This window comes from Tamandua tetradactyla, chromosome 3 (genome assembly GCF_023851605.1).
Source record: "Tamandua tetradactyla isolate mTamTet1 chromosome 3, mTamTet1.pri, whole genome shotgun sequence".
Lineage (NCBI taxonomy): Eukaryota > Metazoa > Chordata > Mammalia > Pilosa > Myrmecophagidae > Tamandua > Tamandua tetradactyla.
Genome location: NC_135329.1, coordinates 28462715 through 28606893, shown reverse-complemented (window position 1 = coordinate 28606893; position 144179 = coordinate 28462715). Strand labels below are relative to the sequence as shown.

At 43.7% G+C, this 144179-nt stretch overlaps 2 protein-coding genes and 1 pseudogene across 4 annotated transcripts; all 3 read right to left on the bottom strand.

Annotated features, from left to right (window-relative positions):
* Positions 1-8174: 8174 nt before the first annotated feature.
* On the bottom strand, positions 8175-49165 carry LOC143675521 (L-gulonolactone oxidase-like). Its single transcript, XM_077151705.1, is given in 12 exon segments — positions 8175-8440; positions 9393-9483; positions 10940-11104; positions 12086-12235; positions 22542-22618; positions 23639-23746; positions 37363-37548; positions 40649-40739; positions 44143-44237; positions 45635-45760; positions 48588-48689; positions 49088-49165. Coding segments are annotated over 12 exon segments (1398 nt in total). The 3' UTR covers positions 8175-8311.
* A 4766-nt stretch (positions 49166-53931) lies between these two features.
* Positions 53932-127887, bottom strand: EPHX2 (epoxide hydrolase 2). Of its 3 annotated transcripts, XM_077152861.1 has the most exons (20): positions 127688-127881; positions 106647-106731; positions 104448-104607; positions 103028-103218; positions 100870-100992; positions 98318-98392; positions 96788-96883; positions 96189-96267; positions 94342-94376; positions 88734-88760; positions 86470-86555; positions 84053-84132; positions 82545-82657; positions 65933-66004; positions 64100-64133; positions 62807-62909; positions 60896-60965; positions 58549-58629; positions 56365-56423; positions 53932-56172 (listed from the first exon to the last, which is right to left on the bottom strand). In XM_077152861.1, the coding sequence occupies exons 1-20, from the start codon at positions 127786-127788 to the stop codon at positions 56094-56096; spliced, it is 1749 nt and encodes a 582-aa protein (XP_077008976.1). In that variant the 5' UTR covers positions 127789-127881; the 3' UTR covers positions 53932-56093. The 3 variants fall into 3 exon arrangements, 2 of the variants coding, with proteins under 2 accessions (XP_077008976.1, XP_077008977.1); XM_077152862.1 differs by lacking the exon at positions 84053-84132 and having other exon boundaries at positions 82545-82656; positions 127688-127876; XR_013172425.1 differs by lacking the exons at positions 53932-56172; positions 56365-56423; positions 64100-64133 and having other exon boundaries at positions 58576-58629; positions 127688-127887.
* Positions 127888-128066: 179 nt separating this feature from the next.
* LOC143675520 (plakophilin-4-like) lies at positions 128067-143753 on the bottom strand (annotated as a pseudogene).
* Positions 143754-144179: the final 426 nt, after the last annotated feature.

Sequence of the window (144179 nt, the reverse complement as noted above, 5' to 3'; positions counted from 1 at the left end):
ACAAGGGCAGCCAGAGTAGCTCCTGGTCTGAGACTATGGAAGACTTCAGGTCAATGCTGCTCAAAGTATGTTTCTTCACGCAATGCTGTTTGTCACCAGTCTTCAAGGAGAAAAGGAGGCTGCACATAAATATAAATGAATTTTGTCACTAAGCATGTTGTTTAATTCAGCTGTTAGATGTTTTTTTTCCAGAGCAAGACTTGATGAAGGTAGCAGAGTGGTGATGGGTATTCAGATGCAAGCACTTCATTTTGTCATGGACCCATAATAAATGGTTTGTGGACTGGTATTTCGTTTTAGATCCCAGCCGTGTGAATTGATTTCTGTTCATGTTTTCGTCCCTTTTTGCTTTCCTTTTACATTTCTGACTTTTTTTTTCATCTCTGGGTAGACTGTTCAGTCCTCATCTCTGGTTAGCTCCAGGTGCAAAAGGAGCTGAACAATTGCCTCCTGAATGCAAAGAATCTCAACTTGGAATATAATCAACTGCTCAGGAGCTACCTGCGGAAGATATTATGAATCTCCTCCCTGCTGGGTCAGCTGAGCCAGAAGTTCAGCTCAATGTCCCAACTGGCAAACCTCACCCAAAACGAAGGCCAAGACCATCTCTAGGTCTCCACGGTATACTGTCTCTGCTACAAACTAAAGCTGAGGGTGGGAGTGCACAGTGGGATCTGGAGGTGATGTGAGTCTCCCCTGGTGGGGGCGGGGGGATGGGACTAAGACACTAAAGGGGGCCCTTATGCTTTTGACTGAGCACTTCTCATATGTCAAGAACTATAAACTTTATCTACATCTTGCATTGAAGCTTCAAAATCCATCCCATTTTACAGATGAGGAAATTGAAAACAGTTCAACAGTGCCCATGGTCAAATAACTGATAGGTACTAGAGATGGGGATTTGAACCTGTCTGTGCTTTTTTCACAAAGCTGCCTTGCTGCCTTCAGCCATGTAGAATGGCTCAAGGATTGGTGCATCATTCTCTGACAGTGATTAAAAACCTCCTCTCTAGTACCGGTGGATCCCATCCTCCCCCTGTTTTTTTCTGGTTCTTTTTCTACCACAGCCTGGACGGGCAGCTACCAGAGGAAGCCCCAGAGAACAACAACTGCAAAAAAGATTTTTGAGCCGAGAACAGATATTGGCTTGAAAATCTTTTTTTTTTTTTCCTCTCTCTCTCTTTTCTCTGGGGTTTCCTTTGAGCTGGCCGTATGTGGATGGGATTTGTACCTACAAACGAGTGTCTATGACACTGAGTTGTACAAATGTCTGAAAGAGTGGAAAGCAGAGGAGACAACTTTGTCCTGATTTTCATCTCATAAGCCCAATTTTTGTTATAAGATTAGTGTATTTCAACCAACATGTCCAAGCTGCTCGCTGTACCTTTTTCCTTCTAGGTACATCTCCCAACTTCTGTTTTCTCAAAGCCTTGTAACACTGAGGTGGTTGTGAATCTCTTTAAATGCCGAGCCCATCACTTTGACTATCCTTAAGGAAATCCCCTGGAATAACTCTAAATTTATGGAGAACATGGAGCATGAGCCCTTCTGGCTTATTAGACAGATAACCAGTAAGTACATGGGCCTTTCCTGTGGTCGTTCCCAGCTGAATAGGTTCCTGGGAGAAATCTAAAAAAAACAAAACAAAAGGCAGAATACACTGCCTGATCAGAATTACTGCTTCAGTAGCCAGTGCCCAAAAACAGAGCCAGGAAGTCATTGAGTGCTGTTTGCTGATTCTCAGCGAATATTGAACCCTACCCTTGCCCTCTTTTTCTTTTTTTTTTCCTTAATGCAAAAAATATTGCTTTGGGAAAGTCTAAGTGCAATTCTTCCTGAGATGAGCCCCAGGCTCCCAGATGGCTCTGTGTGTCACCAAGTGACAGGTCCTGGCCTCTGGGCCCTCCCCATGCCCACCTAGCCACTTCTGCCATCTGGATTCTGCTCTCTGTTGCCTGCATTTGCTGCTAGTGGGAAGAACTCCTCCTAATCCGATCAAGCTGCCTTATAATCGGACTACTCTGGAGTGTCCTGTTTTTATACTGTGCTTGTTGCCCTCCCCTGTTCCTCCATTTTGGGATGGGAAAAAAAAAAGAAGAAGAAAAGGTGGTTCAGTGGTTAGAATGCTCGCCTCCCACGTGGGAGACCTGGGTTTGATTCCCGGACCATGCAACACCCCAAAAAGGAAGAGAAAGAGTGGCTAAGCTGGTGTAGTAACTATTATGTAGTTGAGAACAAAAGGGGTATAAAGATGAAATTGACCCAATTCAAAATTGCTTTGAGGGAGAAAGATATATCCCAATAAGCCAAGTAAAACAAATTTCTTAAAAATGAATCTTTTCCAATCCATTATAAAATTGTAGAGGTATTATAATTGGAGGAAAATTCCTGAAGGAATCCGTTGAATATTAACGTGAAGAAGGGGTAAGAGTCAATTCATAAGCATACTGGTTATTTTAATATACATGATTTTTCCTTACGGAAACTATAGCCCTCTAAAGAAAAAGTGAGGCAGTTTTCTTTTTAGTTATATGAGCTTGGAATACCTGCAGCAATTTCTTTACCTTGAATTGTTTGTCCACTGTCGGTCTATACACTCTTCTCTGCTTAGGTTTTTCCTGCTGTCTTATTTGCTATCCAGTCTGCAATATAGTTGGGCTGCAGTACCCAATGCTACCAACAGGTGGCCATGACTCACCATGGCACATAGGTCAACGTTAAATCACGCCTTTTCATTTATGAATATTCTCTAACTATGGAGTTTTGTTCACTAACTAAACCTTAAAGAGAAAAAATTTCTGGCTCCATCCCATAGGCGTATAGCAAAGCCTACACATAAGTAAATAGCACAGACTATCTTAGGTCACTGGCCCTCTCTCTTGTTTAAGTTGTAAGGAACTCAGCCGCCCAAACAACTTAGGCTAAGCTTACGTCAAAAGAAGTTAGCATTTTAGTATTTCTATCAAGAAATTCAAAGTTAGTCTGGTTCACCTAATGATATAGATTAAATACGGTAGTGGGGTCCGAAGATGTTTGTCTGAGTGGTCATAATTGTAAATTACACATTACAATAATGTCACAGCATATTTTAAGAATTATTTTTTCTCTTTTTAATTGTTACATTGCTAAATTCTGGCAGTCATTATATGTAGTTTCTTTCTTAATATGACCTCCTTTAAACTCACACTTACAACTTAAAAGACAGATCCTGCGACTATCTCTGAGGCTCCCTGGCGCTTCTCTCCACCTTATGCCCCTCTCTGCGTGGCACCCTGTCCTTGAGAGTCTTTGGATGTTCCCCCCCACCCCCACCCCTGATAGTTCTACCTTGGAGCACTAGAAAGATTGAATCAGGACCCAAGACCTGTAAGCTGTGGGTAGTTCTCGTTGGGGGACTGCAGATTAGCCAACCCTCTATTTCTGGCTTCTAGGACTCTTGTGGCGAAGTGGCCCACAGAGGGCATGGGGAGGACTCAGTGTCGCCGGGTGCCTTTCATTTCCAGCCTCGGACGGGAGAGGAAATAATTTTGATTTAGATGAGATTGACGTTCCAGAGACGTACGAGACAGACAAGATGACTGCAGCCCCGAAGAGCTTCAGCTGCTTTATTTTATATCCTTTCTCATAGCTCTTTTGCTGACCTAGCCTGCTTTTCAGTATATTACTTGTTACATACAAGAAATAGCTAAAAAGACCTTGGGGCTTAAGAAAAAACAAACATTCTGTCCCTCTCAGATTGTCCTCCAAGTAAGCAGATAGTAGTCTCCATAGTTTACTGCCAAGGCCACCCTGAAGCCATTTATTCCCAATAAATTCTGCAGGTTTTCTATTAACCCTTTGGCTCCTACATAAATGGGGTGTTACTAAGATGTCAGGAAGTGATAGACTCTGCTTGAGATGTTATCAAGAAATGGAAATAAAGGTTAAAATGAACAGAATTGTCTCATGTTTGCGTCTCCAAATGAGTTGAGGTGCCACAATAAACAGGTTCAGGGAGCTTTTGTCCGCAGTTAAACAGGAGGCTCACAATTGAAGGCACCTGAGGGAGGTACCTGTGTGCAAGGTTGGAGAAACAGTAGGGGCCAATGACTTGCAGTCATGTGGCTGTTAAGTGACAGAGCTGGCATTGAACCCAGGTCTGATGGTGCCATAGATGTTGCTCTCAGGAGCCACTTTTTAGCTGCCCAGGGCTTCCCACTTCAGGATTATTTCCAGACTTTTGGCCAGATGCTAGAATTTGCCAGGTATTTGCTAATTGTACCAGAATAGCTTGGCAAACCCAGCGAGTAAAGAATCGTTCTAGAGAAAATGCAAAAAGAACTCGGGTCTTCAGAGTTTAACAGGGCTGGTGCTTTACCAAATCAGTCAATATGGATAAACACAAATGCCAGACCATGTGGAACAAATTTACAAGGTTAATAACAAACTCTCTGTTAGCCTCTAAGATACTCTCACACACTGATATGGTTCGTCTCTGATTCCATACCCTCTGTCAAAATCCTCCTAGATGATGACATTGCCCCGTGCTGGGTGGTGGGGCAATGTGGGAAAATTTGTACATCCTCTGCCCCACGACTGGAAGGCTTGCTCAGTAAAGGCCTAGCAGTTGCCTTCAGCCAGTTCAGGTCCACTCCAAGGTGGGCTGGGGCTTCATCCGGCTAGGAAGGGATGGTGAGAGGTGCAACCCTATTACCTGCCTACTCTCATTTGTTTCCACGAGCACCCAAGGAACGAAGACTGTGACCTAGACCTGCAACTGGACATTCTCCCATGACCTTGTCTGTCACCAGTTCCTCCTGCATGCCTGCCCTATTGAAGACTAGCTCCCACCTCAGCCCAGTCCATTAAAGGATAGCCCCCCAACCCAGGCACCTCACAGGAACTCCTTAATCCAGCCTCACCTTCATAAAGAGCCTTGAATCAAGACTTTTGACATCTTTGCAAATGACTTCACGTATATAAAATCACAAAACATCAAAAAATGTTCATTATCCAAATTTAATCCTGTGTCCCACCTCTAACGCACATGCCTGGAGGACACAAGGTGCGGGTTTTTAAAAATATATCCTGACATTATCTTGAGTATTGCACAATAATCTTCTCTCTCTCTCTCTCCCTCCTTCCCTCTTTCTTCTCCCTGTCCCTATCCCTCCCTCTCTCTCTGTCTCTTTCCAGTGTGTAAAGGCATTCACTGGTGGACATAAAACATTTAAACGAACCCAAATTTTTTAAACTCTGTTTTGGAATATTTTGGAAATGCCTAGGATGCTCAACCTCAGAAAAGCACTGCCACGGGGGAAGAAAACCAGGGTAAAAACAAAGATAAGCCAGGCTCAAGTATTTAGTACAGCTTTGCTCAGACATAGTCTTGCATTTTTCCCTCCTTAGTTCATGAATTTCTCCTCAAGGATCTGACCCTGGTAGCTAACTTTTCTGGCTTTCACTCTCCTGTGCTTGTAAAGCGCCTCCCTCTGGTCTCATTTTAATAACTGGAGACCTACAGGCAAGGAACCTCTTTGTAGGGAATCCAGAGACCCCTCTTCTCAGTTTGAACTTCTTCCCTCTTGCCAACCTACCTGGAGCCTCCCCATGGGTTTGTCCCCTTCTCTGGGCCATTTCTGGTCACTTAATAGTTTGAGACTTGCGAGGCTCTGCACGTTTGAGTTTGAGCCAGAGGTTCGCCGCTCTGTGTTCTCCCCTGTGTCTGTCACCCGCTGAAGCTTTGAGTTCCCGTTCGGGGACTGGCAGCTGACCCGGATCATGGGACCGTGGCACGGAGGGGCAAATCCCTTTCAGCTGCGGCGGCCGCCTCACCTCCCCCTGCCAGCTCTACTTTCCCATCCTCCCTACCCCAAACCCTCTCTGGTTCTCTTTTGATTTACAAAAGTCTTCTTTCAATGTGCTGCAGGCTTTGGGCTAGTCACTTAACTCCTCGGAGTCCCAATTTCCTTAACTATAACATGGGGATAAGGACGTTCACTTGGCTGTATCTTCAATATCGAGGGCAAATATTGCAGCAAATATTTATTAGTGAGTTAACTCAAGGTAGTAATTAGCAATAGTGAGTGTGAAATGCCTGCAACCTAGCAAGTGCTAATTAAGTGTCTACCCTATTTCTTCTTAGTCGGGGGTGGTAATTGTCCACTCTGAGCGCTCCAGGCTCCATTTTCCAGGGCACGTTTCCTAAGGCGATGAGCGCATCTGCCACAAGGGGGCGCAGCTGGCCCGTGATACGGCCTCAGGCTTAAACAATCGGACCTGCGCGGCCGGTTCTACCGGGAACCTGGGCAGAAGTATCAGGGGGAAGCGAGTAAAAAGAGGAAAAGAGGACCCATATCTGAGATGCGCTCAATGGCCCAAATTATGGGCTCAGTAAACACGACTCGATAGCAAAAGGACTGTGTAATGAGAATTTTCAGTAATGATGAACTTCCGGCATCAAAAGATCCCCAATCAAAGGAAGAGTAAATTATATTTATCAGAAGATTGAACCAAAAAGGGCATCTGGATACTCTGGTAATTAGAAAGTTTATTTCCTCAGCATTCTGTTGCCTCAGCATTTCAGGCTTGACATCTTACTGAATCTCAAAATTTCAGGCTTAAGCCATTGTGCCGTGTGTGTCCCCAACTGGGACAGATGTGAGGGACCAGAGGGGACAGAAAACTATAGGACCAGCATGGCACTCCTTCCTGGAGCAGAAATGTCATTTAAAGATCTAGAAAATAAGGCACCACTTTAAATTTCAAAACATGATTACTTAATGGAATAGAATACAAAATTCATAGTTTTTTAAAAAAATTAAAATATAAGATCTCCAAAACCATACTGTGAGATGCACCTTTGGTTGATAAGTTGAAGACACTGTCTTTCTGAACTTGCTGTGTGACATTGGACAAATTTCTTGACCTCTCTGAGCCTCAGTTTCCTCATCCCCAGAGAGATGATTTGGATTAAATGAGCTCCAAAGCCTCGGCATTGAATCTGCTCTGCTTTTCTTTCTAGTATGTCATCATCCTGAATTCCTTTCCTTGTAATACACACTTAAGAGTAGGGCTGGCTTCCTGGGAGTGCACCTTGGCACTGCATAGAAGTCCACACTCTTGGGCTCAGAGCTCTGCTGTTGCCCTTTTGAAACTCTTAAAATTTGTGAATAACGAGCCCTGAATTTTCATTTTGTATCAGGCTCTGTAAATTACGTACTAAACCTCCTTCAGAATTGTTCCTGCTCCTGAGGTCACAGACCTGGGCTTCTGGCTGAGACAAATGTGATGGCATTTCATCATATTCTCCCTGACATTGATATTTAAAGTCCTATGCTTATTAGTCTTGCCTCCTTAAACATAAATTTCTTGACGGCAGGAATGTGTCTTAAGTTTCTTTAAGTCCCCAAAGCACTTGTCACGTAGTAGATGTTTAATGAATGCTCCAAGAAAGAATGGCCACAGAGTGTGATGGGTCAGAGGAAACTAGGTTTATGAAGGAATATGGAGAGCAGTTCCAGGCAACTTCAAGACCCGTTACCTCAAGGAGGGAGGCAGGGAATCAGGGAATCAGTGAGCCTCCTTGCTGCTGGAGAATTACCTTAGAGGTGAAGAGGAAGGAGCAGAGAGTGAATGAATTCTTGGTCTTTATTAAAAAGAAGGCAAGAAGCGCCCCACTTCCCCCAAATCCCCTGAAATGAACATGCCAAAGGTCAGCCTAGGGGAGATCAGAAGGAGGTGGACCCACCTGGATGAGGGCAGTCCCAGGGCAGGTGGGCATCTGAGAGACCCTCAGCAGGAAAGAAAGCAGAGCACAGGACACAAGACTTCTGTGCTCAGACACACCCCGCTGAGACCCCTTTCCTAAAAGGGCTGGAGAGGGAATCGCTGAAGCTACAGAGCATGGGAATTCTACTGCCATACCCAACCAGCTGGCGGAAACGATGAATGCCTGAACCACTGACCTCTTAGACAAACATAATATTTTAGGGCTTCTCTTTCTCCTGGGAAAGGAGGATGTGGTGATTGTAGGCTTGGCAAAAGGGAGTGCCCACAGGGACATGTCAGTGGGAATTTGGGAACCATGTGAATTCTTCTCAGGCCACCTCCTGGCTGGAGTTGCTGTGAAAGTAAACAAAATGAGAGAGGAGAGGCTCCTGGCCAGAGCCAGGCTCAGCATTTGTGGGGTGACAGTGGCTGTGGGCGCTGAGCAGAGGAGCTAGAGAATGGAAGCTCCATCCGGCCCGTGGGCCACTGAGCCTTCACCTGCATCTGAGGTGGGACTGGGGGCGGGGAAGGGGTGGGGTCCGGCTTGCTGTCTCCTTCTGCTTCAGTAGAACACTTTCTCCAGGTACGCATTCAGGAACATCCCAGTGGGGTCCAGCTTTTCTCGGATGGCGCAGAACATTGGAAAGGCAGGATACATTTTCTCAAAGTCCTTCCGTGTGCAATTGTGGGCCTGTGGAGGCAACCAGAAGACGCAGCAAGCCTCAGCTCTGGAGCTGGCGTCCCAGCAGGGCTGCGAAGCAAGCACCCATGGGTGCACACATGCACGCACAACGTACAGGCCCAACCAGAAAGGAGTTTGGAAAGTAGAGGAGTTAAGTACAGTGTTAAAATGTAGCATTAAACTCCCCAATCCCAGTGCCCCCAGCGTGTGGTACAAGGGGCTCTGGTCTGGCCTCAAGTCTATGGCTAATGAGTAAAGTATGTCCTATCCCCTCTCAGAGACCCTCCACTTCTTATCTGTCAAATGGTCTCCCAGATCCCTGCCTTATCCTGTTCATACGATTTCAGTGAGAACTAAATGTATTACAATTGATCTTCTACTTTGATTAGACTCAAAGGCACTAATGACTGTTTCCAGTAATCAAGATGGCACTGACAGTCCGTGGTGTGAATTGTCAATAGAGATACACAAACTATTCTGTGAAGTTTATACTTATATGAGACAAGGCTCTGGGTGAGAGTGTTTTTGACACAGAGTTTTGTGAAGTGAAGAGGTATGATGATGTTGGCTAGTGTTGTCAGATATGCTGTATGCAGTTATGAGAGAAAGGAATGAGTTGAAGGCTTTAAATTTGCAACTTAAGTGCGGTATAAAAGATGTAAAAGTTAAAAAAAATTTAATGTAGTGAAGTTGAAAACTTTCTCTGAAGACTCTGAAGTACCAGCTGCCACTGAGGTAATTGGAATCCCTGGACTGTTTGGACACGAGCACAGAAAGAGGGATGGGGTCTGGTTAGGGAGGTGGAGCCCCTGCTTTCTCAGCCCCAGCACCTCCCAACATTCTAGAGCTGTGCAGTGAGAGGAACAGGGGCAAGTTGAGTTGCCTCTGGCTAAAGCGAAGGCTCACAGGCAGCTGTGGGGCACGGCCAGCCCTGGTGAGGCCCAGAGACTGCAAGCCTTACCTTGGTCCAGTGGGGCCGTCCCCCCATCTTCTTCATGATGGTCTCGTAGGCCAGCCAGTAGTCCAGCCGTGGTACGTCCTTGCCGTAGGGCCTGGGGAGGAGCAGGAGGAGGTGAGGCCCATGCCCTGCCCTGCACTGCCCCAACCGCTTTCATGCCATGCTCAGCATTTGGTCCTGGTGACCCGGAAATCAAGACGTGACTCTGTCTGCAAGCCACCTCCAGGTTGATAGGGGGATCAGACAGACACATAAGTAACCAGAATCACAGAGGTCTTGTGTGCATCTGTTCCCAGAAGGATTTTTGAAAATTGTGCGTCCGCTCACATATTTTAAAGTTGGCACCTGAAATTTATCATGCTTAAATAATGTAAAAGAATTTTGTATCTATATGCTACTTTAAATATATTTTTGACAAAGCCCTGGCATTTCAGAATTACCTCGATTGATGGAAACGTCACCACATTACCTGATTGGCAAAACACAGTTGGTCTTCGTTGTCAAGTCAATCAGCAAAGTCAAACTTACTGACAATCACTAAAGTCTGACTTCATCTTTTAAAATGCAAATAAAAATGTTAATAGACATCCCTGCGATGGCTTTCTTACTTCTGAATTTGAGTTCATGGGTAGAGAAAAGATGGAGCTGCAGATAGACAGACAGACAAATGGGGTCTGAGCCTTGCCACAAGTTTGTCACCTACATGAAGTAAACAGCAGCCCCTTCTTTCAGAAACTCCCTTTTCCGGCTTTTGTGGGATGTCCCTCAGGAACAGTGCCTGCTTAATTGTCCCTTTGCATCCTAGAAGTCTGGAGTTTTATGTTTGGGAGAAATGCACCATGGTAAGGTTTGGGATGGGCAAGAGGTATACTTTCCTTCGGCAAAACTAGGGAAAGGGGATTATGGAGGGGAGGTGGGAAAGGAGGGTGGGGAGGATGGCACGTCTCAGGCAGGATATTTAGGGGAAAAAAACACTTGGAAACTGAGGATCTTGAGATTGAGCCTTTTAAACCATCCACATACATAAGCCTTAACTGAAGATTGCACTAACTAATAAAAAGTTAACTGCATAACTAACTAGTAAAAAGATAACCACAGTCCTATGCCTAGAGTGTCAACCCAGTGCCTGGCTGAGTTGGTCAGCACCAGCAGACACTTCCACGGCAGACACTTAACATCAAGTACGATCCTCTTTTCTGCTGAACTGAAACATGACCTCAGAATCCTTCCCAACACAGCATTCCAGGCCATCGGGAGCGTTGACTTGAGTAGGCACAGGAGATAAAATCTGTCATTCCATATGACCAGCTTCACAAATGGTCACTACTAATATTATTACTTACCCATCGACACTCATATTAATTGTTACATTGATACAATGCAGCTAAAAGTGGAAAAGGCCATCGGAGCACAGAGCGCTAGAGGAACTCAAAGGAGAGAGACTATTTCCTGCTGCCAGAATCAGGGACGTGTCCCTGGAGAAGGGCGCGATGGAAGAGAAGGGTCCTTTCAGAGCGGAGGGCGCACTTCCCTGTGCCCCCGCCCCTCACTTGTACATGATGATGTTCATGTAGCAGCTGTCCCTCTGGAAGCAGGGGCTCAGCAGGACGTCGTCCCCCCGGACAAAGCGCACCTCCACAGGGTAGTGGGCCTCCACCTTGGGGTGCTCCTCCAGCATGGCCTTCAGCTCCAGCAGGGCCTCCTTGGTCTTCTCTCTGCACCCAGCCTGGGGTGGGGGCAAGCAGCGGGGCCTCAGGGCTGGAAGGGACTCAGGGGGCCGTCATGTGGCCTCTGCCCAGCCTCCCGCAGGGGGAGGCAGTACCGCAGCCCCACTTGGACATGCCCTCGGGCAGGTCCATTCCTTCTGGAAGGTGGTGTCTGAGGGACACTCTCTGGAAAGTCCACCTGCTCCTGGTTTGTGGACACTGAATAAGGGGCTCTGCCTAAATAGCTGCCCATCATCCCATGTCCCCGCACCTTGCCACTGTAACAGACAAAGCCCCACTGTAACAGAAATCTGGTGCCTCTTTCCTTGCCAGGCACGAAAGGTGGGCAGAGTTTTCACGTCAGGAGACTGCTGCCCAACTCATTTCCATCAAGGACAGAGTAAATAGGGAGTAATATTCTGATTCTAATATTTCCGCCTGCAGTCTGGGGGGCAAGCTTTTAACACCGCAGCAGAGGCATCCCCTGAGCACCTCGCAATGTCCTCCCTCTTTTTCCCAGAGAAAGACACACATGTGGAAACTTAGTGAGAAAGCTACAGAGAGCTGGGGCTGTGGACCTCTCCTAAGGCCCCTGCTGCAGGGTCCCTCCCCAGGCAGGGAGCAGCCCCCAGTGCTGCTGGAGGGTCTCTGCTGACTAAAGGGACTGCAAGCACAGGCTGGTCTTTCGGAATAGCAGCAGCTGGGTTAGGCAGCTCCATGCTCCCGCCCCGGGCCTGCCCTTACCCCATCTCACGGCTGGAGGTGGACACACGGCATGAACGGAGGGGATTCAGTGACTGGTTTTTCCTCAGAGGCAAGATGGCTTGGTGCAAAGAGCACTGGACTAGGAGTCATAGCAACTAAGACCTTCACCTCTGGGAGCCTCATTTGCAAAAATGGACCCGACAAATCGACCCGGGAGGATAGCCAGAGCCGACAGCCCCAGCTTCCCGCTGGCCCTCAGCCTGGCCTCAGGGCCCAGCCACCTACCTGGGGATGGCCCAGTCCTGGGCGTGCTGCTTGAAGCGACACTCGTAGGTGAAGATCTTGTGGCTGACGTGGCAGTTCTCCTTCTTCTGGGTGAACAGGAGCCAGAAGAAAAAGCGGTTGATCCAGCCCACGAGGCCGGGCAGGAAGGTGCTGTGGGGACAGGCAGAGGAGGCTGCACTGATTGAGCGCTAGCTGTGTGCAGGCACTGGGCTGAGCGCCTCACAAACCACGGCCTTGTTCTCCGCGTGGTCTGCCACTCACGTCACTTTTGTCGCCTATCTATGGCTCAGCCATCCCTCGGCCAGTGCAGATGTGGCTCGAGGTCATTCTTACCAGTTGCTCTCCAGCAGCCCAGGCCGTGGTCTCCACAGGCATGCCACCATTCCCCTGCTGGCTATCCAAATTGTTTTCAGATTTCACCACCACAAGCCCCAGTGTAACAGAAATCTGGTGCCTCTTTCCTCGCCAGGCACAGAGGGTGAGCAGGGTTTTCAAATCAGGAGGTTGCTGCCCGATTCATTTCCATAAAGGCTGTAACACGGCACCCTGCTTCCACCCCGGTCACTTCTGAAACCTTTAGAAGACACTGGTAAGGAAAGACTAAGTGGCCAGTGAGGGCTATGTCCTGGAACGCGGCCTCGACTCACAGATTCTATCCCAAGAAATGCCCCGGGGATCGCGAAGCCAGGGGCTCTGTGCTTTGTGGGCCAGGAAGGGGCTGCCACCTGGCTTTTCACTCTGGGAAACTCACTCATTTTGAAGAGGACATGCTCTTCAAAATCCTATGCTTAAATGCACGCACAGATTAAAGTTCTGTTTCCTCTCTCTCCTAATGAAAGAGCCGAATGTTCACTGTGGATGTTTCAGAAAGTCAAGACAACAAAATCAGCATCCTCCCTGCTGCTGCGATGTCAGACCTAATGCCTGTGCTATTTGCCCCAAAGGAGTGGGGGCCGGAGTGGGGAGAAGGCAGCGTTGGTTCAGTGGGGAGAAGGGAGCCCTGGTTCACTGAAGTAGGGGCCAGGTATTTACATCGCTTGCTGCATCCACTGCTGGCGGGGTGTGTGCCCTCCACCACCCACATCTGCACTCGAGGCTGTGCCTGGCACTCTGAAACCCACATTCTCCCCCTATACATGTGCACTCAAGACTCAAGGACACTGGGAAGACAGGCGGGGACCCAGACAGGGAGATGAATGGTTCTAAGGCTGTGTCCTTGGACACGTGATGTTTCTTTTGCATGTTAAGGGCAGAGAGGCTCACAGGCAGGTGGTAAACCGCGAGGTGAAAACGTAGCTTTGGAGAGGGCCAACCTCAGAGCTGCAGCCAGAACCCCACGAAGGCAGTGGCAGGTGGCGAGCAGGTCCTGGCAGAAGTCAAAGGGAGCAAAGTCCAGAGGCTCATGGTGGGGAAGGAGGTCTGTTCCGCCATCCTAGTTATGATCACCGTCCTGCCAATTCTGGACCCCTCGGGGGAGGGAGCTGCCCAGGAGGCCAGAGGGATGTGGTGGGATGGGGGACAAAGCCAGGCCAGGGCCCTGCTGGGCTGACGCGGCTCTCCTTGCCACCAGTTGCTGCTCTTGCTTCTTCTGGGGCTGCTAGAGACTCACCATCAGGCTCAGTTTGTCTTTGATGGCTTTCTTGGTCTGGTTTAAGTACAAATGAACCAACTACTTTGAGATTCTTTGGGTCTGGCTTGCTTCTGGCAAGCAGGCCTCTTAGTCTAGATTTTTCTGGCACATGCAGTCTCTTCTCTCCCACCGTAGTAGTGGTCCCTGCCCCGATGCTCAGCAGGCTAGCCCTACACTTCTATTCCTCCCTCCCCACAGGCCTGTCAGTCACCCCTGCCTTGCATCCCATCCTCTGCTGTCAATCCATCCCACGGCTGCTCTGAGCCTCAGGTCTCTACCACCCTGTGTGGCGTTACAGTTGCAATGGGGCTTCTGGGGCCCTGCATTCTGCCACTCAAATCAGGCATTAGCCTTCATCTAATGGGCACCTGTTACGTGCTCTTTACGTGTAACATTCCGAAAACCAGATCATGGTTACCAGCTCAACTTTATGTACAAGGAAACCACAGCTCAGAGAGGCTAAGAGACTAAGCTGAAGTCACACAGCAGGTAAATGAGGGGGCTAGAATCAGAGCCTAGGTCCATTTGAATCCATAGCCTGTGCTCCTTCCACGGTCCCAACCTGCCTGAGGTTTGGGTGCTCCGATATGGATACATGTGTGGGGAGTGGGGGGTGGGGGGAAAGAAGGCACCTTTGTCCATCTAAAGATGGAGGCTTTCTGGTATCTCCGAGGCCAACCCTGGCCACCGTGGGGCTTTCTCTGGTCTTGGGGACAGGGTTGCTCTAACCATAGGAACTGAACTTGGCCCCAGCCCTGGCTCTCCGTCCAGCGAACTGCCCCAAGATTTTGAGAACCTGCCTCTCCATCCTCCTCAGCCACGGCTGCCACCACCACCACCCCCACTTCTAGCTGCCCCCTCCTGAGCTCCCCAAGGATGGGCACTGAGCTTTCCATGCAACATTTCCCCCACAAATATGTATAAGCCTCCTCTATCTATAAGCACCTAAATATCTCCAGGTGCCAGACAATGTTTCGGGCACTTGCGATCCAGTGGTGAGCGGACACACGTGGTTGTAGGGTTAGTCAGTCTAATCAGAAGCAGAAACCCCCAACTGCCTGATCCATGATTTAAGTTTTCATTCCTGCACCCACTTGGCTCAGAGCTCAGAGAAGGGCCCAGAACAGGAGGGATCAGGCAGATGCAGTTTCCTGAAGCCTCTAAGGCAGAGCCCAGAGCTAGTTCCTGGGACGTGTCAGGCCCCGGGCTGGGCTGTAGCAGCTGTGATTTAGAGCCCAATTTATTTGGATGCTCACTGGCTACAAACTCCTCAGACACATGCACATAAAGCTGTCGAGCTGTTGGTGATGGAAGCTGAGGCCCCGCTGAGAAAGCCTGACTGAGCGTTTTCTGCTCTCACTCAAAATCCATACTCTGGATGGAGGAATGACCTTCGAGCTGAGAATATTGACAGCTCCCTGTCCCTTCCCTGCTCAGATCTAAATAAGCCACTTCTTGTATTTCACTTTCTGAACACCGCGTGACAGAGTTTGGTGTCTACCCCTAAACATGGAGCTCATCTGATACCTTCGCTGCCTCCCCAGATGAGGGCTGACACTCTAAAGGAGAGCGGCAGACACCTCCTTTGATACCTGGATGAGCATGAAGTGGCAAAGTTTCTTAGCCACATGCAGACCAGTATGGACACCAGCCAGTTCCCCAGGGTCCTGCTGTCACCACCGTCTCTGACTTAGGAGGAAACAGCACATTGCAGCTCGTGGTTCTGCTGGATTCAGCAAGGCTTGGGAATCCAGTCCTGGCTCATCATTTACCTGCTGTATATCCCCTGAAAATACCTCTCTGAGCCTCAGTTTCCTCATCTGCAAAGTAAAGATGATGCGTCCTACCTCCGAGGGAGGTTACAAAAATTAAATGGAATAACACATCTCAAGTATCCAAGGCAGTGCTTGGAATACAATAGGCAGAACTTGACCCTTCAGCTGCTGACCCTTTAGAGAGAGGTTGGTGAGGATGCATTGATGATTGCAATCTGAGTTGATAGTATGAGAAAAAAAATGTCCAAGTGTGTTCTTTTTCATCAATTCAGAATCTTAGGGCTGGATATATATTTTGGGGTTTAGAGGAAGTCCAGGTTGACGGAGTCTGGGCTGCAGTGGAGGAGAGGAAAGGGGACCTGTGGCCTGGCTGGGGCATTCTCAATGTACTGAAGTTGAAAACCTGTCCCTTGACCTGTTCCCTCTCATTCTCTTTTCCCTTTAGGCTGCAGCAGTAATGAAGAAACCTAAGACCATGCATTCATCAGGATATCAGATCCTTGGGTGGGGGTGTATTAGTTCTATTTTGTTACAAGGGATGCAGATGAATTATCACATAAAGGTACTCATTAATTGGATACACACACACACACACACACACACACACACACACACACACACACACACACACATATACCAACACTCTTGGGCTAACTTCGTGTTGGCCAAAGAGCATTGAGGCACTGAGCCACAGGTAGGCACCTCCCAAGGGGCAGTGATGCCTCTACTGTGGGACCTGAGGATGTAGCTGCACACTTAGCTGCCTTCCACCCCAGACTGAAAGTTCTCTTGCTTTGTCAGACCCCTAGTTTTATATTTTCAGTGAGGTTCTTATGAAAACACCCCAAAGAAAATGTATTTTACATATTTTTCTAATTTTCATTAAAAATTCCAAAACTAAGACTAATTCTGTTTGTCTGACTTTATATAGTGAAATTTGGAAGCTCCTCTTAGGGTGAGTGCCCTCAAAGCCTTCCCATAAAACATTTATCTCCTTCTCCATAGGCCCTGGATACTTCACCCACTTGTCCCTCCAAATCTCACTGAGTGATCCTTTGGTGCCGGACCCTGTGCTGGATACTGGTGATACAAAGATGAAGGAGGCTGCCTTCCTGGCCTTGAGGACATCCCATGTGATGGGGAGCTGGATGGAAAATTCTAGAATTATGGTGCAGTAGGTGACTTTGTGGTTTATATAAACCACAGAGAGGTGGGAGTGACTGTCTGACCTGAGGGGCTTCATAGAGGGGATGAGAGGTTTGATCTGAGTGTGCAGGACAGACTAGGAGTTGGCCAGTGGGTCCCTGGAGGGAAAGGTCTTCCAGGCAGAAGGAACAGGACCAGTGAAGGCATGGTCCCAGAAGTCCCACCAGTGATTCTGATTGAGTTCCAAAGTTAGCAAGTCAGGAGGAAGAAAGGCTTAAGTGTGTGGGTTCTGGGACCATCAAAACAGTGTGGTTCTGGCATATGAATACAGATATAGATCAATGGGATAAAAAAAAAGTCCAGAAATAAATCCTTACATTTATGATCGTTTGTTTTCCTAACAGGGGGTCAAAACAATTCAATGGGGGAAAATTAGTCTTTTCAACAAATGGTGCTGAGACAACTGGATATCCACATGCAGAAGAATGGAGTCTGACCCTTACCTCACACCATATGCAATAATAAGAGTAATGTAAGACCTAAACTTTATAACTCTTAGAAGAAAACAAAATATAAATCTTCATGATCTAGGGTTAGGCAATGGTTTCTTGGGTCTGATACCAAAAGCACAAGAAACAAAAGAAAGAATAAGTAAACTGGACTTCATCAAAATTTAAAAAATTTCTACTTCAAAAGGCACCACCAAGAAAGTGAAATGACAACTCACAGAATGGGAGAAAATATTTGAAAGTCATAAAGGATTTGTATCCAGAATACATAAAGGACTCTCACAACTCAATGATAAAAGGACAACCTAACTAAAATTGGGCAAAGGATTTGAAAAGACATTTCCCCAAGAAGATGGGAAGACAGTCAATAAACCTATGGAAAAATGTTCAATGTAGTTAGTCATTAGGGAAACGCAAATCAAAACCACAAGGAGATACTGTTTCACACTTACTAGCATGGCTTAAATAAAGAAGACAATAACAAGTGTTGGTGAGGATGTTGAGAAATCAGAGCCTTTATACATTGTAGGTGGGACTGTAAAATGGTGTGGCAATTTTGGGAAACAGTCTGGCAGTTCCTCAAGAACTAAATGTAGAGTTACCATATGACCTAGCAATTCTACTCTTAGGTATATATTCAAGAGACTTGAAAACATGTCCACACAAAAACTTGTACATGAATGTTCAAAGAAGCAATATTCAGAATACCCCAAAAGTGGAAACAACCCAAATATCTGTCAATAAATGAATGGACAAGGACAATGTGGTATATCCATTCGATGGAATATTATTCTATCATAAAAAGGAATGAAGTTCACATACAAGCTACGTAATGGAGGAACCTTGAAAACTTTAGGCTAAGTGAAAAAAGTCAGATACAAAAGACCACGCATTGCATAATGACCTTTATATGAAATGTGAAGAATAGATAAATGTATAGAGATAGAAAGTAGCTTAGTGGGTTCCAGGGGCTGGAGGGAGTGGGAAATGGGGAGTGACTGCTAATGAATTCACTGTTTCCTTTTGGAGTGATGAGAGTGTTCTAAAATTAGATATGTGCATAACTCTATGAATATATTAAAAATCATTGAATTGTACACTTAAGAGGGTGAATTGTAAGGTATGTGAATTATATCTTAATAAAGCTTCCACTTGCCTTTAGTCAAGCAGCGTAATGATCTAATTTGTCTTCCTTCTGACATGGAAGGAAGCCTTTGTGACAATCCTAGAGATGAGAGTGATGAGTGTGCAGTGGCGATGAGAAGTGAATGCATTTAACATGGATGTTGGAGGTAGACTAGGCCAAACCTGAAGACAGCTAAACTGCAAGAGTGCTCTGGCATAGCTGAGCTGATTCTCCAGGGCACTTAAGCAGAGCTTTTCTCTGAGAGAAAAGAGCCAGGCGAGGCAAAAATGGGGAGAAATTTAAAGGACGATACTTGTAGAAAAGGGTAACAGCTAACCTTTATGGGTCAACTAATATGCTAAGAGCTTTATGTTATTTCATTTAATTCTTGCAACTCTATGAAATCTATACTATTACATTCTCCATTTTACAGATGAAGAAACTGAGTCATGGAGAAATTGTATAACTTGTCCCAGTGCACTCAGCTATGAGGTGGAGTATTTGAAGCAGGAACTTGAAGTCAGGGGAATTGAACTCGAGTTTGGGCTAATAACTACTGTACTTGTCACCATAAAATCCTGGGATTGAGTCTCATGTATCCATTACGCACATCTGTCCCAGACACTTTATTGCAAAGATGACTCAGGTAGCTCCTTCAAGATGGTTCAGTAGTGTGAGACACATTCTTAAGAGTATCCACCGGGGCCTGTAGTAGCCAGAATGGAAACTCCTCATTCAGTCTGGGAGCAAGAGGGGAAGGCTTCCTGGAGGAGGTGGGATTGATTTATCAGAGATGTCACAAAATGAAATAGCAGGCAGAAAAATCCCTGCTTTCTTGCCTCCCACCACTGGAAAGTTGACCCAGAATGAAGCACCCAGATAGGCACATCTTCCATAGGAAGAATTTTAGGCTTCTTGCTCCCATCCATGAGCAGTTGAGGGTATCGATACTCTTTGGAAGTGAGTGACTGACGGTCAGTCTGAGATCCTTGATGAAGGAGCCTTGAGAACTGGCCCATCCACGCCTGGGCACACATGCTATTTATTTGTTCTGGACATTTACCTTCTAGATATATTTTGAATCCTTACAACTATCCACTTGGATTTGCTCTGACATCTCCATAGCCACCACCTTTTCACCGTCATCATTTTTATTGCAGCAGCTCCTCCCTGCACTCCTGTCCCCTCCCAAGCCTTTCTCCATACTGTAGCCAGGGGGTTTGCCTTAAAACACTCTCTCCTTAAAACCCTTCTAATAACTTGTCACTGCCCATAAGACAAGCTCCCAAATCCTTAGCTTGGCCTATAAGCTCTGCAGCCTCCCCACGGTCCCGGCATGTTGCACAGGTAGGCAAATGCAACAGACAAGGTGTCTCCTGCCCAGGCATAGCTGCCTCCCCTCTGCCTGCATACGGATGCTGCTGAGTGTTACTGGGGTGTGTACATGGGAATACTCACATGGGACCCCTGTGAATATTTACGACACCTCATGGAATGGGCCTGGGTGACAGAGGTGGGAGTGGGGTCAGGCCAGGACTTGGCTCCTCATGGGAAAAGTTCTAAGAAGCAGGGGTAGGAGAGAAGGAAGTGGGCACAAATCTAGGGCATGGAGCTTCCTTACATCACAAGGAATGGAACTGCAGTTCCCAGGACTGTGGCAAGCACCTCCCATACAGGAGACAGACCATGGCCGGAGAATGTGGGGAAATTGAAAGCTGAGGGGCAGGCAGGGACATAAGTGAGGTCAACATAAATATCCAACTAAAGGTCAAAAGCAACCAAGACATTTCTGAAAAAGAACAGAGCACAAGGACTTGCTCTACCAGATATAAAGCCTTACTATAAATATAGTAATTGAAATAATACGATTTTGACAGATTGAGAGATATAGACAGACAGACTAATGAAAAGGATAATGAGTACACAAACAGATCCACATATACTTGAAACTTGGTGTATGAGATATGAGGGACAGCAGATCACTGAAGTTAAAACTGAACTAATAAATAAAGAATGCAAATAGTATTGGTTATCCTTTTGGAAAAATTAAAATGGTTTCACTCCATAGGCATAAAGCAATTCCAGATGAATTAAAGACTTAAATGTAAAACCAAAATTCAAACTTTTAGGGAAAAAATAGAATATTTTTTATGACCTTAGGGTAGGGAGGGATTTCTAAATAAGACACAAAAGCCCCATAGAAAAAGAATAGATGGCTACATTTGACTATATTAAAATTAAATACATATGCACACCATAAAAAGTTAAAACAATGTACAAACTAGGAGAAGATGTTCGTAATATATATGATCAACGAAGGGTTAGTGTCTGTCCCGGCCCGCGGGACGATCAACCGAAGCTCGAACTCCTGTAAGGGAAGAATGGCATGGGACAAAGAGACGCGAAGAATGGCAGCAAGACAAATATTCTGATCAAGCTGCAAAAGTTTATTGAAAAGGCTAGGTATATATATACTCTAGGAGAGGGGGTAGCTAGTAGGAATAGGTAACGATCTCTAATTGGGTGAATAAGGACAAAGGGATGATTTGGGATTGGTGACTGCTGTTGCTAGGACAGAGGGCAGGTGTACGGTTAGTACTTTTGGCGTGAACTTTAGGCGCGAACTACAATTACTTCCGTGAAGAAGGCTGATTATAGTTTAGGCTGTTCTTTGTTTCAGCCCTGGCGGCCATGTTGCATGTTTCCGGCATCGCTGAGGGTGGATTTTATACATGCTACCTTAATTGTCCCCAACAAGTGTCCAAAATATATCAAACTAAAACCGTATAAAACAATGAGAAAAACAACCCAATAAAAATAAAGAGCAATTGAAGTAAATAGGCACTCAACAGAAGACAAAACCTGAATGATCGATAAACTGGAAAGATGTGTAACCTTATTAGTATCAGGGAAATAAGAATTAAAACCCCAAATGAGATACCATTTGATGTCCACCAGAGCAAAACTTACAAGTTGGGCAACTGCAATTTTGAGAAGCCCGTGAAGCAGAGACTTACGGCACTTGCAGTTAGCTTGGTATAATTACTTTGGAAAACAATTGGGAATTAGCTGATAAAGCTGAAGTTGCTCATACTGGATGACCCAGGAATCTGTTCATGACAAAGAAGGCATCAGGAGCAATACCTGAGATGGCTCACAGCAATGTTGTAATAGCAAAGCACCCTGGAAACAACCCAAATGTCTACCAACAAGGGTAGGGACAAGCAGGGGTGAAAAATACACACAGCAAATGCTACACAGAAGTGAGAATGAATAATTAGAGCTTAGACACATCAACACGGCTAAATCTCAATAACAAAGTTGAAAGAATGAATTTGTTTCAGGATTCATGAAACGGCAGTAAAAATAAAATCAAGAGACCCAAACACCTCTACAGAGAGGGATAGAAAGATCAAAGTTGATGTTGGAGTTATAGAGAGAAGTTAGGATTTAGCAAATGAATATGGATGCTGGATCATTAAATTGATATCTCTTTTAGTCTCCAGCAGCTAGAAGTAAAAATCTAAAATTGTGAAATTATAACCCATGTCAAACTCTGAAATATGTTCTACAACTAATTGTGGTGCTGTGCTTTGAAATTTACTGCTTTTTTGTATATATGTTATTTTTCACAAAAAAGAAGGGGAAAAAGTTGATTGTTATGATAAAAAAGTATTTAAGCCCTCTACCCTCCTATATTCTGGAGCAGCTAGAAGGAAGAATCTGAGAGGATCATATGGTAGCCCATGACAAACTCTGGGATCTGTCCTGTAAATGCTTGTTGAAGAGTGCTTTGAAAACTAATGCTGTTTTCTTCCTTTGCTTTGTACATATGCTATATTATACAATAAAAAAGGTAAAAAAATAAAATAAAATCAAGAGAATGATACAGCATAAAGTTCAGGGTGGCAGTTACCTCTGGGATCGTAATATGGAAGTTACACAAAAGGGGGCTCCAATGGTTCTAGTGTTTCCTTTTTATACTGGTGGTGAGTACATGGGCACTTTTTGTATTGTTCTTTATGCCTTAAATATATGTTGTATGTATTATTTGGTATGACATATTTCATGATTTTTTTATAAGATATTCCATGTCTTGGCTGGACACAAAGTCACCAGTAAAAGTCCCACAAAACAGGCAGGGTTGCAAACCACTGTTCCTGACCCAGGGGACAGATCCAATTTGCATGCATCAGGGTAGGGGTGCAATTCTTCTGATGGACTCCATAGCATGTGGCAGAGCCAGAGAAAGGTACCATTGCATTCCTACCTGATCCAGAGTAGGAACTCCAGTAAATAGAATCCAATGGCATAATCCCAAAACCAGTTGGCAGAGGAGGAGGGAGGCTGGGAAGCAGAATTTGTGATCAGTTCATGGACAGAGCAGAGCCCCCTTCGTACCTGTATAATTCACAGTGTCCCTTAGGGGGTGATATGTCACAGGGGTGGTTTTGTGTGTGTGTGTGTGTGTGTGTGTGTGTGACTCACCTTCCAGGACAAGGGAAAGTCTCATTTTCATGTGGCACAGCCAATCTCCATACTCCAACCCCACTCTTTCATGATTACTTATCTAGGCATGCATATACATGAGCTTTCTGCACAAGACCAAAAGTCACGCATCTGTTCTTCCTCTTCAGAGCTCATGAGTTGGGCTCCCAGAGAGCCCCACTATGAGCCGCATGCCAGCCCCTGACACCCGGAGGTGCTGTGGCCTCTGCCTGACACTGCCCCATCAAGGTTCCTCCAAAGTGATGGCTTTGCTTTCTTCTGCTGAGAAGTAGCATGTCTGCCAAGGACGTGGGGAGAGACAAAGCTAGAGTCTCTTCAGCCGTACAATGAGGGGTGGGAAAGTAGAGGGCTGTGGAGGGAAGGTGGGTGGGATTAGATGGTATCCGAGGTCTGGACCAGCTGTCTGGGACTCCAATTCACCCTGTCCTGACCTGCCCTACGTTTTTTCTCTCTTGCCTTCCCTGCATCCTTGACCACAGCCTTTCCCACTCTCCAGCACAGTGGTTCCACACGGGCCCACCTTCTACCTTCCTTCCGTCCTTTGGCCTTTTTGACCTAGCTCCTCATGCTCAGGGATGGTCATCCTCGCTTTTCCTTTCGCATCTAACTGCTCATCAGGGTGATAATGAGCGTCAGCTGTTCTGAGAGCTGGCCTGCTGCCTCGGGGTGTGTGCGGACAAGAAGGGCATGTGTGCACGCGTGTAAGGACAGGAGGACGTGTGTGAGGAGGGAGAGGATGAGCCTGTGAGGATGGGGAGGGCGTGTGCTTGTTTCCGGCAGCCACCTGCCCTCTCAGGGACCTGCCCCCCGACCACGGCCTCCCAGTCGCGTGAAGGCAGGAGTGACCCCTGTGGCTACCTTGTTGGTGTGGTCCTGGTAGATGACGCTGACGTTCTCGCTGTGTGGGAACCAGAGGAAACGGAAGTATTCAGATTTTTTCAGATGGCTGTCCAGGTTGTTGAGAACCTGACCTCGGCAGAAGGAAAGAGGAGACACTGTGTTAGCGGCAAGGAAGATGGTGGGAAGTGTTGGACGGTGGGGCCCGAGGTGTGCCTCAGTTTCTCCCCATCAGAAATACCCTAATGTTGCCCAATGGCATGGAACAAGTCTTGTGGTACCCTGGGCATTAAAATCCTCCACTTAGATTTTGGCTTTCCTGAGTAGCTTAGAGGACATGAGGAATTTATTTGTTCTGTCTTGAGGAATTACTAGCTGTATGAATTTGGGCAAGTTACTCAACAAACCTGTGAGATCAGTTTTCTCATCTGTAAAAGGAGGTTAATGGTGACACCCATCTCAGCATTACTATGAAGATGCAAAGAGCTAATGCCTAGAGTGGCCTAAAACAGTGCCAGGAATGTGGTGAGTGCTAAAGGTGTAAGCTGCTGCTGCTGCTGTGATGACTACTCTTTATCATCATCACGATCACCACATCATCACCATCATCATCATCTTTCATTCCCAGACCTCTTCATCCCCATAATACCTGGCATATGGTTGGCCTTCAATAAAAGGCCAACTCGAACAGAAGAGTCATGCTCAAATATAGCTCCTGATTGCTTACAATGAGATTAAATCATATGATTACAGATCAAATCGTATCTCCCTGAAACCTAGGAAGTTGACACATAACAAGTCATGAGGCAAGACAGTGAGATTTGGCGTTTGATGGGCAGCTGTGGGGTTGGAGAAGAGCACTGTTCTTCAGTTAAGTTCTGGATTTAAGTCCTGACTCTGCAGCTTACTCCCTGCATGACCTTGGGTGAGCTACAGAACCTAAACCTTGGTTTTCACATTATATGGTGTGGGTCCTTGTAAAGGTGAAACAAGATAATGTCATAGCCATGTTAAGGCTGCTAAGCACAGTCACTGGCATATGGCATTTTTTTGGTTCTGAATTTGAGTGATACTAGCACATGAAAAGGGCCTTGTCATATTTAGAGGCCTTGGGTCTAAGTCTTGGTCCCCAAATTTCCCAGCTGCATGGCTTGCAGCAAGTTCTCTGAGGCCTTTGGACCATCTATAGAATGAAGACAGTGATAGCTGTACTTCCTTACAGGCTGTGGTGAGGAGCAAGCAAGGTCAAGAGTGTGAAAGTACTTTATAAACCGCTTAAACTGAACATGTGAGAGGAAGATTGGTGGTGACAAAAAAAAAAAGAGTCTATTGGGGAATTTTGGTACCCAGCATGGATGAATAGCTGAGTCCAACCATGAATCATCACAGAATCCAAAGAGATTGGCAAGCTCGAGGAAAGATGATCATTCCATGAAGGTGAAGCTACAATGAGCTCATCTAGTTTTGCAGTGTGTGAGAGCAGGGGAATGTTGAGACGTCTGGATCCTTGTCCTAACTGTCAGGAAAGACCCAAGAGGAACAAGGAATGTGTGGACAATTGCTGCACCGGAGCCAGAGTAGTCTGGGTGGCATCCTTTACAGCCTCCCCCTTGCAAATGAAGGCCCCTCTATTCTGTCTCTGCAAGTGCTTTTCCACTCTTCTCCTTTAATCCACTCTTGCTACTGTGATCTTCATTCAGGCCTTCTTAGCTCTCACCTGCATTATTGCACTAGACATAATTTGACCCAATTATTTCATTCCTAATACTCAGCTCAAAATCCCCATTTCCTACATCATAAAGCCCAAACATTTTAGTCCAGCACTCAAAGCCTTCCTTAGATCAACACTGTCCAATACAATAGCCACTGGCCACACAGGGTCATTGAACACTTGCAATGTGATTAATTGAGATGTGCTATGGCTGTAATATACACACCAAGGTTCGAAGACTTGGCAGTAAAAAAAAGAATGCAAAATATATCATTAATATTTTTACATCAATTACATGTTGAAATGACAATATTTTGGATATATTGGGTTAAGTAAAATACAATAACAATATTGATTTTACCCATTTATATTTACTTTTAAAAATACACTAGCAGGGGTGGTGCAGCAGTGGCTCAGTGGCAGAGTTCTCACCTACCATGCCGGAGACCCAGTGCCTACCTATGCAAAAAGAAAAAAAATACACTAGCAGAAAATTTAAAATCATATTTGTGGCCCACATTTTATGCTTGTTGGACAGAACTGCCTTTGACCCTAAGCTGCTTGTTCATACCAATTTCCCTCCATGACTTTCCCCTACCTCATAAAAATACTCCTGAGCCCCAGAACACTGCTGCCCTCTCTGTCACCATCTCTCCCATGCCTTGGTTCTTGCCAGTCTCTCAGCCTGGAATGTCTTCTGCACATTTTGGCCTTTTAAAACCCCATCCATCTTGAAATCTCAATTCAAATGCCTCCTCCCCCGTGAAGCTTTCTTCTGCATTCAAAGTAGTTTCTATTTAGACTGAATCCATCGCAGAATTTTATTGTAGCTCTTGAAGCACACATCTGTCTCTGGAATTAGTCAATAAACCCTTATAGATCAGGGACTATTTTGTTCATTCTTGGTTTCCCCTGGGCAGGGATCAGCAAAAATTGCCTATACAGTGTCAGATACACTTTGCAGGCCATTCATTCTCTGTGGCAATTCTTCAACTCTGCCACGGTAGCATGAAAGTTTGCTACACGCAGCACACTGATGAATGAGCATGGCTGTATTCTAACAAAACTTTATTTACGAAAACAGGCAGTGAACCAGATTTGGCCTGTAGGATGTAGTTTACCAATCTTTGCCCTGGAGCCGTTAGAATCGTGCCTTACACAAAGTAAATGCCAGAGAATCCCATGCTTCCTTATTTAAGAGATTTTTCTTATTTGAGAGAGAACAGTCTTTCTTGTCATGCTATGAGCTTGGAAAAGTTTCATGTAGAAACCCCAGGACCTCTGTGACTGTCACTTCCATCCCAACAGGGGCATGAATCTATGGTAGTCCCAACCAACCATGGACTTCTAGGCCCATAGAGGTCTCATGAAGAGAGTCTCTGAGCAGAGCTGATTTTCTCCCAGGAGAGCAGGGAACAGAGCCTGGTGGCTTGGCCTAAAGACTGGGGCTAGGACATCAGAGAGCAGAAAATCCCTCATTTCCTGGAGTCTCAGCATCCCCAGTCACCCCACCATATTGCTTAGTATCCCAGGAGTAAATATAATGGTGCCCTTTTCTCGGCTTTGGCTCCTGAAAGATTCGTGTCCAGCCTCCTTCGTAGAATGGAGGGATGGAGAGTCACCCCCACAGCACATTTTTTGTGCCTCTCTCCTGGCATCTGTTATTTCCTCCCTATATTATAGAGATATGACATGTATCTTTTCCCACACTAAATTGTAAGCTCCTTGGGGGTAAGAACTATGCATGATCTAGCTCTGTGCCCTCCATGACCTCTAGCCTCACATCAAGTATTTGTTTAATGGTAGAACCAATTCTGGGCCAACTGGCAGGTGGTCACCCAAGAGAGGAGTGACATCTGGATGCTGCTGGCAAAGCTTGTATGAGATCCAAACTAATCCGGCTTCTTTGGGGAGGGGGTGGTAGAGGATGCAGGCAGCCAACAAGACTCTTCATATCTTGTTCTGCTTTGGATGATTTGAAAATGATTTCTAGAGAATCTCTGTCTTCTGACAAGCTGTGATTCCAAACAGACCAGACAGCAAGGGACCAGTAGAAATGCTATGAATTTGTCCCCCCCAAATCACAAAGGCAACCCTTTTCTTGGCATCACTTTCAAAAACTGTGTTCCTGCTGTTTTACATCTCAGAGCACTGATTATAACTCTTTCTGGGGCCTGAGAATAGCCCCTAATCTGGTTTGAATCAGCATTCAAAATGCGAAATGAAATGCATTTAAAAAAGAATCAGTACTGGGATGAGTGGAATTGGATCTGAGATGGACCAGACACAGTAAGGGTGAGAGTAGGTGGGGAAAATTCTAGAAAAGGATGAATTTTAAAGAAATTTTTGATCAAATGACCATTGAATTACCCTGTATTAGGCACTATTATCTACTTTGTGGACTCTGTGGAACAAAAGGGGCTTCAGATAAGATCTCTAACTTCAAGGAGCTAATGATCTGGCAGAGAGAGGGAGAGGATTCATGTTAAGTGGCAGTTAAAGTTCAAGAGCAAAACAGCCTTGAGCAGCACGTCTAACCTGGGAAATGCAGCTTAGATGCAGATTCTAGAGTTCAGAGGTACCCCACAGAGCAGAGTCTTTGATGGGAATAATGTCAGTGAGAGGAGAAATTAAGGTTTCTCTCTTTGAGGCCATGAAGCCAAACAAAGAAAAAGAACTCCCATATATTATGTCCTCTAATCCAGGAGGACAGTAGGGCTGTTTCCCCCACTAGACAGTCTTAATGAGGACACCAAGGTGCAAACAGATTGAGTCTTGTCCAGAGCCACAGTGGATAAGGGGAGAAGGTGGGATTCAAACACAGGTGTCTGACTCTGGAGACAGGTTCCTAGTGTTCACACTGCACACCTCATGATGGATCTCCTGGGTTCTTCCGGAATTCTTAGCTAGAGGAACCATAGAGGCATTCTATAGACATTTGTTAAATGGAAGGAAATAGGAAAGGAAGAGAGGAGGAGGGGAAAGGAGAGGAAGGGATGGTAAGGTAGGGGAGGGGAGAGGAGGGGAGGAAATGAAAAGAAAGGAATATAACGGAAGGAAAATAGGCTGAAAATCTGAATCTTCAAACCTAACTTCATAGGAAGGAGGCAATTATCATACTCCTTTGCCCTGGCCTCCTGCACTCCTCATGTGCTCCTCTGGCACAGGACCATTCCACCATCACCCCCTCCCCTCCACCCTGGTGGAGCTGGCTGTCAAGAGAGCAGGCCCAAGGCTAAGGAGGGTCACAGCTCTGGGGAGTTGTGTACAACCAGGAGCAGCCCCTTGATAAAGCCAAGCACTCAAGCTAGCATTGCTTGCAGCCCCAGTAGAGATGGGACAGTTTCCTAAGGATCTTAATGATAAGAAACAGTGAGCAGAAGGAGATGCCTGAGCAGGAAGTTTTACTGTCTTCCTATTTGTTCTCAGGAGCCTTCATGCCGTCTAGAAGGTAAGTCTAATCACTATCCTTTTTGGATTAGAAGAAAACATCTCGGGCATAGCAAATGTGAGGAGCAACTGCCTGGACCCGTTGGACAGGATTTATGTACCCTAGAAAAGACATGTTTTAATCCTAATCAATCTTGTGGGAGCAACAGTTTCTTCTAACTTCCATTCAGTACTATAGGCTGGAAACTTGATGAAGTTATTTCCATGAAGATGTGACTCAATCAATTGTGGGCATTAAACTTGATTAGATGGAGACATGTCTCCACCCATTCTATGTGTGTCTTGATTAGTTTACTGGAATCCTATAAAAGAGGAGACATTTTGCAGAAAGCTTCAGAACGACAGGAGAACGAGGAGAATGATGGGGAAATGAGAACGATGGGAGAGCAACAGAGCAGAGCCACAAAAATAACGAGAGAACCACAGAGTCCATCAGCCAGAGACCTTTGGAGATGAGGAAGGAGAATGCCCCAGGGGAGCTTCATGAAGCAAGAGTCCTGGATCAGAAACTAGAAGATGTCACCAAGTTTGCCATGTGCCCACCCAGCTGAGAGAGAAACCCTGAACCTCATCAGCCTTCTTAAACCAAGGTTTCTTTCCCTGGATGCCTTAGATTGAACATTTCTATAGATTTGCCTTAATTGAGACATTTCCATGGCCTAAAAACTGTTAACTTGCAACTTATTAAGTTCCCCTTTTTAACAGCCATTCCATTTCTGGTATATTGCATTCTAGCAGCTAGCAAACCAGAGCACTGCTCAAATGATAATTTTCTGATTCCAACTCTATCCTTTCTCCACCTCCACTGATTTCTTTACTTTGAAGGCCTATATCATGGCTTTCCATCTTCATTTTGGCTTTTCATCCCTTTCCTCTCTAGCATTTTCAGCCCCTTGAAGATGCCCTTCATCTTCAAGATGCCCTTCATCTTCAAGAGTGAAGACAAGTTCATTATGGGAGTATTTATTGCACATGCCCCTTGCAGTAAATTACATGGCTGAAAATGCCACCCATATTTTGAGACAGTCTTTGTTTATGGGCTGGGAGCAGTGAGGGGGAAGACTGTCTGCAAGGTGCAGTGGAAGCTGATGTTGGGCCTTTGAAATGCCAGTGCTAGGTTTGCAGTGCTTCATACAACAGTGGCGGTAGCACTTCAGGGAGGAGGGAAGAGGACGTGGGAACTCACAGATGAGCAGGGACCTCAGGGAACCTCTGATATGACCTCACTTCAATAGGTGAAGAAAGAGAGACCCAAAGATGTTGAGGGACTTGCCCAATGTCATACAGAGTAAGCAGCACAGCCAGTGTTCTAGTTTACTAGCTGCCAGAATGCAATATACCAGGGACAGAATGGCTTTTATAAGGGGAATTTAATAAGTTGCTAGTTTACAGTTCTAAGGCTGTGAAAATGTCCCAACTAAAGCAAGTCTATAGAAATGTCCAATCTAAGGCAGTCAGGGAAATATATCTTGGTTCAAGAAGGCCGATGAAGTTCAGGGTTTCTCTCTCAAGTGAGAAGGCACATGGTGAACATGATCAGGGTTTCTCTCTCATCTGGAAGGGTACATGGTGAACACAGCATCATCTGCTAGCTTCCTCTCCTGGCTTCCTGTTTCATGAAGCTCCCTGGGAGGCATTTTCCTTCTTCTTCTCCAAAGGTCACTGGCTGGTGGACTCTGCTTCTCGTGGCTATGTCGTTTTGCTCTGCTCTCTCTGAATCTCCCATTCTCCAAAGTATTTCCTCTTTTATAGGGCTCCAGTAAATCAAACAAGACCCACTTGAATGGGTGGAGACACGTCTCCACCTAATCCAGCTTAACAACCATTTTTGATTGAATCACATCTCCAGGGAGATGATCTAATTGCAGTTTCAAACATTCAGTACTGAATAGGGATTAGAAGAAACGGTTGCCTTTACAAAATGGGATTAGGATGAAAGCATGGCTTTTCTAGGGTACATACATCTTTTCAAACCAGCACATTCTACCCTCTGGACCCTCAAAAAGACATGTTTTTCCCATATACCAAATACATTCATTTCATAACAATATCAGAAATTCTTAAACCATTTCAGTAGCAATACAAATGAAATACAAAGTTAGAAACAGTACAAACTCCTATCAAAGTTAGTTACAGGTATGGTCTGTTCTAAGGCAAAATTGTCCTCTGGCTCTGGAAATGCAGAACAAGTTGTTTACTGCCAACATACAATGGAGGAACAGTCATAGGGTGCATATATACATTTCCATAGGGAGGAAGGAACACAGGGATTAATGGGCCCAAGCAGTCTCAAAAACTTGCAGGGCAAACTCCATTAGATTTCCAAGTCTGACGGTCATTTATCTTCGTGGCATTAGAAAGTGGCAGTCCCACCCTTTCCAAAGGCCTATGCAGAGTCCTGCCTCTCTCTGAATGCAACCTTGGGGGATATTGGGGAGACCACCTTTTTCTTAGCTCCACCCTCTCCAAGGATCAGGGCTGCACCTGCGCTCTCTGTTATCTCCAGGGCACATGTTCAACCCCTCCATGTGGTGGCAGCCAGGCTCTCCCCAAACCCCAAGGAATGTGCTTCACCCTCTCCATGGGCTTGGGTGGGTCTGCTCCCCTGGCCCGAGGCTTCTTGACTTCAGACCTCAGCCTCCATGGTTTTGCCTCTGAAGTTTTTTTTCCCTCCAATGTGTCCCTTCTCTGAACCCCCCAGTTCAGACTGGCAGCAGCTCTGTTTATACAGGTCCCACAGCACTCTTGTTGGCTTTCTATGCAGTAGCCCTGGATCATGCCCATCAGACATAAGGAGTTTCCATAAATCCTTCCTGGATAACTCCATGTCCAACCCTGGCTTTCTCTGAAATGGATGACTGGATCCAAATCTGGCCAAATCCTCACATGGAGCACTATTCTCTGGGGTCTCCCTTCCTGGAAGCCCAGAATTTTCCACGACATCAATTTCTGATTTCTTTGTACTCAAGAGTTCAGTTTTCAGCTTATCTCTTTCCTGTCGCATTTCTCTATAAACTGTGAGGAAAAACCAGGCTGCACTTTTGACATTTAATTTGGAGATCTCTTCTGCTAAGTATCCAAGTTCATGGCTTTTAAAATCTGCCTTCCAGCCAAAGCTGCTAATTAACTTTGCCAGATTATCTGCCATTTAAAAACAAGGATCACCTTCCTTCCAGTTTGTAACGACACACATCTCATTTATGTCTAGAGCCTGGTCAGAGGTATCTTTAGAGTCCACATTTCTACCAAGATTCTCTTCAAAACATTTTAGGCCTTCTCTATCAAGCTCATCACAACTCCTCCAAAATCTTGCCCTTATCCATTTAAAAAGCCGTTCCAACATGTTTGGTATTTGCAAACCACAGCAGCGCCCCACACCTGGTACCAAGTTGTATTAGTTAAGGTTCTCTAGAGAAACAGAATCAACAGGAAATATTCATAAATATAAAATTTATAAAAGTGTCTCATGTAACTGTGGGAACATAGAGTCCAAAATCTGTAGGGCAGGCTGTGAAGCTGACGATTCTAATGGACCGTCTGGACAAACTCCACAGAAGAGGCTCACTGGCCAAAGCTGGAAGAGAGCCTGTCTCTTCTGAATCCTCCTTAAAAGGCTTCCAGTGATTAGATTAAACATCACTCATTAAAGAAGACACTTCCCTTGGCTGATTACAAATGGAATCAGCTGTGGATGTAGCCGATGTGATCATGATTTAATTTTATGAAATGTCCTCATAGCAAAAGACAGGCCAGCACTTGCCCAACCAGACAAATAGATACCACCACCTGGCCAAGTTGACACATGAACCTGACCATGACAGCCAGGCTTGGTGGCCCTGCATCCATTCCCAGAGCCCCCTTTATAGCACCTTGTTGAGAGTTTATGACTGTGTGGCTGTGTGTACATATGGATGTGTTTTGCCTTTTAAGGAAGAAGACTGGAATTGCTATCTCTCATGTATCATCACAGCTTTTCAAATTCAAAGAAATTGGAAGCTGTGAGAAGAATTTATCCCATAGCCTAAGAATAACTTCAAGTTTTCAAAGATGTCACGTCTAAGTTAGAAGCCTCCATGTTAAAAGGAGCTGGAGGCAAAAGCCTTGAGCTCTGGGCAGACAGAGATCAGCTAGTGTGTGTGTGTGTGTGTGTTTGTGTGTGTGTGTGTGTGTGTGTGTGTATTGAGAGAGGGAGACCCAGGATAAAGCTGTAATGGAACCAGCACTTGACTGTAATCAATCTCAGACCATCACTTCCAGGTCAAAAGAGGAGCAGAAAGAGACAGGCCAGGTATCGGGACACTGTCCATCCATTTTTCGTTAATATCCTAGAAGGAACATAGGAACCAAAGCCAATCCTCTGGCATAAAGAAGAAATCTTTTTAAATCTGGTTCTAAAGTATTCAGCACAAAAATTAGTAAGTTCTGACCTGAGTGAGAGGCAGGAAAATAGATTCAATAACTAAACATGATTACAACCACTTTCTGGTTGAAAGTCATCTCTGATTTCTATCTCATTGCCTTGCCTGCAATTTTCATTCACTTTTTAATCTGTCCAACACTTGACTAAGACTGTTCTCATTTAGATCAGCAGTAACCTCCTAATTATCAGATCTGTGTTTCAATCCAGGACTCCCTACAGTATTGGATTCTGTTGACCTCTCCCTCCTGGAAATCCATTTCCTCTAAAACAGCACCCTCTCCTCATTTTCCTCCTTCCTCTCTGACAAGCCCTTGTCAGAACTGACAGTTCCTTCTCAGTCTCCTCCATGATATCCTTTCCATCCTCTCATCTGCTAAATGCTGGTGTCCTCTCAAACCCTCTTCTCTTCTCATTCAAACCCACACACCCAGTTCTGGGATTCAATAAATCCATTAGAATATGCTGATGACCCCTCTATGTGTATCTCTAGCCCTGGCATCCTACCTGAGTTCCCAACCTGCAAAGCCAGCTGTCCCAGACATCTTCACTTAAGGCAACTCAAACTCAACAGGTCCCAATCAGAACTGATTATCTTGCTTCTCAAACCTGTCATGCCTCCTGGATTCTCTAATCCAGTTGGTGGCACCACTATCCTTGACTTCTCCCTCCTGGTCCCTTATCCGCCACACTCAGTGGCCAAGTCCTATTGATTCCTCATCCTAAACATCTCTTGCTTCTGTCCTCTGTCAGAAGAATTATGGAAAGCCCTACCTTAGGAAATGGAAGAGGAGGATCAAAGTTTAATTCTCCTACGACTTCTTCCAATTCTGAGGGAGAAGTCACAGGCACCCCAAGAAATGGTCTGGCTCTGTAATTCAGTCCCTGGGGTACCTCCCCAGGCTATGCCCACTATACCTCCTCTTCCAAACCTCCTCCTCATGTTGCTGACTCTGGTAACTGCCCTCTTTGCCTTGGCTGTTTCTACCAAGACCTGATGGTTGTCATGAACTATTTCTTTAGTTCCTGGCCAGCCCATCTTCCCTGGATTCTCTCTTCAGTTTCAAATCCCAAGGGCAGGCTGGCTAGTTTGCTAGTCCCAGAGACCAAGCTTCCAAGACACTTGGTCTTGAAGTGCCTGGCTTCTATTAGCCATTTCAGTGAACATGCTTAATCTCAGAGCCGAGACCATACTATCTGTCTTTGTAACCTCTTCCTGCGTGTTATCTTCATAGTTCCTTGTTCCTTAAAAGCCCCTTAACTGAAAAGGGTTAGTGTGCTTGGTTTAGAGGCAGCGGGGATCTGAAGGAAGTTGATGCATCTGCTATCTCCTTTGTTGCTAGTTCCAGAGGCAGAAAGAGGATGGTGGGAGCTGCCAAGGAGCAAAGAAGTGGGCTGTCCTGGGGTTCACTGAAGAGAGGAAGGGAGCACCTGGGCTGACCAGCACAGGACTAAGAAGGATCCCTCAGTTGCACCTGAGTGGGGATTCATTGTCACCTCTTGTTATATGGCCAGGATGGAGTGGTCACCTCATGAGAATAGGAAAGAGAAAGGCCAAGAACAGCAGAGGACTGAAGGCTGGAGAAAAATCTCCTCTTGGTCTTCCCAGTGGGTGCCCAGAATGTTATTCCATAGCTGTAGGGGTTGACTCTGGGTGATATGAGCTCTAATTTTGACTCCACAACAGCTTAGCCTGCCTGAAGCTGGGAAGAATGTAGAATGTTTTTTGAACCCAGCTTGGAGTGAACAGGTAGCCCAGATTAGCCCCTTAGCATTGGTCTGGGGGATTGTGGCTGACTGAGGCAGGTCCAAGGTGGTCCCAAATTGCTCAGAGCCTGGGAGGGCCCCAGTGTGGAGCAGTGGACATCTGTCAACCCTCACTCATTTCATTGTCCTCCTTCCTGCTCCTGTCCTCAGGGGGTTCTCTCGCTTAATCATGCCTTGTAACCGTCAAACAATTCCCCTCGAAGTGCCCCTGCTCTGACCTTTTCCTGCTCTCCTGAGCCAAGGCATCAGCCAGGTCATCTGCTAAATGGCTCATGGACGCTCAGCACTGGTACTCTAGGGGATCAATGCTATAACATTTGGAGCTGCAGAATCATTTTCTCAGCCACAAACTATTGGTCTGGGGAGGGAATTCCACCAAACACCATGCCTCTGAGCAGGGGGCCTTCTGGATTTAAGGCATTGCGTTATGGCTTAAACCACTAAAAATTCCAATGGTAAGGATTTTAGGCCAGATACTAGATAATAATAGCTACCATTTATTACCTATTGAGTGCCATGGTGGGTGGGGGGCATTTTAAAATACTGAACTGGACATTTAACATGTGTTATCTGATTTTATCATCAGATCAATATTCAAGGTAGATATGACTGACTCTCTTTTTAGATGTGGAAACTAAGTCTCAGGAAGGTTAAATGATTGGCTCAAGGCCAAAGCCTGGAAGTGGCAGAGCTAGGATTCAAGTCTGAGCCAATTTGACTCCAAAGCACATGATATTTACCCTAACTGCTCACATTACTGCCAGCTCTACTTGGGCATGGGGACTACTCATATCGAATGATCAGGTGACCATGGTGGGACCCAAACTCCAAGGAACTCTGGACCATAGAGTTGAGTCCTGTGGCTTAGTAATAGGAATAGATCCAGGCTTTCCAGGCCTGCTATGTGTCATCCAGCCAGCCAGCTATCCATCCAATCAACACTGCTTTTCATACATTCAAAACACACTGCTATCAACTGGAAGCCATTCTTTCTGGCCCCCATAATCCAGATCCAAACTCCCTGCATGTGACATTAGGCACCATGGTGGTTTGAAGCTGTATGTACCCCAGAAAGGCATGTTCTTAAATTTAATTCATTCCTGTCATGGTCAGGTTCATGTGTCAACTTGGTCAGGTAGTGGTACCTGTTTGTCTGGTTGGACAAGTTCTCCCTGTCTTTTGCTATGAGGACATTTCATAGAATTAAATCATGATCGTGTCGGCTACATCCATAGCTGATTCCATTTGTAATCAACCAAGGGGAGTGTATTCTTTAATGAGTGATGCTTAATCTAATCATTGGAAGCCTTTTAAGGAGGATTCAGAAGAGACAGGCCCTCTTCCTGCTTTGGCTGGCAAGCCTCTCCTGTGAAGTTCGTCCAAATCCTCCATCAGAATCATTGGCTTCACAGCCTGCCCTACAAATTTTGGACTCTACATTCCCGTGGTTATGTGTGACACTTTTATAAATTTTATATTTACAGATATTTCCTGTTGATTCTGTTTCTCTAACTAATGCAATTCCTATAGATGTAAACACATTGGAAGTAGGACTTTTTAGCCAGGCTACTTTAGTTAAGATGTGACCCACCTCATTCAGGAGGGGTCTGAATCCTCCTACTACAGTTCTTTACGAATGGAATGGAAAGAGAGAGAAAGAGAGAGAGAGAGAGAGAGAGAGAAAGAGAGACAGAGAGAGACTGAGAGAGACAGAGAGAGACAGAGAGATAGAGAGAAAAGACAGCCTCAGAAGCAAAAAGCTGAAAGCAACAAAACCCAGAAGAGAAAGGAGACACTAGCAGAGGCCACCATATAGCAGAGGAGTCAAGGTGCACTGGGAGCCAATCTTTGGGAAGAAAGCACCACATTGATGATGACTTGATTTGGACATTTTTCTCAGTCTCAAAACTGTAAGCTAATAAATTCCTGTGATTAAGCCAACCTATTTCATGGTATCTGTTTTCAGCAGCCTAGTAAACTAAGATGGGTATTCACCATGTCTGTAAGTCACTCCCCCTACTACATTCACCTTGCTGTGAAGAACGTATTAATAACACAGGAATACTGAGCATATCCTTTGGCTCTTTGCAGTTGAGAGTTAATACTCTCCAAAGAGCAGTCAGCTCACATGCGGTACGCTCTAGTGGTAAGATTCTACCCACTTCCTTTCTTTTTCATACCTCTGCCATCTCCCTGCAGTTGCTCTGAATTTCACTGACCTTCTCAGAAAGAGCTTGCCACAGTATCCCTTGGGCCAAGGTAGGGATGGAGAAGTTAGTCCTACTTCCCCTTTCAGGGGAACTGAATAGACATGGGGAGCTGTCACTGGAGCATGGCCCATTCGTCAAGGACCTCCATTTATCTTCTGAGGCTGAGGAGTGGTGAGCAAAGGACCAGTACCTCTTTCAGGGTTGAGGGGATGGATATCTCCTGCAAATGGAACTAGGGCACACACTGCAGGGTGATGGTGAGGATCACGCCGAGACAGCCCAGGTGCACCCGCACGGCCTGGAACAACTCTGTGTTGCTGGACTCGGAGCATTCAAGAATGGTGCCATCAGCTGCTAGCAGGGTCAGCGCCACCACCTGGCAGTGGGGAAAAGCCATACTTTAGAACCCCCAATGGGTAATTCCTAGCGAGGTCCCTACTTCCCTGTTTGTCCTTTAACACGAGACCAGATGTCACCTATTCCTAGAAGACCACCAGTCATCTGGCTATAGGGTACTTTCCTGAACCTGGTCTACAGTCACAGCCTCAGTGGGTCTCAGTCCCACAGGGTCAGAGAAAGGGGAAATGGGGAAAGGGAGGTTATGCCTGGGTGGACATCAATCCTCAGCAGAAAAATGGACCCATCTATTGCATGACGTTTCAAGATAGAATGGCTTGTCCTGTCAGAACTGCTGCTTCACTGATTCTGTGGGCCTCACTGTTGGATGTGGCAAGACTTTCCACCCACTACCTGGAGACTCTAACATGAGACTGGGCCTGCAAAGACTGGGAGAAGTGGCCTCGCAAAGCCAAAATGAGGATGTGTTGGGCCAGTCCCCCTACGCCAACATGCAGCCCTGGAGCTAGGGTCCCCCTGCAGCCTCTTTCTGCCTGCCCTCTTCGTCCTGTGAAACATTTCAGCCAAGCTGAGTCATTTTCCTCATTTTGATACCCACTCACCTAGGAACTAGATTCTCCTACTCAGCCATGCTCAAGCAGATCCCTTTGGGTTTCTGTAAGAGCAGGGCACTCAGTTGGAAACTGATGTTTAACTTCAGCATCTTTCTCCTTTGTCCCCATTTCTGGAGGAAACTGCTTTCATTGCCTGTTTAAGGACTTCTCCATACTCTATTACCTGCTAATTTGGATGGAAATTGCTTTTAACATGCATAGTTGGCAGCTGGGTGCCTGGGATGAGAACAGAGAAAGCTGAACTAATTCTTATTAAGAGTGACTAAAACCAGAGAGGAGAAATTGGCAGAAATGGAGCATCATAGCCATCTGTGGGAGTGAGGACATCAGAATAATTTTTACAAAAATCAGATTTCATCTGAGATCCAGAGTAGTGAAGAACTGACCAGTGAGACACTTAAGCAGGGTCCAGGAACTAATGAAGGATGGGCTCTGTGTTTACCAGCTGTGTGACCTTGGGCATTTTACCTCTCTGCTTCCTCGTCTCTAAAATGGGATAAGAACTATCTCAGAGGGTGCTATGAGGAGCTATCAAGAGGACAGGTAAAGCATCTGGCTAACTGTCTGGGGTATAGAAGATATTGAAAATGTCAACCCCTTGCTTTCTGCCCTTGGTGTGATGTGTAAAATAAAACAATATGTTGGTTCTCCTACTGGTTTTCAGGGATCAGCCCTGCTCAGTTGTGCTCCCTGAGGGAGGGGCCAGTAATTCTGTGTGTCTTTTGATTTGTGGCCACTCAAAATTTTCTTCATACTTTGCAGAAACTGAGGCAACCAGCTTGACAGCAATCAATCTTGGATAGTAGACCAGGACTATGGACAATCTTGGGGTGCACCTGTTGTGTTGTCTCAGGCAGTGAGCCCAGCATTGTGAGGTAAGGACAATATCCTTGAAGGACTGCAGGTGCCTGGAAATCAGGTCCCACAAACTATATCTAGGCTTTGCTGCAACAGCTCCATCTCACAACAAGGTTCAAAACTGATTAAGGGGGTATCATTAGTCTTTTATCCTCCTTGGCTCACTCCATCCCCTCACGGTGGTCTTCCCTTGCCTGGTGATTCTTTGAGGTACTTGCAGTAGAAAGAGGGAAGACAAGAAGGACAAGGAACAACCAAAGTATGTGTGTCCAGTGTTGATGAGAGAGGAAATTGAGGTTTTGAGTAGTAACTGTGAATTAGGTTTCCCTTCACGGCATTCAAGAAATACAAACAAAAACCAAAATGAATCTTTTTGAAATGACTTTTGGGGCTGTTTTCTCCTGATTTCCAGTGCCACATGGAGCCCCTTTTCCAATGTTTCCATGGGTAACTGTCTTCGTCAGAACACCTGCAGAAGATAGCCATACACTTGTATCGTCAACTGGAAGGAAACTTAATGTGGTCCAACCCCAATAATACTGAGACTTCTGCAGCACAGAAAGTGAATTCTGGAAAGTGCCTCAGAGGTTTTTCTCTTTCTTTCACAAGCAACACCAATAACTAACACATATTGAACACTGATGGTGTAAATCTTCTAAGCACTTTATATATATTACTAACATGATCAGACCCATTTTCCAGGTGAGGAAACTGAGCTAGCTGGATTTGTTCCTGGTCACATAGACCATGGTGATGGAGCCAGGATTCAAAACTCCAGGCCCAGTGGCTAGCCATGATGTTCTAGTGGCCAGAATAGGGTGCCTTATCCCTAAAAAATGAGCAGCTACCTCTGCATCTATGTTTTGGCAGCCTTTTCTGTAGTGACATAACCTGACTTGTTAGTAAGTCCCCCTAAAATTGAAAGTTGAAAGAATTTGCTTCCCAAAGGTTGGCTTCCTGACACAGGAACCCTTTGAGCTGTCATGCAGTAAACCCTACATTGAATATAGTCTATCACATTTACTCTTCATGAGTTGAGGATTATTCTCCTCATTTTACAGAGGAAGACGGGTGCTTAGAGAAGTTAAGTAATTTACCTACATTCACATATTCAATGAGTGGTGAAGCCAGATTTTGAATCCAGGTCTGAGTCTAAAACATGTTAACTAGTTCACCAAGCTAGATTCTCTGGAAGTTAATAAATGCTTTTCAGTAAGGTGAAGGTGCCAATCCCAGATCCACATGAACTGGGCTCCTCATCAAATAGCCCTGGGCTCTGGCCTCGTCCCCCACTTGCTAACTTGGGCCCTGGAGAGGCCCCTTGAGCTGCCTAGTTCCCACCTTGGACCTTTCATCTGGGGAAAGTACCCCTTGCCCATGTGAGGGCTGTGAGGCTTGTGGGAAGCAGGGGATGGAGAGCACTTTGCAACTGTCAAAATATAGCATGACTGAGGGGTCCTTTATCACTTGTGTCTGTAGGGCATGATTGAGGTTTTCCTGGAGGGAACCTGCTGAGTGGAGGGAACCTGCTGAGTGGAGTGGGTTTGAAGCCCAGTTGGAAGTGAGCCAACATTTCCTTGATTTCTTAGGAGCCCATATGAGGAGAAACTCTTATCAATCCTCCCCCCTGCCAGAAGATGGACTCACCTGAGTGGCCAGGATGCCATGCTTGATGCCCGTGTTGTGTGTTCCTGACCCAATGACACCAGCTGCAGTCACGTCTGACACAGCTCCCAGGCTGCACTCATCAGGGAGGGATGGAGAGGGATACAAGAGACCTGTTAGGCTTTCCTGGGACAATAGACACATCTGGGTTGAGGTGTGGGGCCCCTCGGGACAGAGCAGCTTATTCATCTCCTGGCTGCGTTCTTGTTCCAAGTCCATCATGACTCAGCTTAAGTGGCTTGGCAGGCCCTTCTCCTCTCTAAGCCTCTGTTTGCTCATCTCAGTAGTCTGTCAGATGAGTTGGTAAGGGCAGAGTTCAGCTCTGGGTGGAGGTCTACAGCCCACCTATGGGTTTCTGCAGCCTAGAACATCCCTTTCCTCCATTCTTCATCTACCAACCAAAAGCAAAAATAGACATCCCAGGAAGGTCTGAAGAGGTGAGAACCCCCTCAGCAGTGAGGGAATGAGAAGGATGCCATGTCCCCTCTCCTGCTCAGAAACCCTCAGCAGTGCCTCAGGTCCTCTAGGATGAAGCCATATCCTGCAGCCTGGTGCTCCCACCCAAGAATGATTAAGAGGAGGATCGTGTCTGCACAAGAGGGTCAGACCCCTAAAGCGGGGGCAGTACCCTTCTGGAGGTGTAAGCTGCAGAGGCAGGTGCGAGAAAGACACCCATGGATGTCAGGGTCAAGAAAGAAGAGTGGACCAGAAGTTTAAAACTCTTCTCAGAGGTTCTCTCTGAGAGGCCCCAATCCTAACTTGGGGAAATCAGGAGGAGGAAACAAACACTGAAAGTCCACTGGGTGCCAAAGTCATTGGAGCTTTACATGCCAGAGCCCACAAAACCCTGAGAGGGTGAATTATTAACCTTAGTTCGCACACAAGAAATGGACTCAGCCAAGTGAAGCAATGTGCCCACTGTCCCACAGAGTGAAAACCAGAAGCCTTTAGGGCAGACCCAGGGCCCTTCAGAGCTCAACCCCTGAGGTAGGTGGGTCATGGCTCCCAAAGAAACACAGGCTGGAGGACACCAGTGGCTCAGGATACCCTAACTAATGTGGTAATTTGACAATGATTAGAAAATCTGGCTTCATAACTTTCCCGGGGAGAGCACTGTGGAGGATGATGAGACTGGAAGAACTTGGAGAGCATAAGGGACACTTAAGCCTTTTCCAGCCTTCCTTTGCCCACCCCTCACCTTCATGTCTACTCTCGCCTCTTTATTCACATTGGTTGGATTGGCTGGCTGTCTTTTCCCTTGTGAAAATACCAGAATGCTAAGAGAGGGTCACAAATATTCTACCCTTGGGAAACAGTCCACGAAGATGTTAATCATAGCATTATGCATACTCATGAAAAACTGAAAACAACCGAAATGCCAGCAATTAAATTGTAAAATGTCTCCATGAAGTATATGAAGAGGAACTTGGATCAATGCTTATGATCATATGAAAAGAAATAAGCTGGAGAGAGAAAGGCCCTTGGGGAAAGGGCCCAATAGGAAGGAAGGATTAGATTTTGGGACTGAGGAGGGTGGAGATAACCAGGAGTCTTCCTTCAATGTGCCCCCCTGCAAGGCAAAGAGGGAAAAGCCACATCCAGAACCTGTGGAGCATGGAAGAGCCAGGAAAATTAAAGAGTGTTCACAGAGATTGTTAAATGCTTTGACTCACCCAGTCCTCACAGCATCCTTAGTCTATGGACCCATTTTACAGATGAGGACTCTGAGGCACAGAGTGAACAAGGAACTTGACTATGAGCTAGTGTGAAGTTGGAAGCAGGGTTCACACACAGGTCACCTGCCTCTGGTGGTGGGGTCTTCACACTGCTGTCTCACCTCTTGGAAGTGGTGCCAGCCACCTCGGCTGGTGAGGGGCCCCACAGAGTGGAAAGCTTGAGACTGGGCAGACAGGGGTGGGGCTCCCAGCTCTGTCATTTGTGAGCCCCGTGGCTTTGGGTAAACCTCTTTGCCTCTCAGACTATAGCATTTTCGCTCACAAATGGGGATTATGACTCTTTCCTTTCAGGTAATGAGAGAGCACACAAAGCCCTCAGCATGCAGCCTGCACAAGCTGTTTTGTCCCTTCCTCATCCCCTATAGCTCTCTAGTCACAGATGCTACTTAAGTAAATCCCTACAGCACCCTTAGAGCCAAGGGCCCAGCCAGCCCCTCAGGAGTTATAGGATGGGATGTCCTGACTCTCTCTGGAAAGGCAGATGGGCCTTATGTAGTCGGCCACTTGAGAGGGACAGGGCCCCAGGGGAGGAGAGAGATACCTCATGAACAGGACACAGAGATGCTTCTGAGCCCAGGAATTAATGCTCATAACTAATAAGAACATTGTTTCCCCTTGATCTCAGCAGTCATGGACTCTGGCCCACTATCTACTTACAGACCTCTACTTCCCATGCAACGTTTCACTCTTTTGGCTCTTTGCTTTATGCTGTTCCCTCTGCCTGGAATCCCTTCCAGCCTCTATTTTCTCTGTTTAATACCTCATCAGTGTTCCCTCCTGCAGGGAGCCTGCCCTGATTGCCCTTTACCCACACAGGGCCTTACTTGCCAAGGTCCTTGGTGCCCCACGATGTCCTGAGCACATTGCTGACATTGAACCTTTTGCACTGCATTACTCTTGATGATTTCTGGGTCTGTCTGCCCCGCTTGCCAAGAGCTCCTTGCAGATAGGGTCTAGGTTTTACTCATCCTAGTCTCTCCAGGGCCTGAGCAAAGCCTGCACAAGGTAGACAGGCTGCAAGTGTTGGAGCTGTCATGACCACTTGAGGAGGCAGGAACAGAAGGGTCACCAGTGTAGAAAGACAGAGTGACGCCTTAGGGCTTGTGATGAGAAAGCTACAGAGAGCACCACCCACATCTCAACACCCACCACGGGCCTTAGGGTGCAATTTCCAGCTGTGAAGAGCTGGCCACACCAATGCTCAAAACACCTCAAATCACCTATTTCTAATGGTTGAAGCCCCACAGTGACAGACTGACTCCTTTGGTTTGGTTTGACTTCTGTTTCAATGGAAATCCCTTGATATTAAACCTTATCAATCACTGATACCACATTTGGATGGAGATGCAGGGGGAGCCACAGGTGGCATGCCTGGAAGCCCTGTGGCTCAATCATCAGGCTCTTCTCTTTCTCTGAGTAAGTATTTTGCACAATTTGTATTTAAATCTCTAGAGTTGTTTGCTGCAAGTTTTAAGAATGACTAAACTCAGTTCTTTCTACTTTGGACAAGTCCTTTATTTGATACTCAGCTTGTCACTGGCCTGTTTTCTTCCTATTGTCATAAAACAGGCCTTGAGCCAGGAGTCTGGGGAAGAACGGGGGTCCAGAGAAAGAGAAAGAAGCTTTTCCCTGGGAAGAGCTCCTCCCTGTTCCTTACAGATCCTTGAGTATCTGGCCGAGGCCAGGGCATGGGGTGGCAGGTAGCACTGGCCCACCTAGGAATGGGGGAGAGGCTCTTACTTGGAAAGAGCGAGGCCGTGCTTTTCCAGCTCTGGGTGCAGGTCAGCCAGGAGTATGCCAGTCCCCACGGTCACCTGCTTCTTCTCCTTGTGCACCTACAAGAGACCAGTGGAAGCTGGGAAGAGCTTGGCTATCGGTCCCCTGTCACCCTTACGACCAGACTCCAGGAAGGTTTGAGAATGTCTGTCCCAGCCTGTGGACAGCTCGAGCCACAGGGGCAGAGCTCCAGAATGCCAGAATTTTGAAATTCTTCTGTGTAACCCCTTCATTTCATACATGCAGGAAATGAGGCTGAGGGAGGAGAAGGTCACCCAGGAGAACACGGAGTAGAATTCAGATCTCTTAACTGACCAGACCTGTATTTTCCCCCCTTCCCTTCCACCCCCACCACTCTGACCCTATCCAGACAGGGGAGGTGGGATCCCTTTGTGCAGTCCTGCAATGTCATGAACCAAGAAGGACCCTGTGGGTCTTGACTTTGCTAGATGGTATTCATATTCTCTACTTCTGAGTCTTGCCCTGGGAAAACTTAGGTAAAGTATAAGGTCTGGGAGGCGAAGGGAGGAGAAAGCACACCACACCGATGCTTGCCATCTGCAAGAAGGGTGCCGTCTCATGAGATCCCCATAGCATCTCCCCATGGGAGATGGGAAGCATCACTCTGTTTTACAGGGAAGAGACAGATTCAGGGACTTTGTCCCTTGCCCAAGATCACACAAACATCCATGGCAGAACTGAGATGAGCATCCATATCCATCTGATTCCAAAGCACAAGCTCATTCCCTTGACCTGGAGCACAGATCTCAGCAAAATCAATTGCGGAAGCCCAATTCTCACCAATTAGTCATCAGAGGCAATTACTGCCATGACGGATACATTGACCAAAATGTTTTCTAAGAGGTGGAACTGTAAGCCTGAGTCAAAAAGGAAATGTTGGAGAGAAACCCAGAACCTGTGCTAGCAGGGCAGGGATGATGGAAGTTTGTCTCTCCAAGATTACAGCACAGGGGAGCTGGCCATGGAGGTCAGAATAGGAGTCCTAATTTGTGGCCCACCGGTGGGGCCCCCTTTCAGGCACCTGGAGGGCTCACATCAGGTGTTGGCTGAATTGCATGGGCAGTACCCCAACATGGGACTTGGCCTCAGAGTCCTGGGCCTGTGCCCAGGTCTGCATCAGCTGTATGAAGTCTCTGAGCTTCATTTCTCCATCTGAAAAACTAGCTAGGTACCACTTTGGGCCCTTCTGGATTCCCTGACTAGATGCTTCACTACTGGAGAAGTGGAGAGGGACATTGTTGGCAGGAGCGGGGGCTGCATATTCCCTTGGTGGCTGCAAAGGGGAGCGCAGACCTGACCAGAGGCCTAAGAGACTCCAGGAAGGATTCAAGGAAGGGTGCTCGAGGATGGCCAGGAAGCAGGGTGGCCTTGGATAGAGGCAGAGGCTACCCAGCCAGGGGGTCAGGCAGGGATGGGGAGCTCAGGGTTTGCATACCTGGAGGACATGGTTCATCTTGCCCATGTGGATCATGAAGCCATCGGTACAGGCGATGTCCGATGGAGAGTGGCCACTGCCCACCACTTTCACCCGCTTGTTCTGCTGCCTAGCCAGGGTCAGCACCTGTCAAGGCAATGCGAGGCTCAGGCCTTTCTCTATGAGGCAGCCAGAGGGGGGTAGCTCTGTCCTTTCCCGCGTGGGGACAGTTGGCCAGGCTGTGTACACGTCCCTCCAGGAGAGAGCTAGAGAGAAGGGCCAAGAAGTGAGACAGGATGGAGAACCAAGAAACCTGCCTAACGTGGAGCTCAGTTCTGCAGCTTGCGGCTTTTCCAAAACAAACCTGATGACATGCTTTTCCAACAGGAAACCTCTCAAGGGCACCCCGTGCCCTCAGGATAAGGTCCAGGCTCCTTTTCTCTGCCCACAAAGTTCTCCAGGCTGCTTCCTACACATGGAGGCTTCACTCAATGCCTAATCCATGCCTGCCATAAGCAGGATCTGATGATTGGTGAATGAATAAACACACAAATGAGTGATTTACTTAAAGGAATCCATTCACTTTTACTGTCATGTCCATTTTTAAACTCCTCATTAGGGTTTCTCAAGTCTGTTCCACTGAACACTAGTCTTACAGTTTCTCCACAAAGGATTCTGTGCTCAAGCCAGAATGGGAAATGCTCTGAAGGATTGTTTCTCACCCTTCTCTCCTCCACCCTCCATGGGTATTAGCATGTTTAAAGCTACAAGAGTCTACAATAAAGAAACCTGCATAACTTTGTTTAATATCATCTTCCTCAAATGTTCTTGACCACATAACCTAGTTTTATTTTCTTCTGACCCTACTAGATGCCACAGAAGCATTGGCTTGCAAGACCCTCATCTTCTAAGTAATTCACCATTATGCAGCCCAGCGCAGCTTAGGAGCTGCCTTCCCAGGCCGCTAGTAGAGCACACCTCCAAATTCATCCCTCTAACTCAGAATGAAAACAGATGTCTCAACACTCAAAGCCGAAGTCACTTTACCATCCGGCCTTGCTCTGCCTCCATCCCACTCATTCTCCCGGCAGCCACTTGGGATGACTGTCCATCCCAAGGCGTGCTCCTCGCCTTCCTCGCGGGTGCATCTCTTTCATTCTTTGCCTCACTCAGAATGCCCTTCCCCATACCCCTGTTGAACTCTTACTCATCCTCCAGGGCCCACCCCAATGACTACTTGATGTAGCTTTTCCTGCAGGAGGAGTTAGGGGCTTTGAACTCAAGAGCATCCCTGGTTGGAATCCTGACTCTGACACTTACCAATATGGGAAAATTATACCTCTTTGGACTTCTGTATTTTCATCTGTCAAGTGGGGATAATAATGACCACCTTATGGGGATGGCTGATGGTGGGGGGCAAGTGAGGATTGATGACACAACAGATATGAAGCACCAGGTGCAAAGTGGCTTGATTACCTCATGGTGACCGTCCTCACACATATACTCACACATTCATACACACACATGCACACTCTCTCACAGTCATACACACTCACAATGAATTTTTCTATCCTCTGTACTCTATTAGTGCTGGTGGGTCACCACCTGCTTCTTCTCTTAGGGATAAGCCTACACGCCCTTTAAGCGCAGAGATTGGGATTTGCATCTTCATTTGTTCATTCATTCAACATTTTTTTTTAAAAGTGCTTCCTGTGTGCCAGCCACAGTGCGGGGTGCTGGGGATGCAACACAGAAAAAGACCCAAGCATGGTCTTATATCCTGATGAGGGAGAGAGTAAAAAATTGGGAAATTTTCAAATCAATAAAATCATAGCAAGTTATGAGTATGTGTTGAAGAAAATGAACAAGGAGCTGAGATAGAGAAAAATGGGACCTGCTTTATATAAGTGGTCTGGGAGATCCTCTAAGGAGGTAGTTTACAATGAGACCTAAAGGATGAAAAGGAAACTCAACATGTGAAAAGCAAAGGGACAAGCATTCCAGGCAGAGGGAACTGCAAGTGCAAAGGCTCAGGAGTAGGAAAGAGCTTGGTTTGTTTGGGGAGCTGAAAAAAGATCCATGTGGCTGGAGGATAGGTAAGCAAGGGAGAGCAAGACCTTAAGGAGGCCAGAGAGACAGGTCCAGATGATGCACGGTCTTGTGAGTCAGAGAAGTTGGAGAGTCCAGAAACAATGGAAAGCCTCTAAAGGATTTAAGCAGGGAAGTAACCAATCCAGCTTAACATTAAAAAAAAAAATCACTTTGGTGATTGTAGATAATGCATTAGAGGGAGACAAAAACAGAAGCAGGGAGAACAAGTTGGAAAACATCACAGGTCATGCAGTTAAAGCAAAGGATGGTGGTCTGCACTTGGATAGGGGCAGTGGTGGCTAGGGAGAAGGAGATGGATTCTGGAAACATTACTTAGGTAGAACTTTGGTGGTATGAGAATATGAGGACAAGGGAAAAGGAGGAACCACGAGCCACCACCTGGTTTCTAGTTTGAGAAAATGGGTGGGTAAGAATAAGTTGAAGTAAAAAATAAAAATAAAAAACTTAGTTTTGGACAACTAAGTGTATGATGTCTCATATGTCAGTGAGAGGAGTCACACATGAGCCTAAAGCTCAGAGAAGCGATCTAGTCTGGAGATGAAACTTTGGCCGTCACTGGCATAATGCTGGCCAGATTTGAGGCTTGCACTGTAAATTAAAAAGCATCTGCTGAGTGGAGCAGCAGGGAGCGGGGGGAAGAGAGAGCAGCAGCCCTGAATTTGACATCACTGAGCTCTCTCCTGGCAGGTAGTTCTCTATGTGTGTGGGCTGGGGGGATGGGGGGAGGCGTGGGTGGAGTGTGGGGCCAGGAGAACTTACACCACAAGTCCCATCTCAGAGATGCCTCTCCTGGGCCAGGCTGTGTTCTATCAGGCCTGGGTGGAGCTGGGCAGCCTGGGGCTGTGCTGAAATGGACACTGACCTCTCTGAGCTCCTCCACCGATGTAGGCTGATAGTACATCTCTGGGCAGCAGCCATAGGTCTTTGCCCAGTTTTGGAACTTGACCCCCTTGTGCCCATGAACCTACGCCAGGAAAAAAAAGAAAAAAGTCAGGTCTCAGCAGATAAGCAGCTGCCCTTACCCATCCCGCTATCTCACCACCTCCCCTCCCCTGCTCCCACCATCATCCCTGCCATCGTAGAGATGGGAGGCTGAGGCCATGCCACTGAGCCCCAGGTTTCTTCTCTGTCCTCGTTACCTCTCAGGGTCACTGGGAAGATTAAAGATGTTTTGGAAGTGCTAAAGCTGTGCAGCTGTGTGTGTGTCGGGGGCGGGGGGCCTCTGGTTATTTTCTGCTCCCTGAACTCACACTGTCATATGGACAGATCATGCACTATTAGGTGAAGGGGGAATAGATCAGGTCAGAGGTGGAGCCTGGAGAAACGCGAGGCTCGGCGCTCGTGCTCCCTGGTTCAGGGCACCTGGCAGAGGACCAGGGAAAGGTGTGCTCCCACCGAGGAGGGCACAGACTGGCCGCCCACCTTGCCCACACGGCTCATCCGGCAGGGAAGGGCATGTCTGGGAACGGCGTGGGTCAGAAGGAGGCCACAGCAACCTTTCTGGTCTGTAGCTGCAGGACAGAGTCCTCGAGGGGAGGAGAAGATTCCCATTTGTTGGCCAGTCCCCCGTGTGACAGATACTGTATTGGGACCCTCCAGGAAGGTTATTTCATTTAAATCTTACAATAACACCAGAAAATAGCTAATATTATTCCCATTTTCAGGGCCAGAAACTGTGATTTCTGCAAGTGATGTAACCTCCCGAAGCTCACACAGCAACCAAGAGAAGGTGCTGGAGTCCAACCCAGGCCTTCCTTTCCACGCCTCTGCCAACCGCCTGCGCCTGTCCAGAGCCTCAAGAACTCAAGAGGGCGCCCCTCTCCTCCCCGATGGCCCATATTTAACCTAAGCTGGGAGGCCCTGCTGGGCAGACCAGCAGCCCCGCATGCCCCTACCATGGCTCCAGCGGGTCAGTGGCCTTGGCTGACGTGGCTTCCTCCAGGGACAGTGCAGACAGGGCACAAGGAAGCGGGGCTCAGAGACGTGGCCGGGGTGGGGCTCAAGCAGGTAGCAATGCACCCTCAGCTCTGGGCTCTCTCAGGGCTGACTCTGCAACTGCTCCATGCAGAGGGGCTTTTGAGTGGAGCGAAGATGGGTAAACACTGTTGCTACAGGCTCCACCCCAGGCAGGATTAAGTCCATCCATGCAAACAGCAACTCAGGCCTGCCTCCTGTACCAGGGACCCTCTGGAGTGGGAGGTGGTAGGGCAGTATTTAAAGAGAATGGAAGCTCTCTTCCCTCGGGCAATGGACCTGGCCACAGCCTGAGCTCTGATTCTAACTCTAGGGATTATGGACCAAAGGACTTCAGCCTCAAAACTGGGTCCCCTTGGAGGGTCCTTAATATCACAGAGTTGGGGACGGTGTACCCTTGGGATACTGCAGGAGGTCATAACGTAGGGGGTTGCAAGGAGGGCCCCATGGCATGCATGTGCAGCAGGAGTTGCTGAATCCTTGTATGTATATGTGTGTATATGAGTAAATCTCAGACAAGTCACTCACCACTGCTTGGGATAGAACAGGACAGTCAGCTGTAGTACAGGGGAACAAGTGACAGCCCAGGCCATGCCTTCTAGCGGAGCTCTTCCTCTCCCAGATCCAGGTGGTGAGGAAGAGTCAGCTGTGGGACACACAGGTCTGGGTTCCTAATCCATGCTTTGCCAATTAACCTCTGTGAACCTCAGTTTCCCTAAATAGATTGGAGGCAACTTAGCCTAATTTTCTAGATCGATACAAAGATTTTGGTAGATGCATGAGAAGTTCTGAGTCAGGGACAAAATTGATGCTTGAAATGGTGGCCAGCTCTTGCCTCTGCCTCCCCAGCTACCACTTGCAGGAAGGAAGATCCTAGGAAAATGGATGTCTGCATCCCCACCTCAGCTAGTGGCTGGTGCAGAGTCAGGGCCCAGTGTACTTTTGTGCAATGAGCAAACTAATAAGTCACTGTGCATCTGGTTTTATCAGATCTTTCCAAGCTAAAAGGGGGTCGCTAGTGGGAAGCCTGAGCAACAGCTCTGGAGTCTTTGGTGGAGGGGGCGAGGCTGGGGTGGAGGAATATGCTTGGAGCCATTCCTGGAAAGAGGGGGTCAGTCACATTCGTGTGCCCCCAAACCGGTATTACACCAGGCCGCCGAGGGTACGTGCGCCCCTGTGTGTGGACGTGCGTGTGCACAGGATTGCATTCTCAGTCGCAAACACAAACCCTGTAAGGTAAACCCCTGCTCGTCAAGGTGCTGCTGCTTGTGAACTTTAGGTGGCGGGTTCATTCACCGAGAGACAGGTGAGGAGGCTGAGGAGCCTCCGGCCACAGGCGGTGTCGGGGAGGGACCTCGAGCCCCTGAGGCCTGGCCTCTTCCCTTCGTGTGGCTTCACTTAGGGCTGTCCCGGATGGGGGCCTCGAGGCTGTGCTCCTCAGAGCTGCCAGTTCCATTGCCTGAGGGAAGGGAGCTGGGGGAAATTCTCACAGGACCTCTAACTCTCTGCCCCGGGCGCACAGCAGGGTTTGTGGAGGTGGGGTGGGGAAGCAGGGGTGGGCAGTGGGAGGAGGTGCGGCTTTGGGGCTGGGGAATGGAGAGAATCCCCCACCAGGTGGACTCCTGCCCCTCTGCCACATGTACTGTCCCAAAGCCCGGCAAGGGGGCCCAGGGGCTGTGGCCAGCATCAAGCTTCTAGGACAGAGAGACCTGTGGGGTGGGGGGTCGGGGGTGCAGAGTATTGAAGTACAGCCTGGTTCCACCAAAATAATTCGCTTCCCACTCCCCCCTCAGGCCCTGCTCCCTGCCCACAAATTCCCCTTTCAATTGAACCTGTATCAAAGTCTCTCCCTTTTGTGAACAGGTGTCTGATACCCATTCATGCATGACTTTTCCTTCTTTCACCCCATTACTGTCCTCGGATGGAATGTCCACCCCCATCTTCACCCCTCCAAGCCAGTCCCATAGATTTTTTTTAATTTTTATTTTTTGCAAGGGCAGTCACCTGGAAGTGAACCTGGGTCTCCGGCATGGCAGGTGAGAACTCTGCCGCCGAGAACTCTGCCGCCGAGACACCGTGGCTCATAGATTTTATAAACTGCCTTTAATGAAAAAAATACAAAAATCAGCAAAAACGCTGGCAGTAAACTTGTGCTGCCATCCTCCTGTGTTTGAAGTGGATAGTTTATTGTTTAGTTCTTGTCTGAAGGACTCTTACTTGTTCAATAATTGCTGATCTTGACTTTTTAAGACATTGGTTGGCAAGGGATATTCATCGTACAGATTCAGTGGTCACTAAAGCTTGCTTATAGATCTTCTTCCCTCCAAGGGTTATTAATCAGTGAAAAAAGAGCTTAATATCACATTTGTACTTGGTAACTTAACACATATATATTTTTGTTTTTACACATATCTTTGAAACATACATGTTCTCATTGTGAAAATTTTGAGGAGCATTTAATCATTTCTGGTCTGCATATATTACTTCCTTGTCCCCCTCAGCCAGTTTATTCTCTTTCAGCTATGTTATGGGCCATACAGTTCATTCAAACTCCTAAGACAAAGTGGGAAGAGATTTTCTAAAATATTCTATGGTGTGCAGAGTTCTTTTTTCAGCTGAATACAGGATAACTGACAGGGGCAATGAACATAGGTCCATCTCCTCAGTCTACTCAAACTGCAACAAATTCTACCATTTGGGGCTTTCTTCTAGAATTTTCATACTTTTGAGTTGCATAAACAAAAAATAGTTTCTATCTTTGATTCTGACACAAGCCCAAATAGTCACACTGGCTCTGCAATGGCGACAGGATTTGCCCTTCCATTTTGGCACTAGCATCCTGGAAGACAGTTTTGAACCACTTAAGAAACAGAAACTGGGTCCTAATCCAGGACCTTTTAAATATGTTTGAAGCATGCTTTAAAATGGAAGTCATTTTTTAATTGATTAAAAAGTGAGCTTATAGTAGAAACATCATTGCTATTCTTTCAAAAGCAGGTTCCAGCCTCAAACTCTTGTGTTTGAATAGGACGAGCATATCTCTACAGCACTTAAACAGATAAAATGATTCTACTCACATCTTATGAATATGAAAACTGTGAGCATCCAAAGTAACTGGAAATATTTCACCTTTTATTAAAATAATTATTGCATTTGTTTCTGTGTAGCAGAAACCCACTGATATTATGTTGGAGTTTATCCAAAGGATCCTAGCGAAGATTCTCGGGTGTCTAGAATCTGAATATTTTATCTTATGAATTTAATACTGTCAGCAGATATCACAGCTGTCTTAATAAGAGATTCACGAAGGTTTAGAATGGTGGAAGCAGTCATTTAACTGGCTGTCCTTTTTACCAAATAGTACATCAAAATAAAGAATTGAAAATTGGCCTATCTATCCATTCATTTATTTATGCATTCATTCTCTGATTTATTGAGCAAACCCCGAATGAATAGGCACTCTGTGAGGTTAAGGATCAAGGATAACCCCCCTAGGCAGGTAGCCTCTGATCCAAGGATTTAACAGCCTACAAGCAGAGACAGATAAACAATTGAGTGCAGTAGCCAACACTCAGGAGAACCTCCTAAAATTGCTAAGAAAATATTCATGGCCAGATGTATTCCTTGAAACAGAAAGACACAAGACAATATCTTCCATCCAATTCCTGTTGCAAAATTCTTTGAACATTCAACCTAGATATTTTAACCATTGCTTGCTTTTTATGTGTGCCGATGGCAATGTAGGTATGAAAAATATGGAAACTGACTTAGAGTCACTTAAAGACCTAAAATCACGGGATCATTATACCCTATGAGAGACAGAAATAGCTTTCTGTTCCATCTATTCTATTTTACAGAAGCCCTGGTGATTGCTAGTCGACAGCCACCGAATGGCAGGCTTTGACTTAATATGTGAGTGACCCCAGCTTCCACAGGGCACCACCACTGTCCCACTGGTGGGTAGAAGAGAGATTATGTGCACTGCCCCTTTTTTTTAAAGGCTATTTCCTTTTTTATGGCCTCTGTAGTCATGAAATAAAACTAACATTATATAACTAAATTATTTTGAACATACATCAGGCAAGTTGTACTAAAATGGTATCTGAAAATGTTCCATCCTATCATAGGCAATTACCTTTGCTGCCATAATTGCAGCAGTTGATGTGTGCCACAGAAGTGCACCAAAGCTGACTGCCTACGCAGCTCTGGATGTTCCCAGATACTTTCCTGAATACCTTTTCCAGCCCAGGGTCTTTCACGGCCCTCGATCTTCTATGACCAGGTATATTTTTGTTGCAATGCTATGGACTTGATTCACTTGACCTTTATTTGCCAAGAGAGTAGCATTTCTGAGGCACTTTTGATGGTTTATGGGAATTACTAGAAAGGACACTTTAAATTGAGACCATCAGAGCAAACAGGTTTGACTATTTCTGCTGCTTCTAGGGAAGGATGTTCCAGGATTTTTCCGTCTTCCCTTTCCCCCAGCCCTTTCCTACAAATGAGCCTGGTCATATTCAGTTCATAAAACAATGCTATCTGGCTTTGTCACTCCCTTAGGCCACATATTTGTCTTTTAAATGAGCCCTCTAATTCTCACATCCAAAAGGATGGAGGTGGTGTTAGTATGGCTGGGAGTTAAAAACCAAGATAAGCCTTGTCCAAGGACAGACTGAAAATCTTAGAGCTGATACTTCCGTAGCATTCCCTCTGTGCCAGGCAAGGTTCTAGAGCACTGTATATATCAAGTTATTTATTAAAACTACCTCTGAGTTGGGTACTATTAATGTCCACTCTTTTATAGATGAAGAAACTGAGGCACGGGAACCCTTTTCTCAAGGTTACACGGCTGGTAAGTGGCAGAGCAGGAGGCTAATGTGGACAGTGTTGCTCCAGATTCAGAAAGGAGATTTTTGGTGGAAAGAGCTCAGTCTTTCAAAACAGTTTGTGCCTGAATTCAGGGTCTGCCTCTAGCTATCCATGTGAATTTGAGCACGTAACACTTAACCACAGTTTCCCCATCTCTCAAATGGGAAGGATCTTCTGCAAGGATCAGAGATGGTGCATGAAAGATTTCAGGCACAGAGGGAGAGATAATGTGTACGATAGCTGCTAACATTTCTCACCTCCCTCTTGTTTTTTTCACACACAGTCATACACCCTCTTTTTGCTTGGCTAACTTGTGCTCAGCCTAATTCAGAACTCCGTTTGGAGAAATCATCTCCTCAGTGAGCTTTCCCTACAGAGAGTGCAGTGAGAAAGGTGTGCATCCTTATGTGTGCACATCATGCTAAGGGAGTAGGGTGCGCAATCCAGTTTGGGAACACTGGGGCCGGTTCATGGAGGAGGTGATCGGGGAGCCTTCTAGACAAAGGGTGGCATGAGCACAGGCAGTGGGCCAAGGAAAGTCAGTGTGGTGTGTTGGGGACTCCTGAGGAACTGACAAAAAGTGAATGGGGACACAGCTGGGGGTGATCAGGGGCCAGGCAGTGTCTAGCACTTGGATTTCATTCTGGGGACAGTGGGGTTCTCGATCAGACCCCATGGTGGGAGCCTGGTTAGAGGCCTGCTCAGAAAGAACTCTGGGCAGGAGATGAATAGGGCCTGAAGCCAGGCAGAGAAGACAAACAGCAGGAGACCACGCCAGCAAATGTGGAGCCCGACTGGATATGGCAAGAGAAAGGTGAGGCTACAGAAGACGCGGGGGGCTAGGTCTGCACCCAACAACATGGGAGCCACTAGCCAGACATGACTATTTAAATTTAAGTTAGTTAAATTTCAACAAAATTTAAAATCACGCCTGCATTCTCCCAGGTTTCAGGTGGTCAACAGCTATAAGCTGGACACGCTGCAGGTGGAGTCCCCTTTGATCATCTCAGCATGTGCCACTGCACAGGGCTGTACACATCAGGCAGGACTTGAACCTCATATTAAGACTTAAGAGCAGCAGGAAACATGGCCACCCAAACACAGTAAGCTCTGCCTTCAGCTTCACAAGAAAACAAAGAACAGTTTCATAGTTGTCTCAGCTTTATCAAATAAAGGAATCATAATCTTTGTTTAAATGCTTCAAAATTAACTGCTGATTTTGCTGCAAAACTAACAATTGGTCAATCACATTCTCTATTTGACCTTCCCACTCAGTACCTCCACCAGACACCAACCATTCTCAGGGATTAAGTGATACATTTATACCCAGAGAATTGCACATGATTTTTCCTGTTATCTAAAATTATGTCAAATTTGATTTGTTTCATTAAAAAAAATCACTTTTTTGCGAAATCCTTCAGAAAAATGTTGCTGGTTAAAAGAGATGCTCGTCTGGGAACTGAAAGTAGCCGCCCAGCAGATGAAAGGACTGGCGGACCCGCAGGGCATCAGCACACGTCACACCCTAAAGCTTTGCAGCCACCGGTGGGTCCCTGGCTTCAGTTTCCAGCCACTCAATGAGTATCTGATTCAACTCCGTGGGCCTGGAAAAGAAATAAAAGGTGATTCAAACTTGTCTGGCCTCACTCAGCCTATGTTAAGGCAGAGGTAAGCGAGTCTGGGGCGAATGCTAACCCAGATCAAAGCCAGGGCAGAACTGAACAAGGAAAGCATTTATTGAAGGTGAGCCAAGAGTCCTGTTCTCCACCACCAGGGGACCCCAAGAATCTCCTTACCTTTCCATCTGTGTCCAGTGTCCACAATCCTTAATGTGTCCCCTTTGCAGGTGGGGGATCTGGAAGAAAACCCACCAGGGTGGTGAATGGCAAATTTTCTCTTTAATATGAGGTCTGTGAATGGGTCTGGTTTCAGGTTAGTGCAAGGAGCAATGGAGGCCACTTGTGAGGGGACACTTTTTCTCTCTATTCCCCATGAGTCATCCCTGAACAATCCTACATGGTTTAGGAAACGGGTTATCACTTACTAAGCTCCTATAATGTCCTAGTACTCTATACTCATTACCTTATTTAACCCTGACCAAGTCCCGTGGGGTAATATCAAGGCTCAGAGAGGTTAAGTAAGTTGCCTAGGGCCACACAGAAAATGGGTGAGCTAAGATTTGAATTCAGGCTGACTCTTATTTATTATAACAAACTCCCTTCATAATCACTGCCTGACAAATGCCTAGTCGTCGTTTGTCTCTCGCCACTCAGAAGGTGCATGCTTCCGCTTCCCAGGCTGCTTTCCTCTCCTCTCAGTGGTCTGCACGCAGCATCTCTGGCCTCACTCTGGAAACCCTGATTCCCTACAATAGATCGCTGCAATGAGCATCAAGGATCACAAAGGGGCATTAATACAGCAGCTCAGGGCCTGTGGGTTTCTACTGGACGTGGATCTTGATGAAGGGGCAATGGTGAATACTATGTGGAAAATGCTGAGAAAAATGAAGCTTTCCTTGCAGAGGCAAGAGGTGCCCCCTTCCAAGCATAAAACAAACATCAGAGAAGTTAGCAGTCAGCTTCAAGGTCCAAAAAAGGGCCAGCTAAAGGACTTTACTTTCTATAGAAACCTTCAAGGTTTAGGGCCAGAGGGAAGAAATCCTCTTAGGACTCTCAGTGCTCCCTACAACACTTCCTGAGATCCAGGGCTAGGCTTCTCTGGTGAACGACAAGAGATGTCTTCGGGCAGCATGTGTGATTTATGCTTTCTCCACTCTGCCCAATTATGCAAACAAAGCCATGGCCAAGGGCAGACCAAATTGATCTCAGCGATCAGCCAGGATAAATGAGCCCACATCCACTGGCCTCCAGGTTTCCCAATCCAGGTCAACCACCACAATTTCAGAAGAGTAATCTTCCAACATACAGGTCTGATGCTGCTGTCACTCCCCTTCACTGGTCCCCCAACCCACGGATCCATATGACTTAGCCTGGCCCAATGGACTCAGCAAAATCTCTCAGTCACAGTAAACGCATTCTATCTTCTGAGCATGCCAGGCATGCCCCAGGCCTTCCAGCTTTGTTCCCTCATGCATTAGTCAAGATCCTCTAGAGAAAGAGAACCAACAGGAGATATCTGTAATATGAGATTTATAAAAGTGTCTCATGCAACTGTGGGGGTACAAGAGTTCAAAATCTGTAGGGCAGGCTCCTCCGATGAAGTTCTTTGATGAACTCTATAGGAGAGGCTGGATGGCTGAAGAAGTTGTAAAAATTATCTCTTTTCCCTTAGAGGTCTTCATGTGACTGGATTAAATCAACTGATTAGAGTCTCTTGTTGTGGAAGATATACCCTTAGTTGATAGTAGATGTAATCAGTCACAGAGACAATCAACTGTATCTAATAAACATGCCTTCCAGTTTATTAATCAGCCATGAAATATTCCTGCAGTAACTGTTAGGCCGGTGCTTGCCTGACCAGATAACTGGGCACCATCACCCGGCCAAGTTGACACCTGAACCTAACTATCACAACTCAGGCTTGTGTTTTTTGCCCCATTCTCTCTCTGCAAGGCAAGTCTTGATTTTTCATAAAGACCAAATAAAATAGCCAGGCACTCTATGAAGCTCCTGCTCCCAGTTGCATCCTCTTCCCATTTCCCAATGTCTTTACACACTTCTCCTGCTAATTTATCATGCTATGCTGGGATTAATTGTGGACAGTGAGCTCCTAGAGTGGGGTGAGGGGAGGGAGTGAGGAAGGAAGGGAGAGACTATATTAATGGAGGGGAAAGAAAACATCAGGTCTGGCTGCTGCCAAGAAGTGACAGTGATTTTACTGACGATGCCTTTGTTATAAAAATGGTTCCATGCTCCAGCCCCCTCTGGCATGACGAGGTGTGCCCCCAACTGCTGCCTTTCCTTGGGGTACCTGTACTCCCTCTGAAGCACTGAAGACCCCAGCACAGGCCAGTCCCTTACCCAGTTCTCCATATGTTTGGACATCTCAGGAAGGAGCACACGGTCCTTCTCGGCAGTGACCATCAAGGCTGGAACTAGGATCTGAGGAAGGGTAACAGGAAATGGGAGGAGAGAAATATTACATTCTTGACTCCTTCCCTCACTCTGGGGAAGGAGACATACTTTATTTTGATACCATGTGTGTGTGGTTTGAATCTATGTACCCAGAAAAGACTATGTTCTTTTAATCCATCCCTGTGGATGCAAACCTATTGGAGGTGGGACCTTTTGATTAGATTATTTCAAGTGAAATGGGACCCAGCCCATTCCAGGTGGGTCTTAATCCCTTTTCTGGAGTCCTTTGTTAAGAGGATAAAAGGTAGTAAAAGCCCAGCGAGAAGCCTAGTGAGAAAGCAACACCTAGAGACATTTTGGGAAACAGCCATTGAAACTGGAACCAGGAGAGAAAGGCTAGCAGATGTCACCATGTGACAGAGGAACCCCAGATTCTAGAATCCTTTCCTTAGAGAAAGTATCTTGCTCTTGATGCCTTAATTTGGACATTTTCATGGGCTTAGGGCTGTAAATTTGTCATCTAATAAATCCCCATTGAAAAAGTCCTGGCAGCTTTAGCAAACCAAAACAATGTGGCTCCCACTACTGCAACACAAAAGACACCCAGAAGCACCTCTTAGGTCCTGGGTTTGTTTCTGCCATGATTTGCATGAAGGAATCATAGCTATTATGGGAGATCATTAAAATGACAGATTTAGTAATGTAGTGACCAACCAGGTGTGTGTGTTTATGTAAGTACAAGCAGGTGTGCCAGCCCACCCTGTGAGACCCATATTCATGGTACCGAACTGATGGCACCAGAAAGGAGGAAAGATGCCCTTGAATGGAGATTCCTTTACTCTGAATGAAATTAATATTGAAAAAAGACAGCCAAGATTTCAGAGAGGGAAGAGGTCAGTCACATCTACTATCAATATGACATCAAAGGCAGCAAAAGTGACTCTGCTTTTATCTGAGAAATGAATGAATGCAACAGGGCACTGGGAAGCTGTGAAAGTCTCCGTTTATTCTCTTTGTTCTCACTCTACCAGCATAACTTTGCAAATAGCTTTCACTTGGCCAGTTAAGGAATCTGCACTTTTTGTTTTGTTTAACCAACTTGTAGAACCATGTGCTTCTCACTGCATCCCCTCCAAATGATCCAACTATGAAGTTCCAAAGTGATTTTTGTTGCTGAAACTAATCCTGAGGCTGCTGAGGTTTCTGTGAACTCTAGAATGTTCTGAGACAAAATGTATACTGGTGTTGGAGGTAGTAGGGGAGGGGGGGATATCTGGATGGTAACCATAAAACCCACCAAGGATCACCATCCTAACTTCTTTTACCATTATTTCCTTCCATGCTTTGAGAGATTTTAGAAGTCTATCAAACTGCTTTTTTATAATTTTTGTCATAGATTATAATAGCATTAACATTAATCAAATAACTACTGCATGCTTGAATTTTACATGCATTTACCCATCTCACCCTCATACAACTCTATGACATAGGTTCTATTACGGTAATTTTCATATTACAGAAGAGGAAATGGAGCACAGAGTAGTTAGGTTCTTTGCCCAAGGCCACACAGGGACCTAGCTCTAGATCAGTGTGTCTGACACAGAACAGGTGTTGATGTTTGAGTGAATCAATGAGATAACCAGCACGGGGATGAAAGCCTGGTTGCCTCGCTATCTTGTGGGAAAATGTGATTTCCCTTGGGTTATTAACACTGGACTGGGGACTAGGCACCTCCCCCCATTCCACCATTACTATCTTTGCAGATCCAGGGTCTGGAAAGCCATCTTCTGTTTTATGAATGAGGAAACCATGACTCAGAGCCTCAGAGATTGACTTGGTCAAAGTCACACAACCAGAGGCTAAAACCCAAGTCTTTTTTAAGAGCATCTACTGTTTCCTCTGTGACCCCCTTATGACCCCTGGGCACTACTAACCGAAATCAGCTCTGCAAGGCCATCTTGGGCCATGCCTCAGATGATTTACCCTGGACTGTGTGCTGCCCTGACCTGGGGCACTCCAGGAGACCTGGGCATTCCAGCCTGATGCTGCAGGGACCTGGATGTCCTGTCTGCACCCTGTGTCACCCTCCATTATAAGAGAAGCACCAGGAAAAAGATTCTAAATAGAGTCACCTTCAAAACACCTCAGAGATGACACAGGAAAGGAGAACCCACAGGCCAGTCTGTTCACCCCCAGCTCTTCCTGGGGTCTTTTTCTAATCAATATTAGGTTGGGTCAAGGGAAGCCTTTGAAGGTGGCCCACGGAGGGAAACCTGCTGCACTCAGCACTCACCTTTCGTCCCACACCTTTGCAGCCCCACTGCCAGTTCCTGTCCACGTTTCGATACCAGTTTAAGGGACCTCTGTGGGGAGGGGTTGGAGAATAAAAATTAAGAAAACTTTCAGTTGATAACTATGCTATGGTCTTCACCTGGGAGCCAGCTCTGCAAGCAGCCAGTTATCCCAGGAAGAGTAAAGTTTAATGCAGAGGGGACAGAATAGAGCAGAGGATTCAAGCCTAGTTGTCCAGGACGTTTCCATACTTTATCCAGCAAGGTTACAGTGCATGGATTCAAGACTCACCTCTGAAATGGCTGGAAGCTGGCCCTATAGCCCCTCCACATTCCACAGCTAAGGGTTATCGTGTCAGAAGGTGGGGAGGTTGCTGGGGGTGAAACTGCCCTTGGCTTAGCTCCCTCATCATTCCAGAGGCCAACTCTCTCCCCGGGGAAAACCACTGAAAAGGGGACCTCAGGAAGTGGTGCAAAAGGTGCCCTTTTTCTTAGGTAAGGGTGACGCCAGGGCTGTGCCAAGAGTGCTCTCCAAATCCTCAGGCAGGGCCGGGATTGGTGCCTTTGCACCCTCAAAGTTCTTCCAGTGAAAGGGAAGGGTTTGGGAATACCTTGGGCAAGCCACTTCTCCTTACAGGATTTCTTATTTTCTCCTCTGTACAATGAAGGGAAGGGACCAGATTATCTAAATTCCTTACCAGATCAGACCTTTCCCCAAGTCTGAGAATTTTAAGTTGTTGGCACATGCAGCCCCTAAAACAGGGGACCTGCTTAAAAATAAAAAAGCAGTAGCAGCAGCAGCGAGCTGTAGAGGAGATGCTGGGGTCTGAAGAGCAGCTGTGTTACTGGGGTTCACAGAAAGGCTGCAACATCGTGACATCCTCTGGGCCCTGGGCTGCGCTGGGCAAGGGGAATGCCCAATTGTTTGGGTGTTGGTGTGCCCTGTAGTGTAAGTGAAGAATGGGTGTGCAAAGAGAGGGGCATGAGGGAAAGGAGAATTGAAATGTCAGCCTTAAAGACAGGAGAACTACAGTGGGAGACGGTGGTGACTGTGATGTAATCATGACATCAGATAAGTGCAATACTCAAGTATTTGAAGGGAAATGCAGAAAAGGGGACTTTGGAGTGATTCTTTGTGATTCCAGAGCAGGGGCCCTCACTTTAGCATATAAATAGATCTCAGAAAAAGGAGTGAATGGATTTCAGATACATGCTATGACCAGGATGAACCTTGAAAACATTATGCTAAATGAAAGCAGCCAGACAAAAGACCATGTGTTGTATGATTCCATTTACACAAAATATTCAGAATAGGCAACTCCAAAGGGACAGAAAGTAGCCTGCTGATTGCTTAGGGCTGGGCATGGTGGGGATGGAGAGAGGATATGGAGTTTCTTTTTGGAGGGATGAAAGGATCTATAATTAATTATGGTGATGTGTATATAACTGAATATACTAAAAACCATTGCATTATTCACTTTAAATGGGTAAATTTATGTACGTGGATTACATCTTGAAAAAGCTGTTTTATACCTACATAAAAAATAGATCCAAGGAGTCTATAACCCCTGAAAATGTACACAATTTTGAGTTTAGATGGGCGTTTTTTTCCCAAGAAAGAACCCAGAGCTGTTATCTGTCTGGGATGATAAAAGACGAAAAACTTCTGTTCTAGGTGGGGCCAAAAAGCATAAGGAAAAGCAAATTAGGCTATTCTAAACTAGAGTGAGCTAGCTTCGTAAGGTAGTGAGTCTCCTGACACTGGAGGAATTGAGGAATTCAAGTAGAGGTTGGCCAGGCATTCACAAGGGATGGTGTGGAAAGGAATTAGGCTGTGTCCTCCAACCAGAGAGCCATGGACTCGGTCTTTGCTGACCATCTCTATCTGTGTTGTGACATCATGCTCTCTTTACCTGAAACCAGACCTCTTGAATTGCTGCACATAGAACTGGATCTCCTCCTCGGTGACCATCTTGCTGAGGCTGGGCTTTTCGGGGCTGTCCACCAGGAGTCCTCCTGCAAAAAAACCACTTGTTTCCTTTCCCACCCTCTGTGCCAGGTGTCTGAGCTCTAACACTGGCATACCTGCTCGAGACTAAGCTCCTAATTGCCTCCCATGTTCCATCTGAACCTATAACAAAGGGCCCCGTGGTCCTTCATCAGTTGTTCTCTCTTCCTTTTCCCAAATGAGCCCCATCTCTTCTCATCATTCAAGCTGACGCCGTCATTCTGGAACCCAATGGATCCAGCTCCTGATGAAGTACATGCACGGGCCTCAACTTCAGGGGCTGCTGTTGCTGCTCTAGGACAAACCATACCCTCTCTTCCTTCAAAGTGTTAAACAAAACTCAGCACCAGGATGATACCATTTCAGGCAGACTTCAGCTATATTCCAGGCCCTACCACCCATCCAGGCACCCCTCTCCCCTAGACTAAGATTCTTCTAAATAGCTTAATTAATGATGTCCTTTTTTAGCTTCCCCAACTGTCTGAGATTCTTGGAATTTTCAAAGCACCTGCCCTATTTTTCCTTTCGACTGGAAGAAAATCAAAGTAAGCAAGTGCACATTCTATTGACTTGTGCACACCTCACACAGTGTCCTACCTAGTTTACAGGAGTGTAAACTGTGTTGCTATAATACCTAACTTCCCCCATGGAAAGTGGCCTTGTGATGATGACTGACAGCCTAAGGATTACTGCAGCTTCACAAGGGACTGCTCCCAAGCTTATTAATGTTGATGTTTGGACACACTGGCTCACCATTTTCAGGTTCACAAAGCTTCTGAGTAATAGAAGCTCGATGGAGGCAAGGCCAATAGACTAAGGCAGAGGAGACCCAGGTGGGGTCTGATCCTACTCAGGTACCAGGTGATTCTGCAGGGCTCAGTCCCGTATCCTGGGTCTCAGGCCCTTACCAATAGATGGTGGGATTGCCTGTAAGCAGGCAGTAAGATTGAGCTGTAAGATTTCTCCAAGCTCTTCTTGTTTGAGATCTTGAATCCCAAGCTCCCTAAAGCAAAGGACCTAGAGGTTTTAGGGTCAGACCTGGGGTTAGGGGTGAGCGCCATTCAGCTCTGCATGTCAAAGTTCACAGCCGAAAGGCGGCTGCTTCTAGCAGTTGGAGGGAGAGAAACTCATTTAACGCCCACCAGTTCTGGCTGATTCTCCCCCATCCCTGCCTCCTTTCTCCAAGAACGTCTCTTACCCTTTTCACGGATATTAGGGGTGATGATAAAATCCTGTAGGGATAAAAGAGTTATAAATGATGTCATTGGTGAGATAAAACAAATAGGCAGGAACAGGTAATCTGAAAAACTTTTCCACAATGAGAGACTTATGAGTGCTAAAGAGACTACCAAAACAGCATGCTAAAAGCTCCCAAGGGAGTTAGGGAAGTCCTCAGGGGACAAGACAAAGAGGGAACTGACAAGGGAAGCTCTGAGTGAGAGGCAGGCCAAGGCTGCTCCAGGACACACAGATCTTGGTGAAAACTTGGGCTTATCCATCAAATGGGAACAAGAGCTGAGACCTGAAGCCTACAGCATGTGGGAAGTCAAAAACGAGAGACTTTGCACCTCTTTAATCTGGGGTCCTTGATGTGCTATACCCTCAGTGATAGGGTGAGTTAGAAAAAATCTACCCATCATGATATAGAGAGATAAAAAGAACTTGTCTCTTTCAGCTTGGTTTTAAGAGGAAACCATAAAAACTGCCCCTGGGAATTCATAACTCCAGACCTGCTTTCACAAGTATTGGGTTTTGAATTTGCACTATCTGCATGATGTGGGAACCCCCAAGGCAAGAAGTAAACAGCAATAGCTGTTTACAAAACCACAACAATCCAAACTGAGCCTGGGTTGACAATGGCACCAGGATGCTTAGCAGAAGGAAATGCTAAACCTCTCAAGAGGGCCATTTCTTCAATCCAAACTGAAGCAGAATGCTGCAGATAAGTGCTGCTGAAGATGAGCTCACAACCCAAAATCACAAAATCCACATGCAAAAAAACCCAACCACCACAACAAGAAACAAGATCCCAATGGCAAAAGACAGAAAACTTAGCAGACAGCAAAGTGAGACTCTCCAAGAGCATCAAACAATAGGATTTTCAGGGAGAGAGAGAGAAGGAATGAAAAGCATGCTTGAAATGATGAAAAACATAAAGGAAGGAACTGAAAAACAAGTATAGAACAAGACTCTTCCATCAAAAGAGATCAGAATAATTTGAAAAAGAACCAAATAAAACTTTTATAAATTGAGAACATGTTCTGTAAAATTAAAAACAAATTAAAAGATGGATTAAATTGCAGGACAGACAGAACTAAAAGACAATTAATTAATAGGAAAGGTAGACCAGAAGCAGATGTCTTATAAGCAATGATATTTTTTCAATATTAAAAGCAAAATAAAGATATTTTCAGACCCACGAACTATGAGCTTACCATTAAGAGACCCTTAAAGAAAGATTACTAAAGAAGGTATTTCAGGAAGAAAGAAGTTGAACCCAGATGAGCGAGTGAGACACAAAATGGGATCAGCAAAGAAACTGGAAAACATGGGAAAATTTAAGTAGGCACTGATCATATGCAAAATAACAATAATAGGGACCATGACTACTGATGTAGATGACAGGAGGATGGGGGTTATTGGGGTTAAAGAATTCTAAGTTTCTTTGGTTGTTCAAGTAAAGGATTAGAGATACAAATTAATATTGGACTTTGATAAGTCAATTATGCATATTAAAATGTTAATACAAATAAGGTCTAATATTCAAACTATCACTATTATAACCATCCTTTCATCTTCATTTCATAATCTTACTTGTAACATTGAGGATGTGATTTTTTCCCCTATTAACGAGGAGACCCCTAAAGTAGAATCCTCAATCACCCCTACTACAGAGACAAAGAAAAAAGGTCAAGTTGCTAATTCCCAGACCCTGCCCCATCCCAAGCCCCCAAAGCAAAGCCATGCAGAGATTTGCACACTTGCAGCTCCCACTTCCTGCACACATGGTGTCCTCCCACTTCCCCATCACCTCATCACTTGCTCTGAAGAAGGTTTTGAAAGTACGACTCATGTTCTTTTCCAGTTCGCCTTCAGCCACCCCCTGAAACAAATAAGAAGAAAAAATGAAGGACTTCCCAGAAATTGTGGCAATCGTACCTCCTTCCCCATGTGACTGAAAGCAAGAAGCCCCAAACCTCTGTTCCATCCAGCCCAAGTGTCATTAGAATTGTATTCATTTTAATTTTCATATTGAAACACATATTTTTAAAATGGCTAAAATAAAATAAAAGATGCTAATGGGGCCCACCTCACGCTTCCCCACGAGGTGGGATTATGGATACTGCTTTATTTTTTTCTCTTTTATGTTTTTCAAACTTCCTACCATGAAAATATATTACATGTAATAATAATCCCTTTAAAGAATGAAGGCTGGTACAGTTGGGGGCTGAAGGGGAGATAAGGAAGAATTCCAAGAGAAGGGAAGAACTTCAAGTATTTTGAGAAGCCAAGTAGAAAAATGAACAACTGTTCCATTTACTCATCTAACTGTGCTGCAGAGCTTTAAAACCAACTCCTTCTATACAGACCTAAATTGTTACAGGCGATCAGACTGCCAATGGATTATCTTCTGACTGGCAGGGCAATAAGCTTTTCACTGATAAAGAGCTGGGGCAAGTATCCATCATAGTGACAAATTACCCAGGCCTAGTCCCTTCATGGATGCGTTATTATATTTAATTGCCCAATCTTTACATGGTTCCTTAGCCATTACTGGGCTCCTGGTTTGTGCACAACTAGGCTGTTCTCTGGCTTGAATTTGCTTCATAAGCTCCTTCTCATTTGCCTGCTGGGCTCCTTTTCTGACAAACAGGCCAACAGAGGCTAATGTTGGGGTCCCTGATCTCTCCTGATGGTTCAGAGAGTGGGGTGAGGGTTGAATGGTGACTGACTAGAAGAGCTACAGGTTACTGATAAGTCCTTCTGTGGGTTGGAGAAGAGTTTCTTGCTAGGTCCAGGTCCCTCAACTTCTTTCCTTCCTCTCTATCCCTACCCCTAACCTAGATTGGTTCCACAAAGCAGATACTAAGAACAGGGAGGCAGGTAATGGGGGCTTTGAGATCAATCAATGGATCTTAATCTACTGGCTGGGATTTCCTAGATTTATGTTTTTTGTTGTTGTTGTTTTTTTAGGGCATTAAAGGGGCATCTTACTCAGATCTCTCTTTTCTGGAAGTTGCAAGCCCTTGGACCTAATGTAGCTATTAAAGAACCAGTTTTAAGAAAGAAAGTTCAGTGTCCTTGAGGCAAGTCTCCACTAGAGCAACACACAGAAATAATAAAGACCCTTCAGCAGCCCCATCCCTAAGGTGGTCCTAGCATCACAGGAGGAAATCAGAGTAAGAAAGTAGAAATGCCAATCTACTTTTCTCTTGCTGTTTTCAACTGCGCTCCTAAGGGTACCCACCAGGTACCAGCTAAACTGGATTGCAGGATGTTCTCTGAAATCGGGCACTCTATCTACCCACCTTCCTGGGTTAACACTGTGACTTTTACCAAGAACTCCTACTTCCCTCAGCTTGACCTTCAAGATGTCTTCAATACCTTCCCTATGAATTCCTGCCTTCTCCCACCACTCCAAAACAACTCCACTTCTCTTTGGTCCTACAGAGCCTCTAATGTGTTCTCCTCCCATGGACCATCCTTAAAGGGCAGAAATGCATCTCATTCATCTTATTCCACAGCATCAGTTGTTGGTCCTGAGATAGAGGAGGGGTTCAGTATAATCCTCTCCTTTATATCCCCCAGAGTGGAGGATGCCATCAGCCACATCTATAAAACATTCTAGTGACCAGCAACCCACAGTCCTTGCATACTTAATGAGGTCAACTCTATACTACAATTTATTTGTTCTGTTCTCTGCACATTAAGAGAGCTCTGCATCTATGAGATGATTAAGCACTGGAAGAAAAATAACATTTATCATCAGGCCGTGCTGGTTCTGCTGTGTGAGATTTTCTAACTATAGCAACGTCGGTATGTTCATTACAATCCCCTCACATCTGTAAGATTCAATTATAATGGAGAATCAATCATGGCCTTCTGCAATGTAATGAATGCCAAGGCAAGGATTAGCCATGGAAGGAAAAACCTTTTAAGTGATTGATGAAAACGTTGGTCAGCCCTGCATGTCACCATCGGTCATTATTTTTACTTATTGAGAACAGTTCCCAATTCCAGAAACAGTTCTGTTCATTAGCTCAGAAACACATTTCTGAGTTTGGAAGAAACTCCAGAGTTCTTGACATGGCTTCAGCTCTCCAATGGCCCTTAAAAGAGCAAAAAGATTCCCGGGGACTGCCCATGCAAAAAAGAACAAACAGATGTAAAAAGGTCAATAAAAAATCAAAGAGAGTAAAAAGGTAAATCACTCAAAAGTACATCAGGTCAATAGGGAGAATTGGGACAAAGGTGAGGGTGAGAAGGGTTCTGGAGAAGAGTTTTGTACTCTGGCTGAGGATCCCATCTGACCCTCTATAATTTACAAAAGATAATACTCTTCTTTTTAAGTCCCAATGACAATGGACATATTTCCTGTCTGCACAGCTGGATGGAAGCACTTCCCTTTGTGTTCCCAGACACAGAAATTAAAGAATGAATTAACACCCTTTAATTAACAGGATCAAGCCTCAGCACAGACCACAGACACCTACTAGCTGGACAATTAATCTCTCAGAGCCTCTGTCTCCTCTGTAAAAATGGGGGTTTTGTAAGGATAAAATAATGCCTGACATCATTATTATTATCTCCATCATTAAAGTTATCCGACTGCATCAGAATTATCTATTTATGGATCTGGTCTTCTCCCTACTGTGAGGTTCCGATGTATATACACTGTATCTTATTTAAATTTTTATTCCCATGGCCACAGCCTGGTTATATTAGATACTCAGTAAAGCCAGATGGATGGGGATGGATAGAAAGGAGGGAGGGAGGGAAAGGAACAGAAAGGAGGAAATGTGAGATAAAGACTTCGGTGGGACTGCCTTTTAAACAACCATATGGCTTGTAGCTTTTATTTTTCTGCTTGCCACTACAGGGCAATTCTTGTCCAGAAATGAGCTGAGCAGTTACCTAGAGAACAAAGGCAAATGAAGCAATCTGCTCTATTACTCAAAGGCAAACTGAAGACAGCTCTAGGTTCTAAAAGGAGCTCCTAGAAGAAAGCCTTTGGAATTCCATGAATACTGAAGCTTTGTCTCAAGGAGTACTCTGAGGTTGTTTAAGAACAAAAGGGTTCTTAAGAGTCAGAGTAGCATGTGAAACCAACCTGGGAGAACTCATTAGAATATCTTAGCCTTACATACTTATTAACCACTCCCCTACCTCCCTCTCTCTTGACCACAGAAACTCATAGCTAGAAGGAAACTTTTAATTCTCATCTCCTTTGGTTTCCATAGCTTCTAGATCACTATCCCTAGCTTCACTGTCATTCCTGAGACATATATCCAACTGTTCTATCAACCTGTCCTGGTGAAAATCTTATCAGACCATCAATTTGATAATTAAAAGCTAACTTTAAAAACCAATAGAGGTAAATGTAGGTTTTTTTAAATGGAAAATGTGGGGGTTTTGTTTTGGGGGGGAGATGACTACATGGACCAGGAATCGAATCCGGGTGTCCTGCATGGTAGATAAGCATTCTACCACTGAACCACGAAATATGTTTTTTAGTCATAGCTCAGTGTCATCATACCCCTCAAGAAGTGTTTCAATTTGGTGGGGTAGGGATGATAAGAAAGGAATGGGGACAAGTTCAACATAACCTTTCAGTATAGTGGAGGCAGCAGGTGAGCCGACTGAAAGGTGGGGATTCCTGTAAAGTGGTATGTTACAGGAACACAGGCTCAGACATGACATACTTTCAGCAAGTGACCGTTTTCTTACTTACACAGCACAAAGCGTCCAAAAGAGCAGGGGAAGGCATCCCATTGGGGCTGGTCTTCTGGGGAGGCCAACTCCTCAGGACAGAGTTAGTACATGGCAGCTCTGCAAGCCACATATCAGCGAGGGAAGACAAACCTGTGCTGCATGAAGGCGAGGCAGAGGGTGTATTTATACACCCCAGGGAGAGGAGTCCCTGCCACTGAGAGTTCCTGTCCCAATGAGCAGCTGTGACTACTTGATCCCAGTTTTGGTTTCAGGTATAGTATATTCAGGCTGTTTCAGTAGAATTAACATATCCTCCAGATTATGGAATGAAAACATATTGCACACAATAGAAACGGGGGCATTAGGTGAGGGCTGGGAAATGGCTGCTCGGTGTGTTTGTGACTTTCCCCAGCAATCCAGACACTCCTGGATCCAAAGTGCCCTGGACGTCTCTTCATCTTCCCACTTCACTTCCAACCCTGTGCAAATATATTCAACTCACTAGCATTCAAGAAGCCAAGGCAGGCAGGGTACAGTGAAAGGTGAAGTTTCAACTGTAGACCTCTCATCGGGAGAGATGGAATCAGCTGGGTTCTCAGTCACTTCACTGGCTGCAGAGGGTGCCTTCCTCAACTCACACCCTCTGGTCTCCTCACTTAGATATTTTCCTTTTTCACCATCCCTGTGGAATTTCTCCTTTTTAAATCTTTTCTTTTGATCTTCCAAGAGGTGAGAATTGGTCAGTCTCAGAAGATGCACTTAATTGCTTCTATTGTTTCATTGCTAAGATAATGCAGGCAGTCACTTAAATCAAATTGCACCTTCTACAAAGCGGGAGCTCAGCCCGCCTCCTGTTCCTTTACATTTAATACCAGAACAAGCTGTCTAGAAGGAAATATATGAGCTTCCCTCTAATCAGTGGGCTGGGGCCAGCAACTCTGCTTCATGTTCTCTGTCTACATTAATAACAATTACTCAGATTCTTCTGGAACTCTGGGGCAGAGTTCTTTCAACACAGGCCAGAAAAGATGGCCAAGGTAGTTGTCTCTGAGCCAAATTAGCTGGTGGCTAGAGGTATCTGAAATCTGGGTGAAAAGAGGAAGCTGTCTCCTGTTCACTTCACTGTCTAGCCAGTCAGGCAGGAGAGACGGCAACTCAAGCCAAAGACCCCACCATGAAAGGACAGTTAGTCTGCTGCCAACTCCCATACTCGGATGTGTGTGACTTCTGCTAACTCTCTGCCCTTCCCCACAGCACTGAGGTGGGCAGGGCATTTTACAACCAAGGAAACTCAGGGTGAGACATGTTAAGTGACTTGTTCAAGGTCTGGTGGCTTATCAATGGTAAAGTTGGAAATAGAACGCCAGCCTTCCAACCTCTCAATATTTGGTTCTTTTCGCTATAACATAACACTACCTATGTAAGAAAATCAAAATGAATCCCAAGAGTTTTCTTCTATGGAAGGTACAAAAACTAAAATCACGACAGTTGAAGCCTAGTGAGTAAGTCCCACATGGTAGCAATTTCTTTTAAAATATATTATTTAGCCATGAAAAACAATCAAAGTAACGTTCCTCAACAGAGGATTCATTGAATAAATCACAGTTCATTTGTATTATGAAATCCCATGAAGCCATTAAAAAGAATGAGTTAATCTATATGTGCTAATCAGATATGGGAATATCTGTCCCAAATCTATTAAATAAAAAAGCAGTATGATTCTATTTATATTAAAAATTATCTATACCTTCATGTGTATTGTACATGTGCATACACACATATTTATCGTAAGTATGCTTAAAAAGATGGCTGGGAAATACCTACCAAACAATTAACTATCTCTGGATGGGTGATAAGGGATTTAACTTTTTTACTTTACACCTCAGTGGTTTTTTTTTAAGCAACAAGGATGAATCACCTTAATAAAGAAAAAAAAAAAACCCTTAAAATAAATAATGTAATCATTGGCTGTCCATGTAGTCTGAATGAGCTGTGGTGTTCTAGGTACTAAGGAAGACTCAGTATTGTGAAGAAGAAAGAAAAAAATAGTTTGCAGATTTTGAGGCACTCTTTACCCAAGAGAAACTTTTTCTCTAGCTTACTACTTATAATTTCCTTTTCCCACATTTTCTTTCTATTTCCCCATTTCTTATCTGGTTAAATCTTGAAACAAAGAAGATGTTGGTGCTTGAAATCTACCAATAGAACATAATGGTTTAAGTTGCATACAGACCCCTCCCCAAATAAATAACACACACACGTACACACATACTGTTAATGAGAAGCAAAAAGAGGGGAGGTATTAGAGGGCAGGATTAATAGGATATACTAGACATGTTTCAATTTGGGGAGTAAAAAGGCTGTGAGATAAATTCAGACTAAGAGATAACGCAAAGAATCATAAAAATGAAAAAGTGGAACAAGCCACATTGAAATTATCTGGACATATCTACCTATCTTTGTTGCCCAGAACATTCCATTCTCCCCTTCATCTCTTTCTTACAATGCAAGTGGAGTGCCTATTACCCCTTTTCTGAGAAGGGAAGAAAAATGAAATCTTTTAAATTTAGTTTCCACCAGACTTAATAAATCCACTGGATAAGAAAATGGGTGGCTCAGGATTCAGAGAGATAGGGGAACTGAATCCAAACTTGGAATTTCTTGAAGCCCTATATTTTACCCTGTAGGACTCAGTAAACATGAACAGGAGAGAGTGGGGCAGTATAGAATAGGGTATCAAGGCTGTGGTTTCTAGTTTCCATCTAGCTCCGAAGGAGTTAATGCACAACTGCAAACTCTCTAGGACAAAAATTTCCCCAACCCCCCAACTCCCCCCAAAGTCAGAAGCTTGTAAAACCATGGGCCCAAAATGGACCCTCAGTAACAGAAAGCCTGCAGTTAGAAGGACTGCTAAACATTTGCCCCAAAACAAACTTTGAGTACGCAACAGAGCTCCACGAGCACTGATGATTATCTCCTCGTGGAACAAAGAAGGCATCTAAGTTCAAAGGTTGAGATGTGAAAATCACTGCTGCAAAACCTCCCAATAAAACAAGCGAGAGTCAAGCCACCTGGAGCGTGCCTAGCTCTTGAGCACGTCCACACTAGCTCCTTTAATGTGTACTCTCCCTTCAATAAATTTTGCTGTTTGCCTTCACTTTTTCTTGTCCCTGAATTCTTTCTTACAGTGAGACTGAGAACCTGGAACAGGGCTCGGCTGAATCTGCTGTCAGCAGAGCTCCAGGTTCAGAAGTAAAGAGGGGTCATCTACCCACAGCACTCATTGGAGCCTCCTTAAACTGAAGGAGTCTGGAATGGCCTTGAGCCCCCTGGCAGGAGGAGACAGAGATAACCACCAATGTCTTTTTTGGCCTGGAGAGAGGTAGAGCAGGGGTTGGGAGGAGGGAGACAGAAAGGAGGGGTTCCTGGCCCCCAACTCTCAATCAAATAGCTACCCTAGAAATTGTCTGTTATACATTGTTTTTGCCCTGAATTCAGCTTAAGTGAAGCTATTATCTGTTCAAAAGCCATCTAACCAGACCAAACCCACTTTTTGCAGATAAGGAAATTTAGGGCCATAGATTAATGACTTTGCTCATGCATTTCCTTACAGAGTAGGTACCAGACATGTTGGCAGGGGCACCTCTGAATGATTTCTCAAGACCCAGCTCTGTACCCAGCATGACCAGCCCCAATTGCTGGATCCACCCCAACTGCTGGTTGCTTTTCAGCTTCCAGTTCACACATTTTAATGTCTAACATTTCCCTGCCATGGGACTTTGTTCTTAGGAACAAAATCATTCCCTAAACCCTTACTGCAATAGATCTTAAGCCCAGCTGCTTAAACAGAACAATAGAGCAACTGATTTTTCCACAAAGACTTTTATTACAACCTTTGAAACAACAACAAAAAAACCTTTGCCCTTCCTAGGTCTGCAATTACAAAGTGTTTTTCTCTTAAGGTCACTTTTAAAATCAGGAATGAGTTTATCTTGGTTTATTCTTCCTCTCTCTGCTTGGACTCCCGTATATAGAATAAAGTCCAAATTTCCTCACAGCATGGCTTAGGGGACAGCAGGGGTTTGGAATGAAACCAGCACAGGCCAATATCCTTACCCAGTCACATACTGGGATCTTGGGCCAGTATTTACCTTCCTAAGCCTCTGTTTCCTCAGCTGAAAAAACCTGGGAGAGGACCTCATAGGGTTGTTGTGAGGATTACAGACCACCTGGAATATAAGCACTCAAAAAACCAACGGTTCTCAAAGTGTTGTATGGGACTCTTGGCCCTGAAGCCCTTCCAGGGGATTCATGATATGAAGTAAAATAATATGACGGCTTGCACTGGGCTTTGCAGGAAGGGACCCCTTTCTGAGAAAAGATTTCCAGAAGATAAAAACAATTGTCCTGGAAGGGGGTTTCCAAAATAATGGAACAATGGAATGTGCTCTGCAGAACTGCAGATAAGCAACACCAGATGAGAAACCAGTCAGGAGACAACTTATCAGAACAGATGAGAATACCAAAAACTAACCAATGTGTATCTGCTCCCCACTTTGTAAGACCCCACTATGTAAAATGGAAACGGGAATGTTTCCCCATTTGCCCGTTATAAGCTTCCTCTCTCCAGTCCTTTGGTGGAGCTCCCTTCCACACGCAGTTTGGGTGCTGCCCTATTCACAAATCAGAAACAGCTCAAATAAACTCCCATAAATTATATCTTGTCTAATACTTTAACAGCTTTGCCATCAGAAGTGGGAACCAGAGGAGACCCCCATCAGCCCCAGGAAGCAGTGAGAAGACCTTTGAGCTCTCTGCTCTTTCGCAGTACCCAGAGGTCAAACGTAAGGTTCCTCTGGATCCGGGTTCGATAAACTGCATTGAGTTTCCACTTTGTTTGACAAGTGCCAAAGCTAGGAGATCAGAGTAAGGGTCCTGTTAGAGTCTGGATAAAACAAGTCTGGGGATCAGACCATAAATACTTGAGATCTCATATAAGAAACATGAGTTTTTCTTTGTTGAAAAATTCGGAATCTGGGGCTCCCCACATTGGAATGCTGGTTGGGTACATGTTTAAAAACCATGGACCCTGAACTTGATTATTTTTACAGAACTGGACCTTACTAAGGAAAATTTAGGATCACAGTGGTTACAATGGGATGGTTTTAGTTTAGATAAAGTAGTTTTCTTCGGAGGACATTCAGAAAAATAAGAGTCCTATATCTTTCAAAAGCAAAGCAATGCACATTTTGATTGTTATTCAGAGGCAACAGAGACAAAACAAATCCAAGACAACCTCCCTCAAAGACTCATTACAAAAAGCCAATGAGAACCCCTCTCTACGTGGGACATGACTCCCAGGGGTGTGGACCTTCCTGGCAACGTGGGACAGAGATCTTGGAATGAACGGAGACTCAGCATCAAGGGATTGAGAAAAATCCTAGAATGAGCTGAGATTTAGCATCAAGGGATTGAGAGAACCTTCTTGACCAAAAGGTGGAAGAGGGAAATGAGACAAAGTGTCAATGGCTGAGAGATTCCAAACAGAGTCGAGAGGTTATCCTGGAGGTTATTCTTATGCATCAAGTAGATATCATCTTGTTATTCAAGATGTAATGGAGAGGCTGGAGGGAATTGCCTGAAAATGTAGAACTGTGTTCCAGTAGCCATGTTTCTTGAGGATGATTGAATAATGATACAGCTATCACAGTGTGACTGTGTGATTGTGAAAACCTTGTGTCTGATGCTCCTTTTATTTACCTTGTCAACAAAGGAGTAGAACATATGGAACAAAAATAAATAATAGGGGGAACAAATGCTAAAATAAATTTAGTTTGAAATAGTGATCAATGAAAGCGAGGGGTAAGGGGTATGGTAGGTATAAACTTTTTTTTTCTTTCCTGTGTTCATTTTATTTCTTTTTCTATTGTCTTTTTATTTCTTTTTCTGAATTAATGCAAATGTTCTAAGAAATGATGAATATGCAACTAAGTGATGATATTGTGAATTACTGATTACGTATGTTGTTTTATTGTTTCTTTATTTTTTTAATTAATAAATAAATTTTAAGAAAAAGAAAAAAAATAAGAGAGGGGAGGGCAGAGTTGGTGAGATAGAAGAAAGCCTCTTGTAATGTGTTTTGATCCCCTAAATGATCAATAAATTCTATTTAAATTCTTGAAAAAAAAAAAGCCAATGAGAAATTAAGCAGAAATTAACCAAGAAAAGCAGACAATTGATGACAATGCCTAGTGCCCATTCTCCATCATCTTATTCTTCCTCCTTGCCCATATACCCTCTTATGACTAAAGATTCTGGAATTCTCTCAACTCGCTTTTCATTCAGAAGAATCAGAAACCAGGCAGATGACCTACAAGGTTGGACAGACCCTGGTGTTCTCATCACTGCCAACGTTAACCCATGGTCAAAGTTCTCAGGGGAGTGATCATTCATACGGGAATCGTGAATTCTCTGAGGTGCATGTGATCCATGGTTACTTGCTCTATATAGGCTGTATCCATGCTGGTCTGAACCTTGGATGCTAAATTTTAGAACACAAAGCTGATTGGACCGACTTTGAAAGGGACCTACAGGATCCTTCTTTCCAAAATAAATCTGAGGGTCAAACAGCCCTAATGGGGCAAAGCTTCTATAAGATTACACATCAGGGCGAGGAAAATCTTAAAAATCTCCTCCACAAATATCGATGGGAAAGCTTTAGCCCTCATATTAAGCAATTGACCTCAACTTGTCCATCTGCCAGGAACAAATTCTCATAAAATTACGAGCGGGGCAAAGACAGAAAACCAGCTCCTTTATATAAACAAGTGAATTTTGTATTTATATGCTTTCTGTGTTTCTGTGTTTTTACATCTGACTCATGCCTAAAAAATTTATACTGAATCTATAAGCTTGCTCTTGGTGTCTGTATGTTTGATGGAGATTATTTTCTCATCTCCAGATGGTATTTTCAAATTAACTTAAGCTCCTTAAAAGAATTCTATTCACAGAGCTAAATCCAAATGTTTAAGAAAAATTCAAGTTCACATAATGTAGGCAAACTTTTGACAAACAAGACAGGTTTAATATTGTTAGTTAAATAAAAACAGTAGTCTTCTGAGTTATTAATGTTAAGTACAACACAAACATAAAATTGTACGCTACTTTGGATTGTTCTTCCTAAATTTACACAGGTTTACTGATCAAATAAGCTAGCATTATGTCTACTAGATGTTTAGCTGATGAAAAATGTATTGAGCCAAATTAATTAATTATTCTGATGAATGTTATTTCTAGATAAATTGTGTTTTGTAGTATGTTGGATTGAAGATAGTTTGCAAAATCTTTTCAGAAACTGTTTCAACTAATGCTGCAGGTATGCAATGGATTGGCTTTTACAAAGGGGATTATTAGGATACAAACTTATGGTTTTAGGAGCATGATAATGTCCAAATTAATGCACCAATAAGAGGATATCTTCACTCAAGAAAGGGTGATCACATCTGGGGTTTCTCTGTCACGTGGGGAGGCACATAGTGAGGTCTGCTGGCCCTTCTCTCCTGGGTTGGTTTCAAAATGGTTCTCCGCTCCCGTGGGTCCTTCTCTCCTGGGCTGTTTTACTTTTAAATGTTTCTGGCTTTCTCTCATAAAGAGCATCAGGAAAGGATTAAGAAGACTCTGTTTGAATGGACAGGGTCATATCTCCATGGAAAATAACCTAATCAAAAGGTCCCAGCCAACAGTAGGTCTGACCCCACAAGATTGGATTAAAAGAGCATGGCTTTTCTGGAGTACATGACAATTTCAAATTAGAACAGTACCTTAAATCTGTAAGGTATGCAGGATATGCTTTTGTTAAGGAAAAACAGTAATTTCTTCTAAAGTAAAATGACTGCAGAATGAGAAACAGGAATATGTATTTTGAGTAATCTGCCTAGAAGTTTCTATATTTTATCAGAATAATCTCCTTACTTTATATTGACCTTAACATCCTTTAGTTTTAGGGAGTCTTCTCACTATTGAAAAACTAAGGTTTTTTTTTATTTGTTTTTTAAATTACAATCATGCTAACTCCTCCATTTACTTTAAAAGTATTCTATTGTCACTTTGGTTACATAGGGAACCAAATATTGTTTCACAGTGACCCATGATCCTAGTTAACAAAAAAGTCAAACTTGACTTTTAACATTTCACTCTTCCAAAATCAACCCCCAAATGATGTCTTTTTAATCTCAAACTGTCTTTGGGATTTTCCAGAGGACCCCTAGAAAATCACAAAGAAGTTGTGTAAGAAATAGTTAGATTTATGAGATGTGTTATGATTTGCATGGAGAGTGTCTTCAAGTTAAAAAGTGGTTTCTCATAGAGGGCCCAGCCTCTCCACAACATCAGATAGTTTCATTTCCTTACCCCATATTAGTGACAGCCCATTCCAATATGAAAAAGTTAAATGGCCACAGCCCAAACACCCTAAAGAGAGGGATGAAAGATCAAAGGTGATGGTGGAGTTATATAGAGAAGATAGTATTTAACAAATGAATATGATTGTTGAATCATTAAATTGATATCTCTTTTAATCTCCAATATCTTAGAACAGCTAGAAGTAAAAACCTAAAATTGTGGAATTGTAACCCATGCCAAACTCTGACATCTGTTCTATAACTAATTGTGGTGCTGTGCTTTGAAATTTATTGCTTTTTTGTATACATGCTATTTTTCATAAAAAAAAGGAAAAAAGTCTATTGTGATGATAAAAAAGTATTTATTCCTCCTAGCTTCCTATATTCTGGAGCAGCTAGAAGGAAAAATCTGAGAGGATCATATGGTAGCCCATGACAAACTCTGCGATCTGTCCTGTAACTACTTGTTGAAAGTGCTTTGAAAACTACTATTTTTTTCTTTCTTTGCTTTGTATATATGTTATATTATATAATTTAAAAAGTTAAAAACAATTGAAAAATAGGGAGTTTCTAACCTAGCATTGGCTAAATCTTTACAGGTAAAATTTTATTTCCTGACTGTTTTTATTTACCTCAGAAAAGCCATGTTTTAATCTTGATCCAAACTTGTAGGTAGAGCTGCTTCTTTTAATTCTGATTCAGTATTGTAGGTTTGAAACTTAATTAGGTTATCTCCATGGAGATGTGATACACCCAATTGTGGGTATTAACCTTTGATTAGAAGGAGATGTGACTCTACCCATTCCAGGTGGGTCTTGATTAGTTTACTGGAATCCTTTAAAAGAGGAAACATTTTGGAGCAAGAGAGAGAAATGATAGAAATCTTAGAGCTGACAGAAACTTCAGAGCAGAGCTGACACAGATGCTGACACTTGAAGAACAGAGACACAGATATTTGGAGATACATGGAGCCTAGCAGACGTTGCCATGAGATGTTAAGCAAGCCAGAACCTGGAGAGAGCCAAGGGAAACCAAGAGATGAAAGCCAGCTCTGGAGAAGCAAATTAAGGAACCCCCACAGGAACAGAAGCTAAGAGCAATGGAGCCCAGGAGCAAGGGACTGGCGAGATTTCCCAGCTGAAAGAGGTGTTCCAGATGCATCAGCCTTTCTTGAATTAAGCTATCTTTCCCCGACTGCCTTAAATTGAACGTTTCCATGGCCTCAAACTATAAACTTGCAACTTAATAAATTCCCCTTTTTAAAAGCCATCCCATTTCAGGTATATGGTATTCCAGCAGCATGCAAACTAACACACGGACCTAGCTTCTTGGTTTAACAGCATATAGGGACAACTTGTAGGCTTTAGATTTATGCTTTTGATTGTGATTATCAGTCTACATATTTTTATGTCTTGCTGGACAAACTATGTTTTAAGATTCTGTTCAAATTCCTTGTCAACCTCAAGGCAGATGGTTACTCTTAAGACAGCAAATCAAAAGTAAAGTGAGATAGAAATGGAACCATCTACAGTAGACCGAGATCAAAATTAAAAACAAAAATAATAACCTGACTTGGAGAGATGACTGTATCTGTAAGTAACCTCACTCCAAGTGTCTTAAAATGTAATAATTGAACAGCCACCTGATAACCTTTTTGTAATCAAGATAGCAAAAATAAAAAATATATATAAAAAAGGAAAAGAATGCCTGCCAAGCTTACTCCACTACCAAAGAAGAAAAGGAATCAGTGTTCGTGACCAGAGTGTGTTGGTCAAGTTGTTTCCAATGAGATCATTGGAAAAATGACCAAAAGGGGTGACTGTTAAGTAAAATAAAATGGCCACCTGCATTGGGCTTTACTGGGAGGGACCTCTTTCCAAGAAAGAATTTTTCTAAAAAGAAAAACAACTGACCTGCAAGGGGCTTCTCAAGAAAATGGAACAATGGAACTGGCCCTGTAGAACTGCAGGTAAGTACCTCCTGGTGATAAACCCTTTAAGGTCCAGTAGAGATAGCGTATCAGCGTGGATATTTATACCATACCAATCAATGTATATCTGCTCTCCACTTTGTCAGACCCCCTACGTAACATGAAAACTTAATATTGGCCAGTTAGGATGTTTCTTTACTGGCTTCCATGTTTGCCCTATGTAAGCTCCACCTTTGCACATGTGGTTGGATGCTCCCTGATTCATGAATTGTAAACTGTTCCAATAAACTCCTATAAATAACACCTTGTCTTATATACATATACATATTTTGACAATGACAGAACCATTTAGTAATAATACTAACCTCTTATTTTGCCCTTGCCACTCTCATTCCCGCATAAGTGAACAATGGAATTTTCCAGAGACTACATAACATATGGTAATAGACTGAATGCAAAAGCAGATATGAGAATGTGGATGTTTTCTACTAAGCTAGGCATCAAAGGGATATGAAAAAAATATGAAACAATTCAAAACGATGAGAAAGAGAAAAAACAAAAAAGAGGTGGAAGAGAAAAACTGCACATGCCACTCCATGTCCGCTTTCTTCCACACCCAGCATTGAGAGGACCTAGTCTAGTCCATACTCAAGGAATAGGGAGGACTTGGATTAGGGAAGAAGGTAAAAGGGTGAAAAGTGATGCTGGGGCATTGGATGTGATGGAAGGGCCCAGTGAGACATGATCGTCTAGGAAGGGGGAACCCTGGGCACACAGAGGCCAGTGGGAAGGGCATGGGCTCTTGGGGAAGGGGCAAGGCAGAGCCAGAGAGAAGAAGGGATCAGAGGGGAGGCGGGAGACTTCGCAGTCCTGCTTGGGGTGTTCCTTCTCCATTCCGGAATGGCCAAGGCAGCTGCCACTTAAGGACTCATGAACATGATGAAGCAAATACCCGAGAAAGGGAGGTACTCGGTGAATCACAGCTTAGCCTGGGATTCTGACATCTAGTTCAGCTGAAAGAATTTTCATGGCAGCATCCTGACGGGGTGATGAACTTACAATGATTTTCTACTACTTTTTGACATCAAGTACAGATTTGGGGCTTAATTTTAAGACTTGCACATGGGTACTTAACTCCAGCCCACCTGCCCATGGCTATCTCACTGCTCTCACTCTCCACCATGCTTCTGTTTCCTCTCACCAGGGGCACTGTCCCTGCTCCCCTTCATTGACTAAATCATATCCTCCTTCAAGCTCAAGACCACCACAAAGTAACTGGAAACACTGTGATTCAATCCAAGCAGAAGGAAGCAAACAAGCAAGCCGCTCTCCATATACCACGTTGCAGTTAGAAAGGGCCCTGGTCTCAATTTAGGATGCCGTATGTTGAGTTTTCATGATGTTTTTGGATTATGCCTGAATCAAAACATTAATCTTACACAGGTGCCACCTTATAAATTAAATAATGGCATGGGAAGAGTTACTTATCGACTCTAAACTGTGATGGTTGTGATGTTTGCTGGAAATGGTTACATCTAAGAGAAGTCTGGGTTAAGGTAAAGGATGGTTGAGAGGTCTGGCGCAATGCTCTCAAGCTCTTTGTTAATTAATTTGATCCATTCTTCTCTCTTAGAAACATCTTTTACTCTTTTTGAAATTATCTAAATGTAGCTGGACCTCAGGGTCCAGGGTGCACACACAGTTGAGTACCCCCAAAGAAGAGGGTGGCTGCGGGTACACCCAGGCCAGATAACGTGGGTTCCAGTGATGAGTTGGCAATGCTGCTCTCAGAGGATCCTAGAAAGAAGTGGCAGTGACTCCCCATCACACCTACAACCCAAAGCCCAGAGGACATCTTTGAAAGGCATCTTTGGCTTTGTGGCATGTGGGGGGCATATCTTGCAACTGCTCACATCTCTAAAAAGCATACTTGGGGCCTGGTGCAGGGATTTTAGGCCCTGGGGCTCCCTGAAATCCTAAACCTCACTTCTCAGTAGTCAGAGATACCTGGTCCCTGGTGAGAGGTCAGGAGCTTTCCCCAGGAGAGGTGGGCTTCATCAGCCTTTCATCCAGAAACCAAGAGGGAGTAGCTGGAAACCAGCACTCAGTCCTCCCCAACCCCTACAGTTTTAGGAGAAGCAGGAAAACCCGGTGCACCTCACCCCCCACCCCACCTAAAACACACACACACAGAAAGGAACCATTGTGTGGAAGGGACCAAGGGAGCTCTGAAGCAAATTCTATGCAGGTCAATTTGCAAAATCATTTCTAACAGAATATTAAAGGGGACAGAGACAAGTAAGACAATCAGGGTTAAGGAGAAAGAAAGAGAAAAGAAGAACAACATTGCCAGTATCACTGGTCTCCTGCCAACAACTTACTGGTTCTTGGAAGTACAACTGGTAGTCAAAAATAGGCATGGCTTTGATCTTCTCCATTAGGGGCACGTTGGGGTCGACCGGCATGAAGGGAGTGTTCAAACTGGCCACTGCCCTGGAAACAAAAGGCACCAAGACAGACTCTGTAAGGAGCACAGTCTACAAGAACAAGAAGGGATCTCACAAGTTGAAACTGAAGCTCAGAGAGGAAAAAGTTGATGTTCGAGGTCTTGCATGAACAGTGTGTGGGACAATGAGATCAAAACCCAGATTTAACCCCCAGCCCAGGGCTTTTTCCACTGAACAGGAATACTTTTACCTACTTTCATTAGACAAAAGCATACTTACATGTATAGTACTTAACACATACGTGTATTACACATGTACTGTATCCACCTTGATGACAATTTGTGAACATATTTTTTAATGCAATAAGTTTTTTCATCCATTCATTCATTCATTCATGCATTCATTCACAGAGTGTCTCTTTTGTGTTGAGTGTAATTCCATGCTATACAACAGGTACAAGAGAAATATAAAATAAAATTATATGCTGTTTCTCTCCTCAAGGAGCTTATTATAGATTAATAAGGAAAAATGGATAAATACATAGATATGTATATCATTGGACTCTGATAGGAGCCATAAGAACAGCACAAAATGCCATATGAGTTTAAAGGACATAAGGAATTTCTGGATTTGGAGATCATGGAAGACTCCAGGGAAGAGAGAAGAGCAGTTAAACTTGGCCTTTCATGATGGTTAGATTTGGGGAGCAAAAATAATAACCATGAAGGAAATATCATCAAGTAGCATGAGGAAATTCTAGAAGTGGGGGTGATGCTCGCAGCTGTGTTTGATGCAGTGAGGAGTCTACATGGCTATGGCCAAACATTTAATGGGAAATAAAGCCAGAACGGTAGGTGGGAGCCGTGCCATGTTGGGCCAGGGTCTGAACTTGATGCTGTGGATAACCGAGAGCTGATAAGGGCTTCTGGGAAGAGGGGAGAATGGCCCCAAGTTGCTGTCTGGGATGAGTACTCCAGTAAAAGGCGTGAATGCAGGAGGTCAGCCCACCCATGGCTGCATTAGTCAGCTCAGGGGGGACCAGGGTGGCAGCAATGGGAGTGAAAAGAGAGGCGAGAACTTGAGAGACGACGGGAAGGCAGAATTGACAGAAGTTATAGTTAGTACCTCAACTCACTGTAACTCTGACTACAGTTAATCTGCCTGATTAGTAAAGAATCCTGTATCTCACTGATACTCAGAAGAAACTTTTTCCCAGGAAAGAGATGGAAAAGAATATTTGGGGGTGGTGGTGCTGGTGGATAAAGAATAGAAGGAATGGGCTAATGAGGGCAGACAAAAGAATCAGGGAAAGGAGTGGTGAGGTTTAGGCCGGTGCCATCCAGTAGAAATACAATGCAGGTCACAGATGTCATTTAAAACTTCCCAGAAGCCACATAAAACAAGTAGAAAGAAATAGGCAGAAGTGATTTTGTTTTTTTGGCATGGGCAGGCTGCGGGAATCAAACCCGGGTCTCTTGCATGGCAGGCGAGAATTCTGCCATTGAACCACCACTGCACCGCCCTGGAAGTGATTTTAATATTTTAGTTAACCCAATATATTGAAAATATTCATAATTTTGATGCGTATTGATGAGATATTTTATGGGTTTCTGCACTAAGTCTCTAAAATCCGATGTGCAGTTTATACTTACAGCCCACCTCAATTTGGACTTGCCACATTTCAAGGGCTCAATAGTTACACGTGGCCAGTAGCTACGGCAATAGACAGTATGGGTTAGAGTATAAACTAAGTCATAATAATAACTACAAGTTTCTAAGGTTACAACAGTGGATCTATTTTAAGCATTACTTAAATCACAAGCCAAGAAATTCTAACTTTTACTAGATATTCTGAGTGGAATAAGGTTAATTTTTTTTAAGTGACCTTGACAACTAGTTTATTCTATACCTGAAAAAAGTTATCATCACAAAATGAGATAACAGGATAAAAAATGCTGCTGCTAACTACATTAAGATTAGAACAAGCTAAACCACTACCTCCTTTTGGGGGCACAATTTCCAAGTGATTGGCAAAGAAAGGATGTAAAAGGGTATTATTCAGCCAAACAAGTAAGGAGCCCCCTAAATTAAATAGGTTGTGGGCAATACTGGAAGCTTAATTCAATAGAAAGCCAAAACCAAGGATGAAACTAAATATCCCACATAAGGGTGGGCTTGCCTGCGCCCCCCCCCCCCCCCCATCTGCTAGCTGGCTAGAAACACGGAGACCAATGTAGTAAAAACCAGATTCTCCCAAGCCCAGAAATGCCATGTCCCACCACCTTCAGCCCTGGAAGGATGCTTGGCTTCCTCCCTTCTGCCCAGGACTGCAGTAATAAGGCTACCCTGGATGATAATAGATGTAGAAGAAGCAACCACTATGGGAACTAATGATGGCCAAGATAAAATGGCAAGGACAAGAAGAGAAATTTGAAACCAGAGAGTGTTTGGGTGTCTTGGACCTGATGTTATTCTGAGCAAAACATCTGCTACCATAACGTGGCTCCTCTTTGTTCACAGCAGATGTTTTTAAATTCTCACAGAAGGACAGTAGATCTGACAAAATAACCAGAAGGCATTTTTCCTCCTCAGAGGTAAAGCCATATGCTTGCTGCTATATTTCCTTTTGTTCACTTCAAGAAATGTCAGATACAATCTTACAGAGGAACTTTTTGTTGAACCTGAGTTTTAAGAACCAAGCTCTTACCTCCACTCTGAATGAAAGAGGGGATGGAGAGAAGTTGGATCAGATGATCGTGTGAAAAATTTAAAAAATATTTTAGGAAACATTCAATTCTTTATATTCTTTGGTATAAGCCCACAAATCAAGCTGAATAAAGTTGTCCAGTTGTTCATTCTCATAAATTTACCCAAATTAAAAGTAATTGGGTAAGTTAGGGAAATACAGATGGCTGTTAAAGGTGGCATTTATTTAATTTGCTGAGATCTGACTGAGGGAGGTCAGACAGGCTTTAACTTCAGTTTGTCAGCTCCAATGGGGCATGGCCACAAAGACTGCCCAACTCTCTGGGTTCTAAATTTGTCATTTAAAATCTGTACTCCCTTAAAATGCCCTTCTATTGAATGACTATGAATGATATGACAGTGATAACGAAATTCCAATCTAACCTTACATTTGTATAGGATTTTGTAGGTTGCACAGTAGGGTAGGAGTTGCCATTGCCACTTGGTGGCTGAGGCAACCAAAGCCTAAGAGATGAAGTGACTTGTCACACAGCCAGTTCAGAGCAGGACCAAAGGCCAGATGTTCTGCCTTCCGAACCAGGACTAAAATCCCTCCTGGTACTCAATTCTATGAATCTGACACCCCTTCTACTTCACCCTTTCCCTCAAACTCAACCATGATTCTCCGGTGTTCCTGCTAGATGCTCAGGCTCCAACTTTCTGTCCGATCACCAATGAGGCAGGCCTCGCTTCCTAAAACACTACCTCAGTAAACCCTGAGATGTGTATTAATGTATTATGGGTACTACTAACAGCTAATGTGTTCCCTTCCCAGAGAGGTGATTTGTCTTAAAGCAGTTTTCTGTGATTAAAAACTAAGGAACAGGGGGTGTGGGCATAGTTCAGTGGTAGAATTCTTACCTGCCATGTGGGAGACCTGGGTTCGATTCCTAGCCCCTGCATTTCCCAAACAAAGAAACCAACAACCACCAAACAAACAAACAAACAAAATGGTGCTACAATAATAAGCTACTCACATGAAAAAAAGAATGAAATGTGACCCCACCATAAACAAACAAACAAAACTAAGGAACAATTCTAATAGGAATTTTAGGCATTTGCCCCCTGTCTAGTCATAGCTAAATTAATTTCCTGTTGTTCATGGCCAAATTACCTCACTCTCTCAGGGTAGAAGAGAGCCATGTTCCACACCAGCATGCCTCCCCAGTCGTGGCCAATGAACACGGCCTGAGAGACACCCTAGGGAAAAAGAAAGGAGACCAAATGTGGACAGGTTTCTGGAATGGGGTGCTCAGAGCCCAAAGCCTCAGCTGACAAGCTTTTCATTCACTTCCTAGAGGACCCTTCACCAAACCTGCAGTAGTTTTTCCAAATGTCCACTCTTCAAGCTTCCACTTCCGTACATCTCTGGCCCCATATACATTCTACATAAATGACCTGACTTTTTAATTTTCACAGAAAACTGAGGCCACTGGCCATGAATTCCTGTTACATCTCTACCTTCCTTCAAGTCAACATTTGTTTCATTCTCTCTTTTTCTCCCTTCGTCTTAAGGGAAGTATGCCTGACCCTTCCCCATGTTAATCTTTCATTCAGTCAGTTATGATTCTACCCGCCCTCCCCCACTCTTTGGGGAGCTTTCCTCCCTTAATTAACCATAAAAAACTCAAGCTACATGTAGCTTCCTTTCTATCTCTGCTAACAGTCACTTTTTCTTGCATGCTTCCTATGTCCCAGCCACTGTACTGTTTTTACATCCATAATCTGGAATTCTTCTGAAACCCTTCTAATACCCATTTTACAAATGAGAAGACAGGCTCCAGCAGTCTGGGGACTTACCCAAGGCCACACAGATGGTCAGTGGTAGAGCCACAGTGCAGACCCAGGGCTCTCCAGCCTAAAAGTGGTTCTCTCTTCTACCTCAGATGCCCCTGCTCAGCCACATAAGTGTCTTTCAGAGCCTCCCCGGCCTTTACCGCCCTCTTGAAACTCGCTTCCTTGCCTCTGCTCACTGCAATAATCCTGTTCACAGTATCATCCAACTCTGCACAATGGCCTATAAAATTGACTCCCTGACTATTTTCTTAAGTCCTTGCAGCTCGACTTCTTCTCTGCTATCTCTGAGTCCATTGAAATCTCCCTTTTAAAGGCTATTAATCACTAATAATAGGGTTTTTTTGGTTCTCACCTTTCTGCCTGCTCTGTAGCATAAAGAATTTACTTTGAAACTTTCTTCCCTTGACTTCTATGACATTATGCTTTCCAGATTCTTCTCTTACTTTACCAAGTCTACTTTCTCTGCTACCTCGGTACCTGTCCTCTCTGTGAACACTGTCCTCAGAGCACTTATCCATTCCCATGGCTTCAACCATTATCTCTAGGTGGAAGGCAACCAAAAATTCAGCAATTTGCCCAGGCTCCGTCCTATGTGCCCCATTAATGACTGAGTCAGGGACTGACACCTGGCTCAGCTGGCAGCGACCAGAAAGTCTCTTTTAACAGTCAGAGTAAGAGAGTGTTCTCAGCCAGTTAGGGCTGGGCAGACACCCTGGGCCATGCCCTCTTAGAGGGCCCATCACACCCTAAAGTTCCTAAACCAATTCCATGGAACTACGAATTGCAGAGGGCAGGGACTGTAACATCTCTACCTCATTATCCACAGTATCTGGCACAATGCCTTGCTGTAGAACTAGAACTCATTATATCATTCCAGTTTCTTCTCTCAACTCCTACATCCAACTCATAAGATTACTACATCCTACTGCTTTGTGGTTCTTTCTCATCTACCCCTCCACCGTCACCATGCTGGTTTAGTACTTCTTCCCTACAATCCATTCCACAACGTTTTCATCCTGTCCCCATGACCTAATCATAGAGAGGGGGCGTGGGAGGTGGATAGTATAGGGTTGGATTCCTGGAATGCAATGTGTGCTTTGAAAAAGCATTTTTTCAAATCACCCTTGCTTGATTTGTTTTCATTTGTTAAAACTGATTTTGATATTCTAAACAATGTTAAACAAATGCATTAGATTTTAGATTCATCAAAAGGGATGCAATATTTTAAAAGTAGTGAAATATTCATCTATAAGATATTTTCCCCAAATTCTTTAACTCAAGACTCTGCTTTGGCTCAAAGACCACAAAAGTACCTACCCTAGAAAATGCTCTTCATCAAAAACAACAGCAGCAACAAAACTGTTCTCTACCCTATTCTCCAAACTCTTCACCCTTTTGCCACCTCTGTCTTAGTAATTTTTCCCTACCAACTACCCCTCACACCACCCCAAAGTGGGCCGATCCCAGTCTGTACTGTCTCTCCTCTAGGTCTCTAGCAGCTGACACCTTCAAAGGAGGCTTAATTACCAGGACCAAAGAGAATTCTCCAAAGAGATTAATTCAAAATAGGGAATCACTTACCAATTTATCCAGGAAGGTTACCATCTCCTAAGAAGCAAAGAGAGGGGGTGAAAAAAAGAATCAGAAATTGCCTCCACCCACTTCAGACACTTTTCTACTCACTTCAGAACTACTGTGTTCGCCCTCATTCATTTCACTAGGCTTTGAATCATCACCCCTTCCTTTCCAGCATCCTCTCAGTAGCAAGGCAGATACCAAACATGCATAGTGAATTATTGGCTATACTGTTATACACATCTCTAAGTGAAAGATTTTAAGCTCTTCTAGGACAATAACCATAGCTGCTTCTTTGGTGGGAGAAAGGGGAAGGAAACTGCACAGGGGAGGTTTCATTGTTGCCCTGCACTTGGCCCCTGCATGGGAGGCCCCCAGGACTTTGTGCTCCTGGCCTCTACCCCCAACAAAGATGGCTACCCATGCTGGCCAGCAGTTACAGAGTCTGAAAAAGGTGTTTGGAGATGTTAGAGATGAAGGATCAATCAGTCAGTGCCTGAACATCCACCCTGGGTCAAATGCAAAATGAGTAAGTAGGGGGAATCCACCTGGGAATGGGAAGCCATTACCTCCACAACCGAGTTTCTATTTCCCAGCCCTACTTCTTCCCAGTGTCCCCTCTAACTTGTCAACACCCTCCTGAGCCCAGTGGTGGTGATGGTGGGGTGTCTGTTTATTACAATAAAAAATGTCTATAGAACTGCATTTATCAACCCCTTGCTTCGCAACAGGAAATGTGCTATGCACTTTGCATTCATTATTTCCCTTTCCCTCACAAGGATCTGCAGGAACATTCTGCAGATGAAATGGACTCAGAAGGCAAAGGTCACACAGCTAGCAGAGGCAGAACTGCGATTGATTCCAGGTCTATTTGATTTTGAAAATGCAAAAATCACCCCTTTTACTATGCAGCCCAACAACTTTATTTCAAATATTTTCCAGCCTCTTGCAGCCTTCCCTCTTACTACAAATAGAGAAGTAATTATAATTTGTTTTTAATGCTCCAGATAAAACTCCCTCTTTGGGGGCTGCTGAGATTGCTACTGGCAAGACTTTAGAGACTTAGAAAATGTATGTGATTATATTTCAGTCTCCTACTGTTTTAGGTACTTGCTAAAATTAGAGGCTATTTTCTCTCCTCTGGACTAGGCCTATTTCTTTCTTTCTTATAAATTAGGCAATGAGATAGAAATTTTAGGACAATAGGAAACAAGGACAAGTCAAAGTGCCTGAACATCCACCCTGGGTCCCTTTTCCCACATCCCTTTTAGCTTCTGCCAGAAATGATAAATAGCATCCACATATTCTCTATCCTGGTTTGGGAAATTTCTTCTTGGGAACGCTCGACCAATATGGACAGCCTTCTTTGGGGAAAGAGGAAGACAGGGTTTTCCCCACAATCAGGTGACTGCTTCAAAGGGAAAGGGTAGTAAAGGATGTCCTGATTCCTTTTGTGACCCCCAACCCCAATCCGGACCTGAAAACTGAGGAGCCATGGTAACAGTCTCATTTGGGGTAAGATTGATGGCAAGTCTCTCATTCTTCCCCAGTAGCAACATTAAAAAAGAAAGTATAGTGCAGGCAACAGTGGCTTAGTGGCAGAGTTCTTGCCTGCCATGCCAGGTTTGGTTCCTGGTGCCTGGTCATGTAAAAAAAGTAAAGAAAAAAAGTTGTAACAAAGAAAGTACAGATGACTTGTTTCATTGGTTAAAATATGCAAGACGTATTTTTTTAAATGGAGGCACATAGATATTGGTGCAACTTACATCATTGGTTTATTTTCACCATTTCCCCAAAGAGAGGGATGGTGCCAGGAGGTCTTCGTAATCCACTAATGAGGAGTTTGGTTGAGGGTACTCCAGAAATCCTATAATATGCCTAACAAAGCAGGAAGCACGCACAGGTTCACAATGAGGACCTAAGAATCAACTGCCCATGCAAAGTAAAAGAGTCCTCATGATTCTGGGTCTCTACAAAATGGAGCATTATGTTCTAACTGCAGTGATTGGAGAGACCTGAGCCCACCACCAGCAGAGATGCAATTTAGGAGTAATGTGGGAAATAAATACACAAACTCCTCCATATTTTCTTTCTATGAAGATCCAGTTGATGGTGTTGCCTAAAACTACCCTCTGAGTATTAAAGTTTTATTTATAGTACCTACAGATTTTCTTTTCCTGACTTTGTGATTCTCAAACTGCCTTCTCAGAATTGACTGAGGACCTGCCACTGTTCACTAAGCCCTTATCTCTGTAGCATCTTCTCAGTTCCAGCTTTGGAAACAATTCAAATCATGGGATTCCACACCCCCCCCCCCCAGACTTCTAGATGTTGCTTATAGTCCAAAGTGGAGTCAAGGTAAATAATACTCGGGGCAGCAGGAATCTTGTGTTGCTCCTGGGACCATCCAAAATTTCATTTCTAATAAGAAACATCTTCATTCTCACAGCTCCCTAGAAGATCCCTGGCCCTGGGGAGGTATTTTCCCAAAAGAAAGGCCTGGTTCCATAGGGTTTCTCAGGGTCCTACCCATTTAACTACCTACTGAAAAACTCCCTAAGTGCCCTCTGCTATGTGGCCAGGCAAGAAGAGTGGAAACACGGAGGGCACATTGTAGTCCCTTCCACTACTTTCATGCCAAATACCACAATTACCAAGAATAACTCAATTAAGCTCCCAAACCTACAACATCCATCCATGCGATAAAAATTCACTCAGAGCCTACTACACACCAGATACTGTTTAAATGCTGGAAATACCACAAAGAACAAAACAGACAAGAATCCTGATTTCAGGGGACTTTTGATTTAAAAAAGAGAGACAGTGTATGTCTTAATGCCCCACTTCTTCCCCACAATTAGAGTGGTTCTTTCTGTCTGCCTCAGACCCCTCTAGGTTTCTGGTGAAAACTATGCCTCAAATTCTATACACACTTCAAGAAGTTCAAGGTTCTGCACCATATATTAACCATTCCTGCAGGGTTGCATGCAAGCCACATCTTTCTACTTTCAAATGAACTGCAAAGACGCTGGAGACTACTTCAGCTTTATTCCCACAGCCCATAAATTGAGAATCATGTTCAGATTTGGAAGGAGCCTTGAAAATTATAAAACCCAATCATTTACTGTATTGTCCACCTGCGAGCACAAAGCCCTGGAAATGTCAGAAGACTCATCTGAGGTGACACAGTGAAAGGGACAACTGAGTATAGACAAGTCTCCCAACTTGAATGAGCTTTAGGAGATCTCATAATGTTCACTTGGAAGCTAATACTACAAAAGGACAGAGAAAGGGATTATGGTTTCTTAAGTATGCCCATTCTAAAATAAATAATAATTGTATGCTGAATTGGCACACAGATTTGGAGCATTATCGTGGAGAAAAGACGGTTTCCAAATAAATTTGGGATGATATAATTGAGAAAAAAGTTTCTATGGGCACTTGAGGTTAAGCAATATTATGTATCTTAATACAGTCTCTTCTATTTAAAGATTATGAACTGTGCTAATAAAATTTTATGTTAAAAATACTGTACAAATGATTTTAATAACATTTACTGAGATAATTTTATCATAATATATTATATTAATATAATATATTTCATATATCATAAAATTCACCCTTTTAAAGTGTACAATGGAATGGTGCACTTAGTATTTTCACAGAGTTGTGAAACCATCATCACTCTCTAATTACAGATCATTTTTATCACCCCCAAAAGAAATTCTGTATCTATTATCAGTCACTCTCTCTTCTCCAACCCCCACCTGTGGCAACCACTAATCTATTTTCTATTTCTATGAATTCGTGTATTCTGAATATTTCATATAAATGGAATCATATAATATATGGCCTTTTGTGACAGGCACAATATTTTTGAGATTTACCCATGCTGTGGCATGTATCAGTACTTCATCCCTTTTCATTGCTAAATAATATTTCATTTATGGTTATACTGCAGTTTGTTCATTTGTCCATCAGTGGATGGACATTTGGGTTGTTTCCACTTTTTGGTAATTTTGAATGCTACTATGAGCATCCATGCTCAGGTTTTTGGGGACATAAATGTTGTCAGTTCTCTTGGGTAAATACCCAGAACTGTATGTATTGATGATTTTTTTTGAACTGTGAAAAATAACACATATACAAAAAAAAATAACTTTCAAAGCACACTATAAAAATTAGTTAAAGAACAGATTTCAGAGTTTGGTAGGGGTTACAGTTTCGTAATTTTAGGTTTTTCCTTCCAGCTGCTCCAAGATACTGGAGACTAAAAGAAATAATTCAGCAGCTGTACTCATTTGTTAAATCCTATCTTCTCTGTTATAACTCTACCTTTTCCTTTGATTTTTCTCCTAGTCTTGGGGGGGTATTTGGGATATGCCCATTCTAATATTTTCATGTTGGAAAGGGCTGTCAAAAATATGGGATGGGGGATGGAACTAGTTGATGCTCTTGGAGAGGATGGCCTCTCTGGGCTTCAGGACTTATCTGGCCTAGGAATCTTCTGGAGGTTTCAGGTTTCTGGAAAGCAATCACTACACTGATGATTTTATAAAAGGTGGAACAGGAAGTTAGGAACACATTTTATCTTGTTGTTTTTGGTAAAAAAGACATGCTTCTCCATGTTAGCTATCTCAAGTGCCTGGATTTACCTGTCTTGAGAAGAGATTTCACTGTAAATATACAAAGGTCCAGGTTAGTAGAAAGCAGTGAGATAAAGAAGGGCCCCCATGCAGGTCACTGGTGAGATCTTGGCAGGATTTCAGGGGAGATATGAGCAGCAGAGTGGAAGGAGGCCAGCCAGGGAAACTGCAGAAGGAGGAACAACTCCGAGCTCCCGCGCAGAGCTGTGCAAGAGGCCAGCGCTTGCCTGTGGGGCTGGGAGCTCACTGCTCCCAAAGGTGCTGGAAGGACTGAGCCTCCGCACGGCACTGTGACTCAGAGATGGAGGCTCTTTATCATAATTTAAGTATGATCAGAGGCATCACCAGTTTTCTGGCCAACCGGGAGGCTGGTTCTTGTCCTTGGTTTCTCCAGCCTGTGATAATTGCTCTAGAGCTAAACGGAGGCTGGGGTCACAGTCCATACCTGAGCCTCACTCTTCCCCACAAGCTCGGAGCTGAGGGTCTCCCCTCACTAATGATGCCTATATCTTAGAATAGGTTTCCAGTATGGACACCATTCCACAAAAAAACTCCCTCAGTTTGGCAAACAACATCTTTACCAATCTAAAGTGATTTTTAAAATTCAAAGGATGGACAGGCAACAGAGTGGAGGCATTAAAGGACAAGAACTCAGAAGCTTGACTGCCAGGTTCAAAACCTGGCTCTGCCATTTAGTAGTTGTTGATATCAAGCAATTATTTTACCTCCCTATGACTCAGTTTCCTTTTTCACTATAAGCTTAAAACAGTCCCTGACATACAGTAAATACATCATAAATGTTGGTTATTATTTTGAAATATCACCTGAACTTTCAAAATGAATTTATATCCAAATACTGAGAAATGCCATTTTCCTAAGTTTAAAGAACACACAAGTTTCTGGCTTACATTGCTGAAAAACTTAGGATTGAAAAGATACTAGGGATTTTACCTAAAAGTATTTCTTACCTTACATAACACTTCCATGGAATATTCTTCTATTTCTGCAATTAAAAATAATGCATTTAACTCACATGATTAAAAATATACCAACTAAACGACCCTGTGATGGTTATTTTTACATGTCAACTTGACTAGGCTGTGGTGCCCAGTTATTTGGTCAAACACCAGTCTGGAGGTTGCTGTGAAGATATTTTGTAGATGTGATAATTAGTAAATGCTAATTAGAGGAGAAGGCTCTCAACAATGTGGACAGGCCTCATTCAATCAGTTGACTGCCTTTAAAAAAAAAAGGGTTTTTTTGGGGAGAAAAAAGAATTCTGCCTCAAGATTGCAACATCAATTCCAGACTGAGTTTCCAGCCTGCTGGTCTTCCTACAGATTTCAGACACACCAGCCCCCACAAATGTGTGAGCCAATTTCTTAAAAGGAATCTTCTCTTTATATATACTGTTCTAGTTTGCTAGCTGCCAGAATGCAACACACCAGAGATGGATTGGCTTTTAATAAAAGGGGATTTATTTCATTAGTTCTTCAGAGGAAAGGCAGCTAACTTTCATCTGAGGTTCTTTCTTACGTGGGAAGGCTCAGGATAATCTCTGCTGGCTTTCTCTCCAGGCCTCTGTGTTCCAACAACTTTCCCGGGGATGATCCCTTTCTGCATCTCCAAAGGCCTGGGCTGAGCTGCAGAGTACTGAGATAAGGTATGCTGAGCTGCTTGGGCTGTGCTATGTCTCTTTCATTTGAGCACCAGCCAATTAAGTCAAATGTCATTCATTGCAGCAGGCATGCCTCCTAGCCGACGGCAGATATAATCAGAAACAGATGAGGTTCACGTACCATTGGCTCATGTCTGCAGCAACAGAACTAGGTGCCTTCACCTGGCCAAGTTGACAACTGAATCTAACTACCACATATACATAGAAATATATACATACATATCTATTTATATTTATATATTTATATCTCAATTTATATACATATATACGTACATATACACATACATCTTATTGGCTCTTTTCTGATATGCTGATTGATGCAGACCACTTTGCCAAAAATAAAATGTAAAAATGAAAAATCTCATTACACCTTTAGATGAGTTTCTCGGATGTTGTGACTGAGGCTTTCCCTTTGTCTAAAACCCTTCTACATCATCCAAAAAATAGAAAGCAGTCACTGAGTTGTCATCGAAACATTAGGGAACAACCAAGCAAGACACTCCTCCTACATGTTTAATGACCTGGCTGAGAAGCCTGATCCATGTCACCTGGGCTCAAACTCAACACAGTCATACATGTTTGACGTGAATATGGAGGCAGCATCTCAGGAAAGTGGGTGAGCAGGTGGCTCAGCTCTCTAAGCCGCAGCTACCTCACTGAGGCCTGCAAGGACAAGAGATTACACTATGCACCTTGGTTGCTTTACATTCCTGCCTCTATACCCAGCTTTTGACTGAGGACTCCTCTGAAAGTGATAAAAACAATGGATTAATCCCCCCCAGTAAAGAACTCATGAACCCATTCATGGTGTCAGGGGTCCACAGCCCTTGAAGTCCATCCTTATTCTCCCTGGAATCTACTAATGCTGGGTTAAGAATCTGCCCTCATTCCCACCGCCCAGCAGGAGACTCCCTCAGGTACAGGCCTTTAGGTTTTATTCTAAGTGTGGGGAGCAGGAGTTTCTGGGACCAAATGTGCATAGACATGGAACACTGAGGTAGAAGAGAGGAATGAAGTCAGGCCCCCTTCTCTATGGAAGCCTTGAACTTGTGCCTTCTCTGGCCTGGGACCAGAGGAAGTCCAGTGTGGCTGAAGAGGTCACATGACCAATACGGGTCAGCAAGGAAGCTAACCCACCAGGAGGGGCAGAAGACTCTCCATAGCCTTTCATGTCCACAGCAAGTACCCGAAAGCCAGCCTGGGCTAGAGCAGGGATCTAGAAAACAAACAATTCATGCACAAATCAGTATGGATCTGATCAACCTTTACTGATACTCTTTGTCTCCCTCTGTCCCCCATGCCTGTAAATGGTTCAAACCAAAGCACTCCATGGCACAACCTGGCATCCTTACCATGGGGCTGGAAAGAGGAGAACCCACCTGGATAGGGCCGCCATGGATGGTGGTGAGGTTTGTGCATTGCACATGATGCCACATCAAAGAGAGTACCTGGCTTAGCAAAGTCCTTGTAGATGTCTATATTTATTACAAACATTTACCAGCAGGTAGCTGCCCTTTTCTAATCTTCAGAGGCGCTGGGTGGGCTAGGGCAGCTCTGAGGTCTGGAGTGATCCCACGCCCAAGATGAAGCATTTTTGGCCATGTTTTGAGACAATGCTCCACTGGAAGGTTTCAGTTTCTTAAATTTCTGAATGGCCTAATAGACTAGACCATACCATCTAGATCTTCCCCTCACCTCACCATGACTGAGGAGTACCATTCCCCAGTTTTCCTTACCTGGTACCTCCAAGAGAACCAGCTCTCAGGAAAGCCATGACAGAGGCACACCACAGGGCCAGAGCCCAGCTCAACAAAATGCAGACGGACCCCAGGCTGCAGGAGAGAGAGATGAACAGGCGCTGATGATCAGTTACCAGGCTGGGAGGCACCAGGCCCCTGCAGGAGGTCTGTAGATGGCTATGGGGTATTTCAGACATTTGTGGGATCTTTAATGACCCAGATTTCTATGCTGAAGGCCCCAACGCCTGCGAAGAAACACCTGACTAAAACTGTGCAATGAAAAAGATGGCTTTTATTGTAACAGAAGAAGCCTCACCAGAAGATTATGATGTTGGGGAAAACAGGAACAAAAGCAAAGCTTTGCCTTCCTCTCTAAAAAGCCATCTGTGGTAGTCTGGAGCTGTATGTACTCCAGGAAAACATGTTCTTAAATCTAATCCATTCCTGTGGATGTGAACCCATTGTAAGAAGGAACTTTTGATGAGGTTACTATGGTTAAAAAGGTGTGGCCCACCTCAATCAAGATGAGTCTTAATCCTATTACTGGAATCCTTTATAAGAGAATGAAATTCAAATGGAGAGAAAGTCTCCACCCTCCCAGAGCCCATATTGAGCATTTCTGGACACCACTACTAAGCAAGGGCCTCATTCTGTGATGTAGCCTAACAACCTTGTCTGTTTACGTCTATCTCTAGTCACTAGACTGTGAAAGCCCTGAGGTCAGGGAAGACACTTCATTCATCTCAGTACTTCTCACTGTGTTCGGCATACAGCAAACAATCAATAAACATTGGTAGAGTTGTCCTCCAGATAGCAAGGTCTCCAAGGCCAGCACACCCCACATCACCTCTTTATTAGCTACTGCTCATTGGGCATTTAGGTGTCAGGTACTGTGCCTACACAGTATTTCAGTTAATTCTTCCAAAAACCTTGTGAGGAAGCTATTATCAGCACCCCATTATGAAGATGTGGACAGTGAGTCCAACCTAAATAGGGCCAAAGTGAACCAACGAAGAGGCTCTCAGGTGCTACTCTGTATGAGTCAGTCTGTCAGATCTCCCCAAGTGGGTCAAGAGTTGTGGCCTTCTCTGCACTTGCCCTTTTCTTTTTACCTCTCTATATCTTCCCTGTGTATTCTTTGAGGGTGGGTCTGTCTTGCTTATCACTGCATTCCCAGTACCTGGCCTGTGCCTGACACAAAGTGAATGCTCAATAAATATCTATCGAATGATAAAATATCCTCCCCAGAGCACAGACCAGACCCTTGCATGCTTTAGCATTCCAGGCTACTCAAGGCCCACATGGGTCTGCCGTTCCATGGGGGTCTGACCATATTGGTCACACTGATTTATATATTCTTATGCAGGGTGCATGTCGTCTAACAATTTCTGAGGAATCGTATTTGTATGGGAAATACTATCTCCCTATATATGATGAATGTTCAACTAACCTTAATATTTAACAAATGTCTCTGCTGGTTACTTTAGATAGCCTGGTTTGAGTGCCCAGCTGACTGAGAGTACTTACCTTTATTGGCACATATCCATGGCTGACATTACTTGGCTTACATGGAATTGGCAAAGGGACTGCAGCACTGAGAAGCTGAAAGTACAAAATGCACAATGAAAGAGATGACTGCAGCTTCTTTCCATGAGAAATTCTGAGTGAGTTTACAAACTCAAAAGTGCTGGCATCAGAAAAGATTTGGAGATCAACTTTTGCCACTACCTCCTGTGCATTATTGGTGACTGACCAACCCATTTCCCTTTCCTCTTGGGTGCAGAACTACATTTCACTTCCTGGCCTTCCTATCAGTTTGGTGAAGTCACATGACTAAGTCACATGACCTGTTCTAACCAATAAACACAAATAGAAGAGTGTTGCTTTCCTGGCCTGGCCTATCAAAACCTCCCATGATTCTCTACTTTCTTTCCCCCCCCTCATCTTTCTTTCTCCATGTCTGAGGTGACCCTGCAAAGTACATGTGGAAGATGATGGCTCTTCTATCAAACTGGGTCCCTGAATGACTGCGTGAAGCAAAGCCCTTGGCCACTACCAATTAAATTTCACACAAGCAAGAAATAAAGATCACTTGTTCTAAACCACTGAGATTTTGGACTTCAAGTAATATAATTCTCCACAGTAGCTCCTCAAATGATCACCAGGTTGAGCAGGAATGGAAAGTTCATGAAGTAGCTATTCCAGTATTCGGCAGCTCTTTTGAAAGGTTTCTTCTCCAAGTTAGCCGAACTCTAACTTGCTGTGCCTTCTACCTGCAAGATCAAGCTCTATCTTCTGGAGTCACAGAGGGTTTAGACTCACCCCTCTTTGCATGATATCTAGGTAGGGAGGAATATTTCTGAACGAGTCCTTAAGGATGGCTTCTGTGACTTATTGGTATCTGTTTCCCCGAGGCGGAAGTAACAAAGGACAGGAAGCTGAACACATGTCAGTAAATGTTTCATTGCTACCCAAACCTGTTGCTGGGCCTGTTAGTGAACCCTACTGCAAGGTTTCTCATCTTCTGTCCTGAAGATACTATCTAACAAAGCAATGGGACTCCTCAGCTACCCAGTTTATCATAACTGTAAAGTGGGGTAGTAAACCATGAAATCCACCTCCCTTTTAAATACAGGAAAGTGTAGCTGGGCATCCTCTGAAGAGGGTAACAGAAAGTGAGCCTCGCAGCCCCCATGGTATCAGAAGAGGGCCCGGGGTGTGTCAGGAGGGGCTCAGCATGAGGGGGGAGGGGCAGCAGCCTGGTACCCCCTTTGGTAATGAGTCATTTCTTGTCAGAGGGAGCTTTTAATGCCCATGACCAAGGACCTATGTCCCCTGAGGCTGTTCCTCTTAGGCTACAAGCCAGCAAATGTCTCACAGCTTCCAGGGGGCAAAGTAGGTGGTTTCCTACTCTAATGATTCTCTTGGACATTCATGCAATTTGCACAGCTTGTTTATGATGGAATCCTATGGCCTTCCTGAGAGAAGAACGTGTCTTGAGAGACAAGTTTTCCCCTGTTCAAGAAGGGGAGATTTTCATTTTTCCTTTTATCTCCTTTACAGCTGTGAGGAGAAGAGATGTGGACAAAGGTTTATTTCCCTATTTTAGAGGTCAGGCCTCAAGACCTACCCTGGTTTTATAGACCAGCTACCTGTGGCTCAGACATGACAAGGCAGCAGCCCTAGTAAGTGGGAGAGGCGGACCAGCATGTGGATGCTGTGACTGAGTCCAGGGCACTTTCCTCGCTGCACATGAGATGTCTAGGCTTTCCGAATGAGAAGTTAAGCAAGATGTTTTAAGATTGTAAAGTTGTTCAATATATATTTTAATTTAATTATTAGAAAGGAAAAGTAAGTCATTCTCCTTCAGGAAACCGCTGTTAAGCATTTGGCATCTGGCAAGCTCAAGCATGCAGACAGTCTCCTCTCTCCCCTTCCTCCAATGGCACTGACATTAGCCAGGGCCTTTTACCACTCTGACCCCTGGTCTCAACTGACATCACGTTCATCTTAGATAAACCCCAAACAATGAGGGGAACTCAGCTCTGGAGGCGTGCGCTAAGCCCCTGGCAGCCCCTGGCACACCATGCAGGACTTTCCATCCTCCTGGGTGAGGGGCACTTTTTACTTAGGAGGCTTCCTTCAGGCCTGCCAACATGGCATGAACCAAAGCAGAACTACAAAACTGAGGGACAGCGGCTATACCCCTTACCCCCAAGGGACAAAACTAGCAGCTAAATTCTCAACATCTACTTTAAAAGCAAGGAAAGGATAGCTTTGAAAGCCCCGACTCTTGCTTTGTCTCCCTTGGCTGGCATTAAGCCTGGTGTAAATTCTTGATCTCAGAATTTCCATTTCCCTGTTAGCTGACTGAAAGGAAAAGAACTGCCCTCCAAACATTCAAGGACATTGTGCTGATTTCAGCATGAGGAACGGCATCTCCATCTAAGAGGCCACCAGAGGATCACTGAGCAAGAAACTCCACAAGCACTGGGTTATCCACTCACTTATTTTGTCTCTGACATGTATGAACCACAGATGGGTTCCAGGAAAATTGACTCAGCTAAGACTTAATTTACCTGTATCCCAGTGACCTTTTCCAGTTCTCTCAGGGCTGTGTCAGCATCTTGGACAAGGATGGTGGCCATTCCCAAGTCCCGAGCTGGCTTCAGGTTGGCCCCGATGTCATCTAAGAAAACAACCTGAAGCCAAAATAGCATGGACACTAGTGTTACGGGTTGAGCTGGGTCCCCTACAAAGATGACATCCAAGTTCTAATCCCCAGCACCTCAGAATGTGGCCTTATTTGGCAATAGCATTGTGACAGACGGAATTAGGCAAGTTAAAATGAAAGGTCACCCTGGAGTAGGGTGGGCTCTCAAATCCCACAGGACTGCTGTTCTTTTAAGAAGGGAGGTGAGACACAGCCAGTCCCCAGGGAGAAGTTCAGGAGAACACAGAGGCAGAGCCTGGCATTCTGCTGCCACAAGCCAAGGAACGCCAAGGCTTGTGCTACCTGCCAGAAGCCAGGAGAGGGATATGGAACAGTCTCCTCTAAAGACTTCAGAGTTGGCATGGCTCTGCTGATACCTTCATTTCAGCCTCCAGAACTGTAAGGCAATAAATTACTATTGTTTTAAGCCACCTGGTTTGTGATACTTTATTATGGCAGCCTTAGGAAACTAAGACAGCTAGCATTACATCCATAAAAGAAAAACTGGCGCATAAGAGAAAATACCAGAAAGAAACACATTAAAATGCTAACCGTGGTTATTTTATGATGATGAGATTAATAATTATCTTTCCCTCAAAGTAACTATTTACTTCTAAAATTAAAAACACAATTCCATCTGTAAACATATAAACACAGACAAATATACATGCTTCCACATGCACCTATTTACTTCAGCCTGAATTCTGAAACTGCAGAAAGATTAGACATAAACTTGTTAAGATGACATTACATTTCATCTGGAAAAAATTAACACATATGAATAGACAAAAACAAATGTCTGAAAAAGAACAGTAGTGAGCACAAATAATAAAACAAATGCCACTACAAAAGTCAGAAATGCTTGATACTTGAAAAGAAATAGACATATTAATGAAATAGAAGAGTCCTTAAATCCCCAATTACAAATAAGCATTCAGTTTATAATAAAGTTATGTCTAATCAGGAAGATTATTTAATAAGTAGTGTTGATATGAATGATTAACAGTTTGGGGCAAAAAAAATGGATTTTTACTTCACATCTAACCCCAAATAAATTCCAGATGAATCAAAGATTCAAATTGTAAAAGAAAGCAAGAGGGTGGTGCGATGGTGTCTCAGTGGCAGGATTTTCGCCTGCCATGCCGGAAACTTGGTGCCTACTTATGTTAAAAAAGAAAGAAAGAAATACTCTGAAAGTTATGGAAGAAAGCATGGGTGAATTTATTCATGGTCCTAATCTGGGGCAAATCTTAGAATTCAAAACAGCTCCTCTAATCTAAAGTCATAAATGAAAAAAATTTGATATACTTAAGTACAATTTAAAGCACTGATATAAATGCTTATTTCAAGTGTTGAGAAGAGCAAAAGCCAAATGGAGAAATGGAACGGTCTTTGGATTGAGAATGACAAGGATTCCCAATGACTGGCATTCAGAATTTGATCTGATCAGCTTGCAGGTAAGGTGGGACCAGCAAGAGAAGATCAGAAATGTCAGGGAAAGGAATTTAAACTTGCCCCAATGGCCTTTTTTTTTTTTTTGTAGATTAGATGAGGACAGTGCTCTAGGATAAGTAATCTGGAGATAGTATGAAAGAGAGGATTTAGGAGTACAAGTATGGCAGGAGAATGCCACAATATTGAAGATTATCCCCGTGCACCCTTTGGTGGGATGGCCCTGACTAGCCTTCTGGCTTTGGAAACGTTTCCCAGGCTCTCTATTTCTTAATAAGTAAACTGAGGCAGCTAGATTTGCAGCTTTCTAGAATGCCTGTTTGACCAATGTTCTGTTAAGAGTCACACAGGAAGGCCAGATGCCCATCTTTGGTAGAAATTCCTTGACTGAAAGGAACAGTAAAAGTCATTTAGAAAAAAATCTTGGCTTGGGAAAAGCAGAACTGGCCAATGGACCTCTAACTGTTTTGCTAGGCACCAGATCTCCCCAACCAAGTTACCCTTCTTCAATATTTCTTTGGTTGTACTAACTCTGGTACATTCTTCTTCATTGATAGGAAATTTCTACTTACCTCATTGGGGTTGACTTTCAAGGTATCCAATAAAAACTTGTAAATCTGAGGCTCAGGCTTGGTCATTCCAACATGACATGACTCAATCAGGAAGTCAAAATGTGGCCTCAGTTCACACATCAGCTGGGCCAGACTGCCTCTCTGGACACTATCATCCAGCCAGTTATTGGTGAGGATGCAGGTTTTAAATCCTGAACAAGAAGTCATCAGTGAATGAACCATCTATAGAACCTTGCCCTTAAAACCTTAAGATGCCCCCCAAAAGGCCCTGAGGTGGGGCCAAGTGACTCCTGTTCACCTATACCAATCTCCTGGTGCTCAGCCTCTAAATTGACAAGTTGGAAAAATAATCAATTATACCTATAAGCACTTGCTGACACAGAGACCTGAGAATGAGAAAACTGTGTACAATGAGGCTCTCAACTACAGATTAAGACACTATAATCCCTTACTATCTCAAATTTCCTGAGGAGGAAACAGAAACTTGGGCAAGTTATGACCTGCCCAGGGTTATAAAGCACATGAGTAGCAGAGCCAGGTCTGGAATCCTGGCCTCAGACTCCCACTCTTGTGCTCTTTCTATCCTGCTGTGACTGCAAACTCTGTTCTCCTGTGTTTCAGAACACTTGCACTGGCTTTCAGGGACTGCTTTCCCATTTCAAAACTAGAGACATGAAAATAGGGATAGCATTACTTTGGTAATGCTATTTCTAGCTGGTAAGTGAGGACAAGAACTAGGCAATGCCTGAAACAAGACACAGTGAGTCTATGGTGAGATGCTCTCTAATATGAGTGTGAAATTATGAAAGTGAGATGGTAGGACACAACCCAGTATGTCTATTCATAAGATGGTGAAATGGTTACAAATGCCAATGACACTAAATTAATGCCTGTTGTACAAATAAGATCTCATGTCCTTGACCATTTGACATCATCTAAACCCATGTCAGCCAGTACATAGCTCAGCCACTCTAGAGTTGCTTAAAAGGCTTTTCAGATCATAACTAGTACCATTAGGAGAGAAGTTAGCTCACAAGGCAGTCACCTGCTTAACTCACTGTATTAAATAAAATTCTTTCAATTTTTTCCAGCTATTCTGATAATGCTACTTTTTGCCATTTGATGAAACTTAATTTGGGATCACGTTTTCTTTTTTTTCCTCATGGGCATGCACTGGGAATCAATCAAACCCAGCATGGCAGGAGAGAATTCTGCCACTGAGCCACCATTGCACCATCCTAGGATCATGTTTTAAAAATAGCTTCCCAATTCTCGCATGCCCGTGGGGAAAAAAAAGCTGAAAAATAGCTTTCCATAAAGTCACAGATCTGTGTTCTCACAACATCCTCGTATTCTGCTCTAAAACCTCCCAGGATTCTGGTGTGGTTGGGTCAAAGAATGACAATTAATTGATCCTTACCCTTCTTTCTGAGAGTCAGAGCTGCCTGAAGAATGGGGAAGTTGATCTTTCTTGCTGAAATAGCTTCGCCAAAAATTTCATTTATAGAGAAATTCTCTGGAAGGTTGGTTCCAGAGGCCTCAGAATGCTTCCTGCAGTTTTCTTCCATCAGAGGCACCCACTGTAAGAGTGAATTGACACAGAAATGTAAATTGTTATAACCACTCTGAAAGGTTTTTGGCAGTTTTTCGACTAAATCTGAACTTATGCATCCCCTTGGCCCAGTATACACACATACCATTGGAAATGTCCGCATATGTTCACCAAAAGACATGCACAAACTGTTCATAAGTAGTACAATTTATTAGAACCCCAAGCTGGAAACTATCCAAATACCTATCAATAGTAAAATGGACAAATGGATTGGAATAGGTTCACACAATGGAATGCAATGTGGCAATAAGAACAAACTATCTGCACCTACATGTGATAACAAGAATGAATCTCACATATAGTGTTGGGCACAAGACGCAGATACGAAAGAATTCATCTGCATAATTCTATTTATATAAAGTATTAAAGCAGGCAAAACTGATCTATGAGGTTAGATGTCAGGATGGCAGTTACTCTTGGAGGAGTAGCCTCCAGAAGGGGCCATGAGTGGAATATCCGTTGGCCCGGTAATATTTTAATATTTTATTCCTTGATCTGGGTGCTGGTGACACAGTTGTATTCAATTTGTAAAAATTCATCAGGCTGGACACTTTTGTTTACTTTTCTGTTTTTATATTGTACATAAATAAAAGTTAAAAAATGAAATTCATTCTCAAGATACGACTTTAAAAAGACAAATCAAGGGGGTGCAAGGGTAGTTCAGTGGTAGAATGCTTGCCTGCCATGCAGGAGGCCTGGGTTTGATTCCCGGTCCACACACTTCCCAAAACACAAATAAACAAGCAAAACAATAAAAAAATAAGTAAAACAAAAACTTCAACAATTGGTGCTGCAATAACGGGATACTTACATGGAAAAATAATGAAATGTGACCCCGCCATACAGAATACAAAAAAAAGACAAATCAAACATAAATAGGTATTGTCATGGTATATTTGGTTTTTCAGACTTCTTCTAGTCATGTGAGTTTCCTAGAAACTACATGTAGATATTAGAAGCCACTAAAAGAGTCTACACAGGATGCACCGTTTTCCTAGCAATTACTAAGTTTACACTTTATAATCCTCATGCTTCACTTGAAAATAGATACCACTTCCCTTTTTCCTTGCTTTCCAATAATATTGCTGCAACTGTCTTTATTGATTAAAGCAATAGTAATGTTTATTCCCAACAGTATCAGTACCACTTTCAATCACTGCTTGCCACTATTCGTATGTGTGTGCATATGTTTTAAAGTGACTGCAATTGATTATACTCCCTGCATTTATACTATATTTCCCTTCACAGAAAAGGTGGACTTTTGCGTGTTTTCATGGTGGGAGCCAGGTTCTCTGACAGAGTGATGAGTGGCTGTAGTTACAACTAATATAGAAGGTCTTATCTGTGGGTTTATAGACTAGGCTCTCAGTAGCCTTTCTTCTTAGAGAAACATAAATTGAGAATTAAGTGATTTCACTCAATTAAAGTAATTGAGGTTGTAGTAACAATAATTGCTAATATTTATTGAGTCCTTACTACATGCCAGGCACTGTGCTAAACACTTTCATGCTTTTAGAAAAACCTATGAAATAGGGAGTATCATCACCCCATTTAACAGATGGTAAAATGGAGATTTTTAGACTTAAATACTTGCTTATGGTAGCACAGTCCACAAATGGGGGCTATGAACATGAGTCATGTGATTTATATGATTCAGACTCTGATCTCTGATTTCAAAGCCCACCCATTATAGCTATTGAATTGATAGACCCGGGGTCCTATCTGAAAATAGCTATTCTGGCTGAAGTAACTCTCTGGCATTTATCTTTGAGGGTTTGGAAATTTCCCAGGCATTGGGGTATCTTTCTCTGGTTGGTCCAGACAACAAAGAACACAGTTTTAAAGTCTTCTTATATGGCTCCAGCCCTTCCAGCCCACTCTTGTGAATTAAGTACTAAGAGGGGTAACTGTGTGAGAAGACACAGCCCCTGCCCTCAGACAGTTCACAATCAACACTGGAGATTCAAAGAACGTCTACTCAAGGGGCTTTGTGTGGTCTCCTGTGACCTGGGAAAAGGTGATCTCTCCTTTCATGAGGCGGACACTGCAATCATCTCGGCCTCCTTTCTTAAAAGCTTCGGTCAAAATGCCTCTGGAAGACACAAAGAAACAATGACATCATGAACATTCAGATGATTTCATCACGGCGGGTGACAGAGGCTTTGTTCTCTGACAAACTGCTGTTAGAAAGGCATCCTGCCATGGGCTGGGAAATGCAAAGAAAAAGATTAAAACTGGGTCCTTTACCATTAAGGAGCAATCCAGCTGGGGATATGAGAAAATAAACAAAATGATACATACCCTCAAATAGAAGTTCATGGGAGACCACCTAGCAGAAACTCTTCCACTGGAGGTGTTCCAGCTTTAGCACTTAAGGGACAGAACCAAGGAGGGATATGGGGGCATTACTGTCTTCAGCTCATTTGCACAAGTCAGTACGCCAAAGGACTTTTTCATTTGTTCATATTCTCAAATGGAATGAATTTTTTTTTTTCTGGTTTCAGTTCTACCCATATAGTTTCTTATCTTAATCTCATTTTCCTTTTTTTTTTAGTTTCCTTGGTCCACATTCATCTCCTATAAACCCTGAGTATTAGACACAGAGGGAGAGAGACCAGTTGATCACCTTCCCACTTCCCCATCTTACAAATTAAATATCCCACTATACTCTCCATAATTTTCCTCCCCCTGATGGTGGATCAGCTACTACCACACGGCTGGCTGAGTGACACAGATTCAGGGATGGTACCCAAGTGGCATAGACATACCTACTGCTCACCCACAGCCTGGGAAGATTTTGACCCATCACCATTTCCTGGCCTGGAATCCAGACACTGATTCATAATCCTTCACACAATGTTCCAGGTAAATACTTACATTCACTGTAATTTCCAAGCTACTTAAATTATTTACCATTCCTGAGTTACAGAGCAAAGATTTCCAAACTGAGAATTTCATTACTAATAATTGTTCACTAACTTTTATCAGACTAACCCTCTTGCAGGTAACAATGATCAACGCTGGATAAATATAAAAAATACACAATGGGACGGCACTGGACAGTCACCAAAAGTATACAGAATCTGAACAGGAGTTAACCGTTTAGAAGAAATAGCACTGGGCAAAATTCAGGTTTATATAAAACTTTGTACCTGAAGGCACTCCCAGACCACATAATTTATAAAATGGCTAGAATTGAAGCAGAAATCTATAGTCTTTTTTTTTTTTATTAATTAACGGAAAAAAAGAAATTAACCCAACATTTAGAAATCATACCATTCTACATATGCAATCAGTAATTCTTAACATCATCACATAGATGCATGATCATCGTTTCTTAGTACATTTGCATCGGTTTAGAAGAACTAGCAACACAACTGAAAAAGATATAGAATGTTAATATAGAGAAAAAAAATAAAAGTAATAATAGTAAGAACAAAACAAAACAAAACCCTATAGCTCAGATGCAGCTTCATTCAGTGTTTTAACATGATTACTTTACAATTAGGTATTATTGTGCTGTCCATTTTTGAGTTTTTGTATCTAGTCCTGTTGCACAGTCTGTATCCCTTCAGCTCCAATTGCCCATTATCTTACCCTGTTTCTACCTCCTGCTGGACTCTGTTACCAATGACATATTCCAAATTTATTCTCGAATGTCCGTTCACATCAGTGGGACCATACAGTATTTGTCCTTTAGTTTTTGGCTAGACTCACTCAGCATAATGTTCTCTAGGTCCATCCATGTTATTACATGCTTCATAAGTTTATCCTGTCTTAAAGCTGCATAATATTCCATCGTATGTATATACCACAGTTTGTTTAGCCACTCTTCTGTTGATGGAGATTTTGGCTGTTTCCATCTCTTTGCAATTGTAAATAATGCTGCTATAAACATTGGTATGCAAATGTCCGTTTGTGTCTTTGCCCTTAAGTCCTTTGAGTAGATACCTAGCAATGGTATTGCTGGGTCGTATGGCAATTCTATATTCATCTTTTTGAGGAACCGCCAAACTGCCTTCCACAGTGGTTGCACCATTTGACATTCCCACCAACAGTGGATAAATGTGCCTCTTCCTCCGCATTCTCTCCAGCACTTGTCATTTTCTGTTTTGTTGATAATGGCCATTCTGGTGGGTGTGAGATGATATCTCATTGTGGTTTTGATTTGCATTTCTCTAATGGCCAGGGACATTGAGCATCTCTTCATGTGCCTTTTGGCCATCTGTATTTCCTCTTCTGATAGGTGTCTGTTCAAGTCTTTTTCCCATTTTGTAATTGGGTTGGCTGTCTTTTTGTTGTTGAGTTGAACAATCTCTTTATAAATTCTGGATACTAGACCTTTATCTGATATGTCATTTCCAAATATTGTCTCCCATTGTGTAGGCTGTCTTTCTACTTTCTTGATGAAGTTCTTTGATACACAAAAGTGTTTAATTTTGAGGAGTTCCCATTTATTTATTTCCTTCTTCAGTGCTCTTGCTTTAGGTTTAAGGTCCATAAAACTGTCTCCAATTGTAAGATTCATAAGATATCTCCCTACATTTTCCTCTAACTGTTTTATGGTCTTAGACCTAATGTTTAGATCTTTGATCCATTTTGAGTTAACTTTTGTATAGGGTGTGAGATATGGGTCTTCTTTCATTCTTTTGCATATGGATATCCAGTTCTCTAGGCACCATTTATTGAAGAGACTGTTCTGTCCCAGGTGAGTTGGCTTGACTGCCTTATCAAAGATCAAATGTCCATAGATGAGAGGGTCTATATCTGAGCACTCTATTCAATTCCATTGGTCGATATATCTATCTTTATGCCAATACCATGCTGTTTTGACCACTGTGGCTTCATAATATGCCTTAAAGTCAGGCAGCGCGAGACCTCCAGCTTCGTTTTTTTTCCTCAAGATGTTTTTAGCAATTCGGGGCACCCTGCCCTTCCAGATAAATTTGCTTATTGGTTTTTCTATTTCTGAAAAATAAGTTGTTGGGATTTTGATTGGTATTGCATTGAATCTGTAAATCAATTTAGGTAGGATTGACATCTTAACTATATTTAGTCTTCCAATCCATGAACACGGTATGCCCTTCCATCTATTTAGGTCTTCTGTGATTTCTTTTAGCAGTTTTTTGTAGTTTTCTTTATATAGGTTTTTTGTCTCTTTAGTTAAATTTATTCCTAGGTATTTTATTCTTTTAGTTGCAATTGTAAATGGGATTCGTTTCTTGATTTCCCCCTCAGCTTGTTCATTGCTAGTGTATAGAAATGCTACAGATTTTTGAATGTTGATCTTGTAACCTGCTACTTTGCTGTACTCATTTATTAGCTCTAGTAGTTTTGTTGTGGATTTTTCCGGGTTTTCGATGTATAGTATCATATCGTCTGCAAACAGTGATAGTTTTACTTCTTCCTTTCCAATTTTGATGCCTTGTATTTCTTTTTCTTGTCTAATTGCTCTGGCTAGAACCTCCAACACAATGTTGAATAATAGTGGTGATAGTGGACATCCTTGTCTTGTTCCTGATCTTAGGGGGAAAGTTTTCAATTTTTCCCCATTGAGGATGATATTAGCTGTGGGTTTTTCATATATTCCCTCTATCATTTTAAGGAAGTTCCCTTGTATTCCTATCCTTTGAAGTGTTTTCAACAGGAAAGGATGTTGAATCTTGTCAAATGCCTTCTCTGCATCAATTGAGATGATCATGTGATTTTTCTGCTTTGATTTGTTGATATGGTGTATTACATTAATTGATTTTCTTATGTTGAACCATCCTTGCATACCTGGGATGAATCCTACTTGGTCATGATGTATAATTCTTTTAATGTGTTGTTGGATACGATTTGCTAGAAATCTATAGTCTTTGTGGAATGAAGAGTCAGAGAATCAGGTATGACACTGCCAGACTGGCTGGAAAGTGAGACAAGAGATCTCAGAAATGAGGGAGCCACAAAAGGGAGAGTTCCAAAATCTACATTAAAAGCTTCACCCAAATCCTTCAGTAACCTCCAAAATGTGCATGTGTGAGGGAGACTGCACAGTTCCTAGCAAATAGCAACAGCTAGAAGTCTAAAAGAACTGAACAGTTTCAGCTGCTGATAGTGGCAGGAAAGACAAAGTTCAGAATTTGAGTCTGAAATGGCCAAAAGGCACATGAAGAGATGCTCAACTCCCCTGGCTATTAGAGAAACGCAAATCAAAACCACAATGAGATCTCATCTCACACCCACCAGAATGGCCATTATCAATAAAACAGAAAATGACAAGTGCTGGAGGGGATGTGGAGAAAGAGGCACACTTATCCACTGTTGGTGGGAATGTCAAATGGTACAACTGCTGTGGAAGGCAGTTTGGCGGTTCCTCAAAAAGCTAAATATAGAATTGGCATATGACCCGGCAATATCATTTCTAGGCATCTACTCAGAGGACATGGGGGCAAGGACACAAACTGACATTTACACACCAATGTTTATAGCGGCATTATTTACAATTGCCAAGAGATGGAAACAGTCAAAATGTCCATCAATAGACTAGTGGTTAAACAAACTGTGGTATATACATACAATGGAATATTATGCAGCTGTAAAACAGAATAAAGTTATGAAGTATGTAACAACATGAATGGACCTTAAGGACATTATGCTGAGTGAGATTAGCCAGAAACAAAAGGACAAATACTGTATAGTCTCACTGATGTGAACTGACATTAGTGAATAAACTTGGAGAATTTCATTGGTAACAGAAACCATCAGGAGATAGAAATAGGGTAAGATATTGGGTAATTGGAGCTGAAGGGATACAGATTGTGCAACAAGACTCAATGTAAAAACTCAGAAATGGACAGCACAATACTACCTAACTGTAATACAATCATGTTAAAACACTGAATGAAGCTGAATGTGAGAATGATAGAGGGAGGAGGGCTGGGGGCACAGATGAAATCAGAAAGAAAGATAGATGATAAAGACTGAGATGGTATAATCTAGGAATGCCTAGAGTGTATAATGATAGTGAATAAATGTACAAATTTTAAAAATGTTTTTGCATGAGGAAGAACAAAGGAATGTCATTACTGCAGGGTGCTGAAAATAGATGGGAATTACTATTTTAAAATTTTAACTTATGTGTGAGACTAAAGCAAACAATGTTTATTTGGTACAAACTTTATATTTTGACTAATGCGTTTCCTAATATAACTTATGTAGACAGCTTAATTGAATACCATAAGTGCATGGAACCTTGAGTAGGACATGAGATTTTGTTGGTTTGTCCAGAGTGATGCCCTGATAAATCCCAGAGTGATTTGTACAGTGAATAAAAAAGTATTTGCAAAGTTCCATTCAGGAAATGGTGAGAAAGGGGGAAAATTCAACTTCCCCAAGTTGAATTCTTGAAATTCTCACAAGCAGTGCAGACAACCAAAGCTATAGGCTGAGCCCCCAATCTTGGGGTTTGTTCTTATGAAACTTAACCTCACAAAGGATAGGTCAAGCCTACTTAAAATTAGGCCTAAGAGTCACCCCCAAGAGAACCTCTTTTGTTGCTCAGATGTGGCCTCTCTCTCCAGCCAACACAACAAGCAAACTCACCACCCTCCCCCTGTCTATGTGAGACATGACTCCCAGGGGTGTGGACCTTCCTGGCAATGTGGGACAGAAATCCTAGAATGAGCTGAGACTCAGCATCAAGGGATTGAGAAAACCCCTAGAATGAGCTGAGACTCAGCATCAAGGGATTGAGAAAAACTTCTTGACCAAAAAGGGGAAGAATGAAATGAGACAAAATAAAGTGGCAATGGCTGAGAGATTCCAAACAGAGTTGAGAGGTTATCCTGGAGGTTATTCTTATGTATTAAATAGATATCACCTTGTTAGTCAAGATGTAATAGAGAGGCTAGAGGGAACTGCCTGAAAATGTAGAGCTGTGTTCCAGTAGCCATGTTTCTTGAAGATGATTGCATAATGATATAGCTTTCACAATGTGACTGTGTGATTGTGAAAACCTGTGTCTGATGATCCTTTTATCTATCTTATCAACAGACGAGTAAAACATATGCAACAAAAATAAATAATAGGGGGAACAAACGTTAAAATAAATTTACATTGAAATGCTAGTGATCAGTGAAAGGGAGGGGTAAGGGGTATGCTATGTATGAATTTTTTCTGTTTTCTGTTTATTTCTTTTTCTGAATAGATGCAAATGTTCCAAGAAATGATCTTGATGATGAATATGCAACTATGTGATGATATTGTGAATTACTGATTACATATGTAGAACGGAATGATCAAAAGTCAAGAATGTTTGCTTTTTTTGGTTTTTTTTGGTATTTAAAACAAATTAATTAAAAAAAAAAAGAATTTGAGTCTGGCCAAGTTAATTGCTTGCTAAAAAATAAATCAATAGTCTTCAAAGGAAGATAAGAAAATCTATGACAACATTCAAATTATCCAGAATATAATATAAAAGTTATTAGACAGTTGAAAACAAAGAAATTGCGACTCATAGTCAAGAGAAAAAGTAGTCAATAGAGAAAAAGTAACAAGAGTACCCAAATGTTGAAATTAGCAGACAAGGAGCTAACATAAACATGCAAAGGCAATAAAGGAAAATATGATAGTAATAAATAAAACAATGGGGACTTTTCCCACAAATTACTTGCTATTTACAAGGGGAAAAATAACTTTACAGCAGAGAAATTTGATGAATACCACTTTACTGTCAAGTCAACAAAGTTAACATTACCAAAACTGGGGAAAACAGGCATCATGTGCCAGATGCACTGAGATGGTTACACCCCTTCTGAGGCATTCCTGCCAAAAAACTTCATAACCCAAATCTAGCCATAAGGAAACATCAGACAAACCCAAGTTGTAGGACATTCTCGAGAATAACTGGCCTGTGCTCCTTTAAAATGTCAAGGTCAAGAAAGACAAAGAAAGAAAGACTGAGGAAGTCTTAGTTACCAGATTAAAGGTAACTAAAGGGACATGACAGATCAATGCAAACTGTGATTCTGGATTAGATCCTGGACTTCAGGAGGGAGGGAAATGCAAAAGGAATACTTCATAAACACATTCTTGGGACTTTTGAAAATTTTGAAATTAGATAATAGTACTGTGTTGATGCTAAATTTTCTGATTTTGATCATGTTTGTGTTTTATAAGTGAATGCTCTTGCTTATAGGAAATAGATGCTGAAGAATTTAGGGTGAAGAGGCATGACGTAGAGTGAGTTGCTACACAACGCATTGTGGAAACACAAGTTCAGGCACAACAGAGACTCCGAGCAAATGGATGCTTTATTGCTTACACAGCAAAGGGGCTAAAAAAAAAAAAAGAACAGGGAAAAGGATCCCACCTTAGCCTGTCCCGAGGAAGCTGACTGCTCCGGTGAGGGTTGGTGGATGGCAGGCTTGTGAACTGACCTTTATGCACTCCAGGGGGAGGGGACTCTGCCTGTGAGCAGCCTTTGCACCCTGGCGAGCAGCTGGGGCTGATTAAGATTTAATGTCTCTCCCAGCTGCCTGTGGTCTCTTGTGAAACAGAAATGTACAGGAAGACCTGCATGCAAACAAACACGGGAGGAAAAGCAATGGGCTAGGCAAGGACTGGGAGATGGCTGCTGAGTGTGCCTTTGACTTCCCCCAAACGTGATGTCTCCAAGTTACTCTTGAATGGCCCCCAAATTTTTATATGCAAACACGCACCCATGTATTCGTGTGCACACACACACAAATACGCACACATAAATAGCAAGTGGGACAAAATATAAACAATAGGTGAATCCAGGTATACAGGAGATCCTTACTCTATTTTGCCAGTTTTTTACAAGTATAATTAAATCAAAACAAAAAGTTACAAGACAAAATCTCCAAACTATCACTTAAGGGTAGGTTCTTTAGCAGGGTTAAAGGGCAATGATGAAAATATTAATGCTACTTCACATTTTTGTAGCATATCTCAGAGAGTGTCCTTGTAGATCCTCAAACTCTGTGAAGAAGGTGTGGTGTGATTTCTTCCCCGCCTCTACATGTGGGTGAGCTGTAGCTCAAAGAAATCACACCCCAGAACTGAACCAGGATGGGTGGTCAGATGGTTCCTCTGTGCACCCCCCACCTCCACCCTCAACTCTGTGCTTCTAAGTCCCTCTCCTCTTGGCCTGTCATCAGCAATGGCTTTGCTGATCTTTTACCTTTTTTGGGGGTATAATTTATATACAAATCTATGGAGTTGTACAAAATATTACCCCATTCCCATTTCAGAATATTTCCATGACCTCGAGAAGATACTCTGTGCTTTTCAGCAGCCAGCAGCCAGTTTCCAGAAATAATACTCTATTCAACTCAACAGTCTTTCATTGAGCACCTAATGTGTGCAAGGCATTGTGCCAGATGCTGTGATATAAAAGTGGAAAATATGATTCTGTTTGTAGGGAGCTCACAGGAGAACAGTCAGGCAATACAAAAACAAATAATTATAACACATTGGATGAGTGAGATAGAAAAACAAACAGAAAATTATTTTTTTCTGCCTGGGAAACAGGGTCTGATAAAGGAAGAGGAAAGGGGGAAAGAATATAACTATAGAGGGAGGAGACTGCAGAGAAGACAAAGGATATAGACAAAAAGATGTTTTCATGCAAACAAACATTTCTTAGGCTGCTTGATATGGACTGTATTGTGCTAGTTGAAACAATGCCCATAGAAATGAGATAATGGTCTTTGCCCTCAGGACCATCCAGGATAGGAGATGGGTATAAATGAGAAATTATAAAGCAGTTAATAAATTTGTGCATATATGAATAATTTTAGAACCATTTCCAAATACATGTACATACATACACATACATATATTCACATATGGCATAGCATAGCAAAAGAACAAAGAAAGGAGTGGTCAACTCCGTTGGGGTAGGAATCAAGGAAGTTTCCAGAGAAGCAGACTCCTGAACCGGGCCCACAGGATTAGCAGCAGACATCATTGGGCTGACTGCGGGTGGGGATGGGGCGTAAGGGACAACTTTCTAAGTAATAGCACCAACATTTCAAAAATACAGACATATAAAGCAGCATGACATGTTTGAGGCAATGGCTGGAGTTTGGGGTTGGGGGCAATGGCTGGAGTTTGGAATTGGTGGCAAGGTGAAGCTGGTAGGTCAGCAGGGGCCAGACCACAAAAAGCACTGAACTAGATTAGGCAACATGCTGTCACTAAAGATTTTTAAGCAGTGGAATGACAAGATCTTGTTTGCTCTTGAGAAAGTCATCATCAAGGCAGAGTAGAGAATGAGAGAAGCAAGATTAGAGGCTGAGAATTAGGACAATAAGAGAATAGTTTAAGTAAGAGACTCTGACTCATTAAGGACTCCAAGGCCTCCATCACTAAAGTGACCCTGATTTTCCCTTAGCTTCTTTAAAGATTCCTAAAGAAAATACAGAAACTTTCAGGACTGCTTGAAAAACTTGAGTTTGGGGGCAGGATTGCAGCAACCCTGAATAGCTGGAAAAAAGTTTTACTTGGAGTCCAGACGATCAGGACATGGGACTAGAGAGCATGTTAACAAAGGGCTAGGCCCATGGTTCATAGAAAAACATTTTGTATGTCCAAGGGAAACTTGTTGGTGCCACCTAATCTAAGAAAGTAATCTGAGAAGTTGCACTCAACATCCATGTCCTTCTGACATGACCACAGAAATATAAAAGAAAAATCTATATTCATACTGGAAATTAGAGAAGGGTGCTACCGATCTATAAGAAATGTAGATGATCCAATCTGATAAAGTCAGGTTAGATTAAATGGTGGAAAGAGCTGTCCAATTCACTACTCACAGCCTGCGAAGAAAAAGCCTCCTAGAAGCGGTAACAGTGGACTGAGCAGCAGGGGACCAGGCCCCAGGGCTGGAGATGAGGACTGGCCCCTGAGATGGTTGGACCAATCCTCCAGGGCCTTCTAGAAACAGAGTGGATTTTGGAAGCCAGAAATAAGAGGATCCTGCCACAGCACTCAGCCCACTCCCAACACTGATGGCCAGTGTGCAAAGAGCGGCAACGCCAAGGTTGGCTCCTAACATGTGCAGTCATGCCAAACGAGGAGTGGGCATGGTCGATCGTGGGGGTAGAATCAAGGGCACAAGCTGCTGATTCTGACTGCCCTCCATTCCAGTTCTCCTTTGTCTGGCAAAGGAAAAGTGGAGAAGTAACTTTAAAGATTCTTTTTTCTCTTTTTTATATTTCAAAGATTTGAACCAAGCCCCAAAAGGATCTATGGCAGAATCCTCCCCAGGCCACAATATTAGCCTAACACAGTTTTCCAACCCAAGATCGGATGGCCAGGAAAAGGTCAGCACTATAAAATAATAAAAGATTCTGTAGTTAAAAGGAGACCGGTTTTAAAATCAGAGTAACTGTCCTCTTTTAAAATGGAGACACAAACAAGGTAATTTAAGTGAACAATGAATCTATAAAACAAGAGCAGGCAGCCATAAAAAAATAAATGACCTGAGATAAGAAAAACATTCTTGGCACTTGTTTTAATTTGCTAAAGGTGCTGAAATGCAATATACCAGAAATGGACTGGCTTTTAACAATGGGGATTTATTAGCTTACAAGTTTAGAGTTAGGTCACGAAAATGTCCAAATCATGGTGACAACAGGAAAATATCTTCTTCCTGAAAAATGACTGCAGGCGATTCTGGACTCCTCTGTCATATGGCAAGGCACATGGTGGGTCTGCTGGTCTCTCCCAAGTTTAGTTGCTTCCAGCTTCTGGCTTTTCCATCTGTAGCTTTCTTTTTCAACTTCTGTGTCTTTATCTCTCTGTCTTCTCTTTCTCTTTACTTCATGCTCTTACAAAGGGCTCCAGTAAGAGGATTAAGATACACTTGGGGCATGTCTCAACTGGAATAACCTAATCAAAAGGTCCCAACCACAATAGGGCTACACCTACAGGAATGGATTAAGTTTTAAGAACATCGGATACACATAGCTTCAAACCTTCACAGCATTGGAAAACATGAATCCTAAATTTTAAAGATGCAATAAAGGTAGCAAAGATTGAACTGGATATTTCATAAAATGAAAGTGAGAAATTAAAAGACATAAATAGAATGCCCACCTTTGTAGAATGCTCGCCTTCCATGCGGGAGAACCGGGTTTGATTCCCAGACCATGCACCCCCCCCAAAAATAAAAATAAAAATAGAAGATACACAAATTTTTCAAGAATAAAGAGCAAAATTATAAAGCAATTAAAATTATAAGTAAAAAGAAAACACATGGAAATCAAATTCCTTCAATGAACAATAAGAACTCTAGAAAACAGATCAGAGAAGCAATACTCAAAGGAATAATGGGAGAAAATTTCTCTGGGCTGAAGAAAGATTTAAATCCTTAGATAAAAGGCAAAATGAAGGGAAAAAGAATCACAGCAGGCACATCACAGGGAAATGTTTCAATTCCTAGGGTAAAAAGTGTTACAATTAGAATGCTCACCTTCCATGCCGGAGACCTAGGTTCCATTCCCAAACCATGTATCCCCCACCCCTCAAAAAAAGTATAACAACCAACTAGGCAGGAAAACAGATTATACTCAAAGGAAAAGCAATTCAGACTGATGTTTAGCCTTCTGTTCTGTGATTTTAAATATCCAAAGATTCTAAAGCAATGCTCACAAGGATTTGATATAAAAAGATATGATAGCTAAAAACTTCAATACCCAGCTATGCCATTTTATATATGGGAAGACAACAGAAAGATTTTCAGATATGTAAAACCATCACATATTTTTGAGAAAAAAAAATTAAAGATAAATCAAAATAATAAATGTGAGTGGGCCATGGTGACTCAGCAAGCAGAGTTCTCGCCTCCCATGCTGGAGACCTGGGTTTGATTCCCAGTGCCTGCCCATGCAAAAATAATAATAATAATAATAATAATAATAATAATAATAAATGTGAGGCCAGGAAAGGTAGACTAAAAGAAATGACCATAAACTATTGGAAAATGAAACTTTTAGAAATAGCATTCATAATAACATTAAAAAAAAAAAAACTGGAAACAAATCTGATGAAAGACCTGTAAGACAACTGCACCAAAAACTGTAAAACATTGCTAAGAAAAATGAAGGTTCTCAACATATGGAGAGATATATTTTGTTCATCGATTAAAAGACTATATTGTTAATTCTCACCAGACTTAAATATAGATTCAATTCAATCCCAATCAAAATCCCAGCAGGTTTTGTGTTTATGTGTGGAAATGAAAAATTAACTACAAATTTATATGCAAATGCAAAGGACACGCTAGCCAGAATCACCTTGAAGAACAAATTTGAAGCATTTATACTACCAGATTTTAAGACTTATTATAGCTACAATAATTAAGACAGCATGGTATTGTTGTAAAGACAGACATATACACCAATTTAACATAATAAGAAGTCCAGAAATATATCCACACATATGTTATCACTTGACTTTTCAACAAGGCACCACTGTAACCTGTGGAAAAGATGTTTTCTTCAATAAATGGCATTAAAGCAATTACATATATGTATGGAAGAAAAAAAACCTGATCCCCAACTCACACTATATACAAATATTAATGTAAAGTGTATCTAAATGTGAAAACTAAGATAACCCAGCTTTTAGAAGAAAGGAGAATATCCTTCATGACCTTTGGATGAGCAAAGATCTCTTAAACAGGATGCAAAAAGCACTAAGCATAAAAGAAAAAATTGGTAAATTAGATGTCATTAAATTAAGAACTTATGTTCATCAAAGACAGCATTAAGAAAGTGAATAAGTAAGTCATATACTCAGAGAAAATGTCTGCAATATATATATATCTGACCAAGAGCTTGTATGACAGCACATTTAAAAAACCTGTGCTGGTTTGACAGGATTATCTACCCTAAAAAGCCATGCTTTAATCCTGATCCATGTCATGGAGGCATCGTTTTCTTTTGATCTCTATTCAGCACTGTAGGGTGGAAACTTAATTAAATTATTTCCATGGAGCTGTGACTCTCCCAGTTGTGGGTATCAACCTTTGATTAGAGGGAGATGTGACTTCACCCATTCCAGGTGGGTCTTAATAAGTTTACTGGAATCCTTTAAAAGAAAAAACATTTTGGAGAAAGCTTGAGAGCCACGAGAACCACGAGAGCCCACATAGCCAGAGACCTCTGGAGGAGCTTCATGAAACAAGAAGCCTGGAGAGATAGCTAGCAGACATCACCATGTTTGCCATGTGCCTTTTCAGTTGAAAGAGAAACCCTGAACTTCATCAGCCTTTCTTGAGTGAAGGTCACCTCTTGTTGGTACCTTAATCTGGACATTTTTATAGACTTGCTTTAATTGGGACATTTTCATGTAAACTGTAAGCTTGCAACTTAATACATTTCCCCTTATAAAAGCCATTCTGTTTCTGGTATATCGCATTCTGGTAGCTTAAAACCCAGAACAAACATATATACAAAGAATATTAATATGAAAAAGGCAACCCAATTTAAAATGGGCAAATGAATTTAAATAAGCATTTCATTCAAGAGAATATAAAATGGACAATAAGCATTTGAAAAGACTCTCAATATCATTTCTCATGAGGAAACATAAATTAAAACCCCAATAAGTATTACTACATACTCACCAGAATGGCTAAAATTAAACAAACTGATGATATCGAGTGTGAATGAAAATGTCAAGAAACTGAAACTCATATTCCAGATGGGAGTATAATTTGATAAAATACTTTCAAACACTGGCAGTATCTGCTGAAGTTCTTTTACATTGACAAAGAATACAATCACAATAAAGTTATAAAATATAAACCTTTATGTACTAGTTAACATAACATCAAAATATGGAAAGCTAAGAGAATGGATACTGCATTAAGATGGCAAACTGAGCATATGTGTCTATTTCTCATTCTGCTTAAAATTCCACTAAGATTACTCAACAGGTAGCCCTAAAAGATAAAAAAAGAAACTTCAACAGTATAGGAAACTAAAAAATATACAAATCATCCAACTAAAAAGTCTGAGAAAATCTTGAAAGATAGAAAGTAGACTGGAACACATTGATCTAAAGAAAGAGGAGGAAAATGACAAACCAAAGATGTGAAAAGAAATTGACTGTTGTTCACCCCTAGCTAATCCCCAGTGAAAGTTCAAACTCCCTATCAATAAACACCACAAGCATGAATTGGATTTGGGGGCCATCTGAATAAAGAAACAGGGACTTTGTTTGGAAGAGCTGAGCCAAACACTCCTTTCCTCCCACCACTTCATTTACTCATTCAACAACTGTTTATCAAACCTACTACGTGTGCGAGGCACTGTTCTAGGCAATGTAGATAAAGCTGTGAGCAAAATACACAAAAATCTCTGTCTTCAGGAGATCACATTCTAGTGAGGAGACAGATAATAAACCAGAATATTATACAGTATGTTAGATGGTGTGCTGGCTTGCAAATATTATATACCCCAGAAAAGCCATGTTTTAGTCCTGATCTAATCTTGTGGGAACAGCTGTTTCTTTTAATCCTGATTCCAGAATGTAGGTTGGAACTTTTGATTAGATTATCGTAATGGAGATTGTGGTATTAGCCTTTGATTAGATGGAGATGTTACTCCCCCCAATTCAGGTGGGCCTTGATTAGTTTATTGGATTCCTTTAAGAGGAAACATTTTGGAAAGAGACAGAAACAACAGAAATGACAGAGCCATCAGAAACTTCAGAGCAGAGCTGATACAGATGCCAACACTTGTAGAACAGAAATACAGATGTTTGGAGATGCTTGGAGTCCAGTGGATGTTGCCATGAGATGTTAAGCAAGCCAAAACCTGGAGAGAGCCAAGGGAAGCCAAGACATGCTAGCCAACCCTGAAGAAGCAAAGTGAGGAGCCCCCACAAGAACAGAGGCTGAAAGCAATGGAATCCAGGTACAAGGGACCAACAGATGCCAGCCACATGACTAGTCAGCTGACAAAGGTGTTCTAGAGCCATCGGCCTTTCTTGAATTAAGGTATCTTTCCCTGGGTGCCTTAGTTTGGACAACTTTATAGGGTTGCTATTGTAAACTTGTAACACTAAATTCCTCCTTTTAAAAGTCATTCTAGTTTTGGTATATCATATTCCAGCAGCTTGTAAACTAACACAGATGGTAATATGGAGGAAATATGGAATAAAACAAACTTGTAAGGGGAACAGGTAATGTTTCCAATGCTGTATTGCTACCTAAAACATTACCACAAAGCCTCGTGGCTTAAAACAACCACAGTCATTGTGTTCTCTCTCAGGGTTTCTGTAGGCCAGCAGTTAGGGAAGGGCTCACTCAGCTGGGCGGCTCTGGCTCACAATCTTTCACGTGTCTGCAATCAGTCATTTGCTTCTCTGTGTCTGCCATCAGCTGACAGGTAGAGCTAGAATGCGCAAAGGGGAAAGCTGAAGCAGCTGGGGGCTGACCAAATGAATGGCGCTCTCTCCCTGTAGCCCGGGGTCTCTCCATTGGTCTGTCCAGGTAGACTGGTTTGGGATTCCTTCCAGTATGGCAGCCTTAGGAGTCAGCCTGCTCACCCTGTTGCCAAAGGCTTCAAAAGCAAGAATTCCAGTGACAAAGAGAAGGCTGCAAGGCCTTTGGTGACCTAGCTTTAGAAGTCATGTAGAGCCACTTCCACTGTACTTTGTTACAAAATTCCACCCAATTTCAAGTGGAAGGGGCACGGAGTCCACCTCTGGATGGGAGAAGTGTCAAAGTCATGGTGTAAGAAGAGTATTTGGGGTGGGATTCTTGTGGCCCCCTGGAAAATACGTCACAGGCAGAAAATCATCTACCTTAATTAACAATTAAATACATGTAATCCAACCCCTTTTATTTTACAGATGAGGCCCAGAAAGTTAACTTCTTGCCCAAAGTCACACAGCTAGTGGTGTACTTGGGTATATAAACACTGGCTCCCATTCCAAAAGATTTAAAAACTCAACTGCTTGGAGGTGGGGGCTGTACCAGGTGACTCAGAGCCCTCCTAGCACACTGGTATACCACTTAAATTTAAAATGCTGATTCTCATTTTACATAAAATTGGAAATTCAGCAATCATTTTGAATCAGGTTATACTGCATATATTTTGTATTCTCCCCAATCTTCCACAAAATATTAACTACATATAAAATTTAATTTTACTCTAACTATTGTATTCCCTGTTAATGATTTTTACATAACTGACCTCTTGAAATGTATCACTATCTGTAAATAGTTCCCAAAGAGATTCTTCACATACAAAATACACACACATACTCATAGCTAATAATGTATTCAGCCTGGGGATGGGGTGGGGGAAAGGCAGAGCAGCTGGAAGCAGGAACTGGAGAAACAACAATCTCCTGCCTGGGAAAAGTTGTGATGGAAGCAAAGGTGAGAGGCTGCAAGGAAGGACTCTCAAGTAGATCTGGGAGTGGAGGGATGGTGTAAGAAGAACAGATTCCAACCAACAGCATGCCCAAGAATGTTAATATGTACAAGTTACTCTACATGTGTGTTAAAAATCATAGATAAACACAAGAAGACTAAAAACAAATGTGCACTTCTAAATTGCTGAGGGAAAACTGGGAAAAATAAAACTTGATCACTCTTACTCAAACTCATGAATATTTCTAGAGTGAAAAGGATGAATATTTACAGTATGTGGGATCCACAGGAATGCTAAACAGCCTCACGTTTGTTCAGATCAGGCTTTGCTGCCAAATGAGTTAAGGAAAGAACTTCGTTTTTTCAGACCTTTCTGGACTGTGGTTAAGTGAACTGGGTATCAAGTGTGGTCACATCTGGGAGGGGTGGGAAACAAGGGAAAGTGAAGGGGGGCTGTTATATTTTCCACTCTACATTATTCTGTGCTATTTGAATATTTTTATAATAAGAATGGATTGCATATTATTTGTGCAGTGAAAACCACTTTTAGCATAGAGAAAGAGGGAAGATGGTTCTGGAAGCATGTAAGAGTCCAGGGGTGTCAAAAACAGCCACAAGTCTGGGAACCACCCAGAAGTGCCTTGCTTCCTGAAGGCATTCAACAAACTCTGATGGAAAGAAAAAACAGGTTATGAAGTCCTATTTCTCAAATACTCTTTCATTATTTCCATAACTTTCTTAGCTGATCCCTTATTAACCTCTCTGTTTATAACTGAACACTGGAGATGGTAGGCAAACTAGGTTCTATAGTATAAAACTTCAAAAGCAATCTGATAATTTAACCATCCCTACTGTGCAAACTACTGTGTCCAGTTAAACCCTCCATAAAGAAACTGGCTGAGGAGGTATTAAAAAAGCAACAACTACTACCCATACATCAGATTTGTGTCTCAGAGAACCAAACTAGCTCCTCCAAGACACATCAGCCCGGTGTCAAGGTAACCACAACTTCCGGCACCCTACCCCCCCAGGGGGCACAGGTCTGGATGACCACAGCAAAGGTGGAACCTCCCTTTTCCTCACTCTACTGTATGGTGCTGGAAGAAACCACGTTCTCCCTGTTTCATCTCAGTTATTCAACAACTTCCCCACTTCTGGAGAGCTTACCAGCCACTGGGGATGCCTGCCCCTCACTCCCCATTCTCAGACAGGGACTTACTGACTTCCAGGCCCTCTCCCTCTCCTTGAAGGCCTCAGCACCCAGCTCACTGGCTTCTTTTTCTCTTTAGTAGGGCTCTGCATCTGCATATTCAAAGCCAATAACCCTGCAAACTCCTGGCCCAAGAGTGTCTCCTTCTCTTCACTTTCAACCTCCTCCACCCCTACCTCCACAGGCCTCATTATTACCCCACACTGCTCTACCCATAAGCTCCCGAAGCTCAGCTCTTACAGTGAACTTTCAGTCTCTTGCCCCTTACCAATTCACTTGGTCCATCTCTAACCTCCGTTTGTTTAACTCCCTCTCCACCAATCTTAAAAACACTCCATGAGTGATGCAAATGTTCTAAAAAATGATCATGGTGATGAATACATAAGTAGGAGATGATATTGTGAGCCACTGACTGAATACCATGTATGGAATGTACGTGTGTGAAGATTTATCAATAAAAATATTAATAAAAAAACAAAACACCCCATGACTCCCCATGGGTTATCAAAGCACTATGATATAGGTGTGTGCCGATTTGAAGCTATTATGTACCCCAGAAAAGACATGTTCTTTAGCCCTCCTTCAATATTGCTGGGTGGGATCTTTTTGATTGTTTCCACGGAGATGTGACACATCCAGTTGTGGGTGGTAACTTTTGATTAGACAGTTTCCATGGAGATGTGTCTCCATCCATTCAAGGTGGGGTTGCTTACTGGAACTCTTTAAGAGGGAAACATTTTGAACAAAGATTTAGAGCCACCAGAACCAATAGAGTCCACACAGCCAGAGACCTTTGGAGCAGAAGGAAAATGTTCCCAGGGAAACCTTATGAAATGAGGAGAGAAAGCTAGCAGACATTGTCATGTGCCCTCCTGGCTGAGAGAGAATCTTGAACATCATCAGCCTTTTTGAATCAAGGTATCTTTCCCTGGATGTCTTCATCTGGACATTTTTAATAGCCTTGCCTTAATTTGGACATTTTCACGGCCTTAGAACTGTAAACTTGCAACTTAATAAATTCCCCTTTTTAAAAACCATTCTGTTTCTGGTATATCATATCCCGGCAGCTTTTCCAAACTAAAACAAGACACAACACACTTCTCCATGTCTACCTCACTACTCCCTCCTCTGGCTAGGTTGGAAGAGTCAGTGTTCTTGAGGAACATCTCATACTTTTCAGTCCCAGCCTTGGCTCAAGCTGTTTCCATCCCTTGCAGAGCTCTCTGTCACACCTCTCCCCACCAACTGCCTATCGGGCTTCTAAGGGGCTTCCTCCATGAAGGCCTTCCTGAGTCTGCTGATTTGATCTAGTTTTGAACAACCTTACAACTTTGAACCTCTTAAGGAGTTGCCTTTATCTTGAACTTCGGCTATCTGTGGGTGCCTGAACTTTCTTACATGTTCAAAATGCCTACTGCAAGGTAGGCTCTTCACGCTCACTTTCTGAATTAATATTTCCACGGTTGATTCACAGGCTTGATAGGCTAATAAAGTCAAGTTCATGAACTCTGACCTTCCGAGGCCAGTTAGCTTTTCTATGGCCACTGAGAACAATCCTAACTGTAGCCCCAGAGGGCGTGGGATAGGTCAGTGTAACACCAGGTAAAAGCACCACTTTACCTATGCATGAGACTTTGGTAAACATGGAATGGACATGTATCTGGAACACAGCCGCCCATCCACTTTAGGTTTGTTACCTAATCTAACTCTTGCAAACATTTCTAGGGGAATGTACTTCCTTATTTTACAAGTGAGATGACAAAGGTCAAGACAGATGAAGCAAGATCACCCAACAGTAGGTGCCAGAAGTGAGATCTGAACTTGGGTCGGTTTCCAGAGACCAGTGCTCTTTCGAATACCCCACACTTACTTAACACTCACTAGTCACATTCACATCCACACCCACGCTGGCGAGGTCACTGGCACAAGTTGACTATCTACATCACAGTTGACTATCTTCATTTATTCAGAGTTGAAAGGTAATGAAATAACACTATGGTTATTGCACTGGGCTTGTTGGAAGCCCAGTTCAGATCATTTGTGAATTTGTTTCCCCACAGGCTTGTTGGAAGCTCAGTGAAATAAAATGGGCCTGTGGGAAAACAAATTCACTCCTCAGCTTCTCCCTTCAGCAAATGATCTGAACTGGGCATGCATAGATCAGGGGTGGCTTTCCATTTTCCAATATACTTCTCTGTCAAACCCTAATTCCCGGGGATGTAAGCATTCTGATCACAGACTTTACTGCCAGCTGTTTTTCTTCCTTCAGCTCCTGATGCATTTTCAGTCTCTCCACAGATAGACATCTTTTCCAGAAAAGTGACCAAGGGAGGTGGAAAGTCACATAGAGCCAGAGAGAAAAGAATCCTAGACTGGGAGACAGAAAAACTGGTTCCAGAGCTGCCTACGTCTAAATGATGTGTGATGCGGAACAGGTGAACCCTCTCACTATGCCTTGGCAGCGCCTTTGGCACCATAAGAATTCTAGGACTCCTCATCAGGCAGGAGGTGCAGAATGCAGAGCTTCCACCCTGCTCTCTCTTCTTGCCAGCAGTTAAGAATTTGCTCTTCTTTTTCTTTCTTTGGCATTACCAAGGTGATCTATCTTTCTTTTTTTAATTTTTTAAAATAAAGATGCTTTCCTCCCTTCTGATCATAGGAGCAATACAGGTTTGTAAATAGAAAAGTTGGAAAAGACAAAAAAGTAGAAAAAGAAAATCATTTATAAACTCACCTGGGAGTAATAATCCCAGGGATATTTTGGTAAATTTCTTCCAAATGTTTTTCTATACGTAGCTTTTTTCTTGTAGTTGAGATCACGGTTTCACATTTGTTGGGGTCCCCCTGACTTATTATAACACAAATATTTTCTGATGACACAACCCTTAGTATCAATCTTACCCGTGGATGCTTTCTAGTTGGTCATATCCCAATTATTAAACTTTAGAGCTTTTCTATAGTTTGCTATTATAATAAATCTGCAATGCACACCTCTGGATTAATTTTCTTCCGTTCTAAATCTCAGAGTACATTTTTAAGATCCATTCCATTATGTGGAATTACTGGGTTAAAGGGCAAAAAAAAACCATCACGCAATAGCCAAATTCTTCATCCCGTTGTACTTTGTGGGCAGCAGATGGCTTAGACTGCAATTCTCTCAATTTTTGGAAGTTTCAATATAAAGAGCAATTTTGGAGTCTTCAGCAAGGTTTAATTACTGAGCATTTAGGAAGACCATGGATTTACTTACATACAGTGGTATTTTAAAGACCGGCCGGGTGATTAGAATTATTTTAACCTTTCACACAGCTCTCGCCCTTAAGCAATCAGAACACAGCAAAAAGCAACACCTGGACCCGGGTCCTGCCCCCTGCAGGGCGCCCCCACCCGCGCAGGAACCGGCTCCCCAGTTAGGGCAGCTGCTCCGGGCCCCCTTACCTGGGCAGCGCCAGAGCCTCCTCCGTGCGACTGAAGGCGGCGGCGACCGAGGGCAGTGCCAGCACCCCGTCCAGGTCGAACACGGCCGCGCGCAACGCCATGGCGGGCCTGCGCCCCTGCCCGGGACCAAGGCGGCACAGGCAGGGTCTGCGGGACCGGAACCGCCGGCGCCTGGGCCTCCCCGCCGCAGCCCGACCCGGTCCCCTCCCGGGTCTTGTCCGACCCTTGCCCGGCCCCGCCCGGCCCACAGCCAGTCCCCCTGCAGCCTCCCCGGCTCCGCCTCCATCATGTCCCCTCGCCAGGGCTCCTGGCTGACTTAGAATCCTGACTTGGGACGAAACTCCTTCCGTCGCCTAGAATGAAAACTTTAAGCTCTCCCTTAGGTAGCTGCTTGAAGAAGAGGCCCTAGGCAGGCCCAAGAAAGAACCAGAGGTCACCAAAACGTTCTGTGTGCGTGTGTGTGTGTGTGTGTGTGTGTGTGTGTGTGTGTGTGTGAAGAACAAGAGGTCACCAAAACGTTCTGTGTGTGTGTGTGTGTGTGTGTGTGTGTGTGTGTGTGTATTGCCAAAACCTTTCCATTCAATATCTGGATCCTTTTGTATTCTTTTTGGTGGGCATAGCCAATAAACTAATAGCTTTGCTACTTTCTTATCAAGATAAGCTACATATATTTACAGTTCCTTTACTATCCTGACCACTTGGGCAAAACAAAGCGTGTTTCTAGAATTAAAACTAATTATTAAATGGGAAATTTGAGATTGTGTATATGTTACCAGAATAAAAATTAAAACAGCAGCAACAACATTGAAGTAGCAACAATACAGTGAACCCTAAAGTATGGACTATTGTTAATAATTAATTTGTTTCAAACTTTCCACATTAATGCATAATGTTAATAGGGAAAATTGTGTGTAAAGGAGGATGTACATATATGGAAACTATACTTTCTGCATGATTTTTCTGTAAACCTACAACTGTTCTAATTTTTCTGTAAACAGAACAACTGTTCTAATGAAACAACACAAAACAAAACCCCAAATGATCCAGGTATAGTGTTTCAACCTAGAATCCTTTGACACAAGTCTCTTCTGGAATGAGGCTCAGAAGAAATAAATTCGAACTATTATTTCCTGTTTTAACATTTTACTTCCAATGGTTCCTAACAATGTACAAGCTTTGTGTTTAATAATTGATTCCACACTATTCTAGTTTGCTACCTGCCAGAATGCAACACACCAGAGATGGATTGGCTTTTAATAAAAGGGGATTTATTTTGTTAGTTCTTCAGAGGAAAGGCAGCTAACTTTCATCTGAGGTTCTTTCTTACGTGGGAGGGCACAGGGTAATCTCTGCTGGCCTTCTCTCTAGGCCTCTAGTTTCCAACAACTTTCCCTGGGGTGATTCCTTTCTGCATCTCCAAAGGCCTGGGCTGAGCTGCGAGTGCTGAGATGAGGTATGCCAAGCTGCTTGGGCTGTGTTATGTCTCTTTCATTTGAGCACCAGCCAACTAAGTCAAATGTCATTCGTTGCAGCAGGCACGCCTCCTAGCGGATTGCAGATGTAAATCAGCAACAGGTGAGGTTCAGGTACCATTGGCTCATGTCCGCAGCAATAAAACTAGGTACGCTCACCTGGATAAGTTGACAACTGAATCTAACTACCACACACACTGTTGGTTCATTTGTGATTCTGGAAATACTAAAACATTGTCTGGTAGGAATTTCTGAGCTGTGCCTTCAGAGGTGACTGTTGGATTCTTTCATGCCTTCGTAATGTAGCTCTGTCAATAAAACTTGTTTCTGGACTACTGTTCCAATTTGTCAACAGCAAGCCTCAGCACAGAAGTAACAGAGACTTTGTTCCTGAATGTGTCACGTGTGAATTTATCCAACATATTCTCCCCCATTTAGCTATAAGAACATTGGGAGAGATTGCCAAATACTTTACTGAAATCAGAGTACCTGACCCACATTTTTTCCATCTACTGATCATCGACCCAATCAAAAATAGAAACGAGTTTACTTTGACTTGCTTTGTTCTTAGTGATCCATAATGTTCCTTGCTTATCTTCTATATATTTCCAAATCATTTGCTTCGTACCAGTTCCAGGACTGTTCCTGGGGCAGTTATTGGTGCTTTTCTGAGATTCGCCCTTAAAAAAGCAAGAAGTAGTGTAACAGGTGCCCTGCTGGCGATGGTGCCAGCTGAGCCCCAATCCGGGTTCAATAGTCTCGAAACGAAAAGAATTTAGAGATGAGAGGGCCAGTAGGAATAAGTAGTAAAGTTTATTAAAAAGTGAAGTTAATCAAAGAGAGCGAGAGTACACGTTAAAGAGGTTAACACCAACATGTCCAAAGGAGGGACATGCACTGAATGGAGTGGACCAGCTTGTTTTATAAGAAAGTTTTGTGGGTAGCAAGTTTCCATAATAACCTTTGAATTATTTGTCCTAGGAGGAGAAGGCTAGCGAATTCATGGTTTGTTGTTACATACCAAAAATTTGTCTTCAGGCAAACAGTTAGCAATAGTGACCCTATGTTCCCTATCATTTGCTGAGAATTTGCCTTGGGCCCAGAATTTTATAGGCTTTTATGGTTTGGGGAAGTTTCATTGGCTTTTGGGCTTTAGGGAAATTTTTGTCAAAAGAAGTTTGCAGCTCTGTATTAGTTCCTTTGGAACTAGATAAGAAAAAAGGGACTTGCAGTTGTCAGTTAGCTCTTTCAGAGCTGAATAGGAAACCAGGGACTTAATGGTTGTCTTATTTTTATCCCGCTTCAGTAGTCAACAATGTCAAATATGATAGAAAGGACTGGAAAAAGTCCTTTGATTTTGGACTTGGGTGACAGTGGTGACTTAGGAACACTTTCAGGGGAATTTTGGGCTTAGAAGCTAGATTTCCCTGGGTTTATAGATCGAAAGAGAAGTAAATATGTGACTACAGCAAAGGTAGCCTCTCAGAAGTTAGTGAGCTAAAAGACATTTAATAAAGAAAGCAACTTGCAGCATGACTTGCACAGTGTGAAAACTCTCCAATGTAAAATCTCCAACTCTGACTTTCCCCTAGGCTCCAGGCCTGCATATCTGGCTGCTTCTTCAACATCTCCTCCTGAATGTCTAATAGGCATCTCCATTCTATCATAACAAAGGCAGAACTCTTGTTTCGTTCCTACCATCCCAAGCCCTTTCCTCTTGGCCTGTACCCCATCTTACTAAATGGCATTCCCATTCAGCCTGTCGTATAAAGACCTTGGGGCCACTTTCTGACCCTGGTTCCCCACCAGGCAGTGTGTCTTTGAACTTGATTCCCATGGTGACCTCCTGACAGGGGCAGAATTAGCAGCTCCCATTACAGTCGTGTTGTTTTCTAGCAATTCTCCTCAATGGTTCAGCCTAGAGCTCACTGCACCATTCATCTCAATGATTTTGTAGGCTCCTAATTGCCTATATTACATATCTTTCTATTTAAAATAGCTAGAGCGGCTTGTGTTGCCTGCTACTGAATCCTGACTGGTGCAGTACTGTTTATGATACATATGTTTGTATGTTTGCAGAAGCAGCAAATTAAGAGGAGTCTGGGGACCCCAGTAATGCTCTGCTCAATAAGAACGTCATTTAGTGGAATAAAAGTCTGCGTAATTTGTGGTTGATTTCAATCCATACTCTGTTAAGTAATCAGTAGAAGCTGGAAAGTAAATGTTAGAAAGAATGCCATACCTGAAAGAGAATAAATGCTCACCTGATTGTGGAGAAGAAAAGAATTTATTCATGATCTTGCAAGAACGGGTGCCTAGCTGAATAATGGTGACTGGCATGCTGAGCAACCAAAAGCATTGATTTTATCTCCTACGCCTAGGAGTCTTTCACACTTTTCATCATAGGGATCTTCTTCTTTAAGGGATGTTCTAGTTTGCTAGCTGCTGGAATGCAACACACTAGAGACAGATTGGCTTTCAATAAAAGGGGATTTATTTAGTTGATGTATATTTCTTCAGAGGAAAGGCAGCTAACTTTGAACTGAGGTTCTTTCTTACGTGGGAAGGCACAGGACGATCTCTGCTGGCCTTCTCTCCAGGACTCTGGGTTCCAACAAATTTCCCTAGGGTGATTCCTTTCTGCATCACAAAGGTCTGGGCTGAGCTGTGAGTACTAAGGTAAGGTATGCTGAGCTGCTTGGACTGTGCTACATTGAGCTCTCTCATTTAAGCACCAGCCAATTAAATCAAACATCATTCATTGCAGCAGGCATGCCTCTTAGCCGCCTGCAGATGTAAATCAGCAACAGATGAGGTTCACGTACCATTGGCTCATGTCCACAGCAACAGAACTAGGCACCTTCACCTGGCCGAGTTGACAACTGAACCTAACTACCACAGGGAGTACAAAATGCTTTACCTGTACTGAATAAGCATTTGCTTGGTTAAGGCAGCCTCAATGAGTCTCTGAATTAACCCTCAGGCACATGGGATAATGCAGCACCCAAGTGCTGTGAGTACCCCAGCTATGACCATTAAAAAAAATTAGTATGGACAGTGCCACCCCTTTAAAAGCTTTTTAACCATCCTATGAGGTTAAATTCAATGCCTGAATTTTCCACCAATTCCTCAGATAAAGCCATTAAGCCTGTAAAGCTTTGGTGATAGTTCCATCTGGGGTTGTATTATTGGGGATAAATGTACAACAACTACCCCAGACCATAACACAAATGCCTCTCTTTTCAGCTAATATCATGTCTAGGGATATTTTCCCATGCCATTCAGCTAGTAGCATCCTACTATTCTGCTACTCCCTTAAATCTTTGCTGATTACTTTGCTGATTAATCCATTCCATATTTTTGTTGATGGAAATCCACCAGAATAAGGATGACTCAAATCCTGCAGCTATTTGATTCTTGGTCTTAACTCATCCAGGATTTCCCTTGGCAATCCCTATCATTAAAGGAAGCAAGTCAGCTTCTTTTCTTTCTTTTTCCTTGGGTTAGAACTTCCTTCTCCCTTTCAAATGCCAGGGTGAATGGGATGGCCAATTGGACCAGAGCACAGGTCCCTTTCCACTTCTTAGGTAATACTGGTTGGAGGATGCTCTTTCCACAATACTGCCAAAGGTCTGCTTGGGGTATGGTTAAACCAGAGAAGTTGCCAGTGCTGTCCTCAGTCACATCCCACACTTGGGTACACGAGACCATGGTCCCACGGTCCTGGAGCCCTTCTTCCCATTTAGAGAGATAGTTTTCTGGACCTTGGCTTTCTGGACTGGGGCAAGAAGCCAGTGTGGCCTTGACTTTTCTGCCCCGACTGGAGGTGAAAGAGAGGACAATATACTACAATTTTCATCAGGAGTAGTATTCTGAAAAAGGAGTACCATACTGTTCTAGTTTGCTAGCTGCTGGAATGCAACCACCAGAAATGGAATGGCTTTTAAAACGGGGAATTTCATATGTTACTAGTTTATAGTTCTAAGGCCGAGAAAATGTCCCAATTAAAACAAGTCTATAGAAATGTCCAATCGAAGGCATCCAGGGGAAGATACTTTGGTTTAAGAAGGCTGATGATGTTCAGTGTTTCTCTCTCAGCTGGAAGGGCACATGGTGAACACAATGTCATCTGCTAGCTTTCTCTCCTGGCTTTCTGTTTCGTGAAGCTCCCCAGAGGCATTTTCCTTCTTTATCTCCAAACATCTCTGGCTGGTGGGCTCTGCTTCTCATGGCTACGTCATTCTGCTTTGCTCTCTCAGAATCTCCTATTCTCCAAAATGTTTCCTCTTTTATAGGACTCCAGTAAACCAATCAAGACCCACCTGAATGGGTGGAGACATGTCTCCACCTAATCCAGCTTAACAACCACTCTTGATTGAGTCATATCTCCAGGGAGATGATCTAATTACAGATTCAAACATACAATAGGGGTTAGAAGAAATGGCTGGATTTATAAAATGGGATTAGGATTAAAACATGGCTTTTCTAGGGTACATACATTCTTTCAAACCGGTACACATACATTTGAGCTCCTTTTTGTGTTTCTCCATACCCATCGGAAAGGGCATGACAAGAGCAGTGGGGGTTGGCCTGTTGCATGAGCATAATAGTTGCTTTTGTTTAGACTTTGGACTGTATATTTGATCCATCCCGCCAAGGCATTTGTATCTTCGTACACTATCTCTATCCCTATGGTTTGCTCCAAATTTTCTGTTCTGTCCACCCTGACAACTTTGGGATCATTTTGTATTAGAGAGCTAACCTCTAGCTGAATGTTCTTAGGTGCTATTGAAGAGTTAACTGGAAAGGGTGTTATTGGTGTTGGAGATCCTGAAGCTTCCTAGAAGGTCTTTCCCAGTGAGGTCTGCCCCATCCCACATATTCTGTCAACTACTACTGCATCTCTGCTGCCACCCACTGCTGGATATTTGTCTGCTTTCTTGATGGTTATCACCACCAGGCTACACTGCCTTTAGGTTTGTGCCTATGCCCAGGGTCCATCCTTGAAGCTAGGGAGTCCATCATACATCATCCCATGAGGGGCAAGGAGAGGCTCGACTGTAACCCCTCCACTACTGGTTCTGGACACAAGTACTTGTTTTTCCCACTCTATTGCCATTGATTTGTTAAGTTTCCAAAGTCTATTATTTGCCAGGCATCAAATGTTAGACCTAGAGGATAGGACCCCTTCCCCCTGATGTAACCTACCCCAGGCAAATATTTCAGAAAGCCTCTCTTATCCCAAATGCCCCGGCCCGGTGTCTCTTTCACCCTTTATTAGTTGTCCTCTTGCAATAACTTCCCATTGCTCAGCTTCCATTCTCCAGAAAATTCATTCTTGTGTAAACTCCCCTTATTTACTCTACTCCCTCCAGCATTTATAACCCTGAGTGCCTAAGGTAGTGTTTAAATTTTAAACTTTACCAATGGAAAGCTGCCATTCCAAACTTCCTCCTACTTCTGAAAACTAGCCAATAGGGACCTGCCTAACCTTTGCCCCCAACTCTAACTCTAAGCCTTAAAAACAAAAACTTATCCCCCCTGCACTCCTCCCCACCCCCCGCCACTACTTTGGGGCAGCCTTTTTTCTCTTTCTCTTGAAATGCTGCCTGGATGGTTCTGTTTTTCCCTGAAATAAAGACTTTGCCTAAACTCTTTTGCCCTACCTCCTTCTTGGTGAGTTTGCTGAGTTTGCCTTCCACCAAACTGTACAGTTTGGGACTTTAAACCTGCCAATTTACTACCGATTTGATGGGGTTTGTTGCATCCCCTATTTGTAACATTATGACAAGCATAATTATTCTCATTTTTAAATTGGGCTTCAGATCCCTTATCTGTCTTCCTTGGGTAAGACTTTTCTTTGGCCAGGGTCACTATTAACTATGTTAGATTAAAGTACAGAATCCAAACTCCAAATCCAAAAACCCATTTTACCCTCCCAACTATTGTCTCTTTAATATGATTTTAAAGGGTTTGAAGTTGCCATTATTTCCCAGAGATTGGACTGTATTGTTGGGTACTTACCATCCAGCTCAGGTATTGATGCTTTTACTTGGTTGTACTGGGTCCAGCCTTTCTTTGCCATCTGGATGGTCATTTTAATTGTCAATGTCCTTCCCAGGCCAGTTGGAGGTTGGAGTCTTTCCATGATTTGATGAGGACCCAACTGCTGGGTTGGTGTTGAAGGGCAGCAAATTTAGGAGGTGGGGTCTGGGCCAGCAAGCCGAGGTGCCTGCGGGATGAGAGACTAGAGGACAAAACCAGTACATAATTCTTAAGGAAGAGGTCCTTTGTAAAGTTAGCTACTGGCATGGTCTGTCCTAAGGCAAAATTCTCCTCTGACTCTGGACTTGTAAAATTCAGAATAAGTTATTTGCTGCTAACATACAAAGGAGGGACAGTCATAGTATACATATTTTTGTTTCCATAAGGAGAAATTGGAAGGAACCTACAGGGCAAACTCCATTAAATTTTAAAGTCTAAGAGTCATTTATCTTTGGGGTTTTAGAAAGTCGCAGCCCCACCCTTTCCAAGGGTCTGCACAGCAATCCACCTCTCTCCAAATGCAACCTTGGGGAACACTGGGAAGAGCACACCCCTCTCGGGTCCACCCTCTCTAAACATTAGGGCCACATCTGGGCTCTCTGCCATCTCTGGGGCAAATGCTCAGTCTCCCCATGTGGTGGCAGCCAGGCTCTCCAGAATCCTCAAGGACAGTCCTCAACCCTCTCCAAGGCCTGGGGTGGTACCACTCCTCCACCATGACGTGGAAGGCCCATCCTCTGCCTTTGGGGCAAACTTACCCTCTCCAAGTGCTTGGGTGGGTCCACTCTCCTGGCCCAAGGTCTTCTGATTTCAGACCCCAGCCTCCATAGTTCTGCCCCATTTTTTCCTCCAATGTGTCCATTCCCAACAATTTACTCTAAGCTTCTGGAATGCACAGCAGGGGATTTATAATTTGGTTATCTTCCCAATAGATATTAGTTGGTTTGAAAATGGGGACTTTAAATCTCTCCCCTTTTACCCCTAAACTGTGGGGGAGCTACTGAGAATTCGATTCCCTTTGGGATATGGGTCGCAGAAGATGGAGCTGCCCCAGTATCCATCAAAAAGTTAATTTCCAGGGTGCATGGGTGGTTCAGTGGTAGAATGCTCATCTTCAATGCAGGAGACCTGGGTTCGATTGCCAGACCATGCACCCGCCCCATAAAAAATGCAATTTCTTCCTGATATGGGCCCACCTTTAAGTTTGCCAAAGTCTCCTGGTGGGTTCTTGAGATGAGGAGGCTCTGACCTCCCTAATCCTCAAAATTCATTAGGGGTATCACCCAACCTTCTTTCTTTAAACTCGGGCATTCCCTTTTTGAAATGACCAGGTTTCCCACAGTGATTACACCCTGCTGAGTCCTGTACCCTCCTCACTCCTTTATTCCCTTCGACCTAGACTGTTTTTCTATCTTGCCTCTGTCTGTCTCCTCCCTGCTTTATTTTTAATCCCTTCTTGACCATGTGGTTGACTGTTTTCAACATGACTTTAGCTTGTTGCTTCTGCTTTTCTCTTTCCTTCTCACAACCCATTATAACCAATGGCATGGCAGGGGAAGCTGTTCAGCTAAGTGATTTAGTTTCTGCACTTGGCGGGCAGCCTGGGAAACATCCAGGCAGTGTGTATGCTGGCTCCTCAGTGAAGCTCTCCTTGGCCTGTCCCTGCGGGCCCATCCCTGGCACTGCTTCCCACCCCCAGAGAGGCCAGCAACTGAGCCATCCTGAGAGCCTAGGGGTGGGCCACGTATGACCAAGGGATTTGGGGCTTAGCAGAGGGAGCTGGGCTGACGCAGAGCCCATGGTTTCAGCCCTGGTGTCTCGGTGCCACCCCTCCCCACTCCCCTACCCTGGTCTGCCATGTGTCTCTGGTTTGCTTGCCTTCCTGGGCTCAGAAAAGACCACGGGTCCCTCCATGCAGTAGTGACCAGCATGCAGCTAATGGTTACAGAGCTGACAGGGCTGGTATGTACCTCGTGACTACTGCAAACAGGGCCTGTTCTCAGCTCCTCTTTTCTGCTTCACTCTTGAGTAAGCAAGACTTCTGGTAATTGGCACCTAGGAGACACCTACACTGCTTCTCCAAAGTAGATTAGAAGCTGAGAGCTCTAGCGTGTCAGCCCTGACACTGAGCAGTTCCAGACACACCCTCTCTCACTTGCTCCCTACTCCCTCTCATAGAACACCTCAGAGCAGACAAATAACAAATGAAAGCCCATGCCTGGGCCAAAGAAGGAACAGGCGATTCTGCATCTAAAATAAAATGTGGATGCAAAGAAAGGAGCCCAATTGGGTCTCAAGGGCCGCCATCACCAGTAAAATTGAATACAGCAAAACATCACAACTAAAATACACTTTGAGACTCTCTCAATAACTCTCCTAGTGATTTATCCCTCTATCTGTCTATTTTCTGGATCTTTTTCTGAAGGTCAGCCCAAGACCCCTTTACATCCTTGGGTCACAGGACTATCAGGGTCCATCTCTGAATATTTCCTCACCTGGTCTCTCAACTTTTGCAGGTAAGCAGAGGGAGTTTTGTTTAAGTCCATTCCTCAAACAAACAAACAAACAAACAAACAAAAAATGTAATACCCAACAAGATTTTGCTGGAAAAGATGCATCTTTAATTTAACCAAGAATTCCTTGTGTCTCTTTAATCATCCAACTTCTCCTTGGCTCAGTAACTTGCCCAAATAGATCAGCAAGCAGGCATCTTTTCTGCCACCTCAAATAATGCCAACATTATTGCTCATAAGTAGTTGGCATGTTCTATCAGAAGACACCATAACTCTTCTAGGAGTCCAAATCCTGCACTGACACTTTCATCAAGACTGAACTCCCATAGGAAAATGTTCCCACATCAAGATAGTTTTATTCAACCATTTGCTTCCCTTTTTTTTTTTTTTTTTTAAAGGAAAGACAGAGAGAAGGAAGGAAGGAAGGAAGAAAGGGAAACATTTTTAAACATTTTCTTGTTTTATTGTATTCTGTTTCTCCGTTTTTGTTACATGGGCTGGGGCCGGGAATCGAACCGAGGTCCTCCGGCATAGCAGGCAAGCACTTTGCCCGCTGAGCCACCGCGGCCCGCCCTGCTTCCCTTTTACTAGTAGCAAGCTGGCAACTCCTGTATTTGGCAAAGGGATTTGTTATAGAGATGCCCAAACTCTGCATTAAGTGGTGACATACCTCTTTGAAATAGTTCTATTGAACTAAAGAGACAAATCTAGAAAATCACCAGATTATCAGTAACTCTGGGTAGCTTCTTCAAGTCCCTTTTAAGGACTAAAAAATACTGGATAGTTTAAGCTGTCTTTTCCTGAGCTACCACAAAGGCTTTATTTAAGTTCAGCCAATTTTATCCCCTGTATACTGAGGCCTTGAAGATCTCTTATTTGTGCCCTGTCTTCTTGAAAGCATGAGGTTGGTACAAAGCCAATCCTCATCTTCTCTGTATTTTGACCAGAATTCATCAAGTGGCACAATGCTTTCTTTTGTCCAAATGTACATTTTCCTTTCCCTTGGTCTGATTATTAACAGTCCAATATGGATGTTATGGACCATCCAGAGAAATGTTCCCAGGGGATTCTATAGGTACCCCTTTCCTTTTTCCCTGGCCGGCTAACTGCCTCTACCCATTCTGAGTCTTTGCCTGAGTTACTCTGTCAAGCACCCTTTTGCTTAGTCCTACTCTTCTGGCCCTTTCCCTCATGGGCAAAGAGAACCATGGATTGGGACTCTGTACTTGCTTATTCACCACCAGGCTCATCAGAATTCATCCCAACCACCAAGACAATACTTAATAGACTTTTTCTTACCTTGGTCCATGCACAGAGTTTCCCAGTCACTGTGTGGCAGATTTTCCCTTCCCCCTTTCTCCTTCAAAATCGGTGGATCCAAGCATCAGATCTCAGGTCCTCTGGCTGCCTGCATTGGGCCCCCAACTGCAGAGAATGAGACTGCTCAATCAGTGGGGCATGCCTTCCCTTCGTCCTCCCTGGAGGTCCTCCTCTAGACTGCTCAATCAGTGGGGCATGCCTTCCCTTCGTCCTTCCTGGAGGTCCTCCTCTGAAGCCTCAGATACCAGATGAGCCCCCAAATTGTTAGAAAGAACACCATACCTTCTCCTTTGGAGGATGTTTGTAGGAAGGGAGGGGCCTGGGTTGTGAGCTTTTATAGCAGGCACATTAAGTCCTGAGTGGTAATTATTGTTTGTGGATTTTGAGAGGCTGATATATACATATATATCTGACGGGGGTGAGGCTGATCAGGTTAGTGTTGAAGTGGTTTGGGGTACAGGGGTAAGGAAGGCATTGTCTATATTTTGGAACCACATGTGCTCTTTGAGACCAAAGGATTGTTAAGTCTGGAATTGAAATTTTCTGTAGCACATGGTCTGGCTCATCCTATCTGTATGACTCATTTGAACAGTTGAAATACAGGGAGCCCAGCGTAGGAGGGAGGTCCTTTAATCCTGTATAGATTAATGTGATGCCTGGATGCATCCTAGAGGATGTTGAGTGGATAATCAAGAAGTGTTGGTGGGGTCCCTTGGGGGATGGGAGAAAAAATATTGAAGTATTGAACTTTGCCATAGGAGATCCCCTGATGCTGTGTCAAACATTAGGGACACCCAGATCAGTGGGCCATGCCCTTGATCTTGAGATTTACTCTTGTGAAACTTGTGTAGGTAACGGAGAAGCTTAGCCTACCTATAGGCATGCCTAAGAGTTGCTTCTGGAGGACCTCTGTTGTTGCTCAGACGTGACCTTAATCTCACTAAGCCCAGCTCTGCAAGTGGGGTCATTGCCCTCCTCACTGCATGGGGCATGGCATCCAGGGGTGGTAGTCTCCCTGGCGGCATGGGGGATGGCTCTTGGGGATGGGTCTGGCCCTGGCACCATGGGATCAACAGTTCCATCCTGACCAAAATGGTGAAAAGAAATGTAACTAATAAAATGTCAGTGGCAGAGAGAGTTCAAATGGAGTTAAGGGGCTGCTCTGGAGGTTGCTCTTACACAAGCTTCAGTTGGACATTGCTGCCTGTCATGACTCACCAAGCCCCAGCTGGGGCCATTCCAGCCAGTCCTACAAAACACCTGGGACAATGTATGGGATTCTGCAGGCATTCCATACACTTTGTGTTTGTCTGGGGGCCTGCAGCCTCTGGGTGGGCCCCTGGACTGGGTGGGCCCTGGAGCCTGGAGGACCCAGCCTCTCCAGGGCATCAGATGGTTCATCTCCCTGCCCCATATTGGTGGTGGACCCTTCCGGCATGGGGGGATTGGAGTGGCTGTGGCCCGGGTGCCCCTGGAGGGGGGGATGGAGGGATCAAGGGTGGCGGTGGAGTTGTACGGAGAGGATAGGATTTGGCAGGTGAATATGATTGCTGAATCATTGGATTAATGTCTCTTTTGGTCTCCACTATCCTGGAGTGGCTGGAGGTAGAGACCTGGAATTGTGGAGTTGTGGCCCATGCCAAACTCTGAAGTGTGTTCTGCAGCTGGTTGTGGTGTGGGGTTTGAAATTTGTTACTTTTTTGTGTATATGCTGTTTTTCACAGAAGAGGAGGGAAGAAGGTCGATTGTGGTGATAGGAAGGTGTTTGTGCCTTCTGGCCTCCTGTATTCTGGGGGCGGCTGGATGGGGAGGTCTGGGAGTATCATGTGGTGGCCTGTGGCAGGCTCTGGGATCTGTCCTGTGGCTGCTTGCTGGGGATGCTTTGACAACTATTGCTTTTTTTTTCTTTGCTTTTTGTGTGTGTTATATTATACAGTGGAAAAGTTATTTACAAAAAAGAAAAAAAAGAAGAAAGAAAGACCGCCAAACCTGAAAGAGAATAAACACTCCCTTGATTGTAGGGAAGAAAAGAATTTATTTACAATCTTGCAAGAGTGGGTTCTTAGCCGAAAAATGGTGGGGCGACTGAAAGCAGCAATATATATCTCCTAAGCCTAACCTGCAGGGCCCTCCCTTGTTTCTCCACTGATTGGATACTCCAGAGGTTACAGCCTATGCAGGTAGCCTAACTAATTCAAGTTTCTGGTGGAAGCGTAAGCTTTTGATTACGCTTAACATTTCAATGACCCCGGATACTACTTATTTAAACCTGTTTCTACCTATTTGGCACCAATTCAGGGCTTAAGTCAGAGGCACTCCCCTTCCCTGCCTGCAAGACCAGTTTGAGCTGTCCTGCAGCCTTTTCCTGCAGCCCTTTCCTGTGGCATCTTCTGTGAAAGCTAAACTTAATTTTCTTGTGTGAACTTGGTCATCAAAATAAGGATCTTCATAGCTATGAGGAGACAGCAAATGCAATCTGCATGCATCAAGGTTCTTTCTGTTGGTGTCATCTTGACTATAACAAGCTGTTGATGCTGTAGCCATTTATTTTGTTCTCTTGCTGGTTAGGAATAGGAACTGATGTAAATTGGTGAAGGTTTGCTGGAGCCAGGGTAGAGGCCGCTACGTGTGGCACCCCCTTGGCTACTTATAATACTGCACAGGTGGTTGGGTCCTGTAGTATTCAATGTGAGGCTCTCTGATTCCTAACAGTGCTGGTGAAGAAGAGGTGCTGCCGACTGACCAAATAATGGGTGACATCCGTTGGTTGGTGGTAGACAAGGAAGGATGTGATTTGAATTGGTCTCACTCTACTGTCGACACAGGTGTAATAAAATGATTATTCTGATTTTGATTCTACCCATCCTTTTTATAAATGCTCCAGAGGTCCCAATATTGTCATAATGTATTCAAGAACTGGGTTTCTACCTTCACCACTTTCAGAGATGATCTGTCTCCTCTGACCTTGATTATATTTACCAACTTTTCTATCCCTCCCCTGTTGGCCAGGGCCTTGGCATTCTCCATGTTTTTGCTGGTGACCCTGTGCAGAGCATAGCAGATGGCTACTAAGGTGTCTTCAGACAGTATGCTCGGGCTGTTGCCACGGGGCAGCCAGTTGACCTGGTCTCACATGGCACATTTGCCTGTGAGCTCCTCCTTGGGAACATCTAGTGCTGTAATCCTCAAGGCAGTTGCCGTTGAAGAAACGACTCTATCATTATCCATTCTCAAAAGTTCTACAAGGAAGGGGAGCCCTTTACGTTTACCAATGCCCACCTGGATGTATGCTGCAAACTTCCAATTGCAGGCAGAGAGGTTCTGGAGAGATCAGGCAGAGCTTTTCGAACTTTCTGTTAGAGTCAGATATTGTTTTACCACTGATGGATGCCACAGCATCCCCTTTTGGGGACTTCGACAGCTCTGGGATATGGCCAACTCCATCCCATTGATCCTCTTGTGGTGTTCGCTTTTTCTTTTTCTTCTTCTTTCCCCAGCTGCTTGTCTCAGATTCTTTGCTGGGAGACTCTTTTCCTAGTATGTCATCCAGTTTTTTTCACCCCAGCAGCTGGGCCTGGGGTATGGCAGAGCACTAGCAGCTGAGATCCCGTAGAATGACAGAAAACCTCATGACATGGCTGAAAACAGCCTTGTGGGATTGCTAAGCGTTCTGTTTTTCCCTCTCACAATGTGTTCTCCTCCCTTACATTATGTTCCTTTTGGCTGGTTCTTGATAAACAACTTTGAGTAAAAACAAGTCCCGTAAATGATCAAATATGTGCACATGTACTTTTCTGGAATGTATGACTTCAGCCTTGTTTTGAAAAACAATCACTGTAGCAGAAATATATCATCAACTGGGTTACTTCAATAAGCAGTTTTTTGCCTCTCAAGAAGCTCAATTCTTTTCCTTCTTTCTTTTCAGGTGGCTCCACTGAAACTCTGCAGGACAGAGTGTTTGGAGGTAACACTGGGGGACCTCCAGTTCCAGCCAATAGGGCAGGTTCCTCAGAGTGCCCACACAGTTCTCCACTGACTTGCTGTTGTAACTGGATGTGTTCATGCATGTGTGGATCACGTACAGCAGTGAGTCCACCAGACCCTCACAGGACTGCATTTGCTTCTGTACCTCCTCCCCTGCAGAGCTGAGGTTCCCAAAGCAACCTGCTGTGTGAAATTTAATTTTATGATCATCATCAAAAGAGTCATTCCATCCAGACTGTGGAACTTCACAGCATTTGTTAAATTTGAGAGAGCATCTCGAATGATTGCCATCTTTATGGCACAACATGAGGATAAATTCCAAAGAACTCCTGTAACAATCTCCCTTACTTCTGCATCAATAGATTTTTCAGCAACTACAACAAGGTAGGTATCCCACCAACATTCTTCATTACTGTTTTATTTTCATCTGCAGACTTGCCAAAAACCAGGTTTTGGAGAGCACCACAAGCATTCTTCCAATCTTCCAAACTCTGTGGTCCAAAAGTTCAACCAAATGCTTGATTTCCCATAACCTACACATCTCCATCTTCACTTTGTTGTCACCAAAGCACAGATGCGCAGGTAGGCTGTCACATTTGCCTAAACTGAGGGCGTTTGGTGCTACAGCATGTGAATGGCTTCAGGCAGCTCAGGATCATGCCAGGCAAACTCCCTGCACCCTTTCTGAATGCTGTCTGTTGAAGGTGAACTTGTGGTGCCATCATCTGCTGGTATCAATCAGCTGGATTACTAAACCTGAGTCCTTTTGGAGCCCTCTGCTTCTACCTTTGCCCCTTATAAACTATTTTCTCTTAGCAGCCAAAGTGACACTTTAAAAATCAGTCATCTTGGGTGACTACCTCAGCTTAATGGCTTCCTATTTCTTCAACATAAAAGTCAAATTCTCTTGCAGTGATCCACAAAGCCCTATATGATTGGGCAGGCTGTCACCTCTCTGATTCTGTATCCTCCTGTCCCCTTCACTCATTAGGCTTCAACTACATGTTGCTACTTCTTATTCCTCAATTATGCCACAGGCCTCTGCCTAAAAAGCTCTTCCCCAGATGACTACATGGCTCACCCCCTCACCTTTCAGGTTTTCATTCAAATGCCATCTCAGGGAAGAGTTCTTGACCACTCTGATTGAAACACTCTCTC

Coding starts and splice junctions, on each gene's coding strand:
- EPHX2 (XM_077152861.1), bottom strand. CDS start 127,788: ATGGCGTTGCGCGCGGCCGTGTTCGACCTGGACGGGGTGCTGGCACTG. Junction 58,630..60,895: donor GCAAAGGTGTGGGACGAAAG/GTGAGTGCTGAG, acceptor ACCCTTCCTCAG/ATCCTAGTTCCAGCCTTGAT. Junction 56,173..56,364: donor CACTGGACACAGATGGAAAG/GTAAGGAGATTC, acceptor TTTCTTTTCCAG/GCCCACGGAGTTGAATCAGA.